Raw genomic sequence first — 144,179 nt, 5'->3', positions numbered from 1 at the left:
TACCAAATGAACGAATGAGTGAATACATGAAGGAACTGATTCGTATCGTTATGCTGCTTTCGGTTTGTCCGTAGCCCCTCCCACCACTTTTACTTGCCCTTTTTCCTTATTTTAACCAACACTCCCATTATCCAGTATTTTTAGAACTCTTAGATGTTGATCTGATGTTGCTATTCATTCGTTTATTCAACAAATATTTGTTGGGCAGTTATAGTGCCAGACAGTGGGAATACATTGATTAAGAAGACATAATACCTATCTTCAAGAACTTTTAGTGTAGTCTGGGATACTGACAAATAAGTAATCATTTACAAACAGCATGATAAATGCTGTGATAATCTACAGGAAATAAAGGAACGTATATAACCTATCTTTAAGGGAGTCAAGGAAGGCCTCCTGGAGGAGAGTTCTATGAAGCAGTGGGTGTTCCTTTGTTTTAAATGATGTAAAAAGAGCAGCAAGGAGGATGAGGGATGAGAAAAAGGTCTAGGAAGTTAGTGGTGATTTTGAGAAGGCACTTTTGGGAGAAAACTACATTTCAAAGTAGTGAATATTAAGTGGTGAAGATATGATTTAAAAGAAGTTTGGTGATAGAAGGAAAGACATAGCCAATAACTTGGAAAGAGAGTGAAGAGGAAGTTTGTATGGGTTCTCTTTATTTATTTTTTCTCCCTTGAAAAATGACAGACATATTAGTAGACAAACAAAAGAACCTGATTTAGAAGGAGAGGGGAGAAACTGAAAAAGCAACAGAAAGGAGGATAATTCATTAATAAAGCATTCAGTACATGTTTTTTAATATCTTCCATGTGCTAGGCATTTGCTGTTGTGGAAGCTGGGCATTAGACAGACAAGACTCCTATTCTCATAAATCAGGTTTCTGCATATGAGAGAAGGAATAGCAACAAGGATGCAAATGAAGAGTTAGTCTTGGGGAAAAAAAGAGAAAATGAAGGAAGAAAAACAAATTTAGAGATGAAGAAGGAAGTTGAAGCATTCATTTCAGATGAAATGTTTTTTTTTTTAACATAAATGCCACATTTATTGTTTCAAATACAGTTATATCTGATTTATTACTGATTTTGCCTGAAGAAGTTAAGACAGCAGACTTAGTGACTCGTATCAGAACTATGGTGAACACTATATAGTATCAAGATAACTCTATCTAGACTATGAACAAATGATAGTTCTTTAGTAAAAGTAGAAATTTCACTAGTCACGAGGCAAAAGTGATTAAGTAGCTATCTGCTTTTAAAAGACTGTGCACCCTCAGATGAAACACTTTTAACCAGAGTTAGAAATGACATTGGAGAGGTAAGCATGTATTTTAGAATGGCATAGTAACACAAAAATGTCACAGAAGTGCTAAAAGTAGACTGTACTAAAAAATATAGACCATCTTGATCAGAGAAGTGTATGGAAGATTTGGATTAAGATTGAAGAGGAAGCATAATTTACAGTCACAGAATTGAGGGGAAGAGCTGACGAGAGAAAGTCTGCAGGAAAGGACTGGGGGTTTTTGTTGTTTTGTTTTTTAATTGGCATATGTAAGGGCTAGGCAGAGTGTCAGGGAAGCGAGTTTGGTTTTCAACACATTGAATGAATATCCCCCTGGGATGCTGCAGTGTATGCAACAGATATACGCGGTTTGGACCGAGGCGGGTGGTCTGAGCCAGAAATAGAGATCTGGAAGTTATCAGTGAACATGTGAATACTAATTGATGCCTTGGGAGTAGATGAGCTCACCCAAGAGAGTGAAGAGTGTGAAGAGAAAAGCATTGAGAAACGCAACTTTAGGAACACTAACATTTAGGAGATAAAAGAGGAAAGAGGACCCTGAAAAACAGAATGCAAAGGAGTAGCCAGAGAGGTAGAGGAGAAAAATGTATGAGAATGGTGTCAGATATATAACAGGAAGAGTAAATTTATGCGGGGGAGATAAATAGATTTTGTTGTTAACAAGTAGAATGAAAGGTGTCTATCTGTGAGACCTCCAGCATGCTCTTTCTCCCATATTCCCTAACTTGATGAAGATCATTTATCTAGTGACCCAAACCCATGCCCCACTGCAACTCAACACTGTCCTAGAGTCCTAGATCATCTGTCTCCTTAGTATGTTTTGAACCCATCATCTCCTCAATCTTCCCACAACCACTTCTTTAGTTCAGGTTTTGCTTTTCTCTTTGATTATTATAATAACCCTATCACTGGTTTCAGTGGCCTCCCGTTTTGTCTTTCTTAACCCATTTTCCACTGTTACTTACTGCTGGTGGTAAGTAACTACCATCTATTGAGTACTTACCAAGCAGTTTGCTAAGTAATTTAAATGGATTATCTTGCTTAATCCTCTCAATAACCCTGTAAGCTAGCTGATATCATCATTCTAGGTTTATAATTGAGGAATTGATATTCAGAGAGGTTAAGTAAGATGTGGTTAAGTAACATATTCAAGTTTACCCAGCTAGTAAGTGGCAAAGCTAGAACTTAAATTCTAGGGCCCCAAATCCTAGCCAATATGTTCCATTGCTATAATGCTCCCCAAACACAATTTAGTCATGTTACTCTTTTTTGTAAAATTCTTCTTTGGTTCCCCATTGCATTTAGGATTAAAATCCAACCTTCTTATATTAACCCAATCCAACCTTCTTATATTTTTATTTGGCCCAGGCCTACCACTTAGTCCTCCATCCTTCATATTCCATGAAATGCTTACCCTTGTCTCCCATGCTCCAGTTCTGAAATAGTCATATTTCCTCTCTAGATGTTGTCATGATCTCTCATGTCTTTAAATTTTTCTTTGCACATTCTGTTCCTTCTGCTAGGCATGCCCTCTTTTTTCCTGACTTTGGTAAGATACTCATCCTCAAAGCTTCAGCTCCACTGAGACCGCCCATTATTAGAGGTATTGATATTATTATGTAGAGTCAGCTTCACACTTGGATGCCATCCACCCACGCTTCTAAGCTTTACCTTTGTGAGCAGCCTTAAACCTCATGTACCTCAGTAATGCAAAGATCATTAGTTTGGGGAGAACAGCTGGCACAAGAACCACAAATATATGAAACTTTAAATCACTGATGTTGAGGGCTTTCTGAATTTAATATTTATTACATGCCCAGATTGATCTAGGTTTGGGGTATCACATAGCAGACACTTTCTGCCTTGCATTCTAAAAGGAAATAATGTCTTTTTCATTTCAATCATATAAGGCCATTTTGCCAAATGCTTAATGGAATTCATACAATACTATATTCACATATTAATTCACAATATTTCCATTCCATAGTAGAGACCAGTATTACAGAAGTATGTGTTTCAGGTGAAGATAAAGCTGTTAGCTAAGATGTTCACATCCATAGTAAATGGTAGAGTAAACGGACATTATATCCCAGACTTCTGTGCTGTTGTGAAAAACCGATACTTGAGTATCCACTGATTGTGCTGACACTGCTGGCTATTACATATTTTGATAGGATGATAAATACTATAGAAGCTGAAATGAAGTGCACTAGTGGTATAGTTTAGTCTAAAGGAAAGCAAAATGAGAACTAATAATTGAGTACCCATTGTGTGCCAGGCAATGTGTTAGGCACTGTCTTAGTCCATTTGGGCTGCTGTAACAATACCATAGACTGGGTGGCTTGTAAACAACAAACATTTTATTTCTTACAATTCTGGAGGCTAGAAAGTCCAAGATCAAGGTGCCAGCAGATTCGGTGTCTGATGAAGACCCACTTCGTGGTTCATAGACAACAGTCTTTCTCACCCTGTCCTAACATGTGGAAGGGGCTAGGGAACTCTCCCAGGTCTGTTATATAAGGGCACTAAATCTCCCAGAACTGCTTTATAAGGGCAGAGCCCGCATGACCTAATCACCTATCAAAGGCCCCATCTCCTAATACCATCATAATGAGGATTAGGATTTCAACATACGAATTTTGGGGGAAAACAAACCTGGTTTGAGTCATTTAATCAGCCTAGAATACATCCTTATACCACATACACATATTAAAATAAACACTTATTTGGAATAATGATGAAGCAAGTCTCTTTAAAGGAAAATGTTGATTATAAAATATTTTAAAATAATGTAGTCACATTACTTATGAGAACTGTCACAAACCAAACCATTATTGTGAATAAAGTGAGTTTAATAAAGGAAATTTTAAAATATATTAAAGACACACTGCTATCTAGTGTACAGAATAATGCCTTCACTCCCTTTTAAGGACATGGGGCCAAAATAGATTGAGTCTTTAATAGGAAGAATAAAGAAGTTGTAACTAGACCTAAAAAAAATGCATAAAAGTCCTAAAGTAAATAATCCACTCTTTACAAAATAAGAAGTACTTACAAATAAAATAATGATTTTATATTTACAAACAGATTTCATATCAAAAAATCATTGATTTGTAGCATCTTTAGATGGGGAAAAAATTGTATCATTTAGTAGGTTGGACTCTCCTCTAAGACTACAAGTAGAGAAACAACTTAAGCTTCCAGCTCTAAATAAAGGTTAAAGGGTAAAAGGAGAGGTAAAACTATTTTTGTGCTTAATTGAGATTGATTGGCATAATGAAAAGTGATAATATATAGATAAAATTCCTTAACTTAAGATGAGAGAGGTTTCTTTTTCTATTGTTGATATCACCCTTTCCCACTTCTCTTCCGCCTTGTACATTCCGAGGACTCTGGGAAGGTAGAAGTGAAGAGATGAGTTGAAGAAATTCAATTATTAACAGAAGGATCAGAGTAGCCACTGTTACAACAAGATTTGGAAGTTCCCCTTTTCTTGGTTCTGTGCCCCACAACTCTCAACTTCTGGCTGAATGTTCATGGTTTACCTTGCAGAGTCAGCTGCAGCAGATATGTAGAGCAGATAGAGAGACGCTTTGGTATCAAAAGTTATTAAGGTAACCTAAATAACTGGCTTTATGACCACTACTTTCCACTCCCCTTGCACTTCGTTTTTAAAGAGTAATAATTACAGAAATTCTTGGTAGCTTATATTCTGATTAGCCCCGATGACCATGAATCTGATCTAACATTACTTATTAACATCATGGAGATGACAGAACCACCAGTATTACATATAGCAATGGGAGGGACCTAGGTAAGCCCAAGAGTCAGAGCCATTGGAAATGTTACATAGTTAACTTTTTAGATGAACAATAAGTGGGGCAACTGAGACCAGTGGGGACTTGAAGATTGTTTTATGGAGGGAAATATTAGACTCTTAAATAAAAAACTAATACTATAAAACTCAATTTTCAAAAAAGAATTTTAGGTGGTTTTGCTTACAGATTACTTGAAAATAATGAACTTATTTAAATGATTCCAAATGTCAGAGTTTTACCTTACAGTAAATACAGGAATTATCATTAAAGTTTTAGAAAATGACCAGAGATGGTAGATACTAACCATTAAGAGTACATTTTGTCCATCTTTAAATTACAGCATTCTAATAGTAAAATTACAATTATTCAGTAGTCTTAATAATGCTGTGAATGGTAATTTATATATTCTAGATTAGAGACTAATTTGTTAATAACTTGTTATTTTTTAAGAATTACCTTTTTCGGGCTTCCCTGGTGGCGCAGTGGTTGAGAGTCCGCCTGCCGATGCAGGGGACACGGGTTCGTGCCCCGGTCCGGGAGGATCCCACATGCCGCAGAGTGGCTGGGCCCGTGAGCCATGGCCGCTGAGCCTGCACGTCCAGAGCCTGCACTCCGCAACGGGAGAGGCCACAACAGTGAGAGGCCCACGTACCGCAAAAAAAAAAAAAAAAGAATTACCTTTTTCTGTTGATACTTTTGTTATAATGAAATACCCATAACAAATGTTAGGAAGGACAGGACTTTGATGTTTGGACCTTTTGTTTATTTATATAGCCACTTTATTATTTGACCTCAAGCCCATTACTAATTCTTTTCCACAGAATTTCTAGGTATTCAGATTCAAGAACAACACATTTCTCTGTTCAGTATGTTAGTATATACTGTTATGGAAAACTGCATACAAATTGTTAATATGAACTCATTAGTTCAGTGTATATAGGCTGCTGAAAGTTATACATTGGTTAAGTAGTTTAACCATTCCTGAACCATATGATTTTGAATGAATGACCTTAAGGAGTGCACTGGATCTCTCTCTTAGTTCTTTACTTACCATCTATTCAAATGGGATTACCATGTCAAATTAAAATTAAAAGATAGGAGTCCCTTTGTCATTTTTTTATTAAAAAAATTTTTTAATGGTCACAACTATATTTTAATTTAATGAATGTTTATATTTTTCCCTGTTTATAGTTTTTTTAAAAAATTAAAGTTTAGTTTATTTACAATATTATATTAGTTTCAGGTGTACAACATAGTGATTCAGTGTTTTTTATTGATTATATTAAGATAGGAGTTCCTTTAGTTTGAACCAGAAGTTTCCATTTTTGCCTTTTGTGGGCCACTGAGGAAGACAGTATATGTGTAAGATCTTAGGGAGGCAAACTACTATATTGGAAGCAGATAAACCTAGTTTTATCCAAGCAACAAAACAAAAATAAATAATCCGAACTTCATCAAAATTAAAAACTTATGTGTTTTACATCGGATGATTCTAGTATCCTTAATATATACATAAAGAGTTCTTAAAACTTAACAGAAAAGACAAACACTCTAACTAAAAAATAGGCAGAGAACTTGAATAGGCATTTCTTCAAAGAAGATAAAGAAATGGTCAATAAATACATGTAAAGATGCTCAACATCATTAGTAATTTTGGAAATGCAAATTAAAAGCACAAGGAGATACCACTTCATACTCACTAGAGTCACTATATTAAAAAAAAACTATAAATCTTGGGGAGAATGTGAAGAAATTAGAACTGTCAGACTTTAGAGGTGGGAACATAAAATGGTGCAGCCACTGTGGAAAACGGTTGGGCAGTTCCTCAAAATGTTAATCATAGAGATACTATGTGGCCCAGCAATTCCGCTCCTAGGTGTATACCCAAGAGAATTGAAAACATACATTCATTTAAAAATGTGTGCATATGGGCTTCCCTGGTGGCGCAGTGGTTGAGAGTCCGCCTGCCGATGCAGGGGACACGGGTTCGTGCCCCGGTCTGGGAAGATCCCACATGCCGCGGAGCAGCTGGGCCCGTGAGCCATGGCCACTGAGCCTGCGCGTCCGGAGCCTGTGCTCCGCAATGGGAGAGGCCACAACAGTGAGAGGCCCGCGTACCACAAAAAAAAAAAAAAAAAAAAAAAAAAATGTGTGCATAAATGCATTATTCATAGTCCCTCCAAAATAGAAACAACCCAAATATTCACCAGCTGACAACTGGATAAACATAATGTGGAATATTGTTCAGCCATAAAAAAGAATGAAATACTAATACATAAAATTACATGGTTGAACGTCAGAAATGTTATGCTAAGTGAAAAAAGCCAAACTCAAAGCCACATATTATATGGCTAACAGGTATGGGGTTTCTTTTTGGGGTGCTGATAATGTTCTGGAATTAAATAGTGGTGATGGTTACACAGCCTGGTGAATATGCTCAAAACCCACTGAATTGTACATCTAAAAGCAAAAGAAAAACAAATACTAGTTTTAGATTTCATAGCTGCTTTTTTACCACGGGTATGATCCGTACCTTTACAATTCCATTTCTTTTTCTTTCTTTTTTTAAAATAGGGATGATTTTCCTCATAGGTTTGTTATGAAGATTAAGTGAAAGAACATAGATATAGATATAAACTTCTAAGATGGTAGAACAAAGCTGCCGTACAGATTCTCTTCTAAATTTCAAGTGAAATGAACCAAAACAGTTTTAAAAAACAGCAAAAATGTCAGCGATAGCAGCAAACAAGGGAAGTGGCATAGCCCGGTAACATAAATCTGGAATAGGGTGAAATCTGGATCACTGTTTTAGGCTTCTAAAACAATCCCTGCCCCTTGGAAGCTGCTGGTGATTTACAAAATGTTGAGAATTACTAATAACTTCAAGTCTGGGGAAAAGCAAATTAAATGAGTAGTCTTGTCTTCTCACTCCTTTGAGTGAGAAAAAAAATGAGTGAAACGGGAAGTTTTTGTTGTTTTTAAAGGACTCTCTGACAGAAAAGAAGCCTTCAGGGATACAAATTGAATCAGAGGACTCAAGGGAATCCTCCCATGTGAATGGGTTACTGCACCCCCTGACTAGGTAGATGTGCATTTAACAAAATCTTAGAATTAAGAGCCTGGATGTTTCAAGGAAACACAACAGGTTAATCTTACTAACATAGGCAAGCATCATAAAGAGGATATTAGCATATCCAGTCACATAAATATAGCATTCATATAAAAATTAGTAAGTAGAGTTTACTAACATAGGAATGTCAGGCTGGGTTCAACATTAAAATAATGTAAAGGGGACTTCCCTTGTGGCACAGTAGTTAGGAATCCACCTGCCAATGCAAGGGATACGGGTTCGAGCCCTAGTCCAGGAAGATCCCACACACCGCGGAGCAACTAGGCCTGAGTGCCACAATTACTGAAGCCCGTGTGCTCTAGGGCCCACGAACCACAACTACTGAGCCCACGTGCCACAACTACTGAAGCCCGTGCGCCTAGAGCCGGTGCTCCACGAGAGAAGCCACTGCAATGAAAAGCCCAGGCACCACAACAGAGTAGCCCCCGCTCGCCACAACTAGAGAAGACCCAACACAGCCATAAATAAATAAATAAATAAATTTATAAATAAATTTATAAAAATAAATAATGTAAAGGACATCATATGATTATCTCAATAGATGCAAACCATTTAAGCCAGGCAAACAATCTTAGATAAGAATAAAAGGGAGTCAAAGTTACGCACATTAAATCAGAGCTTAAAAGGTCTGGGCAAAGTTACAAGATAAAAATAAAAGCACGATAATTATGTAAACGTACTGTAGCAAACTAGTGAACTGACACACAGAGAATAAAAAGAGAAAGAGCATGCAGAAGATGAAGAACCCATAACCTACAGGACAGAAGGAAATAACTCACATGTACTTCAAGTTGTAGAACTTAAATAAAATAAGAGCTCAAAGACAAGATAATATTAAAACACAGAAGAAGGGTAGATTGCAGACCTAAGGAAATAAATTGACTAAAACAACATATATAGAGAACAAATAAATTACAAATTAGAAACAGAATAAAGATAGTTAACAATTAAGTTACATAATAGAAAAACTTCAGATAATCAGATTAAGTGCAGATGAAAAAGACTAGTCAGATGAGCTAATAGGTATGGAGCTAAAAAATCTCCCCAGCATAATGATCATTAGTACCCCTGAAATAGGGCACTCAACAAATAGAGTGGAAAAAAGTATTCAAAGATATGAGAAAAGAAAATTTACCTGAAATGAAGAATCTAGAGATAGAAAATACCCTGCTAAATTTAGGGAGGGAAAACATAGAATAAGATGTGATACTATACTATCCTCAACTTTCAAAGCAGGAAGTCACTTGACACCATCTAAAGATTGAAAAAAGAAAAACCATAATTTCTCCAACTTAATGTTTTTCTTGATGTCTTTTCTTAGCCTTAGAGAATTAGTTTCAAAAATTTCTCTTTTGGCGAAGAACATTTAGCATATTCTTCAGTGTAATTTATTTCTTTTTCCTTTATTAAATTCTAATAAAGTTAAAATTTAATGCTTTTATTTAAAAAATAATAGCCCATTTTTGTAAAGGTATTACTATCACAAATTTATACACAGGAGGAAAAGTAGGTAGGTAGTAAGCTAAATCTCTGGAATGATGTTAACGTAGGAGTAATGCTATTTTCAGCCTGGGAGGTGTTTGAAATATGTATCAGTCAGGGTCTAGTCAGGAGACAGAAACCAGACTAGTTATTCTTAAATTTATTTATTTATTTATCCTTGGCTGTGTTGGGTCCTCATTGTGGTGCACGGGTCTCTCACTGCGGTGGCCTCTCCCATTGTGGAGCACGGGCTCCAGGCGGGTGGGCTTCAGTAGTTGCGGCAGGCAGGCTCAGCAGTTGTGGCTCACAGGCTCTAGAGCGCAGGTGCAGTAGTTGTGGTGCACGGGCTCAGCTGCTCCGCGGCATGCGGGATCCTCCCGGACCAGGGCTCGAACCCGTGTCCCCCGCACCGGCAGGCGGACTCCCAACCACCGCACCACCAGGGAAGCCCCAGACTAGTTATTTTTAATGGAAAGAATTTGATATAAAGTATTGTTAACAGATATTAAACTGGCAAAATAGGATACTAAAGTTTTTACAGAGGTAACAACTGTGGGAAGCAGCTACCATTCTTAAGGCTGAAGGACATAGGAAAGAGGTTGGAATTATTAAAATATATAAACTCACAAGAGGGTCCCTGTGGAGTTTAAACTCAGGTCTCTGAGAAGGGGTTGCTGCTTAGGCTGGTATGAATGCCTGTGGGGTTAGAGGATGGGCCCTGTGGGCCTGGGACTCAAACACCAGGTGCTGATGTCTCTGAGGAGGGCACAACCAGGCTATCTGGGATAATATGTGAACTAAATAAAAACAGTATTATTTTGTTCTAGATGGCTAGCCAGAACAGGGAGTACCTTTCCACTTACTAGAAGTGGAAAGGTCCCTCAATAGGGCTTTAAAAAAGTTTTTGTTCATACTGATCTTGTGCATTTCTTAAATTTATTGCTAGCTATTTTAGTTTAGTTTTGTTCCTTTTAATGAAAGCTTATCTTCTACTTTATCTTTTAACTGGTTATAGTTTGTAAAATGAAAGCTTTTGATGTTTAGATATTAATTTAACATCCAGAATCCTTACTAAAATTTTATTGTTGTCATAGTTTTTTACCTCCACAATATTTAAACTTCTTCTAAATAGCTCTTACAGAAACCTGCTTTGCATTTTTGTTATGTGTGGAACTCTCGCCAGCACGCTGATTTCTCTTTATTGCCAAGTACCATTTCTTTTCCTGAACTACTATTGTAAAGATATCATTACTGGTCTCCCTGCTTCTACCCCATTCCCATCACCAATTTATTCTCAGCACAATTGCTAATGTAATCTTTTAAAAACATAAATCGTGTTACTTTCCTGCCCAAAATCCTTAAATGATCATCCACTGTTCTTAAAATAAAATCCAAATTCCTTACCATAAACTATAAGGCTCTATGTCTCAGTTGGCTTGCGCTGCCATAACAAAATGCCATAGACTGGGTGGCTTAAACAACAGAAATTTATTTTCTCACAGTCTGGCGCTAGGAAGTCCAAGATCAAGGTGCCATCCAGTTTGTCAGCTCCTGGTGAGGGCTGTCTTCCTGGCTTGTAGATAGATGCCCATCTTCTTGCTTTGTCCTCCTATGGGCTTTCCCACTGTTTGCATGTGGGAGGAGGGAGGGTGGAAGGGAGGAAGGGGGTGTGGAGAGAGAGAGAGAGAGTTCACTTTCTCTTCTTATAAGGCCACTAATCCCATTACCCTCATGACCTAATGTAACCCTAATTACCTCCAAAAGCCCCCACCTCCAAATACTATCACATTAGGGGGCAGAGCTTCAACATATGAATTGTGCGGGGACACGAGCATTCAGTTCATGACACTTTAAAATGATCTGGTCCCTGCCTGTCTCTTTAGCCTCTTCTAAAGGTGCTCTCCAGACCAGAGTTCCGTAACACACTGGCCTCTTTTAAATGTCTCAGACATGACACATTCAAGCTCCTTTCTATTTATTCTCTCTGCCTAGAGGCTTTTCGTTCTGCTCTTCATATGAGAGATTTCTTATCATCTTTTAGGTCTCAGTTTAAATATCTCTTTCTCGGAATCCACATGTATGAGCAAGTCTCCTATAATTCTCTGTCAGCTCATTGGATTTATTTATTTATTAATCTATTACAAATATGTATTATAGTTTACTACAAATGTGTATCTACATATATGTGTACATAATTTTATTCTGTCTGCTTTTGTATATGTTCAGAATTCTCTGTAATAAAAAGTGTGTTTTTTTAATGGAAGAAAATCCCATGTTTTTTTTAAACTTCTTAGATTCACAGTCAAGCTTTTGCTTTTGCTTGATCGTATTGAGAAAATCATACTCACATACGTTGTTGTATTTTGACAATACCTTTCAGAATTAAGAGGCACATACCTCTGATGCCATAATTCCAGTCCTAGGAATGACTTTTACATGAGTGTAAAGACATTGATACATGGATTTTCATTGCAGAACAGCAAAGGTTTGAAAACAATCAAAATATCCATCAATAGGGAGGGGACTAGTTTAATGAATTATGGTATAATCATACTGTGAACTACTCAGTTATTAGAGAATGGAGCAGTTCTATATGTAATGACATGGATGGTTTCCAAGTAAGAAAGCAAGGTACAGACCATTGTTCCATACTAAGCATGCCATTGTTTGTGTACTCCCCAGAGATATGCTGGAATTTATCTAGATTATCTTTGGAAAGATAGATCAGAAACTAGCAACAGTGTTTGCTTCAGGGATAGGAAACCAGATGACTGAAGGTTTGAGGGTGGGCTGGAGAATTACTTTTTCACTGAAAGAATAATAAAAAATGCTATGGGGTAGAGGTGAATGACTGATTCTGGCTGAGATTATAGGGAAGACTTTTTGAAGAACAAAGATAATAAGAACTTAGTATTGCTTTTATCTAATAAAAATAGAAAACATAGTAACAGTTAGCTATAATAGATATTGCTATGAGAGATATAAATTTCACTGATAAGTAGAAATATTATCTGGATTTATTTATTTATTTATTTTTAGGTGGTGATAGTGGACTGGATGGGTTAGGAGGACCAGGTGTACAACTAGGAAGCCCAGATAAGAAAAAGCGCAAGACAAATACCCAGGTAAATTGGCATTTTCTTTAATAACAGTTTTTCTTCACTGATATGATCAGGCTATGAGGTAAATTTAACTTTCGTCATGGGTTTTGTTTCCTATCCTAATTCAGAACCTAGTAGTGAATTCTGCAGTGATTTGTTTTTTTGGGTTTTTTTGCTTTGCAACTAGTAGCTATTATTGGACTGTAAGCCTAGAGTGAATATTGCAAGAAGGAAGTGTAGGCAGATAAATTAAAATGCTTATTCTTAAAGCTAATTTAAAAGGAATAGATGCCTGTAGTTTTATGAAAAGATTTAAAAATATATGGACACAAGTTTAACTTGGAGTAATGTTCAACTATTATAATAAATCAGTAGTATGTACATATCATGAAGCAATCATGGTGGAAGCATCTTTTGTCTGAAACCTTTGGTTGTAATAAACAGTTATAAATACAGACTTTCTTGGTTTTATCCTCTATAAATTTGAAGCACTGTTTTTATTATAAAGACTGCAAGTAAGTATGAAATGTGTACAGATTACCTTTTTCCATTTTGGCCACACTGTTAAACTTGCAGTTGTGACTAAAACTGGCAGTTTATTTTTCCAGTCTGAGGCCTAGGCCTTAGTGCTTTGGGAATACTTTAGTAGCTAACTCTCTGAAGTTAAGCTAGGGAAAAAAATTTAGATCCTGTTTACTGTTATTTAATTTTATGGCTGTTTGAAGGTATAAAGGTATTTTTAGTTAAAATTTAAGTGAAAAATTCTAGAGTTACAGGCAAGCATATTCAATGAAAATTATGGTAATGAAGCTTCTTTTGAAGGCTGAATACTTCTAGAGTTTGTAACAATTGATTTGAGCTCAAAAAAGTACACCTTATTTCCTTTCCTAAATGAAAGAAACCTGCACAGTTTTATCATTAAATATAAATATAAACATTATTTGGAATTGAAAGGTCAGGTGAAGAATTAACTTTTTGTAACACTTCAAAAGAAATTTAAAACTAAGTTCATAAATGTTAACATTTATGACTTCTTTGGTCAAAACATTGTATTTTACATTTTCATTTCAGGGGCCTTCTTTTCCTCCATTGTCTGAGTATGCTCCACCACCAAATCCAAACTCTGACCATCTAGTGGCTGCTAATCCATTTGATGACAACTACAGTACTATTTCCTATAAACCACTACCTTCGTCAAATCCATATCTTGGTCCTGGTTATCCTGGCTTTGGAGGCTACAGCACATTCAGAATGCCACCTCACGTTCCTCCAAGAATGTCTTCCCCATACTGTGGTCCTTACTCACTCAGGAATCAGCCACACCCATTTCCTCAGAATCCTTTGGGCATGGGTTTTAATCGACCTCATGCTTTTAATTTTGGGCCACATGATAATTCGAGTTTTGGAAACCCATCTTATAATAATGCACTAAGTCAGAATGTTAACATGCCTAATCAACATTTTAGACAAAATCCTGCTGAAAACTTCAATCAGATTCCTCCACAGAATGCTAGCCAAATATCTAACCCTGACTTGGCATCTAACTTTGTCCCTGGAAATAATTCAAATTTTAGTTCTCCGTTAGAATCTAATCATTCTTTTATTCCTCCCCCAAACACTTTTGGTCAAGCAAAAGCACCACCCCCAAAACAAGACTTTAGTCAAGGAGCAACCAAAAACACTAATCAAAATTCCTCTGCTCATCCACCTCACTTAAATATGGATGACACAGTGAATCAGAGTAATATTGAATTAAAAAATGTTAATCGAAACAATGTTGTAAATCAAGAGAATAGCCGTTCGAGTAGCACTGAAGCTACAAACAACAACCATGCAAACGGGACACAGAATAAGCCACGACAACCTAGAGGTGCCGCAGATACATGCACCACTGAGAAAAGCAGTAAATCCTCTCTCCACCCAAGCCGTCATGGGCATTCTTCTTCTGACCCAGTGTATCCTTGTGGAATTTGTACAAATGAAGTGAATGATGATCAGGATGCCATCTTATGTGAAGCCTCTTGTCAGAAATGGTTTCATCGGATCTGCACTGGAATGACTGAAACAGCTTATGGCCTCCTAACAGCAGAAGCATCAGCAGTATGGGGCTGTGATACCTGTATGGCTGACAAAGATGTCCAGTTAATGCGCACTAGAGAAACTTTTGGTCCCCCTGCAGTAGGCAGTGATGCTTAATCACAGGCATTATCTACAGTGTTTTTTTTCTCCTGTGTATTACAGAGGTTCAGTGACACAGGATTTTAATGTTTTACATTATTTTTTTAAATGCACACACAAAAAAATTATTTACCTTTTAGTTTTTATTAATAACCACTTCATTGCTAGTGCAAACTTTGTATTGTTTTTGTTTGCTATCTTAAATAAGAATAATGTATATGGGGTGCATTAGAAAGTAATATACAAATAAATTTTAGTTTGTAATCATGAACATAAAAGCCTCTTGAAGCTTCAAGATAATATATAGCAAATGTAGGCAAGTTTTGACTTTTAAAAGTTAGAATCGTTGAAAAATGTATCAGTTGACCCTTGAACAACACAGGTTTGAACTGCATGGGCGCACTGATTTTCAATAAACACATACTATAGTACTACATGATCCACGGTTGATTAAATCCCAGGATGCGGAACCACAGCTTTGGGGGGCTGACTATAAAGTTGTATTCAGATTTTTGACTGTTAGGGGGTCGGCACCCCTAGCCCCCGCATTGTTCAAGGGTCAAGTGTATTCCAGTGCTGAACTTCGGCAATATCAAATTAAATATTTAGTTCAAAAAAATATTTGAGGATCCATTTAACATGTTTTCAGAAAGAATATATGTAGCTAAAACATGGAAGAAAGCATACATTTTAATGAGTGTTTTAAAAAATAATAGAGTATGACACCAGATTCGTCCCATATTAGGGTCCTTGAAATTAGTGACCTTCATATTATCAACTCAGTCTTTCCAGGATGTCTGTACAGACATGAGACAGTTGTTAGCATATAGTAGATGTTCAATAAGTATTGATTAACTTGTGGATTGTACCACATGAAATTGCTAACATTAGATCAGTTGAAAATTGACTACAATTAGTAGAGTTGTCATAAAGGACTTTTTAGTTGTGCTATTTAGAAATATAACAGTATTATGCTCTTCACTCTTCAATTTGATTATTGAGTTGTTTTGTTATTGTTTTCCAGAGAAATAAATAATACAGTATCCTCAGAAGAATTGTGAATACTTTTCTTAATATCATTTCAAACCAGGGACATATTGCAAATGAGATAGGTAGAAACATCAATTTGGCCTTAGCTCTGCTGGCAAAAGAGTGGTGGGTTGAAAAATCTCGTTCTGGGGATCTTATTAAGATTAAAGATTATTAAGATTAAAAATGAGCCTCAGGGGAGTTCAAAATCCATTTTGAGCAAAGATCAATTAAGAGCCAAGATGAGAGCTTACTCACAGTTCGAGGCCCTGCAGCAGACAGGAGTTTCCACTGTGACTGGGGAAAGAGTAAAAATGGACCTGAGAGTATTCTCTTGAGAGATGATTACGAATGGAGACAGTTGGAGGTGCACTCATTAAGATTTGAAACAAGAGAAGCCTGTTTTTGGAGCGGATCATAACCTGTGACCCAAAAAAAGGATTCTATATGACAATTGATAATAATTTATACAATGGTTGGATGTTGGTAAATCTCCCAAACTTGAACCATCGTTGTGACCAAAAAAGTTCTGAAGACTATGTGGTGACCTGCAAAAGGGATAATTTAAACCTTGGTGAAATGACAGCAGCAGCAATATTGCGAAGAAATTTAAATTATGCATGAAAATTTTGATTATAGTCCTTCGGTTAATAAACATGAACCCACACTTTTACATGATAGCACTGGTGTCACATGTCACAAGCCACTAAAGCAAAGTTAATTGAATTATTCAATTCTGTTTACATTGTAGTCACCAGAACTTTATCCAGTGAACTGGTGTAGTTTTCATCATTTGGAGATTTTTCTAAGAAACTTCATATTCTCCAGTTGAAAAACAGTAATTGGAGGGTTTGAACAGTTTATACAGCCTAGCAAATGATGAATTTTATAAAAATGAAATATTTAATGTCCTATTAGAAGAAAACTTAATGCTTGTGATGTGTATTTTGATTGAATAAAACTTATTTTTTTAAGTAGTGTTTTAATTTTGACCTACAGAAGCAGCAATTTCATATGGTACAAGGGAATAATAAGGTTTTCTCCATTTACCTGTGACTAGTTAGAGGTGAGTACAAGATATTTTAAATATAGTTGTAATATAAATGTCTTTATAGTTTTAGGAAATGAAATGATATGAACTCTAATACTAGGTACTCCTTTGTGTGAAAACTTTACCAGTTGAAACAGGTTAAAATGCAGTAGTTTGGGCTGACTCTTGACATTTGGTATGTTCAGTAGCATACTCGAAGATCACATTTTGCTTACATTGTAGTTTTTGTTAAAGATACATAATTTTCTGAATGTTTAAGGACCTAATTATGATGTTTTTGAAATCCTAGTGAGTGCAGATTTTTAAGATATGATGCACTGTATGCTATATGCCTAGTTCTAGCATCAGATCATGTTTTTTTTTTAAATGACTGAATACAGTCAGGTAGATGCAGAGTAGAACCTTCCAGCGTCTTCAGGAGTTAACACTTTGCACGGTAGTACTCAAGTTGTGCTCATTGCTAAAACTGATTATGCAGTTTCTAACACCCTCTATTGCTTACACTTTTATTAGTTGTTTTGTGAAAATGAAATAACCTCTCCCAAGTTAGTCTAAAAATACTTGATTTATAATGTGATTCTTTTATTTTCCATTTCCAAGTAGTTGTTTTTAAAAACTTACAAACAAGTGAATTTTTATTCTTGTATTTAGGTCTTAAGAACACCTTACTTAAATACAAATCTGTTAAATTTACAGAAGAAAAACCCGTGGTTGATTTTAACAGTGAATCATAGGCAAACTACAATCATAGCTGAAGAATGTTTTCATGTATTTGAATTAATTTTCTTACTAGTTCCACATAACACTGTCAGAAGTTATCTAGAGGCTTTTTGGTAGGGAAAGTGATGAACTATAAGAATGGCCAGATATTAATTTGCCTAATGTGACTCAAGGCTATGATACAAATCAATATGGCTTTCTTAAGACAAGTGACGAGCTGCCCTAAACATTTAAAAAATACTCAGTGAGGGAAATAAATGCACACGGGTGGCATAATCTTCCAGTAGCATCACACCTTTTTTGGTGTAATCCTTTTCCATCACTGAAAGGCCTCATCTCACATGCACACATATACGCAAAGACACACGTACATGCAATTGATCAGGAAATCTTGGGGTTTCTCCTACATTCTCAAGTTTTGCCAAAGTTCAACCTGGCTATCAGCAGCTAGGCTCTCTCACCAAGGCTAGGTTACTAGAAAGTTTTAAAGTGTCAGTTCCTTTCTCAGAACTTGCTTTGTTCATTTCACTAGAGAATTCCTGATCCACTTGCTTCTTCTAGATGCTACTGGACTCCCTAATGCAGGAACAGCTTAGCTTGCTCTAGAAAAAATAAATTATTCTTCAGACAGAGTGCTTGGAATTAGATTTGTGATCCATGTTTTCCTTTTGTGTGAAATACTTTAGCATACTGCTATTATGATTCTTGTTATCCAGACTAGAAGATTATGTACATAAAACTGAAGATTTTCTTGTACTAGTGCTTATTCTTCATAGATGAACACAATATAAAGAAATCCAATTTGTGTGTGTGTGTGTGTGTGTGTTTAGACTCCCAACTCTGCCTAGTGGTAGGAAAAAAACTTCAATAATAGGTTACCCTGAAATCTGCTGACTTTAATCATCCAGATAAAATATCAGGAGTTTTCTTCTAATATTTTTTTACATTTGTTTGTCTTGAATAAACTGAGTGCTAGTACTTATTGTCCAACATACTATGGTAATTGTATGTAATAGTAAAATATATATATATAAGCAATGATTTTTAAAGGGAACTCGAGAGTTTTTGGATTTCTTTTTTGCAGTGTATAAAGGTTTCATATGCATGAACATTTGTGCTATTTAAGATTTTTTTAATTAAAAAAAGTTTAATTAAAAGCATCCAGATTCCCAAAGTTCATTTGTAAATAGTGGTTTAGAACTCTGTATAAGATGATTAGATTCTTAAGGAAGCTCATAAAGGCTTATTTACACCATTGTGTAGTTAACAACAGTATTGTATCATACTGAGTACTCAGTCCTCTTTAGGGAATCAATCAATGTAGGAAGGAGAAAGAAGCAGAGGTCTTTCCTTTTTCCTGATTTGGTTCAGGAAGGTTGAGTTGTTTGGTGTGTTTCCCAGTTGCCCTCTTCCCATCCTAAACTCTCAAGTGGAATGCTATATAAACCAACTTGCCTTTTGCCTTCCTGGATGCTCTGTACTTCAAAATTTCATATCTTTCCTCTAATCAGAATTCCCATTTCTTTGTTGGCTGTGGTTGGCTAGATTTTAAGGGGACAGTCCTTTGCAACAAGATTTGAACAAAGATAATGAAGTGGGATTAAATTTCTCTTTTTTTAAAGACTTTATTCAGAATGAATCTTTAATATCTTTGATTTCACACAATATGACCACATTTAGGCACCATGGAAAGCAGTATTTTTATCAAATTGACTGATACGTTCTTGAGAGTACTTCCCAATCTCCTTTAGATTGTGGAGACTTTTCACAATTTCTTTTCCTCTACTTCTGAACTCAGAGATTTTCTTCTCATTTCCAAATTTTAGCAACTTCCCCCTTTTCTCTATTCCATTTATCTGATAAAGCAGTATAGAAGTTATATCTGTAATTTTCCAACTCTTGGTACAGTGATGGGAGCTTAGAGGCATCCCTGGAGTAAAGGGACTAGGGATGGGATTAGTGTCTCCCAAGACAAGGGGTCTAGGGCAAATAAAGGGAAGAAAGTTTTCATTGAAGACTTTTAATGAAACCCAATGGATAAGCTTCGTCTTTGTCATATTTTGTCGAAACACATTACTTGTAATCATATTAAAACTTATTCTCAATACCTGTACTTTTCTTGTTCTGTAGGTGATGTAGATGATGTTGCTTGTTAGTTAAAATATCTTTTATAAAAGAAAGTCCTGCTTCTTATCATGATGTATGTGACTTAAATGACTGTTTCATATTAAAACTATTTCTTCCTTATGTACTGCTTACATATACCTCTTTTTGGGATATTAGTTCAGTACTTTTATACAAATCTGAGTGTGTTCCACATTGGTGACATGTATTTTTGCAGTAAATTTTTGTTTTGTTCTTAGAGCATGTTTAAAGTAACACATGCGCTAGTGCTGTGATCTGTGGCAAAATTACTGTAATTCAAATTGGAAAATAAAATGTTTCCAGACTTTGTCCAACATTTATTCCTATGGCAAAGGAAATTACTATGTAATACTAATTATTTCATATGCTGGTATGTTTAAGCTACTCTATGAAGTATGTGAGACATCAATATTTATGGGTTAGTAGATGGCCTGATGTCTTTGAAATGGGAGAGAGGGGTAAAATTTGGTGTTGGCAATTCATAGCACTCATAATACAATAAATACTTCTTAAAATTTTGATCTTTCTCTTACAGTTATAATTTACTGAGGAATTATCTTAATTGACAGTGCATATTCGATTTTTTTAGCCCATACCATTAAAATTATATATTAGACTTTGAACTTATTCTGATGTCTTCCAACCAAAAAAGATATCATTCACTCCACCATAACCAAAATAAGTAGTAATATTAATCTTCATTTATTAATAAACTATTAAAATACCATAAAACTCCTCTAATTCACTTACAATTTATAACCATTGATACAAGACTTGAATGTTTACTTTGTACTATCTGATGAAAAGATTTGTTAATAAAAGTCATAATCAAGATTTTAAAGAAAAATGTTTAATCTTGGGAAAATTTTAAGCTTTTTAGAGGCATTTATTTCAGAATACTAGTTTAAAAGCATTCTTTTGTCATTAAACCTTAAGTACCCAAAAGAATCGTAATAGATAATACTTGGAAATTTGTATATTTGAAATTACATGCTTAACAGAAAAAAAAAGAATGCTTGTGAGTGCTTAAACTGCATATCTTTTAAAATATTCAAATTTTTAGACTTTTATCAATTTAACATGAATTAACAAGGTTTTACTATATCAGTGATGTATATTACAAGATTAATGTCTACCAATGTTATGCTAATGATCTCTATACAGCATCATTTTTGGCATGGTTGTTGTGGTATATTTTGTACATTTGATTGTTAGCTGTTGATAGAATTGACATAGCAATAAATCTGATTCAGTTCTTAAATTTTAAAAAATGCCAGATACAATACTGTGTCATAATCCCATTATACTTTATTTGAATGCCCAATGTTTTCATGGGTTTCTTTTTTTGTATTAAAAATTTAGTTTTACATGTTAGGGATTTTTTTTCTGGTATTTTCATATACAATCTTTTAGAACTGGGTCTGTTTCTATTTGAATCATAGAAGTTGAAAGAAGTATTCGTATTAAATGATTCATGAATTGCTTTGTGGAAAAATCTGAATAAAGTATGAAATGACTAGGTTACCCCAAATTGTTTATTTTCCTTATGTGGTTAATGTACAGGTTACAGTTTTCAGGGAAATAAAATTGGCTTGGTAACTGATTGGATATAGTAGATAATGGATAGTTTAACTGTCTAAGGGCTTCCAAATATTAAACCAAATAATTCTCAATTCTGAATACTTTTTAATAATTACTATAAATAATGGTAAGCCAATTCTCATTTTTCTTTTTAAGATATCTAACTCTTATAATTTCTTCCTTCGTATCTTTTTCTTTCTTCCTTAAACACCATGCTAGAATTTAAAATTGGATGAGTTTAATTTATCTCCACATTTTAGTTTTTTATTCTGTAGGTAAATAGTAAGACGGGTAGAGGTTCTATCAAACAGTCCATGTTATTGTTGGCCATTCTTTTCAGGGATCATGCTAAATGTCATTTGTGCATTGTATAAAGAATGTTATTTATCAGTATATAGACCTACTATTAGTAGAAATTATGTATGGCAGGCTTTCTTGAACAATATGTATTGTAAGTTTGTTTCCTATTAGTGTTATGCTTCAGATTCTTTTAAATAAAGCTAGTTTTTAAAGAGAAAAATAACTGTTTTTTAAATGCTTGACTTTTATCAAGACAAGTAGGCATAACAGTCTTGGCTTTGGGTAGGAGATGTCCTAGGAAACATTAAGCAGGGCAGTAGCCTACAATTTACCAGGAATTTAGTTTTATACTGAGGAGCAAACCAATATATATATATATTTTTTGCGGTACGCGGGCCTCTCACTGCTGTGGCCTCTCCCGTTGCGGAGCACAGGCTCCGGATGCGCAGGCTCAGCGGCCATGGCTCACGGGCCCAGCCGCTCCGCGGCATGTGGGATCCTCCTGGACCGGGGCATGAACCCGTGTCCCCTGCATCGGCAGGCGGACTCTCAACCACTGCGCCACCAGGGAAGCCCAAACGAATATTTTTGGACAGGCTTTGCTATATACAACTTGTTTTTCCTGTGAAGTTTATACATAACACTGAGTCCCGAGTTTCCTTAAGAAAATGTGAACATATCTCTATTTTGATTTTTACAGGTTAGAACTCCAGTTTTGTTAATAGAAAATTAATTGGAGAGGAGTGCTACAATCTCAGCAGCTTAGTGATCCCTGAAGTAGAGACACTGCTGTAGCAATAGTAAGAACAAACTTGCTTGGATGATAAAATTAATTTTACAAAAGACATTCAAAGTTTGCTTGAAACAACCATCAGGTGCCTTGAGTAAAAAGAGAATGCATAAAATGTGAATGTATCAGTTGATGCAACTTGGTATTAGAGGTAATAAAAGTGACAAAAATACAAGATAAAATTTGAATGCACAAAAGATTTATTTAAATGTGTGGAAGGAAAAAAACAGGAAAAATGTATCTTACCTGTTGTAGGAAAGAGAAAAGATGTACAGAGACTTCTGATCAAATAACATTATGAATTGATGCTCTAAGGTATCCCTTTGTTTCAAACATATAGCAATGATAAATATAAAAAGATACAGTTGGGTTCAAAACCAACATAAATACATCCCAGGACAAGAAATAAAGAAAAAAGCATAAATGATGCTGAAGCAGCATCTTGCCTGACTCTGAGTCCAAAGCAGAAATTTGCAGTCAAAAATTCTAATCTGGCAGGGTAATGAGGTCTAAAGTGCTACTACATTTCAAAACTTAAGAGATGCAGTAACACAATACTTAATGGGAAATGTATAGCTTTAGATAATCTTTAAGCCCAAAATATAATGCTAAGTGTTGAACTCAAGAGGATAAGAGAAGAGTAAAAAATCCTAAGGCAAGTAGAAGGAAGGAAACAATAAAGAAAATAATAGGAAATAAAATAGAAAACAAACACTAGAGAGGAATAATAGGGCCACAAATAGGCAATTTTTATCTTTAAAAGATAAAAGATTTTATTTTATTGGGTTGGCCAAAAAGTTCGTTCAGGTTTTACCATAAGATGTTATGGAAAAACCCAAATGAACTTTTTAGCCAACACATATCTTAAAAGATTAATAAAATTGATGAGCCTCTGGTGAAACTGATTTAAAAAAATAGCCGACAGAAATAACAGGAATGAAAAAAGGGCAAAAAACATAGCACTGCTTTAAGCCTGGAGGGAGCTGGGATTCCTCTGCACTGCTGCCCCACATGTGAAAAAGGTTGAAAAGCAAACCTAGCTCCAACTGATCCCTGGGACTCCAGCTTATAGGCCTAATGTGGCAGAAGTGCACAGTTTTGTAATTTGCTCAGTTGATAACATGTACAGTATCACCAAAGAATTCGAAACTAAATTAGCATATAACACTTGGCTGAATTGGAGTCCGTAGGACACAAGTTAGAGGCAACTTAAAACTGCTAGAAAGGAAAGGATGAACCTAGAGGAAAGAAACAAAAATAAAAGGAAAGAAAAAAAAACCCACTCTAAATCAAAATTTCAAAACATATGAAGAAAACTAATGATAAAAACAGCCAACCAACATCTTTTAAAATTTCGATCCACTCAAGATGAAAATGACAGCATAGCCTGAAAAAGGCTTTAAATTGTTTCAAATTTGACAGTTTGACCATCAAAAAATAAACAAATTTTAGTTAATTCATTTTAGGTGAAGAATAATAAATCAGATTTAATTTTTGCTTCATAATGTACATTTTCACTCCCTAAGAGCCTCACAATACATAAGGAGAAAATAAGGACCCTTCTCTATCATAGAGCTTGTTTTTAAAAATTTTACTTTAATTTTGTAATATTTGTTACATAAAAAATAATACAGATGTTTGTATATGTATATTATGAATCAAAAGATGAATAAGACAAATCCATCACCAAAATTAGAGAAAAAATTGGCAATTTCTTTGATGGTCTCTGATGGCATCCTTTGTTGTAATGAACAAAATCAAACAAAAAATAATTTGATTTTCCTAGGGAACCAGCCAATAGGACCTGGACCTCCTGTCTTCCAGTGGGAGGGGCTGCATCTGATGCAGCTTGCCAGGGTACTGGTAATTTTTTTCTTCCAACTAAATCTTTCCATGTGAATCAAGGTCTCCAGATATTGGGTAGCTGGCTTTCACAGATAAGTCTTATAAATAGTTTGCACCTAAACCAAGATTGCCTGGGTCCCAATAACTTCCCTCCCGAAAAGGTTCCTTTCATGTTTGCCCTATAAGAAGGGAGAACAGCAAGGGGATGGAATTCCTCTCCTGTAATGCAGAGCTACACTGCAGATGGAGCATAGTGCTCTGGCCCCAGTGTGTTTCTCCTTGGGATGATGGGAGAATGGGGAAACCTGTGTTTTTTCTTGGCTTTGTAAGTTTCTCCTTTCCTCCATTAAAACCTATCTCTTAACCTAGTGGGTCACAGACTTTGGTATGTATCAGCATTACCTGGTGGGCTTGTTAAAACACAGATTGCTGGGCCACAGTTCCAGATTATCTGGTCCAGCATGTCTGGAGTGGGGTCTGGGAATTTGCATTTCTAGCAAGTCCCCAGATGCTGCTGATGTTTTTGTCAGGGGACCACACTTTGAGAAACTTTGCTTTAATTCATGCAGTGTGTCTATGTAGAAACCAGCTTTTCTGGCTACCACAAAGGGTGTCATTTGCAAGACTTTCACCTAGGAGTTAACCATTATCCTTTCTTACACCTTAACTTTCCTTTATAGTTGTACCACATATGTATAGATAGGAATCCTTAACTAACAGATTTGGTTTTCATTATTTTCAAGTTTTATACAAATGGCATTGTTCCTTAAGGGTCTTGTAAGACTTGCTTTTTCCCACTCATCCATCCAGTGTAAAGTAAAATTAATTCATTTTTACTGTTGTATGATATTCTTTTGTATGAATATACCTATTGATAGATATTTGGCTTGTTTTTAGGTTTTTGCTAGAAGCTGCTATGAACAGTTACTTCTTTACCCAATCATAGAGTTACCCTCTCTTTAAGAAAGGACCCAATCTAGAGGAAACCCTCCCTCCCTTAGATCTTCCCTCTAGTTCTGACACCCCCTTACTGAGACACTTAATGTGGTGTGTGCTCAATGACTAAATAAACTCAACTTGTTCAACTACAGGTGCCCCTGTGGTCTTTGACTGAAGGGCATGGAAAAAATATATATCTTGCCATTCTTTATTGTGCCTTTTGGTGAGCACCAGTTCTTAATTTTAGTTCAAGTTTTCAATCTTTTTCCTTTAAGGTAAGTGCTTTTGATGTCATACTTAAATGCTTTCTTACTCCAAGATCATACAAACACACACACGTATTTGTGTATGTGTATATATATAAAAATATATATGTATGTTTTAAGCTTGTATGTCTTTAGTTCATCTGAAATTCATTTTTGTGTGTGACACCATATGCATGTAGAGAGCCAATCCCATTTTTTCCCACATGGTGACCATTTCTCCTAGCACCCAGTGTATTCAATAGTCATTCCTTTCTTTGCTTTTCCCCACTTATGTGCACAGTCACTTTTGCCATATATCAAATTTCCATCTACACTTGGGTTAGATTAAGATTTTTTATTTTTTAAATCTAATAGGAAACACAGATTAAGACTTTTAAGACTGAATTAGTTTCAAGGCTTGTGAAACACTTTTTAGATAAGTACCTGTCTTGAAACAATGTATAAAGATTAATGGTGTTTTAAATTGGTATCAGCTGATGTAATGATTCAGCAATAAAACTGATCAAGTTTTTTTTTTTTTTTTTTAAAAAGACATAACTCACTTAGAGTGTAAAATGTTTCATAAGGTTGGTAGTCAGGAGAACAATTTCACCAGAGGTTTGTATGTGCTTAACAAAGTGACTGCTAACGAATTTTCCTGAAACTCTCAAACAAAGTATCCTTTTTATTTTCTATACATGCATTATATCACTTGTGTTTTTATATAGTGGCAGAATCTATACTTTAACATTTTATATAATAGGAATGCATAAACTCTGTCTTTTGAAGACACAGGAGAGTTTGAAACAAAATGGTGAAAGTAGGAATTGAACACAAGGGGGAAAAATGCCAAAAGCAACATAAAAAAGAATCTATAGGATTGATTGTTAGGTTTCTCCGATTAGGAGGACAAGGGAAAAGAAGTCTAACATGGCCCCAGTTTTCAAAGTTAGGGATCCTTGAGATGATGAACAGCTGACAAAATTAGGTAAGGTAGTGAGGGGTGCTCTGTTTGGTGGGTAAAAGATGATTTTTTTTTCCTCCCAAGTCTGCTGCTCCTTAGCTTTCCTCGACTTTTTCAGGAGCTTTTAAATTTGTATTAATGACTTCCAAAAGTAAAATGTTAAAAATCCCCATTCCTGGGCTTCCCTGGTGGCGCAGTGGTTGAGAGTCCGCCTGATGATGCAGGGGACACGGGTTTGTGCCCCGGTCTGGGAGGATCCCACATGCCCCGGAGCGGCTGGGCCCATGAGCCATGGCCGCTGAGCCTGCGCGTCCGGAGCCTGTGCCCCGTAACGGGAGAGGCCACAACAGTGAGAGGCCCGTGTACAGCAAAAAAAAAAAAAAAAAAAAAAAATCCCCATTCCTAGGTGGCAAATAGTTTGTAGATGCTTAATTTTCATGTCCTTTTTTTTTTTTTAACATCAAATTCCAGTAATTTATAAACTGTCTCCAGAAAGCATCCCAAGGAAAGAACATTGGAATGGGAGTTATGGGGTCAGGATCTTTTTGTGTGTGTGTGGTACGCGGGCCTCTCACTGTTGTGGCCTCTCCTGTTGCGGAGCACAGGCTCCGGACGCGCAGGCTCAGCAGCCGTGGCTCACGGGCCCAGCCGCTCCGCCGCATGTGGGATCCTCCCGGAGTGGGGCACGAACCCGTGTCCCCTGCATCGGCAGGCGGAGTCTCAACCACTGCGCCACCAGGGAAGCCCTGGGGTCAGGATCTTAATCACAGTTCAGCCGCTAATCCATGTGGCAATGGGGTTGAGTATATGGATCTCAAGATTCCTTAAATACTGCATGTGGGAAGACTACATGATCTTTAAGTTTCCTCTCAGCGCTAAAGTTACAAATCTCCTTAAACAACTGTAAAATATACCGTGTCAATTCAACTTATCCTACAGTTGAGTTGCAGCCAAGCATTCGCCAGGTGAGTCATACGGTTGTTTCTCCCCAGTTCTCAAACCAAGAAGAGAATCCTACCTACATGCTTGTGACGGGCTTACGGTTGACAGGATTTTAAGGACTATAATAGAACAGGCAAGCTCCTAGGCCAGAAGGTCAGTATGAGCAGGAAATTTCCAAAACAGGAACACCAAATGGTGCTAACTTCTACAGCCCCCGTCAGAACAAACACAAAAGGCCAGGGCTGCAATGGCGCGTGGACGTCGCACCTGCTTCTCGCGGGTCACGCTTTCCCACATCCTTTTCTGCATTTTCAAGCGTGAAGCTCTTTTCTTGCTTAAGCGGAAGTGGGTCTGCTACTTCGCAGATTCGCTTGGACTGCGGGTGAGAGATAAGACCTTAGGCAACGGTAACGCTCCCGCCAGGGGCACCCAGGCAGTGGTGAGGGGAGCCCGCAGGTCGACCGCAGTGGCGCGCCCGGGGCATGCTGGGAATGGGGGAGGGGAGGGGGGAAATGCCGCGGCCCGGCCTGACCCGGAAGGGCTGGCCTGTGGTAACCCCGGCTTCCCTAGCAACCGAGCGGGCGTGAGTCTTCCCCAGCCTCTCCGGACGCCTCCCGGGATGCCCCTGCAGGTTAGCGACTACAGCTGGCAGCAGACGAGGACTGCGGTCTTCATCTCTGTGCCCCTGAGAGGCGTCAGCGTCAGGGACGCGGACGTGTTCTGCACGGAAAACTATCTGAAGGTAGGAAAGCGAGTCGTGCCTGCCGGCGGGGTGGGGGGGGTGGGGGGGCGGGGGTGTGGTCCGAAGCGGCTGCAAGGGCGCGGCTGTGGACATGCAACAGGCGCGTCCTTGCAGATAAGCATCCTAAAATTTTAGTCCTATTAAAAATAAAACAAAGCAAAACAAACAAAACAAAATACGAATCCCATACAGGTGACACCTCGTCTGTAGACACGTCACCAGGTCAGAGATGATTTTATCCAGGATTTCCTCATATGCCGTGCTTTTATCTTGACCTGGAATATATTTATAGCAGGAATTTAAGAAAATGATTTTGGCCTCTATCACTTATTTCTTAACGGGTGTGTCTTTCATTTGTGTAACTAAATGGACTTCCGTTTTCCCCCTTCTGAATAGGTGAACTGTCCTCCATTTTTATTTGAGGTGTTTCTCTATGCTCCCATAGACGATGAGAGCAGCAAAGCCAAGATTGGGAATGACACTATTGTTTTCACTTTACACAAAAAAGAAGCGGCCATGTGGGAGACCCTTTCTCTGTCAGGTGGTAAGTTCTTTAGTAAAAGACGTTCAGCTGGTTGTGCTTTTTATACTTTATACCATTTAAAAATTTCTCTTTTGAAATTTATGTTGCTATTCTAGGAAAACGAAATAGACACATAGCATGATTTAAAAGAGTTAGTGCTTCAGCTGCCTCTTAAAATAAATCACCTAATTCCTGAGTAATCGAATTATTCAAAAATCAGAGTCCATTAATACTAGTTTTTAAAGGATGTGGGCTCCTATCTTCAGGGGGTAAGGCCTCCCAATATGGCCTTTATTTAGCACTCATTTTGTATTAGGCATTAGTTCATCTGTTAATCCTCACAACAATCTATCACTTAGGTACCGCCCCCCCCTTTTTTTAAGGTGAGGCTACTGAGGCACAGAAGGGTTGAGTAATTGCCAAAAGGTCACACAACTAGTAAGTGGCAGACTAGAAGTGGAGTCTTAGCAGTTTGACTCTAGAGCAGTGTTTCACCTACGGAACTTTTACAGAATACAGATGTCTGAATCTCACCCTAGACCAATCAAATCAGTTTCTGGGAGTGAGACTGAGACCTAGGTACTGGTAGTTTTTAAAACGCTTTTTGGGAATTATAATGTACAGTCCAAGTTGAGATCCCCCATTCTCTGTACTCTTAATCAGTACTGTATTCTTCTGCCAAGATCAGCTTTGTGGGTCAGTAATTGCCCTATACTGCTTTAGCTCTGTTATCTTCCTCCCTGATCTAGTTGTCATGTTTTCTTGTGTTTTCTATCTACTGCCTGAAATTTCTCTTAGGTCTTTGGCGTTAAGCCTTGAGTTGGGACTATTGAGAATGGGGAAATTGCAGCCATTCTTTTTTTTTTTTTTTTTTTTTTTTGTGGTACGTGGGCCTCTCACTGTTGTGGCCTCTCCCGTTGCGGAGCACAGGCTCCGGACGCGCAGGCCCAGCGGCCATGGCTCACGGGCCCAGCCGCTCCGCGGCATGTGGGATCTTCCCAGACCGGGGCACGAACCCGTGTCCCCTGCATCGGCAGGCAGACTCTCAACCACTGCGCCACCAGGGAAGCCCCCTGCAGCCATTCTTTATGTTAATGTTTTCTTGGTATCTTGCTGTGGAATTTAATTTTTTAATCCCTAGGACCAGGTGGAATTTTTCTCTAAAATGTGGTATTCAGCTCAGAAAATACTGGTTACAGTAGATTACCATAGCCAGCTTACTTTAGTTCTTTATTGAGTCCCAGAATAACTGAGGAGTTTTTAAAAACCAGATATCTGCTCTCCTACCCCTGCGTGCCTTTTTGATTCAAGTCTGAGATGGGGCCTGGGAATATGTCATGAAACACACCCAAGGTGTTCTGACTTCGTACCTAAGATTAAATGTAAATACTTTGATTTATTTCAGCTGTTGTTGATAATCTTAATTTTGAAGTTAGATGGGACCAGAACCATCATCTATTATAATGGCTTCTTTTAAAATAAACAGATTGGGGGTTGAGAACTCCCCAGGTGATTATGATGCCTGGCCAGGTTTGAGAACCACTGACTTAAATGTTTGTGTGTGTGGGGGCGGGGGGTGGGGGTGGGTGGGTGTGTATGTCTTGATTTCCCTAGGTAACGTTTTGTCCACCAACTTTTTAGGCTATAAAGAAGAGTCATATCCGTAAACCTGTTACTTTCCCCTGTTTCTGACATGAAACACTTTCTTCTATGTCAAATTCCCTTCTTAAACTGGTTGGCCACCTTATTCAGGAGTGGGAAGGGAATTTTCTAATCATAACCTTCCTCTCTGATTTAGATATCTGTTTTCATTGCACAGTTGCTTGAGTCTTCTCTTTCATGGTTATATTGTCAACTATTCCAAATTTTGACCATTTAAACTAAGGGTTGGGAAACTTTTTCTGTAAAGGACCAGATAATAGTTTGGACTTTGTGGCTATGTAGTCTGTGTCACAATTACTCAGCTCTGTTATTGCAGAACAAAAGCAGCCATAGACAATATGTATTTATTGATGCTGAAATTTCAATTTATTCTAATTTGTATATGTCATAAAGTATTACTATTCTTTTGATTTTTTTCAACTATTTAAAACTGTAAAAATTATTCTTAGCTTATGTGCTGAAAGAAATCAGGGAGCAGGTTGGATTTGACTGTAATTTGCCAGTTAGACTAATCAAAACAGTCTTAAAACTAACTTATATAACAAGTAATGAACATCGATTTTACTTCAGAAACCAGGTTTGAGATTCTTTTAGAAGTCAAACTCAGTTTCAGATGCAATTCAGTGAAATTGTTTAACAATCTTTTTCACATGCAGTATTGTGGAGCTCCAATCTATACTCCAAGCCTGCCTCCCTCATTATTCAAAACATACTTGCTCCATTTTTTTCAGAAGTTCCTTCTTGATCCATTTTTCGTTTCTTTTAGATGTGGAGCATTTCACTTGGAAACTTGATTTTCTTTTAATTACTTCTGCCCCTGAAACTGGTCCAACTGTCTGCCACTCTGTTACTAAACAGGAGGTGGTTTGGGGAGAGACTTCTGAAGTAATTTGAGTCCTAATTCCCAGCCAAGATCTTGGATGGGTAAAAATTCCATACTCTTATTTTTAACTGAAATTAATATTCCCTTCAACTATGAATGTAGACAACAAACAACAGTAGTGTCAATAAAAATCACAAATATGTTCATATCACAGGTACCTCTATCTTTTATATGCACTACTTTTTTTGTGTGTGTGTGGTACGCGGGCCTCTCACTGTTGTGGCCTCTCCCGTTGCGGGGCACAGGCTCCGGACGTGCAGGCTCAGTGGCCATGGCTCACGGGCCCAGCCGCTCCGCGGCATGTGGGATCTTCCCGGACAGGGGCACAAACCCGTGTCCCCTGCATCAGCAGGTGGACTCTCAACCACTGTGCCAACAGGGAAGCCCTATATGCACTACTTTGAAATTATAGTATTTATTAGACATTTTGCTATGTATTTAATGCATTAATAAAGAAGCACATAATTGTGTATCACAAATTTATTTTTTAATATTTTGTGTTTTAATATAACTAGTTTTCTTTGTGTATATTTTCATATATTTTAAAACACTATGAAGGTGGGTATAAAGCTTTACTAGTCATCCCTCCACTCCTGCCCATCTTTTTTTTTTTTTAATCAGAAACAGTGAATATATATATGTATATTTTTAACATCGTTATTGGAGTATAATTGCTTTACAATGGTGTGTTAGTTTCTGCTTTATAACAAAGTGAATCAGTTATACACATACATATGTTCCCATATTGCTTCCCTCTTGCGTCTCCCTCCCTCACACCCTCCCTATCCCACCCCTCTAGGTGGTCACAAAGCACCGAGCTGATCTCCCTGTGCTATGCGGCTGCTTCCCACTAGCTATCTGTTTTACGTTTGGTAGTGTATATATGTCCATGCCACTCTCTCACTTTGTCACAGCTTACCCTTCCCCCTCCCCATATCCTCAAGTCCATTCTCTAGTAGGTCTGTGTCTTTATTCCCATCTTGCCCCTAGGTTCTTTGTGACCTTTTTTTTTTTCTTGGATTCCATATATATGTGTTAGCATATGGTATTTCTTTTTCTCTTTCTGACTTGCTTCACTCTGTATGACAGACTCTAGGTCCATCCACCTCACTACAAATAACTCAATTTCATTTCTTTTTATGGCTAATATTCCACTGTATATATGTGCCACATCTTCTTTATCCATTCATCTGTTGATGGACACTTAGGTTGCTTCCATGTCCTGGCTATTGTAAATAGAGCTGCAATGAACATTTTGGTACATGACTCCTTTTGAATTCTGGTTTTCTCAGGGTATATGCCCAGTAGTGGGATTGCTGGGTCGTATGGTAGTTCTATTTGTAGTTTTTTAAGGAACCTCCATACTGTTCTCCATAATGGCTGTATCAATTTACATTCCCACCAACAGTGCAAGAGGGTTCCCTTTTCTCCACAACCTCTCCAGCATTTATTGTTTATAGAGTATTTGATGTTGGCCATTCTGACTGGTGTGAGATGATATATCATTGTAGTTTTGATTTGCATTTCTCTAATGATTAATGATGTTGAGCATTCTTTCATGTGTTTGTTGGCAATCTGTATGTCTTCTTTGGAGAAATGTCTATTTAGGTCTTCTGTCCATTTTTGGATTGGGTTGTTTGCTTTTCTGATATTGAGCTGCATGAGCTGCTTGTAAATTTTGGAGATTAATCCTTTGTCAGTTGCTTCATTTGCAAATATTTTCTCCCATTCTGAGGGTTGTCTTTTGGTCTTGTTTATTGTTTCCTTTGCTGTGCAAAAGCTTTGAAGTTTCATTAGGTCCCATTTGTTTATTTTTGTTTTTATTTCCATTTCTCTAGGAGGTGGGTCAAAAAGGATCTTGCTGTGATTTATGTCATAGAGTGTTCTGCCTATGTTTTGCTCTAAGAGTTTGATACTGTCTGGCCTTACATTTAGGTCTTTAATCCATTTTGAGTTTACTTTTGTGTATGGTGTTAGGGAGTGTTCTAATTCCATACTTTTACATGTAACTGTCTAGTTTTCCCAGCACCACTTATTGAAGAGGCTGTCTTTTCTCCACTGTATATTCTTGCCTCCTTTATCAAAGATAAGGTCACCATATGTGTGTGGGTTTATCTCTGGGCTTTCTATCCTGTTCCATTGATCTATATTTCTGTTTTTGTGCCAGTACCATACTGCCTTGATTACTGTAGCTTTGTAGTATAGTCTGAAGTCAGCGATCCTGATTCCTCCAGCTCCTTTTTTCATTCTCAAGATTGTTTTGGCTGTTCGGGGTCTTTTGTGTTTCCATACAAATTGTGAAATTTTTTGTTCTAGTTCTGTGAAAAATGCCACTGGTAGTTTGATAAGGATTGCATTAAATCTGTACATTGCTTTGGGTAGTAGAGTCATTTTCCCAATGTTAATTCTTCCAATCCAAGAACATGGTATATATCTCCATCTGTTTCTATCATCTTTAATTTCTTTCATCAGTGTCTTATAATTTTCTGCATACAGATCTTTTGTCTCCTTAGGTAGGTTTATTCCTAGATATTTTATTCCTTTTGTTGCAGTGGTAAATGGGAGTGTTTTCTTAATTTCACTTTCAGATTTTTCATCATTAGTGTATAAGAATGCTGTAGATTTCTGTGCATTAATTTTGTATCCTGCTACTTTACCAAATTAATTGATTAGCTCTAGTAGTTTTCTGGTAGCATCTTTAGGATTCTCTATGTATAGTATCATGTCATCTGCAAACAGTGACAGCTTTACTTCTTCTTTTCCAGTTTGGATTCCTTTTATTTCTTTTTCTTCTCTGATTGCTGTGGCTAAAACTTCCAAAACTATGTTGAATAAGAGTGGTGAGAGTGGGCAACCTTGTCTTGTTCCTGATCTTAGTGGAAATGGTTTCAGTTTTTCACCATTGAGGAAGATGTTGGCTGTGGGTTTGTCATATATGGCCTTTATTATATTGAGGAAAGTTCCCTCTATGCCTACTTTCTGCAGGGTTTTTATCATAAATGGGTGTTGAATTTTGTCAAAAGCTTTCTCTGCATCTATTGAGATGATCATATGGTTTTTCTCCTTCAATTTGTTAATATGGTGTATCACATTCATTGATTTGCGTATTTTGAAGAATCCTTGCATTCCTGGAATAAACCCCAGTTGATCATGGTGTATGATCCTTTTAATGTGCTGTTGGATTCTGTTTGCTAGTATTTTGTTGAGGATTTTTGCATCTATGTTCATCAGTGATATTGGCCTGTAGTTTTCTTTCTTTGTGACATCTTTGTCTGGTTTTGGTATCACACTCCTGCCCTTCTTATCACTCCCCTACTTCACACTCTCCTCCCAAGTTTCCTCTCCCCTCCTGTTTTTTTCTTCTTCAAAGTCTAGATCCTTTCCTTATCCTTCTTCCCCTAAGATAATTTACCCCCTAATGGATCACAGCCTGCAGTTTCTAAAATACTGAGTGACTGAATAAAAATAATTTTGAATGCTAAAGTCTGTATGTAACATGTCATGTTACTTTGTAATTTTTACTAAGGCTGGCTCTGTACTCTTCATATGTATCACTATAAATCACCATCTATATTTTTGAAGGTGATTGATTATATCAGATGGTCTCATCCCATCTTCTCTTCTAGGAGACCCCCCCAGAGATGATTTATTGTGATCAGGTTTATGAGCAAATAGCTCTAGTTTCTCAACAGAGAGAGAGGAGAATAAATGTGTTCTCTTTCCTCCCATCTTGTCCCCGCCGACTCCCTTTCCCTCTCCCCCTCCCACTCATTCCACACTCCTCTATCTCCCTCTTGTGACCCTCTCCTCCTCTCCCTCCCCTCTCTCCATCATTCCCTCTCTTATTTCCCCTCTCCATTGTTCCTCTTCTCTCTTATTCATATCCTCCCTCTCTGTCTCTCTCTCCCACCCTGTTTGTCTATCTCTCTCAGTGCACAAAGGCATGCATTCTTTTTTTAAATTTTATTTGTTTATTTATTTTTGGCTGCATTGGGCCTTCGTCACTGTGCATGCACTTTCTCTAGTTGTGGGGAGTGGGGGCTGCTCTTTGTTGTTGTGCACAGGCTTCTCATTGCGGTGGCTTCTCTTGTTGTGGAGCACGGGCTCTAGGCGCGGGCTTCAGTAGTTGTGGCACATGGGCTCAGTAGTTGTGGCTCTTACGCTGTAGAGCACAGGCTCAGTAGTTGTGGTGCACGGGCTTAGTTGCTCCCTGGCATGTGGGATCTTCCCAGACCAGGGCTCGCACCCGTGTCCCCTGCATTGGCAGGCAGATTCTTAACCACTGCGCTGCCAGGGAAGTCCCAAGGCATGCATTCTTTACTAATTCATTACTATTACAGTTACTTGCTTACCTTTTTTTTTTTTTTTTTGCAGTACGCGGGCCTCTCACTGTTGTGGCCTCTCCCGTTGCGGAGCACAGGCTCCGGACGAGCAGGCTCAGCGGCCATGGCTCACGGGCCCAGCCGCTCCGTGGCATGTGGGATCTTCCCGGACCGGGGCATGAACCCGTGTCCCCTGCATCTGCAGGTGGACTCTCAACCACTGTGCCACCAGGGAAGCCCACTTGCTTACCTTTTAATATTAGCTTCTTGACCAGTTTAATATTGGGAAATGTTTTCACTTCTCCATGTGAGGTTGGGTCCAAAAACATCTTATCGCAGATCAGTATGTAAGCAGTTTCTCCTAAGTAAAACAAATTCATCATGATCCTAATTTATTGATATTCCTTATGTTTTAGTTGACAAAGAGATGATGCAAAGAATAAGGGAAAAATCTATCCTACAAGCACAAGAAAGTGCAAAAGAAGCTATGGAAGCAAAAGCTTCGGCAAGGCGGGAAGATCAAAAATACACACTAAATGTCATGATGAAGGTAAGTTGAAGATTGATAGGAAAGTCCTTTAATTAAAGATATAGTAATTGCAGTGATAATTTGTTGCAACCACTGTACTTCCTCACCATTTTGTTCATACTTTGGTTACAGGCCTTGCTGTGTTATGTAGGCTATCTACTATTGATGTGTATTTCTGAAAATCTGAATGAAAGTTGAGAGTATAAGGTTGAACAATAGATTTACTTGTTTGAGGGAAAATGTTCTATTTCCAGGGGAATAAAACAGTTATAAGGTTTTATGCTATAAGTGTTTTACTTCTTTTTTAATCTTGGAATTATTGGAGATGATTATTTAAAACAAGAAAAGCATAGATTTAACACTAAATATTGACCAATTAATATCTTTTAACTGTTGAGGCTTTCAAGTTAAATCTTTAATCAGCAATATATTTTTTGAGATATAATTCACATACCATACAGTTCACCCATTACAGGCTTACAGTTCAATGGTTTTTAGTATATTTAGAGTTGTAAAACCATCACCACAATCAATTTTAGAACATTTTCATCACCCCAAAAAGAAACCCTGCACCCATTAGCAGTCACTCCCCATTCCTCCGAACCCCTAGCCCTAGACAACCACCAATCTACTTTCTATCTCTATAGGTTTACCTATTCTGACTAATTTTTACAAACAATTTCCCATCTCAAATTCTCATTTTTAACATTTTGAAATGATTAAGGAATCTATAATAAGCATTATCTCATCAAGAGTCCTATGGACTCATGACTGTTCTTTTGCATTTGGATCACTAGTATTGTTTTTATAATCAACAGTTCATAATTCCAAAGATTTCTCTGCTTCTTTTATCATTTTTACTTGACGTTTAAATGTCACCAATGGTTAATATACTTTGTTTTTTACTTAATAATTGAACATGTGGTCATCCATCCAAAGATTCCTGCTTTCTATATACTTGATGAGTTCCACCTTTTCTTGATCATGTTATCAATACTATCAAACTTTGGATCTTACCATTTTCCAGAATTTAAAAAAATAAAAGCAAAGTACTATAAAATTTGTGGCAACAAATAAGTATTTACTGAACTAATAAAATAGTTAAACAATGGCACACACACTGCTGCATTGGTAAACATAACAAAGCTGAACAATTGATTGTCAGGCAGTACCACAATGCTATACCTTGAAGTTATTCATCTACTGACATATGAAAGCCTGACTTTGGTAGTATTGGAAAGGTGCTTTAGGGGCATCAGTGTATAAAGAGTGAAGCTATAGATCACACTGAAGTGATAGAACCTATGAAAGTCTATACCCTATACTACAAACTATTCATTTTGTTTGTCTCTTTCCATGAGCAGTGTTGAGAATTGAGACTACATTTTCTTTTATCCTTATCATAGCAGTTGCCAAGTAAATAGTAGGTGCTCAAACAGTTGAATGAATTTATGTGAATATATTGTTCGAGTATCCTGTAACCATAGTACAGTTCTATTCTGGTAGATAGATGTAGCTGTTTTTACTCTGTTCAATATTAGACACCATTCAGAAAAGAGCAAAAAAGAACTTTGATGTTCCCTTAAGAGCAAATGAAGAGATATGATGACAAAAGGCAACTCCTTATTAGCTTAAACCATAAATTAGCTTAAAACTTGAATTACATATACCACAAAATAATGGTTTTTCTTTAGTAGTAACCTTTTCTTTTAAAAATTAATTAATTAGGGACACAGCAAAAGCAGTTCTAAGGAGGAAGTTTATAGCAATACAATCCCACCTTAAGAAACAGGAAACATCTCGAGTAAACAACCTGACCCTGCACCTAAAGCAATTAGAGAAAGAAGAACAAAAAAACCCCAAAGTTAGCAGAAGGAAAGAAATCATAAAGATCAGATCAGAAATAAATGAAAAAGAAATGAAGGAAACGAGGGCAAAGATCAATAAAACTAAAAGCTGGTTCTTTGAAAAGATAAACAAAATTGACAAACCATTAGCCAGACTCATCAAGAAAAAAAGGGAGAAGACTCAAATCAATAGAATTAGAAATGAAAAAGGAGAAGTAACAACTGACACTGCAGAAATACAAAAGATCATGAGAGATTACTACAAGAAACTCTGTGCCAATAAAATGGACAACCTGGAAGAAATGGACAAATTCTTAGAAATGCACAACCTGCCAAGACTGAATCAGGAAGAAATAGAAAATATGAATAGACCAATCACAAGCACTGAAATTGAAACTGTGATTAAAACTCTTCCAACAAACAAAAGCCCAGGACCAGATGGCTTCACAGGAGAATTCTATCAAACATTTAGAGAGGAGCTAACACCCATCCTTCTCAAACTCTTCCAAACCATTTCAGAGTAAGGAACACTCCCAAACTCATTCTACGAGGCCACCATCACCTTGATACCAAAACCAGGCAAGGATGTCACAAAGAAAGAAAACTACAGGCCAATATCACTGATGAACATAGATGCAAAAATCCTCAACAAAGTACTAGCAAACAGAATCCAACAGCACATTAAAAGGATCATACACCATGATCAAGTGGGGTTTATTCCAGGAATGCAAGGATTCTTCAATATACGCAAATCAATCAATGTGATACACCATATTAACAAATTGAAGGAGAAAAACCATATGATCATTTCAATAGATGCAGAGAAAGCTTTCGACAAAATTCAACACCCATTTATGATAAAAACCCTGCAGAAAGTAAGCACAGAGGGAACTTTCCTCAATATAATAAAGGCCATATATGACAAACCCACAGCCAACATCTTCCTCAATGGTGAGAAACTGAAACCATTTCCACTAAGATCAGGAACAAGACAAGGCTGTCACTCTCACCACTCTTATTCAACCTAGTTTTGGAAGTTTTAGCCACAGCAATCAGAGAAGAAAAGGAAATAAAAGGAATCCAAACTGGAAAAGAAGAAGTAAAGCCATCACTGTTTGCAGATGACATGATACTATACATAGAGAATCCTAAAGATGCTACCAGAAAACTACTAGAGCTAATCAATTAATTTGGTAAAGTAGCAGGATACAAAATTAATGCACAGAAATCTCTGGCATTCCTGTACACTAATGATGAAAAATCTGAAAATGAAATCAAGAAAACACTCCCATTTACCATTGCAACAAAAAGAATAAAATATCTAGGAATAACCCTACCTAGGAGACAAAAGACCTGTATGCAGAAAATTATAAGACACTGATGAAAGAAATTAAAGATGATACAAATAGATGGAGAGATATCCCATGCTCCTGGATTGGAAGAATCAATATTGTGAAAATGACTCTACTACCCAAAGCAATCTACAGATTCAATGCAATCCCTATCAAACTACCACTGGCATTTTTCACAGAACTAGAACAAAAAATTTCAAAATTTGTTTGGAAAAACAAAAGACCCCGAATAGCCAAAGCAATCTTGAGAACACAAAACGGAGCTGGAGGAATCAGGCTCCCTGACTTCAGAGTATACTACAAAGCTACAGTAATCAAGACAGTGTGGTACTGGCACAAAAACAGAAAGATAGATCAATGGAACAGAATAGAAAGCCCAGAGATAAACCCACGCACATATGGTCAACTTATCTTTGATAAAGGAGGCAGGAATGTACAGTGGAGAAAGGACAGCCTCTTCAATAAGTGGTGCTGGGAAAACTGGACAGGGACCTGTAAAAGTATGAGATTAGATCATTCCCTAACACCATACACAAAAATAAGCTCAAAATGGATTAAAGACCTAAATGTAAGGCCAGACAGTATCAAACTCTTAGAGGAAAACATAGGCAGAACACTCTATGACATAAATCACAGCAAGATCCTTTTGGACCCACCTCCTAGAGAAATAAAAACAAAGATAAACAAATGTGACCTAATGAAACTTCAAAGCTTTTGCACAGCAAAGGAAACCTTAAACAAGACCAAAAGACAACCCTCAGAATGGGAGAAAATATTTGTAAATGAAGCAACTGACAAAGGATTAATCTCCAAAATTTATAAACAGCTCATGCAGCTCAATAGCAAAAAAACAAACAACCCAATCCAAAAATGGGCAGAAGACTTAAATAGGCATTTCTCCAAAGAAGATATACAGACTGCCAACAAACACATGAAAGAATGCTCAACATCATTAATCATTAGAGAAATGCAAATCAAAACTACAATGAGATATCATCTCACACCAGTCAGAATGGCCATCATCAAGAAATCTAGAAACAATAAATGCTGGAGAGGGTGTGGAGAAAAGGGAACACTCTTGCACTGCTGGTGGGAATGTGAATTGGTACAGCCACTATGGAGAACAGTATGGAGGTTCCTTAAAAAACTAAAAATAGAATTACCATATGACCCAGCAATCCCACTACTAGGCATATACCCTGAGAAAACCATAATTCAAAAAGAGACATGTACCAAAATGTTCATTGCAGCTCTATTCACAATAGCCCGGAGCTGGAAACAACCTAAGTGTCCATCATTGGATGAATGGATAAAGAAGATGTGGCACATATATACAATGGAATATTACTCAGCCATAAAAAGAAACGAAACTGAGCTATTTGTAATGAGGTGGATAGACCTAGAGTCTGTCATACAGAGTGAAGTAAGTCAGAAAGAGAAAGACAAATACCGTATGCTAACACATATATATGGAATTTTTTAAAAATGTCATGAAGGACCTAGGGGTAAAACGGGAATAAAGACACAGACCTACTTGAGAATGGACTTGAGGATATGGGGAGGGGGAAGGGTAAGCTGTGACAAAGCAAAAGAGAGGCATGGACATATATACAGTACCAAATGTAAGGTAGATAGATAGTGGGAAGCAGCCACAGAGCACAGGGAGATCAGCTTGGTGCTTTGTGACTGCCTGGAGGGGTGGGATGGGGAGGGTGGGAGGGAGGGAGATGCATGAGGGAAGGGATGTGGGAACAGATGTATATGTATGACTGATTCACTTTGTTATAAAGCAGAAACTAATAAAAAAAATTAATCGATTTATTTATTTTTGGCTGCGTTGGGTCTTCGTTGCTGTGCGCGGGCTTCTCCCTAGTTGCGGCGAGTGGGGGCTACCCTTTGTTGCGGTGTGTGGGCTTCCCACTGCGGTGGCTTCTCTTGTTGCGGAGCATGGGCTCCAGGTGCATGGGCTCAGTAGTTGTGGCTCGTGGGCTCTAGAGCACAGGCTCAGTAGTTGTGGCTCACGGGCTTAGTTGCTCCATGGCATGTGGGATCTTTCTGGACCAGGGCTGGAACTCGTGTCCCCTACACTGGCAGGCAGATTCTTAACCACTGCGCCACCAGGGAAGCCCTAGTAGTAACCTTTTAAAAATAATTAGCAGGGCTAGTGCTAAGACTCACTGTCAGTTTGCTATGCTGTATAGTATAAGTCTGCTTGGGCTACCGTAACAAAATACCAAAGAGTGGATGACTTGAACAACACACATTTATTTTCTTACAGGTCTAGAGCCTAGAAGTCTCAGATCAAGGTCCAGTGGGGTTGGTTTCTGGCTTGCAGATAGCTGAGAGAGAGTAAAACATCTCTGGTGTCTCTTCTTATTAAGAAACTAATCCTATTGTATCAGGGCCCCACCCTTATGACCTCATTTAACCTTAATTACTCCTCAGCAGCCCATTTCCAAATGGGAGTTAAAGCTTCAACATATCTGGGGGAACACAAACATCTAGTCAATAACACTGTATAAAAACTATCCAAAATTTAGTAGCTTAAAACATTTATTTTCTCATGATTCTATATGTTGGTCAGGCTGCTCTTGTGGTCTGAGGTTGGCTTGATTGTGGCTAGAAGCTCTAGGATGGCCTCACTCACATGTTTAGAGTTTTGCCAGGGAAAGCTGAGCCCCTCTCCATGTGGTATTTCATTCTCCAAGAGGCTAGCACAGGCTTCTTTACTTCATGGTTAGCGTTCCTGGTGGCAAGAATGGGACAGCCCTAATGCACAAGTGCTTTTAAAACCTCTGCAGTGGGAAAGCCCTAATGCACAAGCCCTTTTAAAGCCTCTGCTGTGTCACATTTGCCAATGTCCCATTAGCCAAATGTCCCATATATCCAAGCCCAGATTAAGGGTTAGAGAAATAGACTGCACCTTTTCTAGGAAAGAAAGATTAAGTCACATTGCAAAGGGGCATGCATATAGTTATGGGAGGAACTTGTGGTCATTTTACAACTTAGTTGGTATTGAAAAGATTAGGATTTAAACAATAAAGATAATTTGATCTAGCAGGAAAAGTTCCGCGATAGAGCAGTGAATCCAAGCTCTGACTCCATCTCTCTGCAGCATCCTTAGCATTGCTTTTTCTTTGTGTCTGCTTCATCCTTAGGCTGATAGGGAGATGATCCACATCTTCACATAAGCAGGGGCCAGCAGGAGACAGGCTATCTGTTGGCTCCCTTTCAAGCCCCATAAAACAATTGCTTTAGGTATTGTAGAATGATATTTCAAACGGTAATCACTTTTACGCATGTTCAAATAAATCTTTACTTCAAGTCTGTTGCTTCAAACTTGGTTTACTGCATCTACTTCTCATTATCTTTGCTGCTGATCTATCATTCATTTAGCAGACATTTATTGAATACTGTGAAAGCTACTGAGACAGAGCTGAACAAATCAGTCTTCACTTTCCATTTACTCATAGTATAGAGAGGGTGACAGACAAGAAAAAACAAAGATTACACCATAGTATGTATAAGAAGTCACGGGCAGATAAAGAGAAAACACTGGCAAAAGATTGGTATCTCAGTCTGAGAGGCTGGTCAGGAAATATGAAGCAATGTTGTTTGTGCTGAATACTGGAGAATAAGCCACAGTTACCTGGGGATAAATGGGAAAGTGACGTTACAGTTAGTTTGGATATAAGTGCCTGACAGAGTTTGGCACAACCAGGAACATTTGTTGATCAGAAATAAAATCTTGATATTTAGAAAAATCTCCTGAAGGGAACTCTTTAGGAATTTTCAGCAAGAATCCCAAAATAATTGGGTTTGTGTTTTGGAAAGCTCATTCTGGGGAATGAGTTTGAGAGGTTGCAGGGTGGAGGCAGAGCTTTTGTATTCTTAAGACGAAAGGATTTTGAACATATTTATATGTTGAAGAAAGAAGCCAGTAAAGAGTGAGAGATTGATAATACAACCAAGAGAGAGGATTGATGATGAAGCGTTTTTTTTTTTGTTTTTTTTTTTTTTGTGGTGCGATGAAGGTTGGAACAGGTGAAAAAATTAAATCTTAGGAAATAGGGGATATTTTATCTTTTGACCCTAAAGGGCAGGAGTAAAGAATAACTAAGCATTTGGAAAATTCTTAGAGACACAGATAGTTAAAGATACCCTTTGTTTCCTTGGTGAAGGTAGCAAGGTCACCTACCCAGACCGTGAAGAAGTTAGGTGGGGTAGGAGTGATTAATGAAAGGTTGGAATGTTCATGGCAGACCAATCTGAAACATGCTTTTTTCCCCCTCTTTATTTTGGACTGCTATTGCCTACTTTGCCTGTTTTCTTCACTCTTTTGTTTTGTAGGTTGCCTTCTTCTATTTTGAATTATTTTATTTTATTTTGTTTTATTTTCTACTTTAGGGGACCCCATTTCCCACTAATTTTTAAACTAAACAGGTCAAATTTGAAGTGCTTTCTTCTGCTATTGTTTTCTTAAAGTTGAAACCCGGAAACTTTAACTGTAAAACAACTTTGCCTGATCATGCAGATGAGATATGAGTTGCTTTCTAGAGTTGTCTAGATTATACTATAGGGCCTTTAAAAAGCCCTTATCAGTGAAACCACATGCCCTGTTTATTAGAAGCATGTATAACTAAGGGATAGAAAGGCCACAAGTAACTACTTGCTCATTTTTTATTCTATGCAATTGTAAATGTGATTGTTTCGTTTATTTATTTATTTATTTGGCCATATGGCTTATGGGATCTCAGTTCCCTGGCCAGGGATTGAACTGGGGTCACAGCAGTGAAAGTCCGGAATCCTAACCACTAGGCCCCCAGGGAACTCCTGTAAATGTGATTGTTTTTTAAATTTCTCTTTCTGATAGTTCATTGTTAATGTATACAAATGCAACAGATTTCTGTATGTTAAATTTATATTATCCAACTTTACTTAATTCATGTATTCTAATATTTTTTTGCTGACATCTTTAGGATTTTCAATACATAGTATCATGCCATCTGCAAACACTAATGGTTTTACTTCTTCCTTTCCAGTGTGGCTTCATTTTATTTCTTTTTCTTGTCTGGTTATTATGGCTAGGAATTTCCATACTATGCTGAATAAAAGTGGCAAGAGTGGGTATCCTTGTCTTGTCCTGATCTTAGAGGAAATGGTTTCAGCTTTTTACCATTGAGAATGATGTTGTCTCTAGGTTTGTCATATATGGCCTTTATTATGTTGAGGTATGTTCGCTCTACACCCACTTTGTGGACAGTTTTTTTTTTTTTACATCTTTATTGGAGTATAATTGCTTTACAGTGTTGTGTAGTTTCTGCTGTATAACAAAGTGAATCAGCTCTACATATACATATATCCCCATATACCCTCCCTCTTGCATCTCCCTCCCACCCTCCCATAAAGCACTGAGCTGATCTCCCTGTGCTATGAGGCTGCTTCCCACTAGCTATCTGTTTTACATTTGGTAGTGTATATATGTCCATGCCACTCTCACTTCGTCCCAGCTTACCCTTCCCCCTCCCCATATCCTCAAGTCCATTCTCTACATCTGCGTCTTTATTCCTGTCCTGCCCCTAGGTTCTTCAGAACCTTTTTTTTTTATTTTAGATTCCATATATATGTGTTAGCATATGGTATTTGTTTTTCTCTTTCTGACTTACTTCACTCTGTAGGACAGACTCTAGGTCCATCCATCTCATTACAAATAACTCAGTTTTGTTTCTTTTTGGGGCTGAGTAATATTCCACTGTGTATATGTACCACATCTTCTTTATCCATTCATCTGTTTATGGATACTTAGGCTGGCTCCATGTCCTGGCTATTGTAAATAGTGCTGCAATGAACATTGTGGTACGTGACTCTTTTTTTTTTTTGCGGTACGCAGGCCTCTCACTGTTGTGGCCTCTCCCATTGCGGAGCACAGGCTCTGGACGTGCAGGCTCAGCAGCCATGGCTCGTGGGCCCAGCTGCTCCGCGGCATGCGGGATCCTCCTGGACCGGGGCATGAACCTGCGTCCCCCGCATCGGCAGGTGGACTCTCAACCACTGCACCACCAGGGAAGCCCCCATGATTCTTTTTGAATTATGGTTTTCTCAGGGAATATGCCCAGTAGTGGGATTGCTGGGTCATATGGTAGTTCTATTTGTAGTTTTTTAAGAAACCTTCATACTGTTCTCCATAGTGGCTGTATCAATTTACATTCCCACCAACAGTGCAAGAGGGTTCCCTTTTCTCCACACCCTCTCCAGCATTTATTGTTTCTAGATTTTTTGATGATGACCATTCTGACCAGTGTGAGGAGATACCTCATTGTAGTTTTGATTTGCATTTCTCTAATGATGAGTGATGTTGAGCGTCCTTTCATGTGTTTGTTGGCAATCTGTATATCTTCTTTGGAGAAATGTCTATTTAGGTCTTTTCCCCATTTTTGGATTGGGTTGTTTGTTTTTTTGTTATTGAGCTGCATGAGCTGCTTGTAAATTTTGGAGATTAATCCTTTGTCTGTTGCTTTGTTTGCAAATATTTTCTCCCATTCTGAGGGTTGTCTTTTCATCTTGTTTATGGTTTCCTTTGCTGTGCAAAAGCTTTTAAGTTTCAGTAGGTCCCATTTGTTTATTTTTGTTTTTATTTCCATTTCTCTAGGAAGTGGGTCAAAAAAGATCTTGCTGTGATTTATGTCATAGAGTGTTCTTCTTATGTTTTCCTGTAAGAGTTTTATAATGTCTGGCCTTACATTTAGGTCTTTAATCCATTTTGAGTTTACTTTTGTGTATGGTATTAGGGAGTGTTCAAATTTCATTCTTTTACATGTAGCTGTCCAGTTTTCCCAGCACCATTTATTGAAGAGGCTGTCTTTTCTGCATTGTATATTCTTAACTCCTTTATCAAAGATAGGGTGACCATATGTTCGTGGGTTTATCTCTGGGTTTTCTATCCTATTCCATTGATCTATATTTCTGTTTATGTGCCAGTACCATACTGTCTTGATTACTGTAGCTTTGTAGTATAGTCTGAAGTCAGGGAGTCTGATTCCTTCAGCTCCATTTTTCTTTCTCAAGATTGCTTTGGCTATTCAGGGTCTTTTGTGTTTCCATACAAATTGTGAAATTTTATGTTCTAGTTCTGTGAAAAATGCCATTGGTAGTTTGATAGGGATTGTATTGAATATGTAGATTGCTTTGGGTAGTATAGTCATTTTCCCAATGATGTTTCTTCCAATCCAAGGACATGTTATATCTCTCCATCTGTTTGTATCATCTTTAATTTCTTTCATCCATGTCTTATATTTTTCTGCATACAAGTCTTTTGTCTCCTTAGGTAGGTTTATTCCTAGGTATTTTATCCTTTTTGTTGCAGTGGTAAATAGGAGTGTTTCCTTGATTTCTCTTTCAGATTTTTCACCATTAGTATATAGGAATACAAGAGATTTCTTTGCGTTAATTTTGTATCCTGCTACTTTACCAAATTCATTGATGAGCTCTAGTAGTTTTCCGGTAGCATCTTTAGGATTCTCTCTATATAGTATCATGTCATCTGCAAACAGTGACAGTTTTACTTCTTCTTTTCCGATTTGTATTCCTTTTATTTCTTTTTCTCCTCTGATTGCTGTGGCTAAAACATCCAAAACTATGTTGAATAATAGTGGTGAGAGTGGGCAACCTTGTCTTGTTCCTGATCTTAGAGAAAATGGTTTCAGTTTTTCACCATTGAGGATGATGTTGGCTGTGGGTTTGTCATATATGGCCTTTATTATGTTGAAGTAAGTTCCCTCTATGCCTACTTTCTGGAGGGTTTTTATCATAAATGGGTGTTGAATTTTGTTGAAAGTTTTTTCTGCATCTATTGGGGTGATCATATGGTTTTTATCCAATTTGTTAATATGGTGTATCACATTGATTGATTTGTGTATTTTGAAGAATCCTTGCATTCCTGGGATAAATGCCACTTGATCATGGTTTATGATCCTTTTCATGTGCTGTTGGATTCTGTTTGCTAGTATTTTGTTGAGGATTTTTGCATCTATGGTCATCAGTGATGTTGGCCTGTAGTTTTCGTTTTTTATGACATCTTTGGTTTTGGTATCAGGGTGATGGTGGCCTTGTAGAATGAGTTTGGGAGTGTTCCTCTCTCTGCTATATTTTAGAATAGTTTGAGAAGGATAGGTGTTAGCTCTTCTCTAGATGTTTGATAGAATTCATCTGTGAAGCCATCTGGTCCTGAGCTTTTGTTTGTTGGAAGATTTTTTATCCTAGTTTTAATTTCATTACTTATGATTGGTCTGTGTATGTTTTCTATTTCTTCCTGGTTCAGTCTCAGAAGGTTGTGCTTTTCTAAGAATTTTCCATTTCTTCCAGGTTGTTCATTTTATTGGCATAGAGTTGCTTGTAGTAATCTCTCATGATCCTTTGTATTTCTGCAGTGTGAGTTGTTACTTCTCCTTTTTCATTTCTAATTCTGTTGATTTGAGGCTTCTCTCTCTTTTTCTTGATGAGTCTGGCTAACGGTTTATCAGTTTTGTTTATCTTCTCAAAGAATCAGCTTTTAGTTTTATTGATCTTTACTATTGTTTGCTTCATTTCTTTTTCATTTATTTCTGATCTGATCTTTATGATTTCTTAACTTCTGCTAACTTTCATTTTTTTTTTGTTCTTCTTTCTCTAATTGCTTTAGATATAAGGTTAGGTTGTTTATGTGAGATTTTTCTTGTTTCTTGACATAAGATTGTACTTTCCTCTTAGAACTAACTACTTTTGCTGCATCCCATAAGTTTTGGGTCATCGTGTTTTCACTGTCATTTTCTTCTAGGTATTTTTTGATTTCCTCTTCAATTTCTTCAGTGATCTCTTGGTTATTTAGTAGTGTATTTTTAGCCTCCATGTGTTTGTATTTTTTACGCTTTTTTTTTTTTTTTTTACTGTAATTGGTATGTAGTATAGCGTTGTGGTCAGAAAAGATACTTGATACTATTTCAATTTTCTTAAATTCACCAAGGCTTGACTTGTGACCCAAGATATGTCTATCCTGGAGAATGTTCCATGAGCACTTGAGAAGAAAGTGTATTCTGTTGTTTTTGGATGAAATGTCCTATACCTATCAGTTAAGTCCATCTTGTTTTATGTGTTATTTTAAGCTTGTGTTTCCTTATTTATTTTCATTTTGGGTCATCTGTCCATTGCTGAAAGTGGGGTTTTAAAGTCCCCTACTATGATTGTGTTACTATCGATTTCCCCTTTTATGGCTGTTATCATTTGCCTTACATATTGAGGTGCTCCTATGTTGGGTGCATAAATATTTCCAATTGTTATATATTCTTCTTGGATTGATCACTTGATCATTATGTAGTGTCCTTCTTTGTCTCTTGTAATAGGCTTTATTTTAAAGTCTGTTTTGTCTGATATGAGAATTACTACTCCAGCTTTCTTTTGATTTCCATTTGCATGGAATATCTTTTTCCATTCCCTCACTTTCAGTCTGTATGTGTCCCTAGGTCTGAAGTGGGTCTCTTGTATATGTATGGGTCTTGTTTTTGGATCCTTTCAGCCAGTCTATGTCTTTTGGTTGGAGCATTTAATCCATTTACATTTAAGGTAGTTATGAATATGTATGTTTCTGTTACCAGTTTCTTAATTGTTTTGGGTTTGTTATTGTAGGTATTTTCCTTCTCTTGTGTTTCCTGCCTAGAGAAGTTCCTTTAGCATTTTTTTTAAAGCTGGTTTGGTGGTGCTGAATTCTCTTAGCTTTTGCTTCTCAGTAAGTGTTTTAATTTCTCTGTTGATTCTGAATGAGATTCTTGCTGGGTATTGTAATCTTGGTTGCAGCTTTTTCCCTTTCATCACTTTAAATATGTCCTGTCACTCCCTTCTGGCTTGCAGAGTTTTTGCTGAAAGATCAGCCGTTAACCTTATGGGGATTCCCTTGTACGTAACTTGTTCCTTTTCCATTGCTGCTTTTAATATTTTTTCTTTGTATTCAATTTTTGATAGTTTGATTAATATGTCTTGGTTTGTTTCTCCTTGGATTTATCCTGTATGGGGCTCTCTGTGCTTCCTGGACTTGATTATTTCCTTCCCCATATTAGGGAAGTTTTCCACTATAATCTCTTCAGATATTTTCTCAGTCCCTTTCTTTTTCTCTTCTTCTGGAACCCCTATAATTCGAATATTGGTGTGTTTAATATTGTCCTAGAGGTCTCTGAGAATGTCCTCAATTATTTTCATTCTTTTTTCTTTATTCTGCTCTGCAGCAGTTATTTCCACTATTTTATTTTCCTCATTGCTTATTCATTCTTCTGCCTCAGTTATTCTGCTATTGATCCCTTCTAGAGAATTTTTAATTTCATTTATTTTGTTGTTCATCATTGTTTGTTTGCTCTTTAGTTCTTCTGGGTCCTTGTTAAACGTTTCTTGTATTTTCTCCATTCTATTTCCAAGATTTTGGATCATCTTTACTTTCATTACTCTGAATTCTTTTTCAGGTAGACTGCCTGTTTCCTCTTCATTTGTTTGGTCTGGTGGGTTTTTGTTTTGCTCCTTCATCTGCTGTGTATTTCTCTGTCTTCTCATTTTGCTTAACTTACTGTGTTTGGGGTCTCCTTTTAGCAGGCTGCATGTTTGTAGTTCCTATTGTTTTTGGTGTCTGCCCCCAGTGGGTAAGGTTGGTTCAGTGGGTTGTGTAGACTTCCTGGTGGAGGGGACTGTTGCCTGTGTTCTGGTGGATGTAGCTGGATCGTGTCTTTCTGGTGGGCAGGACCGCCTCTGGTTGTGTGTTTTGGGGTGTCTGTAAACTTATTATGATCTTAGGCAGCCTCTCTGCTAATGGGTGGGGTTGTGTTCCTGTCTTGCTCGTTGTTTGGCATGGGGTGTCCAGCACTGGAGCTTGCTGGTCGTTGAGTGGAGCTGGGTCTTGGCATGAGATGGAGATTTCTGAGAGAGCTCTCGCCAATTGATATTACCTGGGGCCGGGAGGTCTCTGGTGGTCCAGTGTCCTGAACGCGGCTGTCCCACCTCAGAGACTCAGGCCTGACACCCGGCTGGAGCACCAAGACCCTGTCAGCCACACAGCTGAGAAGAAAAGGGAGAAAATAAAAGAAAGAAACAAAAAATAAAGTTATTAAAATAAAAAATAAAAAAATTATTAAAATTAAAAAACTTAAAAAGTAATATAAAAAGTGAGCAACCAAACCAATAAACAAATCCACCAATGATAACAAACCATAAAAAACTATACTAAGATAAACATAACAATCAGAAACTAGTCAGTTGCATATAGCAAACCCCAAGTCTACAGTTGCTCCCAAAGTCCACAGCCTCAATTTTGGAATGATTTGTTGTCTATTCAGGTATTCCACAGATGCAGGGTACATCAAATTGATTGTGGAGATTTAATCCGCTGCTTCTGGGGCTGAATGGAGAAATTTTCCTTTCTCTTTTTTGTTCACACAGCTCCTGGAGTTCAGCTTTAGATTTGGCCCTGCCTCTGCATGTAGGTCACCCTCTGGCATCTGTTCTTTGCCTAGACAGGAGGAGGTCAAAGGAGTACATCATTAGGGGGCTCTGGCTCACTCAGGCCAGGGGGAGGGAGGGGTATGGAATGCGGGGCGAGCCTGCAGTGGCAGAGGCCGGCATGACGTTGCAGCAGCCTGAGGCACGCAGTGTGTTCTCCCGGGGAAGTTGTCCCTGGATCAGGGGACCCTGGCAGTGGTGGGCTGCACATGCTCCTGGGAGCAGAAGTGTGGATAGTGACCTGTGCTTGCACACAGGATTCTTGGTGGCTGCAGCAGCAGCCTTAGTGTTTCATGCCCGTATCTGGACTCCACGCTGATAGCCGCAGCTTGCGCCCATCTCTGAAGCTTGTTTAGGCGGTGTTCTGAATCTCCTCTCCTCATGCACCCCGAAATAATGGTCTCTTGACTCTTAGGCAGTTCCAGACTTTTTCCTGGACTCCCTTCTGGCTAGCTGTGGCGCCCTAGCCCCCTTCAGGCTGTGTTCACGCAGCCAACCCCAGTCGTCTCCCTGGGGTCTGACCTCTGAAGCCCAAGCCTCAGCTCCCACCCCCCACCCACCCCGGTAGGTGAGCAGACAAGCCTCTCAGGCTGGTGAGTGCTTTTCGGCCTGATCCTCTGTGCGGGAATCTCTCCACTTTGCCCTTCGCACCCCTGTTGCTGCGCTCTCCTCTGCAGCTCCGAAGCTTTCCCCCTCACCCACACCCCGTTTTCACCAGTGAAGGGGCTTCCTAGTGTGTGGAAACTTTTCCTCCTTCACAGCTCCCTCCCAGAGCTGCTGGTCCCGTCCCTATTCTTTCGTCTCTGTTTTTTCTTTTTTCTTTTGCCCTACCCAGGTACGTGGGGAGTTTCTTGCCTTTGGGGAAGTCTGAGGTCTTTTGACAGTGTTCAGTAGGTGTTCTGTAGGAGTTGTTCCACATATAGATGTATTTTTGGGGAGGAAGGTGATCTCCATGTCTTACTCCTCTGCCATCTTGAAGGTCCTCCCCTGTGGACAGTTTTTATCATAAACGGATGTTGAATTTTGTTGAAAGCTGTCTGTGCATCTGTTGAGATGATCTTGTAATTTTTATTATTCAATTTGTTAATATGGTGTGTCACATTGATTGATTTGTGGATATCCTTGCATCCCTGGGATAAATCCTACTTGATCATGGTGTTTGATCCCTTTAATGTATTGTTGGATTCAGCTAGCTAATATTTTGTTGAGGATTTTTGCATTTGTGTTCATCAGTGATACTGGCCTGAAATTTTCTTTTTTTGTGGTGTCTTTGTCTGGTTTTGGTATCAGGGTGATGCTGGCCTCATATAATGACTTCAGATGCATTCCTCCCTCTTTAGTTTTTTGGAGTAGTTTGAGAAGGGTAGATGTTAACTTTTCTTTAAATGTTTGGTAAAATTCACCTGTGATACTGTCTGGTCCTGTACTTTTGTTTATTGGGAGTTTTTAAAATTAATAATCAATTTCAGTATGAACCGAATTGGTCTGTTCATATTTGTATTCCTTCTTGATTCAGTCTTGGGAGATTTTATGTTTCTTAGAATTTATCCATTTCCTTTAGGTTGCCCATTTTATTGATGCATAACTGTAGTAGTCTCTTATGATACTTTGTATTTATGTGATGTCAGTTTTAACTTATCCGTTTTCATTTGTGAGTTTATTTATTTGGACCCTCTCTTTTCTTGATCTGTCTGGCTATATGTTTATCAATTTCATCTTCTGAAAGATTCAGCTCTTAGTGTCATGGATCTTTTCTGTTGGTTTTTAGTCTCTTTCATTTACTTCTGCTCTGATTTTTATTATTTCTTTCTTTCTACTTTGGATTTTATTTGTTCTTTTTCTAGTTCTTCAGTTGTAAGATTAGGTTGTTTACTTGAGATTTTTCTTGTTTTGTGACGTAGGCTTGTATTGCTGTAAACTTCCCTGTTTGAACTGCTTTTGCTGCATGCTATAGATTTCGGATCATTGTGTTTCTGTTTTCATTTGTCTCCAGGTATTTTTTGATTTCCGCTTTGATTTCTTCAGTGACCCATTGTTTGTTCAGTAGCATATTGTTTAGCCTCCATATGTTTGTGTTTCTTGCAGTTTATTTTTTATAGTTGACTTCTAGCTTCACACTGTTGTGGTCAGAAAAGATGATTGATATGATTTCAGTCTTCTTAAATTTATTCAGACCTGTTTTGTAGCCTAGCATGTGATCTATCCTGGAAAATGTTCCATGTGTACTTGAAATGTTTATTCTGCTGTTTTTGGATGAAATGTTCTATGTATAAATATATATCTATTAAGTTCATCTGATCTAATGTGTTAATTAAGGCCAGTGTTTCCTTATTGATTTTTTTTGTCTAAATGGTGTATTGATTTAAGTGGGGTGTTGAAATATGCTACTTTTACTGTGTTAATGTCAGTTTTTCCCTTTATGTTTGTTCATATTTGCTTTATGTATTTAGGTGCTCCTATGTTGAGTGAACATATATTTACAATGGTTATATCTTCTTGCTGGATTGATTCCTTTATCATTATGTAAAGTTCTTCTTCATCTCTTGTTACAGTCTTTGTTTTAAAGCCTATTTTGTCTGATATAAGTATTGGTACCCCAGCTTTCTTTCCATTTTTATTTGCATGAAATACCCTTTTCCATTCCCTCACTTTCAGTCTGTTTTTAGATATGAAGTGAATCTCTTGTTGGCAGCATATAGATGGTTCTTGTTTTTGTACATATTCAGCCACTCTGTGTCCTTTGATTGGTGCATTTAGTTCATATACATCTAAAGTTATTATTGATAGGTATGTACTTATTGCCATTTTATTAATAATTTTGGGGTTGTTTTTGTAGTTCTTTTTAAAAAATTATTTATTTTTGGCTGCGTTAGGTGTTCATTGCTGTGCGTGGACTTTCTCTAGTTTCAGTGAGTGGGGACTACTCTTTGTTGCAGTGTACGGACTTCTCATTGTGGTGTCTTCTCTTGTTGCGGAGCACGGGCTCTAGGCGCACGGGCTTCAGTAGTTGTGGCAGGCGGGCTCAGTAATTGTGGCTCACAGGCTCTAGAGCGCAGGCTCAGTAGTTGTGGCACACGGGCTTAATTGCTCTGCAGCATGTGGGATCTTCCCAGACCAGGAGTCAAACACGTGTCCCCTGCATTGGCAGGCGGATTCTTAACCACTGTGCCTCCAGGGAAGTCCCTGTAGTTATTTTTTGTTCCTTTCTTTTTTTTTTTTTTTTTTTTTGCATTACGTGGGCTTCTCACTGCTGTGGCCTCTCCTGTTGCGGAGCACAGGCTCTGGACGCGCAGGCCCAGCAGCCATGGCTCACGGGCCTAGCCGCTCCGCGGCATGTGGGATCTTCCCAGACCGGGGCACGAACCCGTGTCCCCTGCATCGGCAGGCGGACTCTCAACCACTGCGCCACCAGGGAAGCCCCTGTTCCTTTCTTATTCATTTGCTCTCTTCCCTTGTGATTTGATGTCTTTCTTTAGTGTTATGTTTGGATTCCTTTCCCTTTTTTGTGTTTCTATTATAGACTTTTGGTTTGTGGTTACGATGAGGTTATATATAGTAACCTGTATATCTATGTGATTGTTTTTAGCTCTCCCTCCCCCCACATTTAATGCTTTTGACATTATCTTTTACATCTTTTTGTTCTGTGTATCCTGTAACTATCTATTGTGGATATAGATGATTTTACTACTTTTGTCTTTTAACCTTCCTACCAGCTTTATAAGTGGTTGATCTACTACCTTTACTGTATATTTGCCTTTACCAGTGAGGTTTTTTTTCTTTCATAAATTTCATATTTCTAGTTCTGGCCTTTTCTTTTTTGCTTAGAGAAGTCCCTTTAACATTTCTTGTAAAGCCAGATTAGTGGTGCTGAACTCTTTGCTTTTGCTTGTGTGTAAAACTCTATCTCTGTTTCAAATCTGAATGATAGCCTTACCATGTATTCTTGGTTGTAGGTTTTTCCCTTTCATCACTTTAAATATATCGTGCCACTCCCTTCTGGCCTCCAAAGTTTCTACTGAAAAGTCATCTAACAGTCTTATGGGAGCTCCCTTGTATGTAACTAGTTGCTTTTCCCTTGATGCTTTTAAGATTCTCTCTTTATCTTTAATTTTTGCCATTTAATTACAGTGTGGCTTGGTGTGGACCTCGTCAGATTGATGCTATTTAGGACTCTGTGCTCCATAGACCTGGATGTCTGTTTCCTTTCCCAGGATAGGGAAATTTTCAGCTATTATCACTTCAAATAAGTACTCTGCCCCCTTCTCTCTCTCTTCTCCATCTGGGACCTCTATAAGGCAATGGTTTGTATGCTTGTTGTTCTAGAGGTGTTTAAGACTGTCCTCATTTTATTTTTAATTCTTTTTTCTGTTCAGCTTCAGTGATTTCTACTACTTTGTCTTCCAGTTCGATGATACATTCCTCTGTATCATATAATCTACTGTTGATTCCTTCTAGTGTACTTTTTATTTCAGTTATTTTATGCATCAGCTCTGTTTGGTTCTTCTTTATATTTTCTAGTTCTTTGTTAAACTTCTCACTATGGTCATTCATTCTTCTCCTAAGTTCATTGAGCATCTTTATGATCATTATCTTAAATCCTTTATTGGGTAGATTGTTTGTCTTCACTTTGCATAGTTCTACTTCTGGAGTCTTATCTTGTTCCTTTGTTTGGAACATGTCCTTTGTTGCTGCATTGTGCCTAATTCTTTGTGTTTACAGTAGGTTCCCTACACACAAATGAGTTCCATTCCGAGAGCGTGTTCATAAGTCCAATTTTTTCATAAGACCAACAAAGTTAGCCTAGGTACCCAACTAACACAATCGGCTGTACAGTACTGTACTGTAATAGGTTTATAATACTTTTCACACACATAATACATAAAAAACAAAAAAGAAAAATAAAGAAAACATTTTTAATCTTACAATACAGTACCTTGAAAAGTACAGTAGTACAGTACAACATCTGGCATACAGGGGCTGGCATTGAGTGAACAGGCGAGAGGAGTTACTGACTGGAGGAGGGAGAGGAGGTGGGAGATGATGGAGCTAAAGGATAGTCAGCAATAGGAGATGGAGGGCAAGCTGCAATTTCACTCATGCCTGACATTGATGGCACAGGTTCTGGTTCTTTGCTGGATTCAATTCTATCTACCCTCTTGAAAAAACAATCCCGTGATGTCTGGGTAGTGGCTCTTTTTTTTCTCATCATAGATGACATGGTGGCACTGGATTGCATTCTGAACGGCTGCTGCAACCTTTGTATACTGTTCTACATTCGGGTCCTGTGCCTCAAAAACTAACAGTTCCTCCTCAAATAAAGAAAATCCCCTTGCTATTTCTTGCATCGTGAATCTCTTCACTTCTTCAGTTACTTCTTCTTCCTCTTGTCTCTCTTTGTACTTTCTCTGGGCCACTGCTTTTTTGTCATCACCGCTGCTTTTACGCTTGCTTTTGGACATCCTGGGCTTGAAATAAAGATACTGTACAGTAAAGTACACAAAAACACAACCACTGTAGCGGATGCACGCACGTGACAAAGTACGCCAGCTATGTGAACTAACTCACGTGCTTGGACATGCGAGAACGCACGTTCACATCTTTGAAAGTTCTCAACTTGAAGGTTCGGATGTAGGGGACTTATTAAGTAGGTCATTTATATTTCCTGATCATGGAGAAGTGGGCTTGTGTAAAAGATGTCCTGGGACTTCCCTGGTGGTCCAGTGGTTAAGACTCTGTGCTCCCAATGCACAGGGCCTGGGTTTGATCCCTGGTCAGGTAACTAAATCCCACATGCTGCAAGTAAAGATCCTGCACGCTGCAACAAATATCCGGCACATGGCAATGAAGATTCCCACCTGTAGCAACTAAGACCTGATGCAGCCAAATAATTAATTAATAAATATTAAAGATAAAATAAAAGACATCCTGTGGGGCTCAGCAACATACTCCCCTTGTGTCACCATAGCTATATGATCTAGGGGTGCCCCCTATGTGACTTCTGTTGTGGCAGGGCCAATTACTGTGGGCATGCTGGTAGAGAGCGCTGGCCCCTGTCCCTGTTGGCTGCTAGGCCCTTCCTCATGAGGCAGCAGTCAGCTGATTATGGGCAGAGCTGGGTCTTGGCATGGTTGGATGCATGGCTTGGGCTGTCCCGGGGTTTGTGCCAGCCTGAGTGGGGCCAGGTCCCAGCAAGGCTGTCTGTGGGCAGGGTGTCCTGGAGCAGCTGGCTGCAGAGCCTGGGTGTCTCAGGATTGGTGCTGCCTGCTGGAAGGTGGGGGTGAATCCTGGGGGATCCTGGGTCTTGTGTCAGCCCACTGGTGGGTGGGGCCAGATCCTAAGGTGGCTGGCTGGGAGGCTATGGAGTCAAGGCTGGTGCCCGCCCACTAGTGGGGAAAACTAGGTCTCCTGTGCAGTTGGCTGCTTGACCTTAGGTGTCCTGGTACTGGTGCTGATAGACTGGTGGACAGGTAAGCCTCCTGCAATAATAAACTAGAGGGAGGACTCCAAAATGTTACCAGCACCAGTGTTCTCATGGTAGAACAAGATCCCCAGAGTGGCTGCTGCCCATGTCTTTATCTCCAAGAGGAGTCCAAGTTGCTTCCTGGCTCTCTGGAAGGCTTTCCAATATCAGCAGGTGGGTCTTACCTAAGCTCTTTTCACATTATTGCTTCTGCTAGGTCTTGGAGTGTGTGAAATTTTGCATACTCCCTTTAAGAGTAGAGTCTGTTTCATACAGCTCTCCGGCTCTCCTGCGCAAAATCCCCACTGGCCTTCAAAGCATCATGTTCTGGGGGCTTGTCTTTGTGGTGCAGGACCCTTGGGCTAGGGAACCCGATGTGTACTCGGACCCTTCTCTCCTTGGGAAGAACATTTGCAACTGTGTTTATCCTCGTGTTTGCGGGTTGCCTGCTGGAGGTGTGGGTCTTGACCATAGGTCTCCACCCCTTCTACCTGTCTCATGGTTCCTTCTATATATTTTTAGTTGTAGAAAATCTTTTCTGTTAGTCTTTAGGTCCTTTCTCATCAATAACTGCTCTGTAAATAGTTGTAATTTTGGTATGTTTATTGAAGGAGGTGAACTCAGGGTCTTCTTCAAACTGCTGCCATGGTAACTTTTTATTTTTAAGCTATTTTTTTCCAGTTTTTGAGGTATAATTGACAAATAAAATTGTAGTATATATAAAGTATACAATGTGAAGATTTGATACACGTTTATGTAGTAGAAGGAATCCCATAGTCAAGTTCATTAACACATCTATCACTTAACATAGCTACCCTTTTTTTATCTTTTTTTTAATGTGAATCTTTAAGATCTACCCTCTTAACAACTTTCAATTATGTAGTACAGTTTATCAACTATAGTTACCATGCTATACATTAGATCCTCAGCACTTGTTCATCTTATAGCTGAAAGTTTGTACCCTTTTACCAATATGTTCCCATTTCTCCCACTCCCCCAGCCCCTGGCACCACCATTCAACTTTCTGTGATTCTGACTTTTTCTTTTAAGATTCCACATATGTATGATTCAGGATTTCCTTCTTTTTTAAGGCTGAATAATATTCCATTGTGTGTGTGTTTGTGTACATATATATACACACACACATATACATAAAAAAAATAAAGTGTACAATTCTTTGGCTTTTAGTTTATTCACAGGTTATACAACCATCATGACTATCTAATTCTGGAATATTTTCATCACCTCCAAAAGGTACCCCATACCCATTAGCAGTCACTCCCCACTTTTCTCTCCCCTTAGTCCCTTAAAATCCCTAATCTACTTTCTGTCTCTATGAATTTGCCTATTCTGGACATTTCACATACAATATACGGCCTTTGGTGTCTGCTGTCTTTCACTTAGTATAATGTTTGTAGGATTTATCCATGTTGTAACATATCTGAGACCTTCATTCATTTTTTATGGCTGAACAATATTCTATTGCACGCGTATACCACAATTTGTTTATCCATTCATCAGTTGGTGGAAATTTAGGTTCTTTTCATCTTTTGGCTATTGTGAATAGTGCTACTGTTAACATTCACTTGCAAGTATTTGTTTGAGTACCTGTTTTCAATTCTTTTGTGAATAAACCTAGGAATAGAATTGCTGGGTCATTTGTAATTGTATGTTTAATTTTTTGAGGAACCACCAAATAATTTTTCATAATGGGTGTACCTTTTACATTCCTTCCAGCAATATATGATGTTTCCAATTTCTTAAATCCTTGTCAACACTTGTTATTTTCCATTTTGTTGATTATAGTCATCCTATTGGGTGTGAATTGGTATCTCAGTGTGGTTTTGATTTGCATTTCCCTGACACTAGTGATGTTGAGCATCTTTTCATGTGTGTCTTGGCCATTTGTATATCTTATTTGGAGAAATGTCTATTCAAGTCCTTTGCCCTTTTAAATTGGAATATTTGTCTTTTTGTTGTTGAGTTGTAAGAGTTCTTTATATATTCCAGATACTAGACCCTTATTAGGTAAATGACTTTCAAATATTTTCTCCTACTTTGTAGATTATATTTTCACTTTGATAGTGTCCATTGGTACACAAAAGTTTTAAATTTTCACAGAGTCCAATTTGTTTATTTTTTTCTTTTGTTGCTCGTGCTTTTGGTGTCAGTCATATCTAAAAATCTGTTGACAAATCCAAGGTCATGAAGATTTACCCTATGTGTTCTTCTAAGAGTTTTATGGTTTTACTTCTTATATTTAGGTTTTTGATCCATTTTTAGCTAATTTTTGTATATGATGTGGAGTATGGGTCCTGCCTCATTCTTTGGCATGTGGATATTCATTTGTTCCAGCACCATTTGTTAAAAAGCCTTATCAAAAATCAGTCAGCTCATAGATGTATGAGTTTATTTCTGGACTGTCAATTTTATTGCATTGGTCTATATGTCTGTCCTTATGTCAGTAGCACACTCTCTTGATTACTGTAGCTTTGAAATTTTTTTTTTTTTTTTTCGGTACGCGGGCCTCTCACTGTTGTGGCCTCTCCTGTTGTGGAGCACAGGCTCTGGACACGCAGGCTCAGCAGCCATGGCTCATGGGCCCAGCCGCTCCGTGGCATGTGGGATCTTCCTGGACCGGGGCATGAACCCGTGTCCCCTGCATCGGCAGGCGGACTCTCAACCACTGCACCACCAGGGAAGCCCGTGTAATGTATTTTGAAATTAGGAAGTATGAGCCTTCCAACTTTTTTTTTTTCAAGATTATTTTGGTTATTCTGGGTCCCTTGTAGTTACATTTGAATTTGAAGATTGGCTTTTCCATTTCAGTTAAGATGGTAGTATATCCATGTGTTTTCTGACGATTTGAAAAAGGTCATTACATAAAATTTATAATTAAAAAAGTATAGAAAATGAATGGGGGTGGGCTTCCCGGGTGGCACAGTGGTTGAGAGTCCGCCTGCTGATGCAGGGGACACAGGTTCGTGTCCCGGTCCGGGAAGATCCCACATGCCTCAGAGCGGCTAGGCCCGTGAGCCATGGCCGCTGAGCCTGCGCGTCCGGAGCCTGTGCTCCGCAACGGGAGAAGCCACAGCACGGAGAGGCCCACGTACCGCAAAAAAAAAAAAAAAAAAAAAAAAAAAAAAAGAAAATGAATGGGAGTTAAGATCACTAGTATTTTTTTCTTTTGTTTTTTTTTTGAATTTTTTGTTTTCCCAATAATAAACATATGTTTTCCCCAATAACAAAACATTTATTTTTGAAAAAGGAACAGTGCTTATCTTCCTATGATTATTTTTTAGACTTTTAATTTCTTTTTGTTCTAACAGGAATCACTAAAATTCTATGTGCATCTACCAAATTTCCAAACATATAAGAAATTAACTTTAGCCATTAGCATGGTATCATGAGAAAAGGCAGTATCTTTGACACTTTCTTATATTTACACTTTGTCAAGTCTACTGACCTACTTACGTTTTGTGTAAATATATCCCAAATTCACAGCATCTGTGTAGAAATAAACTTTCAACAATCATATATATCCACTTTTTTGTTGACTATAAGCTTTTTCATCTTTTCCAGAGGTGTGGTTAAAATCTTTTTTTTTTTTTTTTTTTTTTTTTTTTTTTTTGCGGTACGCGGGCCTCTCACCGCTGTGGCCTCTCCCGTTGCGGAGCACAGGCTCCGGACGCACAGGCTCAGCAGCCATGGCTCACTGGCCCAGCCACTCTGCGGCATGTGGGATCTTCCCGGACCAGGGCACGAACCTGTGTCCCCTGCACCGGCAGGCGGACTCTCAACCACTGCGCCACCAGGGAAGCCCTAAAATCTTTTTTTATTTCCTATGTCCCCTGGCCTCACAGAGCTCAGAGAAAGTCTGTGGGCAGTTTCTCAGAGCTCTTACAACTTGAGTGCAAGACGGTCAGTCTTCTTTCACTACTTTCCCTAGGTCCCTGAATCTAGACCCTAATCAACTTCTTGGGAAGTCACTGAAGGTTTATAAGTAGATAATTTTAGGGCTATATATATATATATATATATATATATATATATATATATATATTTTTTTTTTTTTTTTTTTTTTTTTTTTTGCTGTACACGGGCCTCTCACTGCTGTGGCCTCCCCTGCCACGGAGCACAGGCTCCGGACGCACAGGCCCAGCAGCCATGGCCCACAGGCCCACCTGCTCCACGGCACGCAGGATCCTCCCGGACCGGGGCACGAACCCACGTCCCCCGCATTGGCAGGTGGACTCCTAACCACTGCGCCACCAGGGAAGCCCAATATATATATTTTTAATTCTCTGTATATGGAAGTAAGTGGTCCACACTTTATGGAGTTAAGCTTGGTACAAGTTGAGTTGTTCAAGTGGCTATTATATGTATTATGGAAATAGTGTTATGGAAAAGAGATGGATAGTATAGGGTCACACATTTATAATACTGATTAGGTTTTTGTTAGCCTTGGAAAGAACAGAGTGTGGGAGAAGAAATACTTTTGTTTCAGAGAGAAGTTTAGAGTTTTAAGTTGTTGATGGTTCCTTGTCATCTCAACAGCAAAGTCTTTTGAGATGGAAGTAGCTGAGTTCAATTGGACACCTCCAAAAAGGAAATTATTTGCAAAAGTCTGTTATCAGAGGTGAATAAGATTACTGTTGAACAACAAGGATAAGGTGAAGAGTAGGGTACAACAGTATGATATTAATTCATTTCCATTAGTCAAAATCTGGTTTAAAAAACTGCAGTTTTTCTTCTGTTCCTCAGTTCTGTCAGATTTGTTCCTTGAATTTGAAGGCTAGTTTAATAGAAGCATTTTAACATATATGACATTAAACATGTCAGTACTATGTCTCTGTGTAGTAAACCCAGGTACTGATTTAAGAAAGATTTCTTCATCAATAAGCCAAAGCTGAATCTTTGAAAGATACCAACAAATCATGACAGGATTGTGAAATCATATAGTGTAAGACCAAAGAATTTTCTATCAAGTAATAACTTTTGTTCAAGGACAGATAGAGCTAACTACTATAATAAGAGTTTGCTCTTATCCTTGTCTACACGTGGAGTTTCCAAGACACTTACAAATTCTTATGCTTTATATGAAAGTCCAGATTTCAATTTAGTTAGGTTATTCTGCCTTTCAGTTTACTTATGTCCAAATTTGCTGGAGAGTTTAACAAGTTCCTCTCAGTTATTCATGAGTTTGATTTTTTACTTTGTGAATTAATTAGCCATTGGCTCTCCTTATAACTCTCAGTGATATCTTTGGGCCACCTTTCACCTATTTGAAAATCTGCCAAAGGGAAAAGAAAATGTCCTAGTCTGCTTGAGCTGACATAATAAACAAGCAAAAAACACAGACTGTGTGGCTTAAGTAACAGAAATTTATTTTCTCACAGTTCTGGAAGCTGGGAAGTCCAGTATCTAGGTTCAGGCCAATCCATTTTCTGGTGAGGCCTCTCTTTCTGGCTTGCAGCTGGCTGCGTCCTTGCTGTGTCTTCACATGGTGGACAGAGAGAGAGAGAGAAAAAGCACTCTGGTGTCACTTCTTATAAGGACAATAATCCTATTGTATCAGGGCCCCACCCTTATGACCTCATTTGACATTAATTACCTCCATGTAAGCCTTATCTCCAAATATTGTCACATTGAGTGTTAGGGCTTCAACATTACAAATTTGGGGGGACATGATTCAGTTCATAGGGAGAAGAGAACTGAAATGAAAATCAATTTTGTTACATTTTAGCTTTGAACACATACCTATATTATTTTAACTGGATTATCATTTCCACAGAATATAAACAAACAACTAAATAATTAAATTTCAGAAGTTAACAGCTTTCCAAGAGAAATTTTAACACTGTATTTATTAAACTTCAGACTGAATTAATACTTGAATTTTCTTAGCTTAAGGGAGCTCATTGTTAGAATGATATATAGCTCCACGTGGAAGATGTTGACTGAAAAGATAAAACATAACTCTCAATTTTTAGGCTGTGTGTTGTTCAAGGACCTCACTGAGGACTGTAGCCCTGGAAACAGCCTCTCAGATAGCTCTGAGGAACTGTCCCAGAGTGGTAAGGAATGAGCCAGGATATATAGGGTTTTTTGCTGAAAAAATGAACAAACAAAAAACATGTAGTTGAACATCAAAAGATTACTGCTAGGCACAAGAAACAGACATCTCAAGTTAATGATTTTAGTGCTTTTCTATGTATGGGAAGATACTAGAGTCTGGGCTCATTGAAATTATTCCTTTGAAATGCTTCTTAACTGTCTAGGGCCAGTATCCTGTTTTTCTCCATCCTAATTTCCCCTCAGGGTGCACCACTGGGGCATCTACAGTGGCTGATGGCTTGATGGTGGACAACATTGTTTGTTTATCAGAATGGCAGGCAACATTCTTTGTTTACAGAGATAAAACTTTTTTTTTTTTTTTTTTTTCGGTACACGGGCCTCTCACTGTCGTGGCCTCTCCCGTTGCGGAGCACAGGCTCCGGATGCGCAGGTCCAGCATGACTCACGGGCCCAGCCACTCCGCGGCATGCGGGACCCTCCCGGACTGGGGCACGAACCCGTGTCCCCTGCATCGGCAGGCAGACTCTCAACCACTGCGCCACCAGGGAAGCCCCTAAAACTTTTTTTTTTTTTGGCCGCTCTGCCCAGCATGTGGGATCCTAGTTCCCCACCCAGGGATCGAACCTGCGCCCCCTGCATTAGAAGCCTGGAGTCTTAACCACTGGACTGCCAAGGAAGTCCCCACAGAGATAAAACTTTAAGATATTCTTAGGGGACATTTTTGCATGTTGTCTTCTTTTCCCATTAGAGCCCTTAACATATTAAACAGTTATTTTAAATTCCATGCCTAATAATTCTTACATCTGTGTTGTATCTGAGTCTGGTTCTGATGATTGCTTTGTCTCTTTACAATGTGTTTTATCTTGCCTTTGGCATGCCTTGCAATTTTTTGTTGAACACTAGGCATATTGTATCAGGTAATAGAAACTAAGGTTAATATGCCTTTAGTGAGTAGATGTATTTACCCTGACTGGGTTTTGAGTTATGTTTAATGTTAGTTATGTTAGCTGTACATAACAGGTACCAGAGGCTTCAGATTCCTCTAGTGTTTTTTTGTTTTTTGGGCTTTTTTTTTTTCCCCTTCTCTTTTGAATTTGGGATTTTTGGCTTCTCTGTCTACTCATCCTCAGAGAGAGCCTTTGTCATAAGCTCTTTCTTCTGTAATCCACTGTCATTATCCTGGAACCCTGTTGGTGTGGTAATAAATTGTAAGGGAGTGGAAACAATCTATAATCTTGCCATTAAATCTCAGTCTTTTCATGGGCCTGTATTTTGGGCCTGTGATCTTCACAAGTGTTCCTCCAGTGATACAGTTTTCTCCCTTGGCTCTTATTCCCTTCTCCAGCTGCAGTGTTCCCCATGTATTTTCCTGAAGCCCTGACAGTTAACTGTTTTTTTTCTCCCTTTAGGTGGGACAGGAAGGCTGGGGAGGACTGGAGTGGGAGGAATTCCCTTCCCCCAGCAGGAAGGGAATTCCTTTAGCTCTGACAAGGTCCTTTCTCCTGGAGAGTAGATCTTTGTTATGGAGAATACTCTGGGTATACCTGTATTTCACAATGATTATTCCTCCCCCCCCGCACTTTCTGCCAGAGTTCTTATTCATGGTAACCTAATGGGGTTTCTGATGGTAAAGCTCACAAAAATATGGGGTCACCCTCCAAGATTGTGGCTCCCAAGAGTTTCTCACTGTCATGCTGGGCCACACTCTGACTCCAGCATTGTGTCAAAATTACCATTTAAGTGTTCCTACCAGTTTGCAGCTCTAGTTGCTTCTGCAATAGGCAAGCAGATCTTTTTGTCTTTCTGGATACACTTATCTCTGTGTTTCAGGGTAGCAGTTTGCCCTGTGACTCACTTCTCTGATGGGTTCAAGAAAACTTGGTTTTCAGTGTGTCTTTTTTTGTTATAAGGATAGGAATGACAACTTCTGAACATGTCAGAGCTGAAACTGGAGCTCCCTTGTTGACCTTTTAGCTATTTACATGTATATGTGTATGTATGTGTGTGTGTATATATATAATCTAATATAAATAAACGTAATTTTTATAATTATATTTTTTAGGTTGTGAAAGTTTTTAATTGTTGCCATATGCACCTTTAACTTATCACAGTCTATAATCTACTTTAGGTTAACACTGACTCAATTCCAGTAAAATATAGCAACTTTGCTTTATACAATTCCATTTTTCTCTCCTTATTTTTGGGCTATTATTGCCATTCATGAATAGGTATATGTACATGGATATTATAAACTAAACAATATGTGTTGGGACTTCCCTGGTAGTGCAGTGGTTAAGAATCGCCTGCCAATGCAGGGGACACGGGTCCAATCCCTAGTCCAGGAAGATCCCACATGCCACGCAGCAGCTAAGCTCGTGCACCACAACTACTGAGCCTGCATTCTAGAGCCCATGAGCCACAACTACTGAGCCTGCGTGCTGCAACTACCAAAGCCCATGTGCCTAGAGCCCATGCTCCACAACAAGAGAAGCCACTGCAATGAGAAGCCCGCTCACTGCCCCCCACTTGCTGCAACTGGAGAAAGCCCACATGCAGCAACGAAGACCCAACACGGCTAAAAGTAAATAAATAAACTTATTTTTAAAAAAAAAGTATTGCTTTTTAAAAAATATCAAGTTTTTAAATAAAGAGAAGAAAAGCAATAAAATATTTATTGTCTTTTTACATTTATTTTTTAATTGGATAAAACATAACATAAAATTTACCATTTTAGCCATTTAGAAGTGTATAGTTCAGTGGTATTAAGTACATTCACATTACTGTGCAACCATCACCACCATCCATTTCCAGAACTTTTTCATCCTCTCAGACTGAAACTGTATCCGTTAAATAATAACGTCCCATTCCACATTTCCCTAAGCCCCTAGCAACCAGCATTTTACTGTTTCTATGAATTTGACTCCTCTAGGTATCTCATGTAAGTGGAATCATACCATATTTGTCCATTTGTGCCTGGCTTATTTCACTTAGCATAATGTCTTCAAGGTTCATCCACTTTTTAGTATGTGTCAGAATTTTCTTCCTTTTTAAGGCTGAATAATATTTTATTATTATGTATATACCACATTTTGTTTATCCATTTGTATTGTCTTTTTTTTTAAAGATTTTTTGATGTGGACCATTTTTTTTTAAGTCTTTATTGAATTTGTTACAATATTGCTTCTGATTTATGTTTTGGTTTTTTGGCTCCAAAGCATGTGAGATCTTAGCTGTCTGACCAGGGATCGAACCTGCACACCCTGCATTGGAAGAAGTCTTAACCACTGGACTGCCAGGGAAGTCCCTGTGTTGTCTTTTATACTTACCTATATATTTACCATTTCCCATATTCTTCATTCCCACTTACAGATCAGAGTTAGTGTTTAGTGCCATTTCCTTTCTGCCTGAAGATTTTCTTTGGTATATCTTGTTGGACAGGTCTGTGGGCAATAGTTTGACACAGTTTTCGTTTATCTTGGAATGTGCTTATTTCATCTTCATTTATGAAGAATGGTTTTGCTGGATCTAAAACTGGTGGTTTGAGTTTCTTTCTGTCAGTGCTTTGAACGTGTCATTTCACTGCCTTCTGTCCTGTGTTGTTTCTAATGATGAATCAGCCTTTAATTATATTATTGTTCCCCTGTCCATGATGAGTCCCTTTTTTCTTGCTGCTTTCAAGATTTCCCTGTTTTTGTTTGGCTTTTGTATTTACTTAGCAGTTTGACTAAGTTGTATCTAGGTGTATCTCTTTGTATTTATTTTACTTTGGTTTGAAATTCTCTGAGGTATATAATGTTTTCATCAAATTTGAGAAGTCTTTAGTAAATATTTCTTGATATATTTTTGGTTGAAAACTAGACATTTTAGTTAGTAGATTATAGTAATTCTGAGTTCTGTTTTAATTAATTGTTTATTTTTTAGTAACTTGCCTGGACTTTACCTGTGGGATCAGTCTAGACTCCCTTGTGGTATACAACTGCTGATGTCTCTGACGAGTTTTTTAATTCTTGTTTTCTGGACTGACTTCCTTAAGGGTCTTCCCTGTGTCTGCGTAACTCACTTGTTAGCTGATGATTTGGGCAGAGGTAGTAAACACCTTCAGCCTGAAAGGCTTCCACCCCGTTGCTGATTGGTCTGTGTGTGGGTTTGGAAGTACATTCACAGTTAGAGCAAGTTCTCAAGTATCCCTTGGCTTTGTATTATGCCAGGCTTCCTTAGGTCTCACCCAGAAATGCATAGCTTGCTGTTTAACCAGGGGTGTATGGTGAGCTTATTACAGACCTTCTATGGCTCTCTTAATTTACATGATCTTTCTCTTAATTTTCTGAATACTCAGGCACTTACCCTGACTAGGACCTCAACCTCGGACCTCAACTGTAAATTTTCCCTCTTCATTCCCACTTTTCTCCACCAAAGTTTACCACTTTTCTCCACCAAAGCCACAGATTTTCACTGCCCCACCCTGAAATGAGTCCACCGTTTTTGCTAACAAAGCTGCTGGGTTCTTTTTCCTAGTTTCATGTTGGTAAAAATGTCAGTCTTTTCATCCTGGCTGGAGGCGGGTGGTTGGGAGTAACCTTAAGCAGGTCAGAGCCTCCCACTGTTCTTACCTATAACTTTAGCAATTCTTCTAGAATAAACACTTATCAATTTGCAGGCTGCCTTTGGTTAATTCCCACTGCCCTGAATTGGTTGTTTTTGATAAATTTGTCTAGTTTTATACTTGATCTTTATGGATGAGAATTGCCAACCTCTTCACAGCTCCATAAAACCTGCACGTTTTCTGCTGTGGATGAATTTCACAGTTACTTATCAAGCTCCCTAAGAGTTCTTTTGGTATTTTGATTAGATTTACATTGACTTATAAATTAATTTGCAGAATATCAAAATATTGAGTTTTAAAATATTGAGATTTTCTTCCAGGAATGTGGCATTTATCTCCATTTATTCAGACTTACATTTTATATCCCTCAGCAAAATTATTTAACTTACATATAGGGCTGGCTCATATTTTGTAAAGCTTACTTGTAGCATTTTAAAAGCTTTTCTGGCAGTTACTAATGAAATGACTTTTTCCATTGTATTTTCTAATTGTTTATTGCCAGACTGTAGGAAAGTTAGTTTTAAGAGTTTGTATAAGTTGATCTTGTATGTGATTGCCTTGCTGAACTCTCCTCTTCATTCTAATAGTTTGTCAGTTTATTATTTGTGTTCTTTTAGGTAGTCTACCATATTATTTGCAAATAATGATGGTTCTAGCTCTGCATAATCTATATTTGTATTTCTTATTTAAAGTTTATTCATTTTAAAAATTTATTTATTTCAAAAATTCTGTTGTGTAGGTTATGCCCGCTAGGAAAATAGTAAAGCAGTAGACATATTGGCCTTAGGTACTTTACTAGAAATATTTTTAATGCTTCACTATGAAGCATAATATTGTGTAGGTCCTTTTATTGATCTAAAATTTTTTTTCTTAGTATCAAGGGTATTTTGACATGTAGTGAGATCATATTTTTTTCTCTTTTGATTTCCTAATATTATAGATAAGAAATACATCATTGATCAAGATGTATTATAATTTTAATATTTTCCTTGATTCAGTTTTCTAGTATTTTATTTATTATTTTTATACATAATAAATGAGATTGGCTTAAAAAAAAAATGCCTGATAAGCCAGAGATTCATTCCAAATTAAAATAATTATAGATTTCCCTTTCTTCAGGAATTTCGTTTAGGAGCTGCTCATTATTCTCCCGTTACTTATATTTGCTGTCTGTATTAAACTAATATCCCATACTATATGGCGTCCTTTTTTGAGCAGTACAAAGCACTTAAAATCCAGTTCTTTCAGTGTGGTGATTGTTTTTCTAGCTTTCTGAGTTACTACATGTTCCTCCTTTAAGTGGTATATTCCCCTTATTATGTTTTTTTAAAAATAAGACCTTCAAGGATTGTTTCACATTTGTCTGTCTCTGTTTCTCTTTGCTGTATGTAGTCTGCCTTTATCATAATCATAAGGTATTACCTTCTTCATGTTTTTCTGTTCATTCTAGTTCCTTCTGTCACCTGCTCTTTGAAGCCTTTTTTAATCCTTCCTCTTCCTCATTAATCCCTGAGGACTATTTTTGTGTTTCTAATATAGCCTATTATAAATTGCATATACGTATATCTTTATATGCACACATGTGTGCATGCGTGCACACACACGTATTTCCCTTTACTACATCTTGGCATAATAGAAGAACTTTCTTGTTACTTTTGGTTATAAGAACAGTCTTGTTTTTGGTAAGTAAGACTCAGTCTTATGCATTTTTTAAAACTTTTCAAAATTCACTCTGCTTAACAGGGATCATGAGGGGTGTTGTTCTAACTCTTCACATACTTTTTCCTCCTTCCGTGTGTTGGGGAACAGAGGAAGGAGGGAAAAAAGGCAAACATATTACTAAACTGGGGGAAGTTGTCATCTTCATCATGGCCTATTATCAGGCATTTAAATGCTGGTTCATTGCCACGTGCAGATTCTTTCTGGCCCAACCTGTTGGCAGCTCACTGCGGCTCTCTGAATTTAGGACATATAGTAATTAGCATCTTTTGTGCTTAGTTTAGGCCTTAGGGGCAATTCTGGGATTATAAGAAACTCCTGTTAGTAATCTGTGAAATTTATTTTACAATAAATGTTTCATGGTATAATAGGAAAATAAACAGTCTCCAGAAGAGGGTATTAACTCATGCAAATATTATAGAGTACCTCTTCAGTGCACGGTTTTCATACCTATAATGTTAATTCTATATCCTAAAATAATTCAGCCTCTAGGAAACTTTTTACCAGCATGTCATTCTAGAGCTGTGTCAGATGTCCTATTTAAAAATAAATTAATTTAAATTTACATTAATGAAACGTAAATAAAATTACCAATTCAGTTCCTCAGTCACACTAGCCCCATTTTAAGTGCTTCATTAGCCATGTGTCACTAGTGGCTAATGTATTGGATAGTACAGAACATTACTACCATTAAAAAAAGTCCTGTTAGACACTGCTTCTCTAGAGGATAGAGGTGATGAATTTTTGTTACCATAGGAAGGTTAGGTACGTGGAGTCAACCATATATACTAACCAGTTACTCTGTTTCACAGGGACTTTTTTTTCTTGCCCATATGAGGGAAGTTTGTGAAAGGGAGAAAAATTGGCACACGACTGAGCAATGTATTGCTTTCAGATTCATCTGATATTTAGCTTTTCATGTGGAAATGTCAAATAACTGCTATTGCAAACATAGTTGACAGCAGGATCCAAAGTTCAAACATTTCCACCCACCAGAGACGAACTCCCTAGTTCCTCCTTCAGATTCCCTTCTTATTATTCCCTCATTCCTCAGGTGAAGGTCGGCACAACTTCAGTCCTAAGACAAGGTAAGACTGGCATTAGTAGAAAGGTGAATGTTTGCATATGTATATTTGTGTGTGTGTAAAGATTTGGGGACAAGTGACTTAACTTTCAGAGTAATAAATTCTTCCTTTTTTTTTTTTATTAACCAAGCCCTTAGATATCATCTATTGAATGCCTGTCCACAGTTTACATGCAAGTAAACTGAGGCTAGAGAAAGTGACTGCCCAAGAACATGTCAATAGTTAATGGTAAATCTGGAACTAAGACCTTTGTTCAGTGACACCATATCATTGAGCATTCTGCTAAATCATTTACCGTTCCCATTTTAATTCTTTATTCACTGCTAACTATTGCTGCAGATTTAACGACAAGTGTTTAAAGGTAAAAATAACTAATTATTATAATGAATTTCTTATTTTTAAAATATTGCTTTTTGTATGTTTTAAAGGATTTGGTAATTTTAATTTTTTCAGATTGAAGAAGAAGAGAGGAAAAGAATAGAAGATATGAAAGAAAATGAACGGATAAAAGCAACTAAAGAATTGGAAACCTGGAAAGAACATCAAAGAAAAGCTGAAGAACATAAAATAATTCAGAGAGAAGAAAAATTATATCAACAAGAAAAGCAAATTGAAGAAGAGAGAAAAAAATTAAAACATAAAGGTCTTACTAGGAATTCAGTATCTAGAAATCTTGCCACAAAAGGTACAATGATTACTTAATATTTTCTGGGAAAGTGAGTCCTGTTAGTGAAGTATATATGTCAGAGTGTGTGTGTGTGTGTGTGTGTGTGTGTATGTGTGTGTGTGTATGTGAATGAATCTATCCACAGTATTAGGTCATTATTTTGGTATATGAATTACTACAATACAAAGACTAAGGTGAAAGACTTATTTCTTCTTCTAGGAAGTAGTGAAGCTTTCATAATAAAATGAGCAAAGATTCAATATGGTTTTTACCCATGTGCTTCCTTTAGAAATTTATGCAGGTGTTGTTAAATATGTGTTTAACTCAGGTGCAGTAAGACTTGGAGTGAATTATCAGTACCAGGAGCATTCATTTATTTCTTTAGAGATAAGAAAATAGGAATTTCATTAAAAGAACTTTTCATCACATAACTCAGGAAAATGAGTACTGTTAAGCAAACTTCGCTGTAAGCAGACAAGAACTTTTCTGGCCTTTGATTCTGGTGTATTCAAAAATAGATGAGAGGACAATTTTCTTTATTGAAAGCTAAGAGTGTTTTTATCTGATTTTAGAATATTAAACTTCGTTTTGGGTTTATTTATGTTTAGTAAATGGAACGTTTTGTAGTTAAATCACTTACATAACAGTGACAATTAACATTTCTTGGGTGATTACTATATGCCAGGTAATTTTATTGATTGTATCACTCAATCCTCACAACAGCACTTTGGGGTAAGTGCTGTTATTCTTATTTTAAAGGAAATAGGTGTTTTGAAAGGATAAACAACTACCCAGTAAGCAAACCTATAGGATTTGAACCCAGATCTGATTCTGAAACCTATGTTCTTTTCAAAGGCTACATGTCTTTACTACTTTAACAGTGAGGTTTAGCATGTTAAGAAGTCATTTAGAGTAAATATTAAGCAGTAGCTTTATTAAATTTATATATTTTTGTGGTTTAATATTGACATGCAAGTTAACTACTACACTATCTCCTTCTTTAATGCCATTTCAACAAAATATTTATACAATTGGAGTATTTGAAAGCATTTCCTTCCTAATTTCAATTACTTCTAAACAAATAGGATGTTTTAAGACACTGGTGGAACCCAAACAAACTTTTGTATATAAGAGATATCCTGAAGATGTTTAAAAAAAATTCATCCAAGGATACAAGGGAAATTAAACATGGTGGAGGAAAAAATGTATAAATCAGCTTTTTTTGGATTTTTTACTCTAGAAGTCCTTTTTTTCCTTATTTCAGTAGTATCATTATGGATGACTGGTAGCATTCTTTAGTAGGCTTTGGTTACTTTCTTCCATCTCGTCCATACATTTAACAAATATTCATTTACTCAGTGTCTCCTCTGTACTTGGAGTTATGGAATATACAAATATGACTTAACGTGTGTCCAGTGCCTAAGGAACATAAAATGTTGTAGATACAAATAACTTCAGTTAGCTGGGATTTGTGAGTAACTGCTTTAAAAAATTGACAAATGTCTTATTGGCCAGTAAAGTTAGACCTCTTAAAGAGGAAAACAAGGCTGCTCCTAAAAAGTCTAATGCTACTGTTTTAATGCCACCTCTAACTAAAAATGCTCATTTGATAACATTTCTAACTATAGAAAGAATATTGTATTATTTGCCCCAGAAACGTTCTTGAGACAACTACTTTTATAGTATACTGAATACAAATGGTGTGGTGGGTGCTGTAGATTGCCTACTCAATATATACTCTTCTTTTCCTTTTTTACCAATAGAATTATGATTTGGGGGTAGGGGACAGAAGAAATGTGTCCAGCTTAAAAACTTACTGCTTGGAAATTTGAGTATTGATTGGATATTTGAAGAAATTATGGAATAATTACATTTTTCTTTAGATGTGATAATGGTATTTTCTTTAGATGTGATAATTTATAAAGTCCTCATCTTGTAGAGATGCCTACTGAAATATTTATAGGTAAATATGATGTCTGAGATTTGCTTCAAAATAATATGGTATGTGAAAATGGATAGAGGTAAAGATGAAATGGTGTTGGCCATGAGTTGATAATTGAAGTCACGTCATGAATGCATGATGGTGATTATTCTATCCTGTCTACTTTTGTACATATTTGAAATTTTTTATTATAAAATGAAAAAATAAGGATCAAAGCACAGTGACTCATTTTTACAAACAAAGTAATTTTAAATTAGTTTAAAAAAAGGGAAAACAAAATTTACTTCCCCAGACTCTCTTGTAACAGTATGTAGCCAAGTGGCACAGTTCTGGCTCTTGAAATGCAAGAAGAAATCTACTAAGGATTTATAGAAAAGTATTACTTTTCTGAGATAAGTGTCCCCAGTTCCTTTCTGCTTGCTCCCCCTTTCCTTTTTCTACCTAAGATGAAGATCTTTGCCAAGAAGTGCATTAACACTTCTTGAGATCGTGAAGAGGCATGCCATACATTAAGAATGATAGAACAGGGAAGAAGAAAGAGCCTGGGACATTAATGATATTGGAAAGCTGATAAATCGTGCTGAACTATCTTTCTTCAAGCTCGTTAAGTGAGAAAAATAAACCCATGTTTGGTTAAACCACTGTAGTCATGTTTTTTTTTTCACACAGCCTAGAGAATTTTTGACTTCTGGAAATGGGTAATGGAAGAGAAGGTTGATTTAGCATTTGAAAATTGTTCAGTATAATTATACTAACAGAACAAAGGACAAATGTGATTATTTCAATATTGCAAAGAGGCATTTGACAAAATCCAACACCCATTTATAATAAAAAATTGGACTAGAAAGAAACTTTCTCAATCTGATAAGAGCCTTCTACACAAAAATCTATGGCAAACATCATATTTACTGATGAATTAATGTGTACTTTGTCCCTTAGGTTGAAGAGCAAGGCAAGCATGTCTGTTTTCACTACCTCATTCAACATTATACTAGAGGTCCTAACTGCTGCATTAAGACAAGAAGAAGAAATAAAAGCCGTGAAGATTAGACAGGAAGAAGTAAAACTGTCTATTTGTAGATGACATGATTGTCTATGTAGAAATCCCTAAGGAATCTACAGATAACTGCTAGACCTAATAAGTGAATTTAGCAATGTCTCAAGATATAAGATTGCAAAAATCACTTATGATTTTATTTACCAACAGCAAACAATTGGAAAATTAAACTTTAATCAATTTATAATAACACTAAGACACAAAACGTTTAGGAATAAATTTAATAAAAGAAGTGTAAGATCTCATCACTGAAAACGATAAAAAATTACTGAGAGATATTTTTAAAGGCCTAAACAAGTGGAGAGATATAGCATGTTCATGAATAGGAAAACTCAATATTGTTAAGATGTCACTTCTCCTTAAACTGATGTATAGATTTAATGCAATTCCAACAGAAATACCAGTAAGCTTTTTGTAGAAATCGACAAGTTGATTCTAAAATTTATATTAGAATGCAAATGACCTAGACTAGCTAAAGAAATTTTTTAAAATAAGAACAAAGATGTTGGACTTATACTACCTGATTTGAGGACTTAACATCAAGCTACAGTAATCAAGATAGGGTGGAACTGGTGAAAGGACGAACAGAAAGGTCAAAAGAATGGAGTACAGTGAGCAGAAATAGATCCTAACCTGTATGGTCTGATGCTTTTCATCAAAAGCAGAACAGTTCAATGGGGAAAGGGAAGTCTGGAACAATTGGGTATCTATGGAAACAAATGAACATTGATTCTTGCCTCACCATGTACATAATATATACGCAGAAGACAAACTACCCAATAAATAATTAGACAAAAGATTTGAATGGACTTTTCACAAAAGAAGACATATGAATGGTCAATATGCACATGAAATGATGTTCAACATCATTAGTCAGTAAGGAAATGCAAATTAAAACCACAGTGAAATATAGTGGTTAAATAAACTAAGATAGCTAATATTAAATATTAGAAAGTCCATCAGTACAAAGTGTTATTGAGGATGTGCTACAGTTGGACCTTGTACAATGATGGTCAAAATATAAAATGGTACAACCACTTTGGAAGAGTGTCAACTGTCATCTAACCTGTCATATAACTCAACCATTTTAGTCCTAGGTATTTACACAAGAAAAATGTGTCCACCTAAAAACTTGTATTCAAATGTTCACAGCAGCTTTATTTACAATAGTGAACAACTGGAAACAATGTCCATCAACAGGTGAATGGATAAACAAATTATGAAATACATTCATAAAATGGAATATTACTCTTCAATAAAAAGGAGACAACTGGAACTTCCCTGGTGGCCCAGTGGTTAAGGATCCGCCTGCCAATGCAGGGGACATGGGTTTGATCCCTGGCCCAGGAAGATCCCACATGCTGCAGAGCAACTCAGCCCGTTCACCACAACTACTGAGCCTGCGCACCTAGAGCCTGTGCTCTGCAACAAAAGAAGCCATTGCAATGAGAAGCCCGCGCACCACAATGAAGAGTAGCCCCCGCTTGCCACAGCTAGAGAAAGCCTGTGCACAACAGTGAAGACCCAATGCAGTCAAAAATAAACAAATTTATTTTTTAAAAAAGAGACAACTACTGATACACATGACATGAATGAATCACAAAATTATTCTGAAAAAAGCAAGACACCAGTCCCTAGTGCATGAAATTCTAGAAATTACTAACTAATTTATAATGACTGAGAGCACGTCAGTGGTTGCCTGGGGCCAGGAGTGAAGGGAAAGGATGAACTTCACAGGGTTATAGGGGACTCTTAGAGGTGATAGAAATTTTCTGTGTTGATTGTGATTTCAGGAGCATGTACATCTGTCAGAACTCATTTAATATACTTTAAAATGAGTATAGTTATTGTACATGAATTATTTCTCAATAAAATTGAAAAAATAATGTTTATTGATTTTAGGCAGGAAAGCATCAAAGTGTGCACGATTTCCTCAAGTTCTTACTATTCCACAGAGTTATGCTTAGGGCCAGGCATAGTGAGGCCATTCCCCCAAAAGTCTCCATTTGAGGGTCCCTGCTCTTGTACTGTTGTCTATATTTATAAGATACGAGGAAAGGGGAATCAATGAGCATTAATTAGTTACATGACTATGGGGGCTTTCTTGTCTTGTTAGAAACAGCTTTGTTCAAAAGGGGAAGCCGGGACTTCCCTAGCCGTCCAGTGGTTAAGACTTTGCCTTCCAATGCAGGACATGCAGGTTCGATCCTTGGTTGGGGAGCTAAGATCCCACATGCCTCGAGGCCAAAAAATCAAAACAGAAGCAATGTTGTAACAAACTCAATAAAGACTTTAAAAATGTTCCACATTAAAAAAAAAAATCCAAAAGGGGAAGCCTCTTGAGGTCAGTTACCAGTATCTGTTGAACTAGTTTTGATTTGCTGAGCTATCTATTTGCTAAGCTACTAAAAGCATTGTAGTGGGAGAGATGAGGCTTCAGGGCAGGTGGATTTGTCCCTTTTCAACTTGGTAGAACTAGGTACGTCTAAAGGGAAGGGCAAACGTAGGTCTGGAAAAAATAGGATTGGTTGAAAGTGCATAGGACTTTGATTACCAGATCTCCTCCTGTACTACAGCAGATAACTGGAGATTTACTTTCTGCACAATTGAGGACTGAGTGAGATTCTGCTCTGAAAATACAGAGATTGAGTGAAAGTCTGCATTGTAAAAATATAAATACTGATTCAAGAGATCCTCTCCAGCTCTATTCTCTTCCCCATATGCATGCAGGAGCCCAGTGCACCTGTTATGTAGATTGGAGAATTCCTCTACAGGGAAGCTAACTAGTATAGGATGAAAAAACCCTGGCATTTATAATGGCCCCACTAGTTCACCATGCTGAAGCTCACTAGTCAACAATCTTTAGATTCATGTACACAAAACTTCCAGTCAGAATATTTGTACTTCATCTTTAATATGAACAGACAGCCAAGAACCAAACAGAAAAATGCAACTTGGAACAACCAAGTAATGCAGGGAATAGAAGAAAACTTAAAAAGAAGTATAATTAGGTGGGGCTAATGGCAGACTCTGGGAGGGCTCATGCTGAGTACTTCCCAGAACTTCTGCTGCCAGTGTCCTTGTCCCCATGGTGAGCCACAGCCACCCCCGCCTCTGCAGGAGACCCTCGAACACTAGCAGGATGGACACCAACCTCCAAACTTCATTCATATGTTGAACCTGAAGACAGTTCACACACCAAGAGAATCTGAGAGAACGTCCTCACGTGAGGGACTCCTGGTGAAATCACTTTGTGGAAACAGTGCATCAAGAAACCTTTACTATTCACAGAAAGATAGACAAGATGAAAAGGCAGAGGGCTATGTACCAGATGAAGGAACAAGATAAAACCCCAGATAAACAACTAAATGAAGTGGAGATAGGCAACCTTCCAGAAAAAGAATTCAGAATAATGATAATGAAGATGATCCAGGACCTCGGAAAAAGAATGGAGGCAAAGATCGAGAAAATGCGAGAAATGTTTAACAAAGACCTAGAAGAACTAAAGAACAAACAAACAGAGATGAACAATACAATAACTGAAATGAAAAAAACACTAGAAGGAATCAATAGCAGAATAACTGAGGCAGAAGAATGGATAAGTGACCTGGAAGACAGAATGGTGGAATTCACTGCTGCAGAACAGAATAAAGAAAAAAGAATGAAAAGAAATGACAGCCTAAGAGACATCTGGGACAACATTAAATGCAACAACATTCACATTATAGGGGTCCCAGAAGGAGAAGAGAGAGAGAAAGGACCTGAGAAAATATTTGAAGAGATTATAGTTGAAAACTTCCCTAACATGGGAAAGGATAGCCACCCAAGTCCAGGAAGCACAGCAAGTCCCATACAGGATAAACCCAAGGAGAAACACACTGAGACACATAGTAATCAAATTGGCAAAAATTAAAGAAAAGTTATTAAAAGCAGCAAGGGAAAAATGACAGATAACATACAGGGGAACTCCCATAAGGTTAACAGCTGATTTCTCAGCAGAAACTCTACAAGCCAGAAGGGAGTGGCATGATATACTTAAAGTGATGAAAGGGAAGAAACTACAACCAAGATTACTCTACCCAGCAAGGTTCTCATTCAGATTCGATGGAGAAATCAAAAGCTTAGCAGAGAAGCAAAAGCTAAAAGAATTCAGCAACACCAAACCAGCTCTACAACAAATGCTAAAGGAACTTCTCTAACTGGGAAATACAAGAGAAGAAAAGGACCTACAAAAACCCAAAACAATTAAGAAAATGGTAATAGGAACATACATATCGATAATTACCTTAAACGTGAATGGATTAAATGCTCCCACCAATAGAACACAGCCTTGCTGAATGGATACAAAAACAAGACCCATATATATGCTGTCTACAAGAGACCCACTTCAGACCTAGGGACACATACACACTGCAAGTGAGGGGATGGAGAAAGATAGTCCATGCAAATGGAAATCAAAAGAAAGCTGGAGTAGCAATACTCATATCCGATAAAATAGACTTTAAACTAAAGACTGTTACAAGAGACAAGGAAGGACACTACATAATGATCAACAGATCAATCCAAGAAGAAGATACAATGATTATAAATATATATGCACCCAACATAGGAGCACCTCAATACATAAGGCAACTGCTAACAGCTGTAAAAGAGGAAATCGACAGTAACATAGTAATAGTGGGGGACTTTAACACCTCACTTACACCAATGGACAGATCATCCAAAATGAAAATAAATAAGGAAACAGAAGCTTTAAATGACACAATAGACCAGATAGATTTAATTGGAATTTATAGGACATTCCATCCAAAAACAGCAGATTACACTTTCTTTTCAAGTGCTCACGGAACACTCTCCAGGATAGATCACATCTTGGGTCACAAATAAAGCCTCAGTAAATTTAAGAAAATTGAAATCATATCAAGCATCTTTTCTGACCACAACGCTATGACATTAGAAATGAATTACAGGGAAAAAAACGTAAAAACACAAACACATGAAGGCTAAACACTACATTACTAAATAACCAAGAGATCACTGAAGAAATCAAAGAGGAAATCAAAAAATACCTGGAGGGCTTCCCTGGTGGCGCAGTGGTTGAGAGTCCGCCTGCCGATGCAGGGGACACGGGTTCGTGCCCCGGTCCGGGAAGATCCCACATGCCGCGGAGTGGCTGGGCCTGTGAGCCATGGCCGCTGAGCCTGCGCGTCCGGAGCCTGTGCTCCTCAATGGGAGAGGCCACAACAGTGAGAGGCCTGCAAAATGCAAAAAAAAAAAAAATACCTGGAGACAAATTGCAATGAAAACACGATGGTCCAAAACCTGTGGGATGCAGCAAAAGCAGTTCTAAGAGGGAAGTTTATAGCTATACAAGCCTACCTCAAGAAACAAGAAAAATCTCAAATAAATCATCTAACCTTACACCTAAAGGAGCTAGAGAAAGAAGAACAAACAAAACCCAGAGTTAGCAGAAGGAAAGAAATCATAAAGATCAGAGCAGAAATAAATGAAATAGAAGCAAAGAAAACAATAGCAAATATCAATAAAACTAAAAGCTGATTGTTTGAGAAGATAAACAAAATTGATAAACCATTAGCTAGACTCATCAAGAAAAAGAGGGAGTGGACTCAAATCAATAAAATTAGAAATGAAAAAGGAGAAGCTACGACACCGCAGAAATACAAAGCATCCTAAGAGACTACAATAAGCAACTCTATGCCAATAAAATTGACAACCTGGAAGAAATGGATAAATTCTTAGAAAGGTATAACCTTCCAAGACTGAACCAGAAAGAAATAGAATACATACACAGACCAATCACAAGTAATGAAATTGAAAATGTGATGAAAAATCTTCCAATGAACAAAGGTCCAGAACAGATGGCTTCACAGGTGAATTCTATCAAACATTTAGAGACGAGCTAACACCCATCCTTCTCAAACTCTTCCAAAGAATTGCAGAGGAAGGAACACTCCCAAACTGATTCTATGAGGCCACCATCACCCTGATACCAAAACCAGACAAAGATACTACAAAAAAAGAAAATTACAGACTAATATCACTGATGAATATAGATGCAAAAATCCTCAACAAAATACTAGCAAACAGAATCCAACAACACATTAAAACGATCATATACCATGATCAAGTGGGATTTATCCCAGGGATGCACAGATTCTTCAATATACGTAAATCAATCAATGTGATAAACCATATTGACAAATTGAAGAATAGAAACCATATGATCATCTCAATAGATGCAGAAAAAGCTTTTGACAAAATTCAACACCGATTTATGATAAAAACTCTCCAGAAAGTGGGCATAGAGGGAACCTACCTCAACATAATAAAGACCATATATGACAAACCCACAGCAAACATCATTCTCAATGGTGAAAAACTGAAAGCATTTCCTCTAAGATCAGGAACAAGACAAGGATGTCCACTCTCACCACTATTATTCAACATAGTTTTGGAAGTCCTAGCCACAGCAGTCAGAGAAGAAAAAGAAATAAAAGGAATACAAATTGGAAAAGAAAAGGTAAAACTGTCACTGTTTGCAGATGACATGATACTGTACATAGAGAATCCTAAAGATGCTACCAGAAAACTACTAGAGCTAATTAATGAATTTGGTAAAGTAAGATACAAAATTAATGTACAGAAATCTCTTGCATTCCTATACACTAATGATGAAAAATCTGAAAGAGAAACTAAGGAAGCACTCCCATTTACCACTGCAACAAAAAGAATAAAATACCTAGGAATAAACCTACCTAGGGAGACAAAAGAGCTGTATGCAGAAAACTCTAAGGCACTGATGAAAGAAATTAAAGATGATACCAACAGATGGAGAGACATACCATGTTCTTGGATTGGAAAAATCAATATTGTGAAAATGACTATACTACCCAAAGCAATCTACAGATTCAATGCAATCCCTATCAAATTACCAATGGCATTTTTTATGGGACTAGAACAAGGTAATCTTTAAATTTGTATGGAGACACAAAAGACCCCGAATAGCCAAAGCAGTCTTGAGGGAAAAAAATGGAGCTGGAGGAATCAGACGCCTTGAATTCCGACTATGCTACAAAGCTAAAGTAATCAAGACAGTATTGTACTGGCACAAAAACAGAAACACAGATCAATGGAACAATATAGAAAGCCCAGAGATAAACCCACGCACCTATGGTCAACTAATCTATGACAAAGGAGGCAAGGATATACAATGGAGAAAAGACAGTCTCTTCAATAAATGGTGCTGGGAAAACTGGACAGCTACATATAAAAGAATGAAATTAGAACACTCCCTAACACCATACAGAAAAATGAACTCAAAATGGGTTTGAGACCTAAATGTAAGACTGGACACTATAAAACTCTTAGAGGAAAACATAGGAAGAACACTCTTTGACATAAATCACAGCAAGATCTTTTTTGATCCACCTCCTAGAGTAATGGAAATAAAAATAAACAAATTGGACCTAAGGAAACTTAAAAGCTTTTGCACAACAAAGGAAACCATAAACAAGACCAAAAGATAACCCGCAGAATGGGAGAAAATATTTGCAAACGAATCAACGGACAAAGGATTAATCTCCAAAATATATAAACAGCTCATGCAGCTCAACATTAAAAAAACAAACAATCCAATGAAAAATGGGCAGAAGACCTAAATAGACATTTCTCCAAAGAAGACATACAGATGTCCAAGAAGCACATGAAAAGCTGCTCAACATCACTAATTATCAGAGAAATGCAAATCAGTACTACAATGTGGTATCACCTCACACCAGTTAGAATGGGCATCATCAGAAAATCTACAAACAACAAATGCTGGAAAGGGTGTGGGGAAGAGGGAACCCTCTTGCACTGTTGGTGGGAATGTAAATTGATACAGCCACTATGGAGAACAGTATGGAGGTTCCCTTAAAAACTAAAACTAGAATTACCATATGATCCAGCAATCCCACTACTGGGCATATACCCAGAGAAAACCATAATTCAAAAAGACACATGCACCCCAATGTTCATTGCAGCACTATTTACAATAGCCAGGTCATGGAAGCAACCTAAATGCCCATCGACAGATGAATGGATAAAGAAGATGTGGTACATATATACAATGTAATATTACTCAGCCATAAAAAGGAACAAAATTGGGTCATTTGTTGAGACATGGATGGATATAGAGACCATCATACAGAGTGAATAAGTCAGAAAGAGAAAAACAAATATTGTATATTAATGCATGTATGTTGAACCTAGAAAAATGGTACAGATGAACCAGTTTGCAGGGCAGAAGTTGAGACACAGATGTAGAGACCAAACTTATGGACACCAAGGGGGGAAAACTATGGGGGCATGGTGATGGTGGTGTGATAAATTGGGCAATTGGAATTGACATGTATACACTGATGTGTATAAAATTGATGACTAATAAGAACCTGCTGTATAAAAAAATAAAATTCAAAAATTAAAAGTAAATAAAGAACTATAATTAATGTCCTCAGAGAGATGAGAACATATTTTAATCCTTGAACAACAACAAGAGGCTGTAATAAAGAATTTTTCCTAAAAGAACGGTTTGGAAATTAAAAATGTAATTTAAAAAATTAAAAATTAAATCAAATAGTTGGAATATAGTTAATTTTTTTTCCAGAAAATAGAATAAGATGACAAAGATATTTTATTATTTTATTTTATTTTTTAACTTTTGGCTGTGTTGGGTCTTTGTTGCTGCTCACCAGCTTTCTCTAGTTGTGGCGAGCAGGGGCTACTCTTCATTGCGGTGCGCAGGCTTCTCATTGCAGTGGCTTCTCTTGTTGCGGAGCATGGGCTCTAGGCACATAGGATTGCTAGTTGCAGCACGTGGTCTCAGTAGTTGTGGCTCACAGGCTCTAGAGCACAGGGTCAGTAGTTGTGGCGCACGGGCTTAGTTGCTTCGTGGCATGTGGGATCTTCCCAGACCAGGGATCGAACCCATGTGCCTGGCATTGGCAGGCGGATTCTTAACCGCTGCGCCACCAGAGAAGCCCCAAGAAAGAGATTTTAAAATAATAAAGATAAAACAACTGGAGTATCCATTCAGGTTGTCCAATATTCAAATAATAGGAGTATTAGGAAGAGGGAAGGGAGAAACAGAGGAAAGGTAATAATTTTTTAAATTCTTTTTTTATTGAGATTTAATTGACTTATTATAAGTTTCATGTGTACAATATAATGATTTGATATGTGTGTATATTATGAAGTGATCATCACAGTAAATCTAGCAAATATGTCCAGCACCATACAAAGTTACAATTTTTTTTCTTAAGATGAGAACGTTTAAGATTTACTCTCTTAACAACTTTCAAATATGCTATACAGTATTATTAGCAATAGTCACCAGGCTGTACATTTCATTCACAGGGCTTATGTATTTTATGACTAGAAGTTCCTACCTTTTGACCATCATCACCCATTTTGTCCACCTCCCACCCCCCACCTCTGACAACCACCAATCTGTTCTCTGTATCTATGAGTCTGGTTTTTTGTTTTAGGTTCCACATATAAGGAATAATTTTTAAAAACATTTTTTTTAGCGGGGGCTGGTGGGAGAGATAAATCAGGAGTTTGGGAGTAACATATACACACTACTGTATGTAAAATAGATAAACAAGGACCTGCTCTATAGCATAGGAAACTATATTCAATGTCTTGTAGTAATCTATAATGGAAAAGAATCTGAAAAAGAAATGTATATATATATATATTTTTTGTTTGTTTGTTTTTGTTGTTCCTAATAGTATTTTATTTTTCCTTGATCAACTATTGCAGCATTTTGCAAATTTTGTTTGTTCAAAAAAGCAATTTTTGGTTTTGTTGATCTTTTATTGTTTCTTTGTTTTCTGTTCCATTAACTCCTGTGTTTATTTTTATTTGGCTTCTTCTAGTTTCTTTGGGTTTTCTCTGTTCTTTATACAATTTGTTTGCATTAATTTTTGAATCTTTTAACACATGCATATGAAGTTATAATTTTTTCTCTTAAACACTGCATTAATACATTCACCAAGTCTTGAAATCTTGTGTTTTCATTGCCATTTAGTTGCAAATATTTTGTAACCCATCATGATTTTTTTTTTGTCCTTGAATTATTAGGGAGAATTTTTTTTTCCAAATATATAAAAGGGGAATGATAGTTGTTCTCATATTTTATATTATGTGGGTCATTGTGTTATATACAAATGTGTTTATAAATCATTTGTAGTTTGCTAGTGTGTATTTTTGTTTATTGTGAGTCTTTTGATATGGGCTACTTAGGTTTATTATTATAAATAAAATATATCCTGGGACCTTCCTGGTGGCACAGTGGTTAAGAATCCACCTGCCAATGCAGGGAACCCAGGTTTGAGCCCTGGTCTGGGAAAAAGCCACATGCCGTGGAGCAACTAAGCCCACGTGCCACAACTACTGAGCCTGCGTGCCACAATTACTGAAGCCCATGCACCTAGAGCCCATGCTCCTCAACAAGAGAAGCCACTGCAGTGAGAAGCCCGTACAGTGCAGTGAAGAGCAGCCCCCACTTTCCGCAACTAGAGGAAGCCTGCACACAGCAACAAAGACCCAATGCAGCCAAAAATTAATTAATTAATTAATTAAAAAATAAAATAAATTATATCCTAACATCTTAGAATTTCCTTCTGCCCTGTTACTTTGTGATTTATATTTACCAGACTTCCTTTTTTGTTCTTTTTTCTATTTTTCTGCCTTGGATTAAATAATTTTTCTTAATTACCTCCTTTCCTTTGTACTAACTTGAAAGGTATACATTCTATTTTTGTTCTCTGAATGATCAATATTAAATTTTTTATAACTGTTTTGATACATAGATATAATTACAATTATATTTTTAATGTGCATACTAAACAAAATTTAATCTCTACCATTACTTGTAAATATTAGAAGGAAATTTAATACATGAACTTCAGTGGTACCCATCCTCTATGTTACTGTCTAAAGATTTTATTCCACTTTTTTGGTGGGGAGGGAGTCAACTGATCTCACCTTATTTTTAAACCTCTAAATTTAGTCATTAGTGTGGCTTTACCACATATACTCATTACTATTTCTGTTGACCCATATTTACTGCTTTTTATTTATCTTTGCTTCTTGCATCTAAGTTCTTTCTGGATCCAATTACCTTTCCTTTAAGTAAATCCTTTAGTAGTTTTTTATTTCTTTTAACATCTTTATTGGAGTATAATTGCTTTACAGTGGTGTGTTAGTTTCTGCTTTATAACAAAGTGAATCAGCTATACATATACATATATCCCCATATCTCCTCCCTCTTGCATCTCCCTCCCACCCTCCCTATCCCACCCCTCTAGGTGGTCACTGAGCTGAGCTGATCTCCCTGTGGTATGCAGCTGCTTCCCACTAGCTATCTATTTTACATTTGGTAGTATATATAAGTCCATGCCACTCTCTCAACTTCGTCCCAGCTTACCCTTAACCCACTCTGTATCCTCAAGTCCATTCTCTACGTCTGCGTCTTTATTCCTGTCTAGTAGTTCTTTAATAAAGATCTGAATGCTAATTTCAGTTATTTTTATTTTGTTATTGTTATTCAGTGATGTTTTAGATGGTTGTAGAATTCAAGATTGACAGTTATTTTCCATCAGTAACTTGAAGATATGTTTCTATTGCCTTCTGACTTCTAATATTGCTGCTGGGAAGTCTGCTCTTGATTTAATATTGATCCTTTATAAGGTAATCCATCCTTTGTCTCTGGTTGCTTTAAAATTCTTCACTTTGGTATATGTTGATTTTATTACTCTAAGTGCAGTTTTATATTTATTCATCTCATAATATCAGAACTTGGAGTATAGTTTCACTCAAAGAACGTATGTCTTACCTCAGTTCTGGGAAGTTATAAGCTATTGTTTTCAAATAGCATATTGTTTTCAAATTGCCTTTATCTTCCTTGGCTGCGTTCTGTATAATATCCTCAGATCTGTCTTCTAGTTTGCAAATTTTCTTCAAATATGCCTAATGTGCTGTTAAACTTGTCCTAGAAGTTTTCAATTTCAGGGACAATATTTTTCATTTTGCAAGTTCTGTTTGCTTCCTTCATACCTGTTTGTTCTTTTTTCATTACCTTAGTTTTTCATTATGGATTTTAGCCTCTCTTAGCTCTTTAAGTAAGCATGTTTTAAATTATTATAGTCTCTTTCAGATTGTTCTTTTATTTCAAATTCTTAATAGGCCAGTCCTCCTGTTTGTTGTGTCTGCTGACTGTTCTCCATACTGTAAGGAAGAAACATACATTGTATCCGCATGTGATTTGTAGCTTTTGTTTGTGTGCTCATCTTCAGCACAGATTTTTATGTGTGCGTATGAGGAAATTTCGTGTGTCCTGGTTTGCAGAAGGGATACCTGAAGTTTAGGTTTCTGAAGGGATACCTGAAGTTTAGGTTTCTCACGAGAGACGTTTTTTCTTCTCTTATCCAGAGCCCCAGGAGGAGACATGCTTCACTTTCCTGGAGTTGTGGACAGAGATTTTATGTGTCCATTTCACTGAGAGTGTAGCCCTTCTCAGGCTGTAATTGCATTTTCAGCTCTCACCTCTGTACCTATATCAGCATTAAATTTCCAGCCTTTATCCTTTATATATAGTCTCTAATATATATATGTATAATATATAATATATTCATATATATAAAATTTCAGATACAGATATGGATATCTAGATAGATATATAGATATATACCTTCATAGGTATACCTATCTAGATATCTATATCTATATCTGAAATCTTTCCCAATAGCTTTTTGTCAGCTTTTGAGATTACCCTGGCTATAAATTGCTGATAAGGCTTTTCTTTTGCATAGTTTTTGAACTGAACTATGTACTTGAAACTTTTGTTTATTTGTTATATTTTTATCAAGCATTTTATGTGTTCATAGCATTTTGTCTGCTTGTAAAAATTGTTTGTTAAAGTTTGTAAAAACTTTAACCTATGCTGCTGAACACAGAAAGCTAATTTCTTTTTATGTTTTTCTGTTTGTCTTATTTTACTGTAAGAGTTTGAAAGCTAGATATCCTATTTTTAATGTAACTCATGGTCACCATAATGATTTCCATAAGCATTTTCAAATGTTTATTCATTTACTTTTGTTTAACAAAATTAATAGCCAAGTGATTTTTAAATTTCTCATTATGGAAAAATAGTGCTTATTCCCTCCATGTTGTATATCCTAGTAATCATTAGTATAAAATGTGAACTTATATACTTCATTTTTACTTTTTATTCTGTTTTCTTTCTGTTGCAGTAACATTAAAAAATCTTACAACATTTTTTCTTGTGTTTTAGAAAACCCATCCTTTTTCATTTTTACCCTCAGGTTTCCCACTCCTGAGTTCTTAATTTTATTTGTCCATGTTCTGGAACATTTCTTTGAGTAATTCAGAAAACATGGCTAGATGGTATATTTACTTAGTTCTTACATATCTAGGAATGTCTCTTGGCTTCACAAGTGAACAACAGTTTACCAGGCTATAAAATTCTTAGGACATTGTGTTAGGTAGATTCAAGCCAACTGCTGAAATAAAGAGATCCAAAGTTATAGATCAAATAAGATAGAAATTGAATTCTCTGTAATCTAAGACTTATTATGTAACAGCAATCAATCTATGCCTGATAGATGGCTTTGTTCCACGGGGCCATCTAAGCTGGTGGGGCCACATCTATCATCACATCATTTGGCTTCCATTTCTGTGTCCAAGGTGGATGCTGCAGTTGGCATTGTTTCTTAGCCAGTGGGAAGGGGAAAGAGGAAGTCCATTGCAAGTAGATTTACATGTAACATAATGATCCATAAGTTTTATACAGCACTTGTATTCATATTCTGTTGTCTCAGGTTTGGCACATAACTACATCACTCTTAAGGGAGGCTGGATTTTGTAGATGCTACCTTGGCACAGTGAATTCTATTACTAAAAGAAAGAGGGGAGGATGGGTAGGATACTGCCTTCCCAACCACAAGCATCTGTGGAAATTTTTTGTTCAAATTTTTGTTGATGTTACTTTCTTTGTTTGAATCCTTATTCTTTCTTCCTTGCTCCCCTCCTCCCTCCCTTTGAAATGTTAATTCATGCCATTTTCAATTTTTCTTTAAAGTGGAAGTTTTATTTTTTTTAAATTTTCTCTCTTTTTTTCAGACATTTAAAAAAATATATAAATTTATTTATTTTTGACTGAGTTGGGTCTTTGTTGCTGTGTGCAGGCTTTCTCTAGTTGCAGCGAGTGGGGGTTACTCTTCGTTGTGGCTCACGGGCCCTAGGCGCATGGGCTTCAGTAGTTGTGGCACACGGGCTTAGTTGCTCTGCAGCATGTGGGATCTTCCCAGACCAGGGCTTGAACTCGTGTCTCCTGCATTGGCAGGCAGATTCTTAACCACTGCACCACTTCCACTTACCTAAATTGGAAGTTTTATATCTTAATTTTGTGTGTTCATTTTATATCAAGGATATTAACTCTCTGTCATGTTTCTGGAGAATCTTTTTTTAAACAATTTTGATATTTGCCTTTTAAATCTGTATATCATGTTTTTAGTACTTTTCCTTTTTAGTACCTTTCCTTCCCTTTATTCATATAGTTTATATTCTAACACATAGATTAATTTCTCCTCTTATATTGACTTAATAATTATTACATCTAACTACCTTTATACAAATGTATGGCCTTTCATTACAACTCTTTGCCTGTTCCCATTAGCTGTCTTTAATAGCTGAAAATTTTTTATATCATCACCAGGGAGCTTATAGAAGATACTGATATCAGAGCTTATGGAAAATGATGGCTTTGCCTAGGTGCCCTCCTCTAGAGTTGATGTAGATTAAGTTGCCTAGAGTGGCTTCCTCTATAGTGAATGTAAGTTAGACACTGTGTAGTTTAACAAAGAGAACCCCAGAAAAGTAGCTGAGATCATTGATGAAAGAACAGATAATTAGCTGCCATAATTTCAATGAGGGATTTTACCTTTCTTATTGTAGAAAATATGTTTGGATTATTTGTATAGGATTTTAGAAGTAGCTTTAATGTGTAATTACTTTAAAAGTCAGTTTGCTAACTAGGAAATGAGAGATGAATAACTTAGTTGCTAATATTGTTTTTGAAGGGAGAAATTCAGAAATTATATTTTTTGAGAAGTTAAAGGAAGACAGTATTCCTGCTCCTCGCTCTGTTGGCAATATTAAAATCAACTTTACCCCTCGAGTATTCCCAACTGCTCTCCGGGAATCACAGGTAGCAGAAGAAGAGGAGGTTGGTATACTTGCTGTTAGTTACAGTGACCACAATGAAAATATTTTTTATTCCATACATTGAAACTGTTACTGGGTCTGAATTTTTAAAGTATTCATTAAGCTAAAGATATTACTTCATGAAAAAATTTAATATTTCCTTTTGAGAAAAATATATTTTGCAGAATTTTTATTTCTTTTTTGGCTCCAGAATGCTGATGAGAAAACACTGGTTTAATACCCAGTGTTGTTGCTTATCCCAGGAGATAAAATGTTGCGCGTGCATTTATTTTATCAAATACATCATTTTCCATAATAGACTTGTAAACTTTGGGTCAGTGTATGTCGTGGTAAGAAAAGATTTGTAAATTTATTATTTTATTACAATTATTTATTAATATCAAGTATTTCTAATGTGACATTTGGCATTAATATCTTTCATTTATTTATAAATTCCTGAGCTCTGGGATTTTGAATATTGTATATTTAGTTGTGTAAGCACTAAGAACTGCTTTTTTTTTTTTTTTTTTACTGTAAGGTGTGAACTGATACCTCTCTCAATTGAAAAGTTGTGGAAATAATTGAATCTCCTTAAGATATAATGGCAATTTATAAATATTAATTTTTTTCTTATTAACAGCATATTTCTATATTTTATTATTTATAAAAGTATCTCTGTAACTATAAAATTATAATTATTTAAAAAATTATTTATGTATTTTTATAGTGTAAAATATATATATATATATTATAAAGAAAAATAAAACAATATTCACATGAACTCCCAGAAATTTGGACTAGAAATTTTTACACATTTGATCTTAATCAGCTAGTGAAGTTTAAAAAAAAGCTTAAAGATGTATAAAAACTAGAAGTTTAAAACCACCATCAAATATTTTATCAGTCTGCTCATACTACTATAACAAAGTACATAGACTTGGTGGCTTAAAGAACAGGCAATTATTTCTCACAGTTCTGGAGGCTGGGAAGTCCAAGGTCAGGATGCTGGGGTGGGGTGGGGTGGGGAAGAGCATGCCCTCTGGTCTCTTCCTCTTCTTATAAGGACACTAATCTTATGATGGGAGTCTCATCCTCATAACCTCATCCAAGCTTAATTATCTCCCAAAGGCCCCATCTCCAAATACCATCACATTGGTGATTAGGGCTTCAACATATGAATTTTGGAGGACACAAACATTCAGTCCATAACAAATAGTATTTCCATCTTGTATAGGAAGATGGAAAATCTAAAAGTAACTTTTAATAAAACAAGACTTTCGTGTCCTTCATTAAACTTCATTCTCATTTCAGTGGCTACATAAACAAGCAGAGGCTCGAAGAGCAATGAATACTGACATTCCTGAACTTTGTGATTTAAAAGAAGAGGAAAAGAACCCAGAATGGTTGAAGGACAAAGGAAAGTAAGTTGTTTGAACTCTGGCCATGAGACTTATAATAAATTTATGTAGATATTAATACTTACATATTTTCTAGTTATCTTGACATATGTGTGTGTGTGAGTTTTGGGGAGAAATAATGCAAATATGCCAATTCTGTAGGTAGTGCTTCCATATTTAAAAAGTCAGATCTTATAACAAATAAGGCTCTTATTTTTATTGCTTTTGTATTTATATGTCATGGAAATGAAAAATATCACGTCTTTTGGATTGCTTATCAAAATCCCTTTTTAAATCACTTAACGTTTAACATAAGTCCTTCATAATACTTGCCTTAAAATCATGGTTCTTTTGGGACTTCCCTGGTAGCACAGTGGTTGGGAGTCCGCCTGCCAGTGCAGGGGACATGGGTTCGAGCCCTGGTCCAGGGGGATCCCACATGCCGCAGAGCAACTAAGCTCGTACGCCACGGCTGCTGAGCCTGTGCTCTAGGGCCCATGAGCCATGGCTGCTGAAGCCCTCATGCCACAACTGCTGAGGCCCTGGTGCCTGGAGCCCGTGCTCCGCAACAAGAGAAGCCACAGCAATGAGGAGCCTGCACAACACAACGAAGAATGGCCCCCGCTCACCGCAACTAGGGAGGGGCCCGTGTGCAGCAACAAAGACCCAACACAGCCAAAAATAAATAATAAATAAATTTATTTAAAAAAATCATGGTTCTTTAAAACTAGAGCTACTTTGATTAGTCATATCCATCTTTAAAAGATTATCAAATTATCCTATAAATTATCATTTTATATCCAATCCTTTTATTTATTTATATGTGGCTCTATGTGTAAACTTTTAGACAATTAACAACAATGAATTCTGCTCTATTCTGTGGTAATTCGAGTTCATATTTTGAGGCAATTTTGTAGATATTATTTATCTCATTTTATACACTTTTGTATTATTTTCCTACTGCTGCCATAGCAAACTACTACAAACTTAGTGGCTTAAAACAATACAGATTTATTATCTTTTAGTTCTGGAGGTCAGAAGTCTAAAATGGGTTTTTCTGGGCTAAAATCAAGATATCAATTGCAATCCTTCTGGAGGCTGTAAGGGAGAATCTATTTTCTTGGGTTTTCCAGCTTTGAGACTGCCCACATTCCTTGGCTTATGGCCCCCAACCAGCAGTTGTGTCACTCTGGACTTTGCTTCCATAGTCACCTCTCCTTGTCTGACTCTGGCTCTCCTGCCTCCCTCTTTCTTTTATAAGTGCCCTTGTAATTACATTAGTCCCACTTGTATAATCCAGGATAATCTCCTACTGCAAGATCCTTAATTTAATCACATCTGCAAGGTTCTTTCCAACTAACCATTTTAGTTAATATATTCACAGATTTGGGGGATTAGGATGTGGACATCTTTGGTGCGGAGATTTATCTGTCTAACCACAAAGTCTGTGTTTTTCTTTTCTCATCTTCTCTCTGTTCTTCCTTTGTCTTTTCTCGTATCTGATAACAACACCAGAGATTGATTTGTGGAGTTGAGCTGGAGTTAACAATTTTTCTGAAGTTCAGAAGCCTGGGGCTGACAGGTTTATTCCTCTTACTCCCAACAAAAATCCCCTCTCCTTCTTCTCCATCTATTAAGCCATTAAATAAATATCTGTTGATTACTTGCAGTTTGTCAGACTGTAGGCTAGGCTCTGAGCTACAGAGATCAGTAGAGGAGAGGGACATATACAAATACTTATAACACTGTGTGGGAAGTACAATACATAGAAAGAACAAGGTAAAATGAGAGTACAGAAGCGGGGCACCTAACCGTAAAGGAAGAAAGGTAGTTTCAGGAAGAGCTTCCTAAAGAATATAGCACCTGAGCTCCTCTTAATGATAAGTAGGAGTTTCAGGAGGAAGGACAGAAAGGCATTCATTTTAAGCAGAGGAGACAGTATGAGCAAAAGCTCAAAGACAAGAATAGTGTGATATATAGATCAGGAACTGGGTAGTTTATTGCTTGCTAAAACATAAATTTGATACTAGGAATAATGCCAAATGAACCTAGTAAAATAGACAGCGGCCTTGTGTTATTCTTATATTTTATTCTGTAAGGTGGGGAAAAATGTGTTGCAGAAACTATGGCAGAGGTCTTGAACCATTATGACATTGTTATAGGGTGAAGAGGAGAGCAATGTGAGAAATATTCAGGAGGTAAAATAGGGAGGACTTCTTGAGTGATTGTTGGGGAGTGAGAGAAGAGTAGTTGTGGGCGACTTTGGGTTTCTAGTTTGAATAATTGATTATATGATGCCACCAACTGAATTAGAGAACTCTAGAAGAGGGCCATTTAGGAGGGAATGTAGGTAAGTTCAGTTTTGAATATGTTGAGTTTGAGCTGCCTCTTGGTCAGTCTGGCTGACAGTGTCCAGCAAGTTTGAAACTCAGGGGAGAGGCCAGCAGTGTATTATGGAGTTGGAGGTTATCAGCATTTATGTAGCAGTCGATTTACAAGAGTAGGTGAGATATCTGAAAAGAGCACGTAGACCGGAGGAGTAGTGGCCTAAGGATAAAACCCTGTGACCTACCAACATTTGAAGACCTGGTAAAATAAAGTACACAAAAATACTCCCAGAAGCCAATGGAATAGAAACTTTCAGAGTTTTTTTTTTTTGTCTTGTTCTTCTTTAAGAATAGAAAAGGTTTGAATAGATGTGCAGATGAGATAGAAGAGGTGGCTGAACTGTCCTCGAGAAGAGTGGAGAAAATTGGGTCAAGGCCAAAGGTAGATGGTTTATCCCGATTTTGTTTTTGTTTTTCCTCTTGTTAAAAGTTGCATTCATTTTTACACTTTATGATAAAGACATATCTTTTGAAAAAAATTTACATTGCACATTAATTCAAAGTCCCCATTGGTTTTTTTTTTTAACATCTTGTTTTGTTTTTGTTTTTTTTTTTGCGGTACGCGGGCTTCTCACTGCTGTGGCCTCTCCCGTTGCAGAGCACAGGCTCCGGACGCGCAGGCTCAGCGGCCATGGCTCACGGGCCCAGCTGCTCCGCGGCATGTGGGATCTTCCCAGACCGGGGCACGAACCCGCGTCCCCTGCATCGGCAGGCGGACTCGCAACCACTGCGCCACCAGGGAAGCCCTAACATCTTTATTATAAGTGCTTTACAATGGTGTGTTAGTTTCTGGTTTATAACAAAGTGAATCAGTTATACATATATTCCCATATCTCTTCCCTCTGGCGTCTCCCTCCCTCCCACCCTCCCTATCCCACCCCTCTAAGTGGTAACAGAGCAATGAGCTGATCTCCCTGTGCTATGCGGCTGCTTCCCACTAGCTATTTTACGTTTGGTAGTGTATATATGTCCATGCCGGTCTCTCACTTTGTCACAGCTTACCCTTCCTCCTCCCCATATCCTCAAGTCCATTCTCTAGAAGGTCTGTGTCTTTATTCCTGTCTTGCCCCTAGGTTATTCATGACCTTTCTTTTTTTTTTTTCTTAGATTCCATATATATGTGTTAGCATACAGTATTTGTTTTACTTTTTCAGACTTACTTCACTCTGTATGACAAACTCTGGGTCCATCCACCTCACTACAAATAACTCAGTTTCGTTTCTTTTTATGGCTGAGTAATATTCCATTATATATATGTGCCACATCTTCTTTATCCATTCATCTGTTGATGGACACTTAGGTTGCTTCCATGTCCTGGCTATTGTAAATAGAGCTTCAATGAACATTTTGGTACATGACTCTTTTTTTTTTTTTTTTTTACATGACTCTTTTTGAATTAAGGATTTCTCAGGGTATATGCCCAGTAGTGGGATTGCTGGATCGTATGGTAGTTCTATTTTTAGTTTTCTAAGGAACCTCCATACTGTTCTCCATAGTGGCTATATCAATTTACATTCCCACCAACAGTGCAAGAGGGTTCCCTTTTCTCCACAACCTCTCCAGCATTTATTGTTTCTAGATTTTTTGGTGACGACCATTCTGACTGGTGTGAGATGATATCTCATTGTAGTTTTGATTTGCATTTCTCTAATGATTAGTGATGTTGAGCATCCTTTCATGTGTTTGTTGGTAATCTGTATATCTTCTTTGGAGAAATGTCTATTTAAGACTTCTACCCATTTTTGGATTGGGTTTTTTGTTATTGAGCTGCATGAGCTGCTTATAAATTTTGGAGATTAATCCTTTGCCAGTTGCTTCATTTGCAAATATTTTCTCCCATTCTGAGGGTTGTCTTTTGGTCTTGTTTATGGTTTCCTTTGCTGTGCAAAGCTTTGAAGTTTCATTAGGTCCCATTTGTTTATTTTTGTTTTTATTTCCATTTCTCTAGGAGGTGGGTCAAAAAGGATCTTGCTGTGATTTATGTCATAGAGTGTTCTGCCTATGTTTTCCTCTAAGAGTTTGATAGTGTCTGGCCTTACATTTAGGTCTTTAATCCATTTTGAGTTTATTTTTGTGTATGGTGTTAGGGAGTGTTCTAATTTCATACTTTTACATGTAGCTGTCTAGTTTTCCCAGCACCACTTATTGAAGAGGCTGTCTTTTCTCCACTGTATATTCTTGCCTCCTTTATCAAAGATAAGGTGACCAAGGCTTTCCTGGTGGTGCAGTGGTTGAGAGTCTGCCTGCCGATGCAGGGGACATGGGTTCGTGCCCCAGTCCGGGAAGAACCCACATGCCGTGGAGTGGCTGGGCCCATGAGCCAAGGCCGCTGAGCCTGCGCGTCTGGAGCCTGTGCTCCACAATGGGAGAGGCCACAGCAGTGAGAAGCCCGCGTACAACAACAACAACAAAAAAGATAAGGTGACCATATGTGTATGGGTTTATCTCTGGGCTTTCTATCCTGTTCCATTGATCTATATTTCTGTTTTTGTGCTAGTACCATACTGTCTTGATTACTGTAGCTTTGTAGTATAGTCTGAAGTCAGGGAGCCTGATTCCTCCAGCTCCATTTTTCTTTCTCAAGATTGCTTTGGCTATTTGGGGTATTTTGTGTTTCCATACAACTTGTGAAATTTTTTGTTCTAGTTCTGTGAAAAATGCCAGTGGTAGTTTGATAGGGATTGCATTGAATCTGTAGATTGCTTTGGGTAGTAGAGTCATTTTCACAATGTTGATTCTTCCAATTCAAGAACATGATATATCTCTCCATCCATTTGTATCATCTTTAATTTCTTTCATCAGTGTCTTATAATTTTCTGCGTACAGGTCTTTTATCCCCTTAGGTAGGTTTATTCCTAGATATTTTATTCTTTTTCTTGCAGTGATAAATGGGAGTGTTTTCTTAATTTCTCTTTCAGATTTTTCATCATTAGTATATAGGAATGCTAGTGATTTCTGTGCATTAATTTTGTATCCTGCTACTTTACCAAATTAATTGATTAGCTCTGGTAGTTTTCTGGTAGCATCTTTCAGATTCTCTATGTATAGTATCATGTCATCTGCAAACAGTGACAGCTTTACTTCTTCTTTTCTGATTTGGATTCCTTTTATTTCTTTTTCTTCTCTGCTTGCTGTGGCTAAAACTTCCAATACTATGTTGAATAATAGTGGTGAGAGTGGGCAACCTTGCCTTGTTCCTGATCTTAGTGGAAATGGTTTCAGTTTTTCACCATTGAGGATGATGCTGGCTGTGAGTTTGTCATATATGGCCTTTATTATGTTGAGGAAAGTTCCCTCTATGCCTACTTTCTGGAGGTTTTTTATCATAAATGGGTGTTGAATTTTGTCAGAACCTTTATCTGCATCTTTTGAGATGATCATATGGTTTTTCTCCTTCAGTTTGTTAATATGGTGTATCACGTTGTTTGATGTGCGTATATTGAAGAATCCTTGCATTCCTGGGATAAACCCCACATGATCATGGTGTATGATCCTTTTAATGTGCTGTTGAATTCTGTTTGCTAGTATTTTGTTGAGGATTTTTGCATCTATATTCATCAGTGATATTGGCCTGTAGTTTTCTTTCTTTGTGACATCTTTGTCTGCTTTTGGTATCAGGGTGATGGTGCCCTCGTAGAATGAGTGTGGAAGTGTTCCTCCCTCTTCTATATTTTGGAAGAGTTTGAGAAGGATAGGTGTTAGCTCTTCTCTAAATGTTTGATAGAATTCGCCTGTGAAGCCATCTGGTCCTGGGCTTTTGTTTGTTGGAAGATTTTTAATCACAGTTTCAATTTCAGTGCTTGTGATTGGTCTGTTCATATTTTCTATTTCTTTCTGGTTCAGTCTCGGAAGGTTGTGCATTTCGAAGAATTTTTCTGTTTCTTCAGGTTGTCCATTTTTTGGCACAGTGTTGCTTATAGTAATCTCTCATGATCCTTTGTATTTCTGCCGTGTCAGTTGTTACTTCTCCTTTTTCATTTCTAATTCTATCGATTTGAGTCTTCTCCCTTTTTTTCTTGATGAGTCTGGCTAATGGTTTATCAGTTTTGTTTATCTTCTCAAAGAACCAGCTTTTAGTTTTATTGATCTTTGCTATCATTTCCTTCATTTCTTTTTCATTTATTTCTGATCTGATCTTTATTATTTCTTTCCTTCTGCTAACTCTGGGTGTTTTTTTTTTTGTTGTTCTTCTTTCTCTAATTGCTTTAGGTGTAAGGTTAGGTTGTTTATTTGCGATGTTTCTTGTTTCCTGAGGTAGGATTGTATTGCTATAAACTTCCCTCTTAGAACTGCTCTTGCTGCCTCCCATAGGTTTCGGGTCGTGGTGTTTTCATTGTCATTTGTTTGTAGGTATTTTTTGATTTCTTCTTTGATTTCTTCAGTGATCTCTTGGTTATTATGTAGTGTATTATTTAGCCTCCATGTGTTTGTATTTTTTACAGTTTTTTTCCTGTAATTGATATCTAGTCTCATAGTGTTGTGATCAGAAAAGATACTTGATATGATTTCAGTTTTCTTAAATTTACCAAGGCTTGATATGTGACCTAAGATATGATCTATCCTGGAGAATGTTCATGAGCACTTGAGAAAAATGTGTATTCTGTTGTTTTTGGATGGAATGTCCTATAAATATCAATTAAGTCCATCTTGTTTAATGTATCATTTAAAGCTTGTGTTATTTGTTTTCATTTTGGATGATCTGTCCATTGGTGAAAGTGGGGTGTTAAAGTCCCCTACTATGATTGTGTTACTATTTCCCCTTTTATGGCTGTTAGTATTTGCCCTATGTATTGAGGTGCTCCTCGGTTGGGTGCATAAATATTTACAATTTTTGTATCTTCTTCTTGGATTGATCCCTTGATCATTATGCAGTGTCCTTCTTTGTCTCTTGTAATAGTCTTTATTTTAAAGTCCATTTTGCCTGATATGAGAATTGCTACTCCAGCTTTCTTTTGATTTCCATTTGCATGGAATATCTTTTTCCATTCCCTCACTTTCAGTGTGTATGTGTCCCTAGGTCTGAAGTGGGTCTCTTGTAGACAGCATATATATGGTTCTTGTTTTTGTATCCATTCAGCCAGTCTATGTCTTTTGGTTGGAGCATTTAATCCATTTACATTTAAGGTAATTATTGATATGTATGTTCCTATTACCATTTTCTTAATTGTTTGGGGTTTGTTATTGTAGGTCTTTTCCTTCTCTTGTGTTTCCTGCCTAGAGTAGTTCCTTTAGCACTTGTTGTAAAGCTGGTTTGGTGGTGCTGAATTCTCTTAGCTTTTGCTTGTCTCTAAAGGTTTTAATTTCTCCATCAAATCTGAATGAGATCCTTGCTGAGTAGAGTAATCTTGGTTGTAGGTTTTCCTCCTTCATCACTTTAAATATGTCCTGCCACTCTCTTCTGGCTTACAGAGTTTCTTTTGAAAGATCAGCTGTTAACCTTATGGGGATTCCCTTGTGTGTTATTTGTTGTTTGTCCCTTGCTACTTTTAATATTTTTTCTTTGTATTTAATTTTTGATAGTTTGATTAATATGTGTCTTGGCATGTTTCTCCTTGAATTTGTCCTGTATGGGACTCTCTGTGCTTCCTGGACTTGATTAACTATTTCCTTTCCCATATTAGGGAAGTTTTCAACTATAATCTCTTCAAATATTTTCTCAGTCCCTTTCTTTTTCTTTTCTTCTTCTGGGACCCCTATAATTCGAATGTTGGTGCATTTCATGTTGTCCCAGAGGTCTCTGAGACTCTCCTTAGTTCTTTTCATTCTTTTTTCTTTATTCTGCTCTGCAGTAGTAATTTCCACTATTTTATCTTCCAGGTCATTTATCTGTTCTTCTGCCTCAGTTATTCTGCTATTGATCCCTTGTAGAGAATTTTAAATTTTATTTATTGTGTTTTTAATCACTGTTTGCTCTTAATTCTTCTAGTTCTTTGTTAAACGTTTCTTGTATTTTCTCTATTCTACTTCCAAGATTTTGGATCATCTTTACTATCGTTATTCTGAATTCTTTTTCAGGTAGACTGCCTATTTCCTCTTCATTTTTTAGGTCTGGTGGGTGTTTGCCTCGCTACTTCATCTGCTGTGTGTTTCTCTGTCTTCTTATTTTGCTTAACTTACTGTGTTTGGGGTCTCCTTTTCGCAGGCTGCAGGGTCATAGTTCCCGTTGTTTTTGTTGTCTGTCCCCAGTGGCTAAGGTTGGTTCAGTGGGTTGTGTAGGCTTCCTGGTGGAGGGCACTAATGGCTGTGTTCTGGTGGATGAGGCTGGATTTTGTCTTTCTGGTGGGCAGATCCACGTCTGGTGGTGTGTTTTGGGTTGTCTGTGGCCTTATGATGATTTTAGGCACCCTCTCTGCTAATGGATGGGGTTGTGTTCCTGTCTTGCTAATTGTTTGGCACAGGGTGTACAGCACTGTAGCTTGCTGGTCATTGAGTGAAGCTGGGTCTTGGCGTTGAGATGGAGATCTCTGGGAGATTTTCTCCGTTTGATATTACACAGAGCTGGGAGGTCTCTTGTGGACCAGTGTCCTGAACTTGGCTCTTGCACCTCAGAGTCTCAACCCTGATGCCTGGCTGGAGCCTTTCATCCACACGGCTCAGAATAAAAGGAAGAAAAAATAGAGAAAGAGAGAAAGAGAGAGAGAGAGAGAGAGAGAGAGAGAGAGGAGAGAGGGAGGGAGGAAGGGAGGAAGTAAGAAAAGGAAGGAAGGAAGGGAGAGAAGGGAGATAAAATAAAATACAGTAAAATAAAGTTATTAAAATACAAAATAATTATTAAGAAAAAAATTTAAAAAGTAAAAAAATAACAAAACAAAAAAACGGACCGACAGAACCCTAGGACAAATGGTAAAAGCAAAGCTATACAGACAAAATCACACACAGAGCATACACGTATACACTCACAATAAGAGAAAAAAGGGAAAAAATATATACATGTTTGTTCCCAATGTCCGTCTCCTCAATTTGGGATGATTTGTTGTCTATTCAGGTATTCTATTCATTCTATTCAGATGCAGGGTACATCAAGTTGATTGTGGAGATTTAATCCACTGCTCCTGAGGCTGCTGGGAGAAATTTCCCTTTCTCTTCTTTGTTCAGCTCCCGGGGCTCAGCTTTGGATTTGGACCCGCCTCCGCGTGTAGGTCGCCTGAGGGCGTCTGTTCTTCGCTCAGACAGGACGGGGTTAAAGGAGCAGCTAATTCGGGGGCTCTGGCTCACTGAGGCCGGGGGGAGGGAGGGGTGTGGTTGCCAGGCGAACCTGCGGCAGCAGAGGGCAGCATGACGTTGCACCAGCCTGAGGCGCACCGTGCGTTCTCCCGGGGAAGTTGTCCCTGGATCCCAGGACCCTGGCAGTGGCGGGCTGCACTGGCTCCCGGGAGTGGAGGTGTGGGCAGTGACCTGTGCTTGCACACAGGCTTCTTGGTGGCGGCAGCAGCAGCTTTAGCGTTTCATGCCCATCTCTGGGGTCCGCGCTGATAGCCGCGGCTTGCGCCCGTCTCTGGAGCTCCTTTAAGCGGCGCTCTTAATCCCCTCTCCTTGTGCACCAGGATACAAAGAGGCAAGAAAAAGTCTCTTGACTCTTAGGCAGGTCCAAACTTTTCCCGGGACTCCCTCCTGGCTAGCTGTGGCGCACTAGCCCCCTTCAGGCTGTGTTCACGCAGCCAACCCCAGTCCTCTCCCTGGGATCCGACCTCCGAAGCCCGAGCCTCAGCTACCAGCCCCCGCCCGCCCCGGCGGGTGAGCAGACAAGCCTCTCAGGCTGGTGAGTGCCAGTCGGCACCGATCCTCTGTGCGAGAATCTCTCCGCTTTGCCCTCCGCACCCCTGTTGCTGTGATCTTCTCCGTGGCTCAGAAGCTTCCCCCCCCCAACCCCACCAACCCCCGTCTCCGCCCGCGAAGGGGCTTCCTAGTGTGTGGAAACCTTTCCTCCTTCACAGTTACCTCCCAGAGGTGCAGGTCCTGTCCGTATTCTTTTGTCTCTGTTTTTTCTTTTTTCTTTTTCCCTACCCAGGTACGTGGGGAGTTTCTCGCCTTTTGGGAGGTCTGAGGTCTTCTGCCAGCGTTCAGTGGGTGTTCTGTAGGAGCTGTTCCACATGTAGATGTATTTCTGATGTATTTGTGGAGAGGAAGGTGATCTCCGCGTCTTACGCTTCCGCCATCTTGAAGCTCCTCCCCGCCTTGGTTTTTACCCAGTCTGCTGGCCTTCTGCCTGCCCTGCCCCCCAGGTTTATCCAGTCTAAATTATTTGTTTAATTGTGTTTGCTTATCTTTAAGCTGCCATTGTCATAATCACAGTTATTATGTTCATAGCTTGTGATAGGTTACAGGAGGTTCACATATACTATCTCATTAAATCCTCACAAATGTAGTTCGCTAGGAACCACTGCTTTTGCACTCATTTAACAAATGTTTATTGAGAGGCTAGCAGCTTTACACAAAGGAGCTCTTTTAATTCCTTTAGCAATCTAGCTAGTTGAATATTATTATCTTTATCACAATTTTATAAATGTAGAACAGGGCTAGAGAGGTTACGAAACTTGTCTAAGGTGGTAGTTTATAAGTAGTATGAGGATTCAATCCCAGGTCAATATGATTATGAAGCTTGTGTTTCAGATAGTGCTGTGCACGTCTCACAGATGAATAACATCTTCTTCCTGTCCTTTTGTTCCAATTGTTTAGCCTTCATGAAGGCATCCTAAGTGGTATGGCTATGAATTGCTCTTCCTTGCAGCCTGAGAGTGCTGAAGTGTGCATAGCTGAATGTGCTCTCCTGTTGGATTGGTTTCTTTGGTCTAGAAAATATTGAAAGATTAAGTTGTAATAGACAGAGTTTATTTTCTGGGATGGAAGGAAAGAAAGTGAAGGCAAGTATGAAACTAGATAAATTTCTAACAATAATTGCTTGGTGGGTACTGTTGAGGGCTCTGCTAGATTAGAGAATGTGAATTCATAGAGATGCTAGTCAGTTTAGCTATGTGATTTATCTTCTATAGTGTTTTGGATTTAAGAATAGATCATTGATCCAAGGTTGGAGTTTTGACTGACAAGTACAGCAGAAGACTAGTAGTGCAAGGGACCAGATTGCTCATGGAAAAATAGCTCAGATATTTAACCATGAAATCTAGGCTGGGTTAGAGAGGAAGAGATGCCATGAGGGGCCCAGTGGACTAAGAGAAAACAGAGCAGTTAAGAAATTAGAGGGCACTGTAAGGTTGAAGGTTGACTATAAAGGGAAAGTTTGCAGAATAGAAAGTTCTGGTCAGTGGCTGGGGTTCCAGCATTTGATATCGCTGAAGTAGTACAATTCAGGTGACGACAAAGTCCAAGATGTGGCCCAGGGAGTGGGTAGCAAAAGTGAAGTTGAAGGGAAGGTAATTTGAGTTAAGGAGTCCCAGGTATTTCAAGGCTAAATTGATAAGTGGGTCATATACATAAACCTTAGAATCTTCTGGAATTATGGCATAAATTGGGATGGAGACAGATGCTGGGAGCCAGGTTTCAAAGCCCTCAATGAATAAGAGAATAATGCTTTTAAAAAGCCACTTAGATGACAGTGACTGGAAGGCCATAGGGTAAAGATGTCAGGAGTCCCAAAGGATGATGACTTTTTCATAAAGGGAGAATTACACCTTGGAACTAGCAGAAGCGAGTCTGCAAAATGCCAAGTCCTATGGTCCTAGCCCCTTCCCTGATGGTCCTCAGTAGAGATAGTGGTAGAGATAGCACTGCCCTCCGGAAAGAGCCAGGCTTACTTTAAAAGCATTGTGTGGAAAATTTGAGGATTAAGAAAGGATTGGGGTGGGAGTGGAGTCAATTATGGCAGAACAGGAATAAGAAAGTGCAAAGGAATAGAGGGGGATGAGAGTAGGAAAGACCAGCAAATACGAACTTTCATGTGAGGACAAAGAAGAAGCATGCTTTTTGATCAGCCCAAAGATAGCAGGTTGATGGAGATGGTTAGAAAGTGCTTTGGCATAAGATGTTTTTGGTGCTGGAACTGGCTAAACGTCTTAGACAGTGTTTGGTCTGGTCCTATTTTTGATATACTAATGCTGTGATTTCGATTTAAGAGTGGAAAGAGCAGATAAGATCATTGAGCTGAGGTTGGCATTTGACAAGTACAGCAAAAGATGTGTGTGTGTGTGTGTGTGTCTGCTGGCAAAAGCTATGAATTGCCAGCAACCTAGTGCAAAAGTGTACTTGGTTGCAGTCAGGTGTGACTGGTAGATTGTAATCACTTCAGTCTCTGTTGTTTTTTGTACCTTTTTGCCTCACTGCCTCCAATTATGTAGAATAAGAAAGAGAAGCAAAATAGGAGAAGAAAAGAGTTAAAAATGAGGAGAGATGGAAGAAAACTTAGTAACTAGTGACACCCAGAAAAACAAAGTACAGTTAATCATAGTGCCAAGTACAAACAGATAAAAGGAAAGGTACTAATTATTAGAGAGAAATGTATCCTCTCTGGCAATGTAATGCAGTACAAAAGACAGAAACAGACTTAATAGAACCCATTCAGAAGCAGTGTTGAATTTAAGCCAAAAGATAAAATACTTTCAAATACTTTCATCTCCAGAGGCTTTGTTTCATGCTAGCCTTCTATATTTACACAGGCAAAAACAGTCCAACTGTCCTTTATTGTTTTCAAACCTGTGGGTAGAAGTGGACAAGCCTTCCAAAAGAGCAATAGTTTGAGAAAACTGTTTATGGGATTGTATCTACTCAAAAGAGACCCTTAGAAAAAGCCATAGAATGTTTTCATTTTTTTTACCTAGCATTCTACTGCCAAGTCTTAGTTTTAAATGCCAAATCTGCCTTTCAGGAAAATTTATAAGCTTAGGTAATTTTATTTGCTCATGAGAACATTTTACCGTTGGCAATTACCATTGTACCAGATAGCTTTTTACTGAGAACATCTCACATAAAACAGAGTTTCTGTGCTCTAATTTATATACTCGCATGGTGTGTTGTTATTTAACAGCCTTACATGACTCAGAATCTGTAAATAACAGCTACCCTTCCAGTCACTTATAATCATATCAGGTGAGATGAATCGTTGTTGTGTCCCACTGATGTTACTTTGTGCTTGAGTTTTAGCATGTGTTTTTTTGGATGCTCTCTTAACCCCGGTCTGAAAGTTCCTTCTTCCCCCACATTAGGACCACTTGAATGCCATCTGCATACCTCACTCTCTACAGCAAATTGTAATGTTAGATAGGAGGAAATTCAGGATATATAATTCTACAATCTAGCACCCAGCATCATATTACTGTTGTTACATAAAATTACCTACATTGGTTCTAGTGTCTGAATTTTCTTTTTTTATCTCTTGGCCTAAGTGTCAGATTTTATAGCCTGCCCAATACTCCAGTCCTTTTAAGACTGAGGCTCTGCTTTGCTTTTACTTATTCTCTTTCCACCCATGTTAACTCTCTTCTGAACCCCAGCTTTGTGTGTGGAAGCCTGCTACTTGATGACTGACTAACCTAGTACCAACTTGTGCCAGTCTGAATTTCTGTTTGCTTGCTGTTTGTGAATTTTCTGTAGCTGGATTCTATCTGCCTGTCTGGATGTCCTTTTACTTCATGTTGGACTTTTTGATACTGATTGATAACCACCTGTTACCATCTTCTCCCAACACAGCATACAGTTCTACTTGCCAGATTGAATTTCTTTCTAACACTTTGGTTTGGATCCATGCCCTGGCAAGGACTGTGAAGAGTTAGCCTACCACAGTTTAATAGGTGCTGACAGAAGTCAGGAGACACATGAGTCAAAGAGAAAGGACTTTACTCTTCAAGGCACATCAAACAGCATGACCTTCATGTTGGTTCCCTCTGCCCCTAAAGTCCCAGGGGGCCAATGCAGAGGGGGACCCAGGTGGATGCTGTACACACAGTAGGTTTGGTACCATAGCTGAGAAGGCCAAGCTTGAGGAACACAGTTTTTTATAGAGGATTATTAGCAAACCTGTTCAACTTTTGCCTCACAAGGTGATGATATCTTTATTATACTGAGCAGTGAACAAATCTATTCTTTGCCCCAGAGAGAGACACTATCTCTATCTTCCAAGGCTGTGCACTATACAAACACCTTTGAAAAGATAGTCCCAAACAGAAGCTGTCAGTGCATCTGACATATGACACGCAGGGTAAAAGACCCATGGAGAATTGTCTCCCAGTATCCTCTTGTACTCGCCTACTTTCAGAACAGATCTGCCAAATCTGCCTTGCTCTGCCGCATTTTTTACAACTTTATTTGTTTATGGAGATAAGACAGTTTTCTTTTCTTTTCTTTTCTTTTATTTTTTTTGCGGTACACGGGCCTCTCACTGCTGTGGCCTCTCCTGTTACAGAGCACAGGCTCCGGACGCACAGGCTCAGCGGCCATGGCTCACGGGCCCAGCCGCTCCGCAGCATGTGGGATCCTCCCGGACTGGGGCACGAACCTGTGTCCCCTGCATCGGCAGGTGGACTCCCAACCACTGCACCACCAGGGAAGCCCAAGACAGTTTTCTTATGCTGCTACCTTTTGCCTGACTTAAAGAAGTTTAGAAGCCATATTCTAAGATGACTTCTTTGACATAATTATAATTTTGTTTGTTGATTGTATGCATTTTACAGCCCATAATATTCTGTTGCAGTACAGCCCCTATTATGGCCTAACTTGTCATTTTATTTTGTATGAAGTATCCTTTTCCTCCTTCCATCCTGAGTGCTAAATTGTACTGGTTGATGTTCCTTCACTAAGGTGCACTAATACTCAGTTTTAGAAGCTCTTGAGATACCAAGAATGTTTTCTACCCACATAAGATGCTGAAAGAAACAAGGACCTTAAAAGTCTTTTGAGGGGTAGGTGGCTGTTATAGTCCTTATTACCCACAAAACAGAGCTGTTGTGTCTTGCATTGCAATATGTGTTACTCTCTGCCTCCATTGCTGTTTCTAAGCCCCACTGCTTTTTTTTTTTAAATAAGCAAACATTGTTATAGTTTAACTGGCAGATTTTTTCTTACTATACATAAAATGACGGTGTGACATATAATCTGTAACATCTCAGTATACAAAGAACAGTACTATCAACGTACAAATTCTACATCTTGCTTCCTTTAGTCATTTCTTTTTTTTAAATTAATTTTTATTGGAGTATAGTTGCTTTACAATGTTGTATTAGTTTCTACTGTACAGCAAAGTGAATCAGCCATACATATACATATATCCCCTCTTTTTTGGATTTCCTTCCCATTTAGGTCACCATAGTGCATTAAGTAGAGTTCCCTGTGCTATACAGTATGTTCTCATTTGTTATCTATTTTATACCTAGTATCAATGTAAGCCCCACTGCTTTTGATTTCTCTTAACTCTTTTCTGCCCCTTTCTTTACTTCCCTCCACATTGCTTCTTTCTTATCACTCCTGCTTCTTGTCACTTCTCCTATGCTGAACCGTTGCTCAAAATGTTTGGCCCTTTTGGCCATTGCCAATCAGAATGTTTCTTTCTTTACAAAGTGAAACCAGTCAAGCATCATAAAAATGACAGGAGTGTTCGCAATTGTCCACGTCTCTTTTGTTCTTTCTGTAGAGTCAGTACCATAAGGACTCAATATGTTTTGAATGAGTACTTTTGCATAATTCTTTTCACTGGCATTGCTTTATTTGGAGCCATCAGGTGAGACTTACTGGTTATTAACTTCTCTGTTTAAATTTGGTGTTCAAAGGCTACTGCCCTTAAGACAGAGGTTTAATTTTTTTCCCTTTCCTTTTGAAATTCAGCTATTTCTGAGTTCAGAACCATTCTGAAAGCCATAAAGCAAATTATGCTTTATTGGATGTTTGTACTGATATTGAACTTTAAAGAATATAGTGTTCATTTGGATTTATATTTTAATATATATGTAAACATTAAAAATGTTTAATACTTCATATTTCTTGCTATTATGCCTCCTACAGTGGCTCTTATTTTTTTTAATTTTTATTGGCGTATAGTTGATTTATAATGTTGTGTTAGTTTCAGGTGTACAGCAAAGTGAATCTGTTATACATATACATATATGCACTCTTTTTTTTTTTTTTTTTTTTTGCGGTACGCGGGCCTCTCACTGCTGTGGCCTCTCCCGTTGCGGAGCACAGGCTCCGGACGTGCAGGCTCAGCGGCCATGGCTCACGGGCCCAGCCACTCCGAGGCACGTGGGATCCTCCTGGACCGGGACACGAACCCTTGTCCCCTGCATTGGCAGGCGAACTCTCAACCACTACGCCAACAGGGAAGCCCTGCACTCTTTTTAAGATTCTTTTCCCATATAGATCATTACAGAGTGTTGAGTAGAGTTCCCTTTGTTATATAGTAGGTCCTTATTAGTTATCTGTTTTATATATAGTAGTGTGTATATGTCAATCCCAATCTCCCAGTTTATCCCTCTCCCCCCTTTTCCCTCCTGGTAACCATAAGTTAGTTTCCTACATCCTACACTGGTTCTTTTAATACTGTTCATTGTAAGCTGTTCTTCCGTTAGAATCTGGGAGAATTTTTCTGATAAAACTGTTACGTTATAAAACTGTAAACTTATATTAAAGATGAAAAATGGAACTCCAAATGAATGTATTAATATAAGGTTTATATAGATATAGACCAATGGAATACATAGCCCAGAAACAACCTTCACATATGAAAATCATATGGTCAAACGATTTTCAACAAGGGTGCTAAGACTATTTAATGGAGAAAGGATGTTGTTTTTCAACAAATGGTGTTGGAAAAACTGGATATCCAGTTTTCATTTCGTTTTCAGCCTTTATTCCAAAGAATGAATTTGAACACCATATACAAAATTTGCCTAACACCATATACAAAAATTAACTCAAAATGGATCAAACACCTAAACATAAGAGCTAAAACTATAAAACTCTTAGGGGAAAACATAGGGTTCTTCATGACATTGGATTTAGCAGTATTTCTTGGATGTAACATCAAAAGCACAGGCAACAAAAGAAAAAATGGTTATTTTGGAATGCATCAAAATTAAAAACTTTTGTGCATCAAAGACACTGTCAACAGAGTGAAAAGACAACCCATGGAATAGAGAAAATATTCGCAAATCATATATCTGAAAAGGGTTAATATCAGAATACATATAAAGGACTTCTACAACTCAACAGCAAAAAATAAACAGCCTGATTAAAAAATGTGCAAAGGACTTAAATAGACCTTTCTTCAAAGATATGCACATGGCTAATAAGCATGTGGAAAGATGCCGAACATCACTAATCATTCAGAAAATGCAAATGAAAAGCACAATGAGATACTACTTCACACACAGAAGGATGGCTATTATTAAAAAACAAACAAACAACAACAACAAAACAGAAAATAACAAGTGTTGGTGAGGTTGTAGAAAAATTGGAACCCTTGAACACTGTTGGTGGGAATGTAAAATGGTGGTGCACAGTAGAGAAAACAGTATGGAGGCTCCTCAAAAAGTTAAAAATAGGATTACCATATGAGGGAATTCCCTGGCAGTCCAGTGGTTAGGATTCCATGCTTCCATTGCAGGGGGCACGGGTTCGAACCCTAGTTAGGGAACTAAGATCCTGCATGCTGTGCAGCATGACCAAAAAAAAAAAAAAAGAATTCCCATATGATCCAGCAGCTCTATGTCTAGATATACACACAAAAGTATTGAAAGCAGGGACACAAACAGATATTTGTATACCCATGTTTATAGCAGCATTATTCACAATAGCCAAAAGGTGAAAGCAACCCAAGGGTCTATTGATGGATAAATGAATAAACAAATATGATATATCCATACAGTACTCTATTATTCAACCTTAGAAAGGAAGAAAATATTGTCACGTGCTACAACATGATGAACCTTGAAGACATTATGCTAAGTAAAATAAGCTAGGCACAAAAGGACAAATATTGTCCTTATATGACTCCACTTTTATGAGGTACCTAGAGTAGTCAAACTCACAGAGACAGAAAAAGAATGGTGGTTGTCAAAGGTAGGAGGGAATGGGGAGTTATTGTTCAATAGGTGTAGAGTTTCACTTTGGGAAGATGAAAAAGTTCTAGATATGGATGGTGCTGATGTTTGTACAAAAGTGTGTAAAGTGTGTATGCATTTAATGCCACTAAGCTGTACACTTAAAAATGGTTAAAATGGTAAATTTTAAAATTAAAATTAAATTAATTTAAAAAGAAGGTTTGTAGTAGACACAATAGGTTATCTAGCCAACATTTATCATCTCCTTTTATCCTTGTTGGTGGAGTCTCTATTTTGTTTAGATGTGTAGACCTTGCCTGTGTGACTTGGGGTGGGGACCCTGTCCCAAGTTCAGCTATAAATTCTGATTGACTGCAACAAATCAGGATTACTTTCATTACACTGCTGGTTTGTGTGTGTGTTTTATGTATATGTGCAGTAATGTGTATTACAATATTGTTTATAAAAGCTAAGTATTGGGAAACAAAACACCTAAGTGTCTCTCGGTAGGAGGAGACTGGTTTTAGAAATCCTTGCACAAATGAGAGAGTGGTCTGTAAAAATCTCTGTAAAAATAGTATATCTCTATATTTATTAACATGGACAGATTGTCATATTGTTGAATTATTTTTAAAAGTTCCCAAACAGCAGTATATAGCATTGAGGAGTGAAACTGGAGAGAGAGAGAGAGAATGGGTAGAAGGATTGAGAACAGGAGAAACTGGTGGGTTTTTTTTTTTTTTTTTGCGGTACGCGGGCCTCTCACTGTTGTGGCCTCTCCCATTGCGGAGCACAGGCTCCGGACGCGCAGGCTCAGCGGCCATGGCTCACGAGCCCAGCCGCTCCGCGGCATGTGGGATCTTCCCGGACCGGGGCACGAACCCGTGTCCCCTGCATCGGCAGGCGGACTCTCAACCACTGTGCCACCAGGGAAGCCCACTGGTGGGTTTTTTTAAGCCAAAATATTTTTTAAGGGTAGATATTTTTGGTCAGTGAGTTGGGAAAGGAAGTGAACTGGGAGATTTCTGGGCAAGGTTTTCTTGCTCTCAAGGAGCATATACCAGAAAATACTATCCCATTTTCTTCCATTGAATATTGTGCCTGAATGTGGCACCTTAAACTATGCATGAGGAAAACCAGCTCCAGGATGAAGCAGCTGCTGAGTCCAGTAGGGTGGAGAAATGGAAGGAACCTGAGGCCTTGATAAGATCCTTGTTCTGCTCATCATATTGGGCATGGAGCCTTTCCCTCTGAACTTGTTTAATGTGAGGTGATCTATTTCCTTCCTTGTTTAAACCAGTTTGAGTTGAGGTTCTGTTCCTTGCAGTCAGAAACATCCTAGCTGAAATGAGACATTTCAGAAAGGTAAACTGTTCCCACAGAATTAGCTTTTCTAGTTTGTGGAAGTTATTTTAAACTTGAGTCAGGCTTAGGTTAGATGTCACAGTGGTGTCATTTTACCTTTTATTCATGATTTGCTGCCTCCTTTTATGGGTCTACTTTTGAAGTCATCGTGTTTATTATTCTAGAATTGTGAAGTGTACAGTACAATCGACTGGAAATGAATACAAAGTGTTGTTTTTATGGCACTTTTATATTTGGCAAAGTATTTTCTATTTTCCTTGGTTTATGCATTTTTTGAAATACCAGGAATTGTACATGAAAAACAAAAAAGACACTTTATGTTTTAAATACATCCTTTAATTATGTACATCTTTATTTGAAGAGAATTTTGGAAGGTTTGAACTGAAAGAGTGTATCTATTAGGATGCTTTTGTTTTGCAAGTAACTGAGAAACCCAATTTAAACTGACTTAATGTTTAAAGGAATTTATTGGCTTATATAACTAAAAAGCTAAAGGTGTGTTACATTTCGGGTAAAGCTTGATCCAACAGCTTAACTGCCTTTTTATCCTTTTCATAATTCAATAGTATCAACTTTATTTTAGTGCTAGCTCCTCCCACAGTATTAAAAATGGTCAGCAACAATTTGGGCTTATGTGCTTTCTTCATTTGTGTCCAGCAGGGGGAGTTTTCCCAATTTTTCGGTCTCCAACTTTGGTAATAAAATCACAGGCTTCATTCTGAATAGACCAGTTTAGGTCATAAATCCATCCCTTTGTCAATCATTGTAGCAGGGAGAATGGAAATATGCCTATTGGCTTACACTATCGATTGGCTACCCTTGGAGGTGGAGGTGAGGTCAGTCCCGTTCAGATTACATGCTGATGTATGGAGGATAGGTGGGCTTAGTGCCACCCGCAATGTCCATTTTACAAGGAATAGAAAGAAAGGAAGCCATCCATCCCCTGTGCCAAATATCATTAGATATTATTCCTGTGTTTCTCTTTTAGTGTTACATTGTTTTTCTTTTATGTTTTTGTCTCCTTAGCAAATTGTTTGCAACAGAAAACTATTTGGCAGCTATTAATGCATACAACTTAGCCATAAGACTAAATAATAAGATTCCACTACTGTATTTGAATCGGGCTGCTTGCCATCTGAAACTGAAAAACTTACACAAGGCCATAGAAGATTCTTCTAAGGTATGTGTATCTATTTATTTATATATGGTGCTTTAAAATTGTTATGCTCCTATTTATTGGTTTAAATGATGCCCTTATCTTTTGTCAGTTAAATTGAGTTGCAAGGATTTTAAGAATCTTGCTTATTACATCTCTTTACTGAAAAAAAAATCTTTTTTTTTTTTTTGTCCATGCCACGTGGCTTGCAGGATCTTAGTTCCCCAGCTAGGGATCGAACCTGTGTCCCCTGCATTGGAAGCACAGAGTCCTAACCAATGGACCCCCAGGGAATTTCCCCCCAAAAGAATTTTTTTAATGGACAAGGAACTAGTGTTTCTTGAGACTTCAAATTAGATTAGAGATCCCCTATCAATTGCCCTGGTGTATCAGTTGAAGTTCAGAAGGAAATTAGTAAATGGTTGTCAGTTTGTGCTCACCTTTTTTCTTATTAAAGTTTTGCAGACTTGATGTGAGATAGCAGAACACTTGGTGTCACTACCGCTTGCACAGTAAAAGAATATCTCCATGATCATTTTTCCATTTTCAGAGTAACTTAGTATATTCTAATTTCCATTATGAATATCATGTCATTATCTTAAACTTCTAGTTTTTTCTGTTTTTTCCCCCCATATCAAAGTAACTTGTTTTAAGGGAAATCATATGCAAAATCTCTAATGTGTCTCCTTGAGATTGAGGATACGGAGGAAACAATCAAGTCCTCATATATATATATATATATATATATATATATATATATATATATATATATATATATTTGTGTGTGTGTGTGTGTATGGTACTCGGGCCTCTCACTGTTGTGGCCTCTCCCGTCGCGGAGCACAGGCTCCGGACGCACAGGCTCAGTGGCCATGGCTCACAGGCCCAGCCGCTCTGCAGCACGTGGGATCTTCCCGGACCGGGGCACGAACCCGTGTCCCCTGCATCGGCAGGTGGACTCTCAACCACTGCGCCACCAGGGAAGCCCTAGTCCTCATATTTTGATCTCATTAAGCTATTGAAGATCTGACAATATTTTTGTGATCCAGTTTTCCTTTTAGTAGCATAATTTCGGGCACAAACAAATATTTATTGAATGAATGAATAAACTGAATCACCAAATTTAAATATAGAAGCATTATATATAGTATATATAATACTATAATTAATAGCATTAATTAAATTAATGCTATTTAATCATTCCTGCTAGTAAAGGTAAAGCTGTAGAGGTTTCAAATGATAAACTAAATCATAAGTTTGGGGACAAGGGTATGAATCTCATATAGGAACAATTGAATAAGTCCTAAAATTGTTCAACATAAATGTATGTATTTGATAAATTCCTGTCCTAGTTAAGCCAAAAATTTAGGTGGGTGAGGGCTTGAGGCTTGTTTTAAAGTTGAGTTTTATCGTGTTTTTGCTCAAGTTTAAATTAGGAAATTATATTTTTCCCTATTTTTTTCTTTTTGTAAGGCACTAGAATTATTGACACCACCTGTTGCAGACAATGCTAATGCAAGAATGAAGGCACATGTACGACGTGGAACAGCATTCTGTCAACTAGAATTGTATGTAGAAGGTAAGAAATGACAGAAATGTTTTAAGTTCCAAGTTATACTCTAAAAAAAAGTCATTGCCATTATTCAAGATGACTCCATTATTTTATACTTTTAGCATTTAATTATTCTTTGCAATTTATCTGACAAAACAAAAGATGATTTGAAATATTTAAAAAAATCATTGTTGTAGAAGGGAATTAACACAAGATATAAACATCTCCCTAGGTCTAGGGAGATGCTGTAGTATCAGACAAGTTTTTTTGTGGAAAGATGTGTGATAAATGAGTCACTTAAGATATAATGGAAATTTTAAAATGAGCTTCTTTGGTCAGACACACAGACACTACATACATACATATATACATACATACATTCATAAGCTCAGAAATAACTGATCTACCACAATGTATGATCAATTGCTTATTTTTGTGAGACCGTACTAAGGTTTGTAATTCAGTCTCGTGTATGGAAGCCATATTTATTTAATTTTTATTGTTTTAATTTAATTTAATTTTTATTGTTTTTCATTTTTAATGTAATTAAGGACTATTTGCAGTTACTCATGTTGCCCCTGAGTTTTATCTTCAGTGCTCTTCTTCCCATACTTCCCTACCCAGATTCCCGTTCAGTTTCCCTTTATTCAAGGCCTAAAGGCCTATTCCTGATGATGTCTTGCCAGGGAATTGGCTTTAGCTTATAAAGTTTTATTATTTCTGACTTGTTTGTAAGCTTGTTTCTGCCATTTTTAGATTTTTCCAACCAAAGCATCCAAATTAGGTTTATATGCCTATCCTTTTTTTTTTAAGAGTCTTATTCAGCTTCATGAGGATAAAAATTATCAAGACAGGAATGAAACACTGTAAGCATTCTTTAGGAATTACAGCATCCTAGACTTTTTTGAGCTAAAAGGACCCTCCCTTCATTTTAAAGATGAGAAAATGGAGACTTAGAGTCATTAAGTGATTTGCCTGAAGTGGCATGGCAAATCAATAGCACCTGGAACTCAAGTTTCCTTAGAAATTCTTCTCACTGATATTTTTGTTAAAGATTTAGATTCACTTATATATTTTTAACAACCAGTCCACAATGCTTTCCTTTTTAACCAATTTTCCTCAAAGAAATTTTGTAGATATGATAATTAGAAAAAAAAAGAGAGCACAAACTATAGTCTATAAATTATATAAAGTATGGATTGAGTCTACCAAAATTATTTTTATAATCTAGAATTTTGAAATAAGATGACATTTATTACTTTTTCATTGAGGTGATAAAAATGTCCTTTTGATATATGAGTTTTGAGTGTATTCATGCTTTAATGAATTTAAGCTGTTAGCTTATTTGTATTTCAGTTTAAAAAAACTGCTTCTTACTGAATCTTGAATGAAATCATAATTATTTCTGAAATTACTGAAAAATTTCTTCAGTCTCTTAGAGACCATGTATGTGAAAATGGGAATCTGACTAAAACCTGTTGCTTGTGCTGAACCATGGATTTAATGATTCTTTTTATTTTAAAAAAATATTGTTTAGATAACACAAGTATTTATAAAATATTTTATTCATCATCATTGCTATATAAATATAGGCCTACAGGATTATGAAGCTGCCCTTAAGATTGATCCATCCAACAAAATTGTACAAAATGATGCTGAGAAGATTCGGAATATAATTCAAGGAACAGAACTAAAATCTTAATGACTACTAGAAGCAACTAGGTATTGTACTAGGTATTGTTCTAAGTTTTAGAAAAATAACTGGAGGCATTAGGAATCTGTGCATATTACGGCTGATTATACAGAATCACTTTCTCTTTTGTTCTGTACAGGGCAGAATATTATAAATCTGTAGAAAATGAAATGTTTGATTTCAGTGGTTCTTGAATAAGTAAATCAAAGTAAGAATAATCTATTTTAATTATTTGTTTCATATTACAACATAATTATATATTTTTTTGTTTCTGAATTCAGCTTGCCCTTATAACTAACAAAATATTTGTTGGTGTGATTACCAGGACACTTACTGATTCATTTTTAACAAGGAGAAGTTTAAAATAAAAGATTGTATTTATAAAGTATTTTTGTTTGTATTAAATACTCTATTTAATTGTCTGAATGATTGGCCTTGGTATAATCAATACTGATGTTTTGACTTAGTTTCCAAATGCACAGAACCTTCTTTTAAAAAAATACTGCTCTACTACCTGTTGTTTGAGGTTAGACCAGTTTACCCTAGTAAAACAACTGTTTGGGAAACCTTATCTTCAACTTTAGTTGTGGGAAGTGTTTGCCAAAGTGTCGATCATATTTCATAACACTATCTGGTGATGATAAATTTTCTAGTGAGATTTTTTCTAGTACCTTCAAGTACATCAGGAAAAAAACAAAAGAAAGCAGCAGGGACTTCCTTGGTGGCCCAGTGGTTAAGAATCCGCCTGCCAATGCAGGAGACATGGGTTTGAGCCCTGGTCCAGGAAGATCCCACATGTTGCAGAGCAACTAAGCCCACGCACCACAACCACTGAGCCTGCACTCTAGAGCCCGCTAGCCACAACTACTGAGCCTACGTGCCACACCTACTGAAGCCTGTGCACCTAGAGCCTGTGCTCCGCAACAAGAGGAGCCACCGCAATGAGAAGCCCACACACCACAACGAAGAGTAGCCCTTGCTCACTGCAGCTAGAGAAAGCCCGTTCGCAGCAACAAAGTCCTAACACAGCCAAAAATAAATAAATAAATTAATTTTTTTAAAAAGAGGAAGCAAAGAGCTTCCCTGGTGGCGCAGTGGTTGAGAGTCCGCCTGCCGATGCAGGGGACACGGGCTCGTGCCCCGTCCGGGAAGATCCCACATGCCACGGAGCGCCTGGGCCCGTGAGCCATGGCCGCTGAGCCTGCGCGTCCGGAGCCTGTGCTCCGAAACGGGAGAAGCCACAACAGTGAGAGGCCCGCGTACCGCAAAAAAAAAAAAAAAAAAGGAAGCAAAGGTGAAAATGTTAACTTAGAGTATTATGATACTGACACTGGATTGCACCACCACTTGTGTTGTATCTCTGTGATGATGCAAGCATTAAGCAAAACCAGTACAGCTTCCCTTTTGCATCCAATAGTTGTCACATTTCTCTGTGATTATATGTAGAGGATTTTTAAGAAAACAAAACAAAATTTTTAGGAGTAAGTTTTATAGTATTTGTTCATCAGGTGTCATTTAAGTGGATCATAAAACAGCCTCTTTATTAAAAAAATGCAGTACTTTTTTGAATATGTAAGAGTATCCTAGTTCAGCAACCTTGAAATTTTTACTTCTATAAAGCAACTCTTGATAACTTCTATAGCAGTTCTGCCCAGTTATCAGAACTTCTGGTGAGACAGGATTGCTTTTTTCTTATAATCAACCCTCGTTTGTTTTTTTTGTTTTAATTAATTAATTAATTTATGGCTGTGTTGGGTCTTTGTTGCTGCAGTGAGCGGGAGCTACTCTTTGTTGTGGTGCATGGGCTTTTCATTGCGGTAGCCTCTCCTTTGTCAAGCACGGGCTCTAGGCACACGGGCTTCAGTAGTTGTGGCACTCGGGCTTAGTACTTGTGGCTCACAGGCTCTAGAGCACAGGCTCAGCAGTTGTGGTGCACGGGCTTAGTTGCTCCGTGGCATGTAGGATCTTCCCGGACCAGGGCTCAAACGTGTGTCCCCTGCGTTGGCAGGCAGACTCTCAACCACTGTGCCACCAGGGAAGTTCCCCTGGTTTGCTTTTATTTTTAAAAATAAATAGAGGTGGTTCTTCTGTTTGACACATACCAGTTTGACATTCAAAATACTTTAACCAAACTAGTCTTTCCTCAGGCTCTTCCTGTTGCAGGAAAAATGGGGCACACGAGTATGGTCATGTCCCAGGTCTCAGGTGAGTTCCTGGGACAGGCCGCCAAGTGAGGGTCCTTGGCTTCGCGCAGGAAAGAATTCAAGAGCGAGCCATAGTAAAGCGAAAGCAGGTTTGTTTAGAGAGATACACATTCCGTAGTCAGAATGTGGTCCGTCTCAAAAGGCAAGAGTGGTGCTGAGGTGTGGGGGGGATAGTTTTGACGGCTGGGTAATTTCATAGGTGGGAGGATTATTCCTACTATCTTGGACAACGGGCAGGGATTTCCAGGAATTGGACCACCGCCCACTTTTTGGCCTTTTATGGTCAGCCTTGGAGCTGTCATGGTGCCTGTGGATGTATCATTTAGCTAATGTATTGATATTACAATGAGCGTGTAATGAGGCTCAAGGGCTACTGGAAGTTGAATCTTCTGCCATCTTGGACCTAGTTGGTTCTAACTAGTTTTCTTCTGCATCCTCAATGGCTGTGTCATTCTTTTAAAGGCTGTGCCCTGCTCCCTTCCCTCCTGTCTCATTCCTATTACTGTCCCAATCAGAAAACAAAAACTGGCCCCAATAGCTACCCTAAGAGCAAAAAAATCTATTTTTGGAGGAGGTAGAAGAAGGGAGTCTTAAGTAGTTATTTATTCTTTTTGACCCTATCCTCTAAGTCTTGGTTTAAAAGCAACAGACACCCATTTGTATTCACTTGACCTTTTTTGAGCAATCTTCTATTAAGGGACTTCTGTCTTAGACTGAAGTAGTGATAGAGTTAAAATATAGATACAGACATTCCCATTTCATTTATGATAAAAACATGCTTCCAAATAATAGTGTTATCATTAAAGCCTATGAATAAAAGATCATTAAAAGAAAAAATTGTCATGGTAGTCCTTTGACATGACCAAGCCAAAGAAGGAAGGATTTATTACTTGCAGCAAGTAAGGAGAACACTGGGGATCTTTCCCAAGGCAGTGTCTCCCAGAACAGCAAACTTGGGGAAGTTTTAAGCTAAAGATCCATGCTTATTCATGAAGGAGCTTGAGCAGAGAATTCTGCATGGAATTGGGCAAAGGTCAACAGAGTTCCAAGCTTTAGTTGATTGAAGTCATGAAGGTCAGAAAAGGTCAACATCATCATCCCTTAGCTTCCAGTAGATCTGGTGGTTGAGCCCTGGAGGGGGTTTAAATTCTGCAAAACAGCTCAAGAAAGTGCTTCAGGCTAATCTTTACCATTGAAACAGATCTGGAAGTCTTTATTATCTGATTTGTTGTCTTTGTTTTTGTTCCTTCTCTTGCCTGATAAGAGTCCTTTGTTCTTGTGTTCCCTTAAGATTATTATTACTGAGGGCAAGCATTGTGGCCAGGCTTAGATCACAAAATGGCTTAGGCCTAAAATGGCTTCTCTTATATCAAGAAAGCCATGCCTGGATCTCTTTCTCTGAGGACCCCCTACCATAACTGCTTATTACATAAATACACAATGTACACACTAATTAAAGAAAACGTTTCCGCAAATTTGGTAATAAATATCAAAGCTATATCACAATTTTGCATGCAAAGGAAAAACTGCTAGTTAATCCATTTTGCAACTGATGCTGTATAGAAATAGGAAATGTTAAAAAACAGAATTCAAAGTCTGAAGACCTAATTGGCCTTATTCAGTGGTTCATGATTTAAGCAGTATCATATCTAGCAACTAGAAGCGCCCTCTGAGGGGTTGTACAAAAGGGAAGGTTTTTATAGAAAGAAGGGTGGGGCACAAGGGAGCTATTAATGAAAAAAATAATGGATTATTTTTAGGCTAAGACATCTTTTTGCTGGGAAAGGTTTTGTCAGGCAGATTGCTTCTTCTTCCTTTAGGGGGTTGGTGGGAGTTGGAGAGGGCCCAAGTGACAGATTACCTCTTGGTGCTGACCAGCAAATTCCAAATTGATTGATTAAGATTACATTTCTGGGAAAGGTAAAAACTGCAGTTAGGTTAGGTATTAAATCATGGGCTTTTAACACAAGTGCTGCCATTTTGGGCCTGTGATTTTTCTCTTTAACAGAAATAATAGGAAACAGGAATAGGAAATAATTAGATTATTGTTAGACTAGATTTTTATTTTATTTATTATTTAAAATATTTATTTATTTATTTATGGCTGCACTGGGTCTTTGTTGCTGCACGTGGGCTTTTCTCTAGTTGCGGCAAGCAGGGGCTACTCTTCATTGAAGTGCGCAGGCTTCTCATTGTGGTGGCTTCTCTTGTTGTGGAGCACGGGCTCTAGGTGCACAGGTTTTAGTAGTTGTGGTGTGCAGGCTCAGTAGTTGTGGTGCTCAGGTTTAGTTGCTCCACAGCATGTGGAATCTTCCCGGACCAGGGCTCGAACCCACGTCCCCTGCATTGGCAGGTGGATTCTTAACCACTGCGCCACCAGGGAAGTCCTAGACTAGATTTTTAAAAAGAGTATTTCCTTACATGCCACTTGCCTCTTGACTGACAATCACATGAGAGTCAGCTAGGGTGGGTAAGTAACTAGTTTCACAAAATGTGTCTCTATCTCATTAAATGTGCTTAAGCATTTTGTCAGGGATGCTCATTTCCTCCTTTCTTTCCAGAAGGAGAATTACATCAAGCAAAAAATGGTTTGTCCCAGACCAGGTTTGGGATAACTTTTCTTTTACACATTTTAGCTCTTTACTGACAGAGGTAAAAGTATTACTCCTAATAGATAAATGCTGTCTAATAGTTAAATGGAAAGTAAACACATGTATTTAAGTAAACATATCCTGTTCCAGTTTCCTAGTATCACAAAATACTAGAGCTGGACAGTAGTTACAACAGTAAAAACAAGTATTACAGGAACTATTACAATAGGAGAAAAGAGCACTCAGTTTAAAACTGGGTTCAGTTCCTACTACAGAATGGACAGGTGATGATTTATATCCAAGGAGCAATAGTGGGGTCGGGGGGAAGTGGGGAAGGGGGTGGCTTGTCAGTGGATAGAAAATTACTGAGAGGAAACATCAGGGGTAGGGAGATTCTGGCTAAACTAACCTAACAGGATTCCTGCTGAAGGCAGGCCATTTCGATCAAATATCACCTGGGAGATGGTGAGAGATGAGGAATTTGGTTAGATATTGAAGGTGATCAGATGTTGATGGTGGGATTGTGGTTAAACCGATTTAACAAGATTTTTTTTTTTAAATCTTATTCTCTTCAACTAATCAACATGACCACCGGTGACACAACACTGTTATTGACACACAACACTCAAAAGTGGGGCCTCTCTTCACTCCAGGGGGACAAGTCAGGTGAGTGGGGCTTCCCTCATGGGGGCAAAGGAGTCGGGGCTGCTTACCTGAGGGGCGGGTGTCATGGAACCCACCTCTTGGTTGTGATGGTTTCGAGTTTCCCCACCATTCAGGATTCATGCCCATGCTCCCTTGTGACCTCCATATCCATAGCAGTTTCAAGTTTCAGCCTAAGCTCAGATCAGTTTCTACTCTCCCCTTTGCTTTCACCAATGACCCTGTGACCCTGTGTTGCGCTCCTCCAGGAGGGCACTTCTTAAGAGTCAGACTTGCCTGGAGTTGAAGGAGAGAGTTTAACAAGAGTCTTGTTACAACTAGGCTCTTAAGGACAAGGCCCAAGTGTTACCTGAAAACTGGGTTCACCTCTTGGTGGATGTGGAGCCAAAAGACGCAACCAAGGGAAAGAGCAAAAGAAGGACCCATTTATTATTTGCAATAAGTAGGGAGAACACGGGCGATCTTTCCCAAAGGAGTGTATCCTTGAACAGCAAAATTAGGGAAGTTTTAAGCTAAGGGTACATGTATATTCATGAAGGGGCTTGACTGGTGTATGCATATTTATGAAGGAGCTTGAGCAGAGAATTCTGCATAGAACTGAGGCAAAGGTCAACAGAGTTCCAAGCGTGATTGAAGCTATGAGGGTCAGAAAAGGTCAACATCATCATCCCTTAGCTTCCAGTAGATCTGGTGTTTGAGCCCTGGAGGGGGCTTAAATTCTGCAGAACAGCTCAAAAAAGTGCTTCAGGCTAATCTTTACCATTGAAATGAACTGAGGCTTTATTATCTGATTGGTTATCTTTGCTATTCTTCCTTCTCTTGCCTGATAAGAGTCCTTTGTTCTTTTATTCCCTTAAGATCATTATTACTGAGACCTATTCAAAGCAAGCATTGTGGCCAGGCTTAGATCACAAAATGGCTTAGGCCTAAAATGGCTTCTCTTATGTCAAGAAGCTATATCTGGTTCTTTCTCCAGGGAACCCCTACCCCATCTGCTTACACAAGGATGAGGCCTAGTTGAAAAAGTGGCTCAGAGGAGCATGTTTAGAGTTTGGTCAAGGAGAGACCACTTGCCATTGGCAAGCCAGGTTCTTTCCAACAAACCTCATCTATGTGGAGAATAAAAAAGCAAAGGACTTTTGCACATACCATCTGGGGAAAAGGTTGGTATATGATCTCCCAAGAAGCCTGATAACAAGGGTGTGTTTCATTACCTTATTGAATTGATCTGGCTCAGTCTCACTCTCAAAGACCCAAGAGCACCCTCATGAGCTGGCCCATCTTTAAGGATCAGAGTCACTAACCAAGCTCAGGAGACTAAATAAAACAGATTGCCTACTTATTATTATTATTATTATTATTTTTTGTGTGTGTGTGTGGTACGCGGGCCTCTCACTGTTGTGGCCTCTCCCGCTGCGGAGCACAGGCTCCGGACGCACAGGCTCAGCGGCCATGGCTCACAGGCCCAGCCGCTCTGCGGCATGTGGGATCTTCCTGGACCGGGGCATGAACCCGTGTCCCCTGAATTGGCAGGTGGACTCTTAGCCACTGCGCCACCAGGAAGCCCGTACTTATTATTAATTCATAATCAGAAATTGACTGAGGATGTTCATTGTCACGGTAGGTTAAATGAAAATTCATTTCTCTTTATAAGCAGATTTGATAATGGTAAATCAAATCATAAAGTTGCTTGGCAAACAGGGACTCAGAACACAGATGATTAGTTTAGTGAATGGAATGTTTCATGGCATCATGTATGCAATTCTACATAACAGGCTTCCTTTTTCCTACAAAGTTTAGGATAATTCCCTTTGTTTACAAGCCTTAAGTCATACCTCACTGTAACTAACTCTGGTGTACTAACAATAAAACCAGGTTAATTCTTCAGGTCATGACAAGGTTACCAGCATCTTCTCTTTGAAGTGTGATTTGCCCTTCTTTTTTTTTTTTCTCTGAAAGAACATTAATTGAGTAATTTATTTAGTTGATGTTGTGATTTGCCCTTCTAAAATGTTTTAAAGGCATATGACTCTAAGACCATCTCTCTCTTAAGATACTCTCTTCAAGGAGCTACTTTTGACAGTACTTAGAACATACTTCATTTTAGCCTTTTTATGACGTAAATGAACATGGTTTTTGTTTAATAAACGAACTGCTTAGTATAGTACCTAGAACATAATAAACTCAGAATAATTTTGAGCTATTATAGATAGTAAAAACCAAGCAACATTATTTGGTCAAATATATTAATTAGATTATTGACGGGGTAAATTATATTTATGATAGTCTTTTAGATTATAGCTAAAAGAGGGAAAAGACCTAAACAAATTGGTAAAATATTCCTTTGGGAAGATAAGCCTTCAGTTTCATTTGAAGCTGAGAGTTCATGCTGTATTTCAAGAAATGATCAGTCAATAAATGGAGGTAAAACTTCAAATATTCTGGGCTTCCCTGGTGGCGCAGTGGTTGAGAGTCCGCCTGCCGATGCAGGGGACACGGGTTCGTGCCCTGGTCTGGAAAGATCCCACATGCCGCGGAGCGGCTGGCCCCGTGAGCCATGGCCGCTGAGCCTGCGTGTCCGGAGCCTGTGCTCCGCAACGGGAGAGGCCACAACAGTGAGAGGCCCACGTACCACACACACAAAAAAAAACCAAAAAAAAAACCTTCAAATATTCTGATAATTGTGTAAAGGAAGGAAAGTTTGCCTAAAGTATGTGAGTTTTCAAATTAATTTGCTTTAAGTATCTTCCAGGAGAATTGATTGTTCAAACTGTTATTTGAAATGGAGTCTTTCTTTTTGGAAAAATTACAGAGTATGTTTATTTTTTACACTTTAGGATAGCATATTCCAAATGTACTACTTTATTTAGTGTATCTCACAAAATAGTTAAATTAATACTTTACAGTCCATACGCTAATGCTTTTTTTGGATTGTTCTTACGTATCCTAGTTCTAAATATACTATAAATTGGTGAATAATTCTGTGTTCATCCTATCTGTGCCTTTGATTTTACACACTTTAGCTTTTTTAGTCCATATTAAAGAAACATTACTATGTAGTCATCTTTAGCTACATTTTCTCTATGGAACGGATTACCGTGGGCGAGAGGTTCTCCAAATGTTGTTCCATCAAAATACAAACATGCTATATTATGATCCTGTCTTTAAAAAGTAACCTTTGCCCACATATCTGTTTCCAGCTGTCACCCCATTTCTCTGTTCAGTGTACAGCAAAACTAATAAAAAGTAGTTTTTACTTCTTGCAGCCTTTTTTTAAATATACACATAAAGAACTGCTTTTATTGAAAACAATACAACATGAATCATAATATTCAGCATTAAAAATGTTTCCACTAATGGAACATTTGAAATTAACATTGCATTAGAGGAGAGGGATAAATCAGGAGCTTGGGATGAACATACACACACTACTTTATAAAGATAGATAACCAACAAGGACATACTGTACAGCGCAGAGAACTCAATATTCTGTGATAAACTATGAGAAAAGAATCTAGAAAAGAATGAATATATGTATATGCATAACTGAATCACTTTGCTGTACAACTGAAAGCAACACAACACTGTAAATCAACCATACACCAATAAAATTAAGATTAAAAAAAAAAAACACTGCGTTAGAAAATTACAGGAATATGGTCACCATGCCTATGAAAACTATAGTCAACAAAACAGTTAAGCTTTGTTCACTGTTCTTCTCCCCCATATGTTTGTGGTTATTAAGACCATTTACGTTAAAAATGGATCAAGGTCTAGTGTCGGTTCTATAGATATGATGAGTATTTATCCCAGGTTTCCTGGGACACCCCAGGTTGCAAATGACTGTATCCTGGTTTGGGGATGGGAGGATGTGGTCCACACTGTTGGCTTTGTATGGTGAGGGTCTCCTGATCCAGGTGTGAAGGGGTTAGAATGGATCATTTGGATAACATCTGAGACAGCAGCAGAACAAAAGGGTACAAGAACGAGCAAGCTATTTGAGCGAAACTGGCGGCCCTTGAAGAAGCAGGCAAAGGTGTGAGGCAACCATGAGGCCAGGATGTGTCTGGGTGAAACAACTTGAGGGTAGATCAGGCAACCGTCTTGGAAGAGGAAGTTGGTTTTCTTGACTCAGCAGCTTAGTCACCTTCCGGCATCATCAGTGTCAAGTACTCTTTAGCCTTCAGGGCCTGGCCACAGGCTTCTGAGGTGGTTCATCACCTCGGAAGGGGGGGATTTTAGAAGGGTGGGCCTACGGGTTCATTTGTGGGAGAAACCTTCATTCCTTCTTCACGTGAATCCATTCAAGGGCTTCCTCTGTGCCCGGCAGCCTGTGAGAAACTGGGCAGGATCCAGAAATGGCCAAAACCCAAATCTTTGCCTTTGAGGAGTTTTCAGTCCAGTGTGGGGGACAGGCCTATAAAGTAGTAAATTATAATCCCACCTTATCAAGGATTCCTATCTAGATAGAACCAAACACTGAGGGGCACAGAGAGGAGAGAGCCACTAACCACGGGATAGCTGGGGTGACTCAGGCCGGCCATCGTGTAGTGGGCCTCACACAGTCCTTTCTAAGTCCTTTTCCCCCTCAGTGGGGGAGTACAGGGAATAACAAGAATTGTTCCTCCCGGGGCTGTATACGTGCTTCTGAGAAGCCCCCTTATCCTTCCAGGCTCCTGTTGATTCTTTCCCTATTTTCTTCCCTTTAAGGACCTGTCAGAGTCCAGGCAGGAAACAGAGAGTACACTCAGCTGCAGTGTTTAAAAGGCTTTTTAGTGAAGTGACTATTTACAGAGGTTTGGGTAGCTTCCCAGAAGTAGTTAGAGACGTTATGCCCCCAGCAGCTGCCCACGAAGGGAAGCCGCTTGCCCACCTGCCCTGCAGAGACAGGGGAAGAGGTGGCGGTGGCAGCATCCAGGTGAAAGCCAGCATCCTGGGAGAGGGGCTTCTGGACAGGAGCTGCTTGCCAACAGGGCACCATGCCAGGTATTGAGGAATTAAGGATCAACCAGCCAGACCTGGCCCTCACCTTTACGGAGCTTATGGTCAAAGCAGACTGTCCTGCAGGCCCCAGGGCCCTGGTGATTTCTGATCTCTATCCCTCATTCCTTATTGGCCACGCCCTCTTCTTACCCCACGTGCTCTGAGGGCCTAGGGGATACTAGCTGCAGGGCCAGGTGCCATGGGCTTCAGAGATTCCAACCCGACATGCTTCCTTCCTCTAGGGAGTTCATCCGGGTGGAAAGCAAAGCAATCAAGTTTCAAACCCGGATATCACTGGGGAATAGCTCGGTGGCTGTGGACAAGACACTTCCACCAGGGCACCCATTTCTCCATCGTTTTACATCTCAGGGCTTTGTGCGCTTTCTTGGGCTCTAGTGGAAGAAGAGTGGCTGCAAAGCTGAGGAAGTCTCCAGTCTCCAAGTTTCCAGGCTCCAAGGTGCACAAAGTGAACCAGGGATGCAGGCCCAGAGGAGACTCCCAGCATTCTGTTACCAATGAGACAGCTGGCTCCTAGATCCAGGAATGGACAAGCCCACAACTGAGGATTCTAAAAGTCTCCTGGATTTGTCTTTTCTTCTTCCTCCCAGAGCTCCTTAGTTTGGGCGCTCCTCACATTTTGCCTGCACTCTCTTCTTCCCATGGGCTGTGGATTAGTGCTGAGCGATAACTGTGCAGAGTTGCAGCCTTTCTTAAACCTATTCCGATAGTTCTCTCTAGACCTCACTGAAACACTTCTTGTTGAGGACACCACTGATTTCCGCGTTGCCTAATCAAACCCCCAGGTCTCAGTTTATGTGTTAGCTTCCAAGATAATTTCACACAGCTGGATCATTCCCTGTTCTGGAAACAAGTTCCTTACATGGCTTCTAAGGCATCACAGTCTTACTAATTTCTTCCTACTTCACTAGTTACTTCTTCTTGGTCTCATTTGTTTATTCCTAGTCATTCCCCTGACTTCTAAATGTTGGAGTTCCTTAGGGATTAGTAGTCCTCTGTTCTTTTTTCTACCTACACTTTGTTGTCTTATCTCATGATTTTAAATAATATCTTTGTGTGGATGTTGTTTATGTTGATTATATTCAACTTCTCCCTTGAATGCCAGACTTGATATTCAGTTGCCTCAACAGCTTGACTTTCCCTTCACTTCCTTCAGGGGTGTGGTCAAATACCAACTTATCAGACCCTCCCCTACCTAAAATACCTCCTTGCCCAAGCACTCCTGCCCCAACCCTAAATTATTCTCTCCCCATAACTCTTATTGCCTGGTGTGTTGTATACATATAGACATATATAAATATTTACATGCTAGTAACATGCAAATAAAATATTTACATAAATAAAATTTATGTACCATAAATACATAAATGTTATACATATATGGGCATAAGTATTTACATGTAAATATGTACACATATTTTACATTTACATATTTACACATGTATATATGTCTGTTATACATATATGTATAACATAAGCATATAAACATTTGTGTTCTGTAACATTTATATATAAATATGTATACATATTTATACATATGTCTTTTGGTCTGTTTTCCCCTATTAGAATTTATTAGAATCTAACCTCCATGAAGGCAAGCTCTATTCTAGTGCCTAGAATAGTCCCTGGACTTTGATAGGCACTGAATGACTACATAATTGCATTCCAGACAATATGCTTGATTCCAAGATACTCATCCTTCCTAAGAATTTTAGCAACAACAACAAAACAAAAGGCCTAACCACCTGTCATAGTAAGGAACTTTAGGTTAACCTCTAGATTCTACATATTAAAAAGTTGACTTCACTTTCTACAAATCAAGCACCTACAGTGAAGGGGGAAAAGGGTTTGTATACTTTATGCAGAGAAAAAACTGGTAAACTCAAATTCTGTTGCATCATTTGCCTGGAAATCTTGTGCAGTGCCTTAATTTTTGATGTTTCAGAGGAAGTGAACAAAACTAATTTTTTTTTCTTTCTTGTGCCAAATATCATATTTTGGGATATTTGAAAGAATTTCATGAGGCTGCAGAGTTTGAGCTGTTTCCTCACATCAAGCCATTTTTGTAAACAGAAGATTCAACTTTTCTGGTCCCCTAGTGACTCACAAGATTATTTTTTCTAATTGATGTTAATATCCTGAACCTGAAACCAACAGGGAAAAATAAGAAGTGATTTTTTTTTTTCCAGTAAAGGTACTCAGATCCAACTGAACAGGAGGTTTCAACACATGGCAGCTGAAATAAATCTCCCTATATAGTGGAATTACAGAGTTTAAAGAATTGTATAGCCCATCATCTACCACTGCTCATGCTCTGTGTTAAAGATGTAGCAAAGTAGTTACATTTAGGGAATTCCCTGGTGGTCCGGTGGTTAGGACTCCTCGCTTTCATGGCCTGGGTTCAATCCGTGGCCGGGGAACTAAGATCCCACAAGCTGCATGATGAGGCAAAAAAAAAAAAAAAAGTAATTGCACTTGTAAAAATGTGCAACATTGTCTCACATTTTCATTGTTGTATACATAAGGTTTCTTCTGCCTGGATGGACCTTTCCTTTGATTTGGCTTTACCTTCTCCAGAATGTTTCTCTTGATCTCCTTGGTCTCAATTTAAGCAATTCTTTGTGTCTGAAAGAACTTTTACATAGTTTACATTACATAAATTATCATGTATTATTAATTTGCTACCCTCATTCCCCCCAAATATTGTTTATTGAAACAATAAGACACTGTTTTCTATTTGTGTTCCATTTGCATCGTATAGCACCTGCCATAAGTAGGTGTTCAATAAATATTTGCTAAATGAATGAATGAATAACAAGTCCTGTCTTCCACCAGTTTAGCAGTGTGAACTAACACTCCCCAGGTTCTAAGCTATTAGTTGAAATAACAGAAAAGTAGGAAATTACTCGTCAGAATCTTCCTTAATTCAGTTTTCAAAATTAGAGTTCCTGTGTTCCTTTGTCTTGATAAATATACTCAGTAGACAGTTGAGATCCTGAAAGCCTTTTGAAGCTTTTGGACTACATGAACTAAATAAAGCTAGGTTTAATAAAATGCTTTCTACCTTTTATTCTATTTTGAACACATTTTTATTTAAGAAGTCACTGTCATTCAGTTATCAGTTGAAATGCTTTATTTCTTAAAGGTATTTTAAAAAAATTAATTCAAATCTTTTTTATATTTCAAATTAGCTATCCTAGCCTTAGATTTAAAACTCATTTTTCCCGAGTATATTTTCTCTTTATTTAAGAGTAATATATTTTCATAGAGTGTGTTGAAAATTAGGAAAATCAAGGGTTCTTGTTCTGTCAGGTGCAGTGTTTAGAGTGTTACTTTGATAAAATCCAGTAGCTCTGATACTGCTTGAAAATGCTTGGTCCTTTGGAGTATAATAGCAGGGGAAAAACTGTGGCATGGGTAAAAATTCACCATAATTACTTGAATTGGTTTTATACATAATCATCTTAGATTTTGATAGTGAGGTAGCTGTATGGAGTGTCTTTGGGTCCAACATACATGAAAACACAGGATTGCCAGGGTTCACACAAGGAGGCAGTTTTTCAGGTTTCATTTCTGTTTCTGAATTTGAAGCTGAAGTACTTTTCTTATCCTAAAAGATAAATGCATAAAATAATTCTCAATTATAAAGTTCTGAAAAAAACAGAATTATTTAAACTTAGCCTTAAGCCTTTCTTACCCCACTACTCACAAAAAGTGACTTGAAAAAGATCAAAGACAAATGTAAGATCTGACACCGTAAAACTCCTAGAAGAAAACATAGGGAAAAAGCTCCTTGGAGTTGGTCTTGGTAATTTTTTGGATATGACAACAAAAGTACAAGCAATAAAAGCAAAAATCAATATGTGTGATTACGTCAAACAAAAAAGCTTCTGTGCAGCACAAGAACAGCAGAAGGAAGAGGCAGCCTTGGAATGGGAGAAAATATTTGCAAAGCATACATCAGATAAGGGGTTAATTTCCAAAATATCTTTAGAACTCATACAATTCAATAGCAAAAAACCAAACAATATAATTAAATAATGGGCAGAGGATCTGAACAGACATTTTTCCCCAAGAAGACATATAGATGGCCAACAGGTACATGAAAAGATGTTCAACATCCTTAATCATCAGAGAAATGCAAATCTAAACCACGATGAGATATCAATCCACATCTGAAGAATGGCTATTATAAAGTTAAGAGAGAATAAGAGTTGGCGAGGATGTGGAGAAAAGGGAACCCTCATGCACTGTTGGTGGGAATGTAAATTGGTGCAGCCACTGTGGAAAACAGTATGGAGGTTCCTCAAAAAACTAAAAATACGGGACTTCCCTGGTGGTGCAGTGGTTAAGAATCCGCCTGCCAATGCAGCGGACGTGGGTTCAAGCCCTGCTCTGGGAAGATTGCACATGCCGCGGAGCAACGAAGCCCGTGCACCACAACTACTGAGCCTGAGCTCTAGAGCCTGCGAGCCACAACTACTGAACCCATGTGCCACAACTACTGAAGCCTGAGCACCCAGAGCCTGTGCTCCGCCACAAGAGAAGCCACCGCAAAGAGAAGCCCGCGCACCACAACTAGAGAAAGCCCGCGCTCAGCAACGAAGACCCAACGCAGCCAAAAATAAATAAATTAAAAAACAACCAAAAAACCTAAAAATAGAACTATCACATGATCCAGCAATTCCACTTCTGGGTATATATCCGAAGGAAATGAAATCACATCTTGAAGAGATATCTGTACTCCCATGTTCACTGCAGCATTCACAATAGCTAAGACATGGAAACAACCTAAGTATTCATCAACAGATGAATGGATGAAGAAATTTTGGTATAGACACACACACAACGAAATACTATCCGCCATAAAAAAGGAAGGGATCCTGCCATTTGCAGCAACATGGATGGAACCTGAGAGCATTATGCTAAGTGAAGTTAAGTCAGACAGAGAAAGACAAATACAGTATGATCTCACATATATGTGGAATCTAAAAAAAAAAAAAAAAAAGTCAAACTCAGAGCAGGATGGTGGTTGCCAGGGGCTGTGGATGGGGGAAATAGATGTTGGTCAAAGGGTACAAACTTCCAGTTATAAGAAGAGTAAGTTCTAGGGATCTAACGTACAGTATGGTGGCTACAGTTAACAATACTGTATTATATAATTGAAAGTTGCTAAAAGAGTAGATGTTCTCACCATACCCACACACAAAAATTTGTAATTATGTGAGGTGATGGACATATTAACTAATCTTATTGTTAATCATTTCACAGTATATATGTATATGAAAGCATCATGTTGTACCTTAAACTTACACAATGTTATATGTCAATTATATCTCAATAAAGCTGGAAAAATAATAGAGAAGAAAACAAAAACTTAGCCCCATCTATTCTCCTTTTAGGAGTCCTTTTCTCTGGAGGACGTTGAAGAGTACCCATTAAATTATATATATCTGTACAGAGCAAACTTGTCAAAAGTATGTACAAAAGGGCTTCCCTGGTGGCGCAGTGCTTGAGTCCGCCTGCCGATGCAGGGGACACGGGTTCGTGCCCCGGTCTGGGAAGATCCCACATGCCGCGGAGCGGCTGGGCCCGTGAGCCATGGCCGCTGAGCCTGCGCGTCCAGAGCCTGTGCTCCGCAATGGGAGAGGCCACAACAGTGAGAGGCCCGCGTACCGCAAAAAAAAAAAAAAAAAAAAAAAAAAAAAAAAAAAAAAAAGTATGTACAAGGTAGCTTTTTAAAATCCTGTACTAGAACTATGAGAATTTATAAAAACGTGTAACTTATAGAGTAAGACTGCAATGGGTCATAGTTCGAAGACGTACAGCTTAATTTCAGAGTGAAAAGGGAACAAGATAAACATTCAGGGATCTTAACTGTGTGGGGGATAGCCATTAAGCAAATAATTATACAACTGACTAATTATAATTGTGGTAAGTGCTATGAAGAAAAAAATTCAGGATATTTATGAAGACATATAGGGGGTTCTAACCTAGTGTGAGGGCCTAGGAAGGCCTTCTGGTGAAGTGTCGCTGAATCTTAAGACTGGAAGGCAAGGAAGGAAAAGATAGAGGAGGGCACAAAGAAAAAGCATGGCCAAAGTGGAGTAAGTTAGAGTGAAAATGGCTGCAGATGAGAATAGAGGGGCAGGAGCCAGATCCTGAAGGGTCTGGTTGGCTATGTGAAAAGTTTAGATCTTTATGGTAAAAGCAATGGAAAGCTATTGAAGCATTTTAAGGAGAAGCATGTCATGATGTAATATACTTTTTAGTAAGATTACTTTGGCTGCCGTCAGAGACTTGAATGGATGTGGAGAGGAGCTTCAGTATTCCATGTGACTGACGATGATGATTTATAGAAGAATGGTGGTATAGAGAGACTAGTAAATAAATTTGAGACACATTTTGGAAGTAGAATTCATTGGACCTGGTGACTGATTGGATGTGGGTAGTGAGGAAGAGGGACAGATCAAGAAAGACTCCCACATTTCTGGACAAACATTTGGGTAGATGGTGGTGCCATTTACTACAATTTAATATGTAATTAACATATATAATAAATTTAATAAATATTTAAAATATACAGAACTTAGCTATTTGGGGAGGGAGGGAGCAAGATATTAAAAAGAATGGGTACAAAAGTGCATATTGCTTTCTAGCAATGCATATAACATGCTTATCCTTAGTAAAGTCAAGTCTATAAAAAACATCAAGCTTCAATAATGAAGGTGAAAGAATTCAAATGGAACAGACTATATGGACCTTGTTTATCACTCATTCAACAAATACTGAGTACCCACTGTGTACCAGGCATTGTTAGATGCTGGAAAAATAGTGATCAACAATCTAAAGTTCCTAGAACTTACATTTTATTACATAGAAGATAAGCACATAGGAAACCAGCTCAATAATGTTGGGAAACTGGTTATTTAAAAAAAATGTAGGTCTTCACCTTCAAATATTAGGTGTCACCAGTTCTGGGTTCTGATGTTGCCAGTGATAATAGCTGCGTGACTTTGATGAAATTATTTTGCAAGGATTCAAATCCCTTGTCCAAAAATATAAAACAGAGGAAATGGATTAGACAGTTTTTTTCTTTTTCTAATCTGAGGATATAAGGGCTCTCCAAATGTAGCAATAGGAAAGTGATTTTCAGGTATGTGAAAAACATGAAGTGTATATTTACTTGTGATAAGGCTCTTAAAAATGATTCTGTGGTGTCCATGTAGGCAAAAAATTTTGGTAGTTAAAAAACCCTCCAAATTTGGCAACTTCTGGAATACTTGAGATCTAAGTCCTTCCAGATCATAAATTATGTTATTATATCTAACCTCATAGAGATTGGCAGGGTACTGTAACTCTGACTTTTTAAGGTTGCATTAAATAGAAGGTTGTTTATATGCATTAAAATTCTTTTGCTTTGAAGACTCTATAGTAGATTCTTGTGATTCATGAGGCTGAGACCCTTTAAGAATTCTAAATCCTTAAAACTAGCAAGCATATAATCTCACTTTCTCCAACTCTAAAATGGAGGAAAGAATATTGACCAAGTTGTTGTGTCAGGCTTAAGTGAGGATCAAATCTGGGTCAGATTAGTTCGGTTCCTCTTAGACTAACCCAGTTCACTCTGAATTCCTGGGTTATTCTACTTTATGTCTCTGCAAAGTTAAGTTCCCCACTGTCAGGAACCTATTTGTTTTGAAATCTTGAGTTCAAACCTGCAAATGTGAAGTATTTACTCCACTGTCTTTTCTCTTGTTCAGATTTGAAGAAGTATAATAGAGTGTTGGAGGAGTAGCACAGGCAAGAACCTTGTGACCTAGATTCCAATCCTTTATCATCACTGCACCTTTGTTTTTATATTGTCTGTAAAATTGGTAAAAAAGGGGAAAAAAACCCCAACCTGCCATAGTTCCTGTGGTTGTGGAAACGAAAGAAAATCGGATGTAAATGATACGCTGCTATATAAATGGAACCAATTTTTACCATTTTCTTTTTTGCAGGTATACTTCAATGCATATGCATGATCTTCCAGAATTCAGTTCTGAAATGTACACGTTAAGAAAACTTTACAGTAGTGTGCTACCATTTACTAACACTCATTATCTTGTAGGAAGCTGGCAAAGCTGGAAGTAGAACTCATCAGATCTTGCTGTTTATTCTTTTTTGACACTGCTTATTAATTTGTTTTAAATATCAAGAGCACAGACATTGGAGAATAGTAAGTCACCAGAATCCTACGGCATCACAACAGGTCAGCTTTCTTAAAATGTCTAGGTTCTCTCAGCACATGGAAGGTTTTTTAGGTGGAAGGTGCTGCCCTGTGACTTGTGAGAAAAAGTACCAACCGTAATTTACTTTATGGACACCAGTCAGGTTGCCCAGGGCAACCTCAGTCCCAGAGGTTGTGACTTTCAAATCACCTTCTGCAACTGGCTCTAAAATTCTGATCAACTTTGACTCAAAATGGAATACAGAAAACAGAATCTAGTCAAAATAGAAGACAAATTAGCTGAAAAATTTTGTTGGCATAATCCGTACCCCACAATCTGTAAAAGTTAGTGTCTACCGAAATCTTTTAGACCTCCAGGACAATTCATAAATGTTTATGGACTTGGAAACAAAATACCCCTTGCTTTTACTTTATGTCCTAGGCCCTCACTGCAACTTTCTTATTTGGGTTTCGACCTCTTCAAATCTGGTATTCTTAAAATGTAGAGTTCAAAACAGATACAATCAAAAACAAAACAGCCTAATATAAAGAATAATAAAAAGATTACTTTAAATTCTCTGCTAGGTTATACATGGGGTCAGCAACTGTTACTGAAGGAGAAGGTTAATGAAAATTATAAATGAATCTTTTAAAATCGATTAAGTCTAAAATTAGACTGTGCAAGTGCCTTGAAAAGAATGAAAATCTACAAATAGACGGTATTAGCTTCCTTACTAATTTAATTTTCAGGCTCTCCTAGAATTAGAGAAAACCAGGCCACTTTGACCTTTCCAAGTCTTTTGTTATAAACACACACACATTTTTATAAAGATAAATAACAAGCTACTGAAATAATAAAAATGCCCGTTATAGAAGCTGTAATTATAAAATTAAAAATCTTTTTTTTTTTTGGTTTTGTGTCACAGTTGACATTAACTACAGTAACACCAAAAGCAAAAAAACCCTGTAAGTCTAATTTTGAGGCACCCTTTTGTTTCTCCTCAGGCCCACCATCCTCCTTGTTCATGTTTTTCTTAATTTATCTTTTTCTGGTCACAATTATGTGACAGAGAATTAAACCTTAACTTTCTACTGTTGCCATCAACAGCGAGTATAAATGCACCATATCCTTTTTCCCCCTCATATCCTGTTTTGAACAAGACACAATGTAAACAGATGTCAAATTAACAAGGTACGTTTTTCTTGTTCAAAACCATCACGGCATTCTGCAATGGGGCATGAGTTGTATACCATCCCCAATCATCTTTATACCTTCAGAGGCAATTCTGGCTTAATGCAATGCATGTTACATCTGTGTAGCCCAGTGGTTGCCTACAACGGTGGTTTTTTTCTGGAGGGTGGGGGTGGGTGGGAGTGTGGGGTGCCCCAAATTTATAGTAAAGAGTACCGACAATCAAAAACATCCAGCCCGGGCTTCCCTGGTGGCGCAGTGGTTGAGAGTCCGCCTGCCGATGCAGGGGACACGGGTTCGTGCCCCGGTCTGGGAAGATCCCACATGCTGCGGAGCAGCTGGGCCAGTGAGCCATGGCCGCTGAGCCTGCGCGTCCGGAGCCTGTGCTCCGCAACGGGAGAGGCCACAACAGTGAGAGGCCCGCATAACGCAAAAAAAAAAAACAAAAAAAAACAAAAAAAACCCATCCAGCCCTCTGCCCAAACCCACCCAGTCGCACTCGGTCATTCTCGATATCTTCTTTATTTTTTTCGGCAAACGCAGTCTTTTCCTGCAGCGGATGGCAAGGCCAGCGAGCGCCGACTTTTACTACACCCAATTAAAGCAGCAAAGAGAAGGCGAACCGTCGGCTGGATGGATACGTGTAAACTAATCGGCCTAATCCCGGGAGTCGTCCTCCAGGGTGGAATCCTTCGGAGGGGCTGTACCAGGCCATCTCCACAGTAACCGGCCGCGGCGCCTCTGCAGTGCCGGGGCCCGGATGTTGTGAGGATCACGGCCGCGGGGCCCAGCTTCCTGCAGCCTGCCGGCGGCGGGCTGCGCTCCTTTTCGGGAGTCGTAGTTCTTCCGTCCGCCGCCGCCTGGTATAAGGCGCGGGCGGGACTACGAGTCCCGGCATGCGCCGCGGCGCCCCGCCGCCCTCCGCCTTTCGGCTGCGGTCGCCTGCGAGCAGGTTGTTGTTTTTATGAGAGGCGTCACTGCTCTCGGAGCTGTGACCGCCGCCACCGCGACAGCTAACGCCGTCGGGCGGAGGTGGCGCTGCTCCTTCAGGTACGGCCCTGGGCGAGTTTGGACCCCAGGAGGGGAGTCCGGGCCGACTGTCGGGGTCCTGGCTCAGCCGCCTGGCGGAGGCGGTCGCGGGGTTTCCGCTGAAGCGGGGCTTGACCCTAGACGCTCGGTGTTTGCGGCCGCCTGGGTGGCCTCCTCGGAAGGCGAGTCTGCATCCCCCGTGGCGGAGCCGGTTCGGCGGTCCTGCAGCCTCGGTTCCCTGCGTTGCAGACGCGAGCGGTGTGCCGGGAGTGTGGGGAAGCCGGCAGCCCAGGGGACGCACCCGCCTTCCTCCGCTGGGCTGGCTTAAGGCTCTCCTCGGTCCTGATTGATGAGAATCCATATGGTAAGATGTTATGTGCGTCACCCCGCCGGGTTTTCAGCCGGCCGGGCTTTTTTGGTGACGTTTGAGCCCCGTGATGACAGAAAGAGAAAGATTAAATAATGTGTTTGAGATTTCTGCTTGTGAGCCTGCCTGATAATGATCAAATCTCCCTGTCTATCCTTTTCCCCCTCCACCAGTCCCCTTCCTAATCGATAAGCCCTCCGTAGCAGCAGGTCACACCGTGCGTTGTACGCGTTACTGTTTATCTTTGTTTAACGAATCAACTTTTTGCCTTTGGGAGCGCCAGTTTTAACGAACTCAGCCAATTAGGTACTTTGTTGAGTGGGTGAAATTTGCACTCAGTCTGGCTTTATTAAAAAATGGAATGGAGCCTTCTTGTAGCTAGAATAGGTAATTATTTTAGTACTGCGAATTTTAGGAGATTTGCCTCCTCAAATAAGGTCACATGTACTGGACGGTACTTGAAATGTCATTATTAGCGCATCGTATCTTTGGCTTAACGTTTGAATCTTATTAGGCCCCACCTTTCTCAGGGGGGTATTTATCACGCCTTGGACGCTAGTGTGAATGGTTTACTATACTTCCCTGAGCTATGGTCATAAAGGGGAAGGGAAGGGAGAAAGTGAGGTATTATTTTAATAAATAATTTCTAATCCTTTACCGAACCTAAGGATGGGATTCTAATTAAAGAAGCTATTAAAAATCGCTCTCAAATAATATTTGAGGGTGTGGGAAATACTAGTTTTTAAATGAAAGTAGGTTAGAAAGTAGTGTAATACTAATTTTGTTAACTAAACCATAGGACTAGAAGTGATTCGATGTCTGTTAGAAATAAGACTCAAAGGAGTGTAATAGTTATAAAAGTGATTAGATGGTGAAACTACAAATTAGTTTTTTCTTTATACTTTTTGGTATTTTCCAAATTTTCTATAGGAAAAAACCTTAATTAAAAAAAAGGACACAGGTGCAGCAATTCCAGTTATACAGACTCTTTAAACATTAATTTTAAAAAGCAAATAACAACTGCAAACAACATAGGCAGAGCCCCTGTTCCTGCATCCACAGACTCTGTGAATAACAAGTTTAAATGTATATGTTAGTTGTTAAGAAGTGACAAGAAATGCATTGGTTGGACTGGAAAGGAAACAAAAAATATGACAGTAATTCTTAGCATTTGTACATCTCATCTTATTTTGATGTTTTCTTTCCATTTTGTACAGTAAAATCAAGACAAAATTGCTTACTTTTCTTCAATTAAGGGAGTGCAATCTTGATTGTTACTATAACTCAAGGTGACAAAGCATGGGCATATTAATCTGAAAAGATCTGGGATGTAGCAGGATTTTTCATTTATTATTTGTAAACATTTGCCAGTGGAAATAAAGAAGTTAAACATTATTATAAAATGGGGGCTTTAAGCTTGTTTTCATCAAGCCATTTTAAGTATCAATACTATGTTTTATATGCCTGATATTCTGGATTATGTTTTTGTTTCATTTTCTATCATGGATATGTTGGATATGGTTGGGTAAGTAGCATATTTAGCCCACATTTTGTTTTCTGTCATAAAGAAAGGGCCACGTTGTTCTTTGATAGGAATAGTCTATGTATTTTTGCAGTTATCAGTCTTGAAAAAATGGGGTTTACCTCAATTCCAAGTGTCCATTGACTCAATAAAATAGCCATTCTGAAGCTTTGTTTTTATTTTTTTGCTTTTTTGTTTTTTAAGCTGTAGAAGTCATACTTTGTTTTCTTAGGTTCTTTTCTTTGGAGCATTGCTTCTCTCCTCAAATTTCAGTTTCTTTTCAATATTTTCTATTGTTTTATTTTGTGTATTTTGTGCCCTTTGTTGGCTCAATATCTCACTAAAAATTTGGGTTCATTTACAGGGCATAAGAAACATTCATAATTACTTAACATGTCTGATTTAATAACTGGTTCCACAGTATTGTCTAGGTTGTGTAATTGTATTTTATCTAAGTTAAATATTTAAAAAATTAGGTGAGTTTGAACTGAGAGCTTAGAAGTAGTAGTTTCTGACATGTAAAGAATATGGACACAGTGCAAGGCCTGTTAAGCCCAGGGTATTTTAAAACAGAAAATGCAGACTCATCTAACAATGCAGAACTACTAGAGGCTGAATTGTTTTTGTGTTTGTGAGTGGTTAAGATGAGGAAGTTGCCATATTGTAGGTGATAACTTACATTTTCAAGAATTTTCTTCCTGGGAGTTGTATAGTTTTTGTTTTGTTTTTAAATTTATTTGTAAAAATTTGTAACACAGTTTTTAAAGGTTACTTTCCATTTACAATTATTACAAAATATTGGCTCTATTTTCCATGTTGTACAATATATCCTTGAGCCTATCTTACACCCAGTAGTTTGTACTTCCCACTCCCCTACCCTGTATCGCCCCCCGCCCAACCACTAGTTTGTTCTCTATATCTGTAAGTCTGCTTCTTTTTTTGTTATATTCACTAGTTTGTTGTATTGTTCAGGTTCCACATATAAGTGATATCTTACCATGTTTGTCTGTCTGGCAGTTCTGCAGTTTTGACTAAATTAAAACAGTTAAAAAAAAATGAGTTGGTTTAAAAGGTCATGTTCGATGTATTGCACCAGATAAACTTGAAAATAAAAATCTCAGTTTGAGTTCTAAGGTGAAATTTAAATCTATAATATGGGGAGGATTGCAACTAACTGATAGATTTAGAGGATTTTTTTTCCAAGGGGCGTTTAAGGTGTGGAAACCTGCTTAAGGGCTTATAGAGTTTTCTGAAGGAAGTATTAGCAAGGAAATATTAGTATTAGCAGCAAGTCAGAAATCTACTTTTTCTTCAGTATTTGTCCATAAAGCACTTTCCTAAAACCTTATTTCTGGTTCATGTTGCCAGCATGATGAAATGTGAAAAAAGAATTGGATTGGGAGTCAGGACGTTTAATGATGTTGACAAATAATTTAACTTATGAGCTTCTGTTGTTTCCATTTGTACATTATAAATAATAGCCATTGCCATACTTCATGGGGTATGTGTGAAGATCAAATCAGATATAAAAAGTCGTATCACTTTGTAAGTGGCAGAGTGATCTACCCATGCAAAGTATTATTGGCCTGCGTAAGCAACATTTACATAAAGCATACTATACATTTGAAGTGTGATGACTTAATGTGATATATACTTTTGGACTGAGAAGTTTGATGGGAAAAAGTCAAATGGGATCTTCATTTGATTTTTTTGATAGTGCTTTTTGCCTTTTACTAGGTTGAAGGGAAGCTGGCCCCTTTCCTGACTGTGACTTTGTACTCCGCTGCATTAAAGGTTCTGAAATTGCAGTGTGCTTTTATGGTTCGGCCTTTAATTTTGGTTTTGATTTGTTTTAATTGCATATCTAAAGTATAAAGAAGATCATCAGTGTAACTTAACAGTAGGAAGTGGACGTTGTTTTTAATGTTCTAAAATGGTACTTTAAGTTGATTTCATGAACAGTGAGTCTACACTGAATGTCAAATTCCAGGTCCTCACAGAGATACGTTACATGTGTAAGCATTTGTCTTTCAGGGAAAGAGATATTTTAGAGCTTAGACACTCCTTCTGGGGAAGTCAACCCTATCTGTATTACGTACAGCATCTGCCCCTTGAGATTAACTTCAAGTTGGGTTGACATATAGAACATTCAAGTTAAAAAAGTCTTTTAGAAACTTACAAATCAATTCTGAGGACTTTATGAGAGCAAATATAAGCGAAAGTAAAAGGCAAAGAAACATATCATGGGTTGGTAATGACTGCTTCTATATTTGATTAGTTGATAACTCATTTTCTTTACTAACACTTTATCTAATGTTACTACTAGAAAGTAACAATGGATGTGTACTTAATTGTCTATTATGTACTTAAAAAAATGGAAAACAGAATAAAAATATTTAAAATCCCTTTTTTTTCCATCTCTCTGGCTTTTTTTGGAAATGAAAAGTAGAAGAGAGTTGTAAAAAAAAAATTAGGACAAATTATCCTTTTGTGGAAAGTATGTTTAAGATAAACAAAAAATATAGATATATGATGAGTACATATATTTTAACAAGTAAAATCATTAAAAAAATTTTTTTGAGAGTAAAAAAAGAAACATCAAGCTAGATCCCAGTAGTTTTACTTATCTCTGAAAGGGGAAGGGAAGCCAACAGGGGCTGGCAGTGCCCAAGTGAGGGCCGTATGGTGCCTAGTCAAGCTTCTAGATTTACTACTGGCTCTTTCAGGCTTTTCCAAAATTAAGAGGTAACAATCCTGGAAAGTCAGGATTCTTTTCAGAATGGGAACACCTGGTGAAAAGGCTATTTATTTCCATACTAACAGATATCTTAATTTCCCCCCAGCATTTTGAATTCATATGGTTTACTACTTTGTTTCAAACTTTTAATCAAGGGTGTAGCTTCTTTTAGATGGAGGCAAAAAGGGATACTTTTATCTTCAAATATGGCAGTAGTTGCTTTTGTGTCCCAATTTGAAGGATGTTACATCATAAAAGAAATCTTGTGAAGAAATTGTGTATTGACTTACTTCTTGTTTTCTAAACCAAAAAGTTAATTTACTGTATTTAACAGTATTGCTGCCTCTTTCTGGTCATGGATAAAGTGAAATTACTACTATTGGAGATTTTTTTCCGGATACCTATCTTCAGCGATATCAGTGTTTAAATGAAATTCCACTCCATTAAAACTAGGAAAGCCTGTTTGCTATGGAGAGGTTATCTTTGAATCCACTTAGAAGATGCATATAACCAAGAGGCAGGACAGCCATTGTACCCACATCTTGATGCCGTAATTACTACACTGTGGACTCTTCAAATCCCTGGGTTATGCTCTCTTTTCTCTAGCATCAGTTTTCTCCAGTAAACTTCTGATACCTCAGATATAAACGTTTTAATATGATTCCCTTTAGTCCTTTAATTTGTTCTGAAGAGACTGGTCATCCAGAAGATGATTGGATTTGTGTCAGTCATTCATTTACTTAATATTGGGTTTGTCTTTTCATTTAAAAAAATGTATATTTTTTTCCTGCTGGTTATGAAGGTAATAAATAGCTCACTGAAATTTAGCAGACATAATACGTGTAATTTTAGTTTTTTTAGATTTGAAAGATACTCTTTAAAATTTTAATTAGACTAATGCATATAAATTAATATCAATAGGGTTTATTATACATATCATTTTCTGACTTGCTTTTTTCACAGAATATATTATTGATATCTTTCCATGTCAGGACATGTTGATCTATTTTAAATTTTTAATGGCTGCATTAATAATAGATATTATACATTTTAATTTTAATAAACTCTTGATAGACATTTCACTTTCTAATTTTGTACTATAAAAATTCAACCGTTCTTACACACATGTATATGTATTTTCATATTCATGTGAGTATTTCTACCAGATAAATTCCTAGAAATGAGGTGGATAGGAAATGAAATAGAGATGATAGGTCACAGGGTATCTGCCTGTAAAATTTTGTTATTACAAAATTACTCAAATAATAATAACTATGCATTTTTACTGTTTACAATGCCTATTTTTCTGTATCTAACCTATTAACCTGTTTAATCTTTGTTGATCGTTTAGGCATTAAAATAATCTTGCTTCTCTTTGTGTATCTTTCGTAGTAAGGTTGAGCATTTTTTCCCTTATAAACCATTTTAATATCTTCTATAAATTGCTTACTCATATTCCTTGATAAATTTTCTATTCAGTTTTTTAACTTTTTTCTTATTTATTGGTGTACTTTAAATGTTTTGAAAACTCTGTTTTATACGTCACAGGTATTCTCAGTATATCATTCTTACTTTTATGACTTTTGGCAAACAAGTGTATGATTTTTATGTAATAAAAAGCTTTTCCTTTACAATTTCTAGGTTTTGTGTAAAGCTTAGAAAAAAGGTCATCTTTACCCCAGGATTGTAAAACTTTTCTGTTTTGTTTGAGTCTTTTTTTGTGTGTGTGTGGTTTCATTTTATGTGTTTAAATCTCTGGGCTGTATTTTTACCAGGTGGTCTTAAGGTTTTATGAAGCCTTATCTTAATAATGCTGAACTTTCACAAGGCAAACATGAGAGATGACATCAATCTGAAAGTCTTTTGCAACGCCACATTTATGACGTTTAATGGAGAGTATGATTCCTGAGTGATGCAATTTGTCAAAAAACTGATTTTTTTCCCCTTTTGGGAGGTAGGAGGGGAAGAACAATGAAATTTACTGTCTTTTTAAATTCAGAAGCGTTTTAGGTGAAAGTGGCTCTTATCTTTTGCATCTCTTTCATTCTCTACCTTTTACACCAACCATAGAAAGGCTCTGCTGTTTTGAGCATCCAGAATGGCAGCCAGCACTTTAGTTCCATATTCAGAATTGCCTGTCAGATCATTTGTCCCTTGATGCTGTTTGGAAGCAATTCAGTTTGGCCTGGGCTTCGTGAAGATATGTTGCAGGATTTATCTGCTGTAACAGTTAAAAAGCCATACAAAAACTTACTCTTTTTCAAATAAAGAGTTTACCTGGCCATTCTAGCCAATAAGCCTTGGAATCAACTTCCCTAGGGTAGTCTTTTTTTTTTTTTTTTCTATAGCACAAAGGTCTAGTGGGTACTAGGCACTCCTAGGCTAGGCTTATTTATTGCCAGAGTTTGGGGACTGAAATAAGGTTGACATTGTAGATGAAAAAAAAAGTATAAGCTGAGCCTTCACTTAAGATGAGACTATTTGGAAAAAAGAAAGCAACACAGTGAAAGGTTCTTCCCCCACCACAATGAACAGGATTTAAGACCCTTTAATTCCCCAAAGAGATACAGTTCTCACCATTTACTCCAGAAGTGTTTGTCACAGTACTTTTTAAGATGTAAATTTGTACCAAATTACCATAAAGCATAGTGACAGTAACAGTTTTAGATCCTTACTTAGACAGAAAATCTTAGAATTTCTTAAGCTTTTCTGTTTCAACCCCTTCATTGTGGTGCTTAGTGATTTTAGTGGCCCTAGCTCCCTTTTGAAAATAGGCAGGAATAAAAAAAATTCATAATTGTGGTACATTTAAAAGAGGCAAGCTTAAGGGGTGGGGCTAGACCTGAAATTAGACCTGTAGCTCATTACTATTTCTGATCCTTTAATTCCTGATCTGAGTAAAAATGCTTGTATGTCCTTTTCTATAGATAAAATAGAATATTAAGCGATTAAAGATGAGCGATTATTATGTATGTATTGTATGACTTCTGACTAGTAGAGAGCAGTTAAAATTTTTGTGCTGTTATAAAGACATTGAAAATTAAATTGGAACTCCTTATCAAAAGCTTTGAACTCAACACTAACTAGTAAAGTAACTCATGGATAAAAGTAATAGAAGCTGCTATTAGGCAAGGTATGCTAAGAAGTACAGAAGTTATGCTGAGAAATAAGAAATAAATGCTGTACATTCAGGGGAAGGAGAGATCAGTGTGTCAGAAACATGAAGGAAAACTTCATGGAGGAGACTGAGACTTAAAGATGGAAATCAGAAGAAAGGAAAGGAGGAAAGCATTCCAGGAAGTGTGACT

The 144,179-nt window shown here is 37.9% G+C and overlaps 3 protein-coding genes across 5 annotated transcripts in view; 2 read left to right on the top strand and 1 right to left on the bottom strand.

Moving 5' to 3' along the window:
• Nucleotides 1-15,026, top strand: part of PYGO1 (pygopus family PHD finger 1) — a gene marked incomplete at both ends in the record, with an annotated part of 18,361 nt that extends 3,335 nt beyond the window's left edge. The window contains 2 exons of the mRNA XM_079700714.1: nt 12,769-12,854; nt 13,902-15,026. Coding sequence (XP_079556840.1) covers nt 12,769-12,854; nt 13,902-15,026 — 1,211 coding nt within the window. The remainder of the gene's footprint in view (nt 1-12,768; nt 12,855-13,901) is intronic.
• A 12,652-nt stretch (nt 15,027-27,678) lies between these two features.
• Nucleotides 27,679-115,362, top strand: DNAAF4 (dynein axonemal assembly factor 4; the record flags this gene model as incomplete). Of its 2 annotated transcripts, none has more annotated exons than XM_079700350.1 (9): nt 27,679-27,712; nt 28,747-28,845; nt 36,108-36,241; nt 71,326-71,557; nt 89,703-89,848; nt 91,138-91,247; nt 111,979-112,132; nt 113,582-113,687; nt 115,253-115,362. In XM_079700350.1, exons 2-9 carry the CDS (start codon nt 28,818-28,820, stop codon nt 115,360-115,362), a joined length of 1,020 nt encoding a protein of 339 aa, XP_079556476.1. In that variant the 5' UTR covers nt 27,679-27,712; nt 28,747-28,817. The 2 variants fall into 2 exon arrangements, with proteins under 2 accessions (XP_079556476.1, XP_079556475.1); XM_079700349.1 differs by lacking the exon at nt 27,679-27,712 and adding an exon at nt 28,073-28,301 and having other exon boundaries at nt 28,698-28,845.
• Nucleotides 115,363-129,074: 13,712 nt separating this feature from the next.
• PIERCE2 (piercer of microtubule wall 2) lies at nt 129,075-135,723 on the bottom strand (the record flags this gene model as incomplete). 2 transcript variants are annotated; one of them, XM_079700447.1, is made up of 2 exons in its annotated part: nt 129,075-129,422; nt 135,706-135,723. In XM_079700447.1, 2 exons carry the CDS (start codon nt 135,721-135,723, stop codon nt 129,075-129,077), a joined length of 366 nt encoding a protein of 121 aa, XP_079556573.1. The 2 variants fall into 2 exon arrangements, with proteins under 2 accessions (XP_079556573.1, XP_079556572.1); XM_079700446.1 differs by lacking the exon at nt 135,706-135,723 and adding an exon at nt 135,297-135,329.
• Nucleotides 135,724-144,179: the final 8,456 nt, after the last annotated feature.

Source organism: Hyperoodon ampullatus, assembly GCF_949752795.1.
Source record: "Hyperoodon ampullatus genome assembly, chromosome: 3".
NCBI lineage: Eukaryota > Metazoa > Chordata > Mammalia > Artiodactyla > Ziphiidae > Hyperoodon > Hyperoodon ampullatus.
Note: the sequence above shows the minus strand (reverse complement) of the source record. Positions and strands in the feature narration are given on the sequence as shown.